Consider the following 144,179-nt stretch of genomic DNA (forward strand, 5'->3'; position numbering starts at 1 on the left):
ATATTTGATTGCTTGGCGCCTCCCATTTAAACCCACCTGGGCGGAGTCTTTATAGTGGGATAGGTTTTTGATAGGATCAGATTACGAAACTTCGACCGTGACTCATTAGATTACATACTAGTAGATTATTTACGTTATATTTCACCTTTCAATACGGGTTTGAGTTCCTGTGAAAAAAAAGCTAATTGTGTATGTGTGCATGAGTGTGTGTGTGTGTGTGTGTGTGTGTGCGTGTGTGTGTGTGTGTGTGTGTGTGTGTGTGTGTGTGTGTGTGTTTATTCCGTGCGAATGGAATGCCCAATGAACACACAGATTGAGTTAAGGGGTGAATATTAGGTAACAATCCATTGATTGATAATTGATTGTCTGTGCTGTTTCTATATGCCGCGCTTGACCACAAATCTATAAGGTGCTGTAGTCAAAGAGGTAGACTAGGAGGGAAGTTTTATTACTTCTTTTTCTCTTTGCCCAAGAGACTACAGAATATATATGCCTAATGGTAGATTATCTTCTTGGTATGTATAAAGCAAACAGCATCCTACGCCTGCAAGATCTTTAGTATACAATACGGCAGTGTATAATGTTCATCTTCCCAACCATTACAGAAAAAACAACAACAAAGCAATTAGACTTTGGAAGATCGAACACGAGTCTCTCATAACTTCTCACTCCCACTCCTTAATCATCGTTTCTCCTTCCTCCTGTAGTTATTGCAAATTCCTTATTCAGAGCAACTTCTGTACGTTGCCATGGCAACAGAGCGAAGTTCTCCAGATAGGGGACACACACACCCACACATGCTTTAATATTCACAGACACGTGCTTGTATGTAAATATGCAAGCGCGCATACATATTTGGCTCTCCTGATTTCCTTTTCAAGACGCCAGTAAAGACTAGACATCATTAATAAGGCATGCTCAATTAAGCAGGAACATCAGGCAAAATTTACGACAAAATGCGGGGGATCTGGTCGTGGAGAATAAAGCGGGGTAAATAATTTAATCAGTTTCGTTGTCTTTCAAATTTAGACCCAGCCGTTATTTTCTTTTGTGAGTCATTTTTTCTTGTAGTATTGTTTTTGCCATAGTCTTGTTGGATGTATACTAGTAACGATAGTGCGCAAAATCCTGTTGTACAGCATGATCAAGATTCACGTAAAGTTCTGGGGTTAGTTTGGTTGCATTTGTCAACAAATCAGAACAGCAAATAGATATTCAAACTAGTATATATGCCTTCATCTTTTTGCTAACATCACAACACACACACACACACACACACAATACAAAAACAAACAAACAAAAAACATCTGATTTTGAAACTTAACAAACATTACTCCGTAAATCCTTTAAATGCTTTAATAAACCCGGGCCCCCGATAATTTGCGACTCGTACAGTGTCGTACGGAAAAATAATTTCGGGGTGCAGCGCGTAATGAAATTAGGATACACAAATCTGGGTCCGCACTGTGCGTATGAGTCACCCTACTCCATACAGCTTGCGGAGTGTAAATTGGTCTTTATACCATCGACACTGCTGCGAAAATAGCTACCACTGCAAATTCAAGTTCAAGGTATGCGTTACTCTCCCAGGATTTTAAGTGATATGTGACAAATTAAGATCTCTTTTGTAGGGAATATATACATAATGTATAATGATATTTGAACCATAGAGTTTGAAAAGCTACGATCGCCATTCGACTTAAGCTCAGGAATAAGACATTTCGGAGTTCATCTTTGGGTATGAGCAGAAAAAAAAGAAGATCATTCGGACCAACAGGCATGTTGGTTTTTAAATTCACTGGGATAAGCATCTGTGATGGAATGATTATTCATGTAATCCTTATAAATGCTGCTTGTCAGCACATCCGCCTTGACAGCAAAAGTGGTATTAGGCAACTTCAATAGATAGAGATTGTGAATACATTCTATGCAAAATAATGAAATTGATGTTTCCCAAGTGTTAACTGACTGATCATTTTGGTCATTTGGTTTACGCAAGTTCAGTCTTTGTTAGATCAGAATTGATGAATCCATAAACTGTTACGTAAATCTTACGCATTATGTCACTCTAAAAATGAGTGAAATGTCCGTAACCGGCTGAGAAAAAAACAAAAAACAAAGCAAAACAAAACAGAAAAAACGTCATTTGTACCAATGTGCCATGAGTTAGCTCCAATCTGGCTTATTAAAGGGATGGTACAACATTGATGGAGATGAGAATTGGGCTTTTAACTTTTTGCGAGATACCAAGAAAACACTTATGATATTAGAGCATACCATTTTAGGAGGAATTCAAAGTTTATTTGATGAAAATCGGGTTTGGAATGACTGAAATATCCAAAAACAAAGTAGAACTAAGCGATCGTGATAAAGTGTGGGTCCCACACTTTATTAGAATCGCTTTTTTTTTTTGATATCTCAGCCATTTCAAAACCAATTTTCATCAAATAAAAGTTAAATTTCTCATAGAATTACATGCTCATCATAAGATGTTTCTCATTATTTCACAAAAAAATGTTAAAAACCTGAAATTAGGTCTCAACCAAAATTGTACGATCCCTTTAAAACCTCCCTCAATGACATTCAAACCTTTCGGACAGAACAGTCAGAGCATCCCACACGCCCACACGAGTTTCATTTTGTATGACAAAATAATGGCCTCCATGGCTTGATTAATCATAATACTACTCAAAGACGGATTCATTTGCGTTCGAATTATGTTATTCGCATATTAGGGTGCTCCCGTGTATCTAGTGATTTACCCTTGCACATCTCCGCAATTAGGGAGTATACTTTATGCCTTTAGCATAATAATATACGCATTCACTCATGTATTCAGATCGTGTATCACTGAATTTGCCATATGATTATATTGACATGTAGAAAAATGATTATAACCGCATTCCGTATATACACTGTGTGAAGTTCAGACCATCTGCTGACTTTGACTGATTTGCAGGGTATAAGAGTCACATAATGTACGGCAATGTCACAGATTTTAAGTTCGTATAGTCAAACATCAAGGTTAAGACCAGGCATACTAGTATGTAATTTAGCTGGGACCAAGATAAGAGGAGACACCAACATAGATCCGACGGTCATAGGAGACTCTGACTTGCATATTAATCATAATGATTCTTAAGATGATACTTTTGTAAGAGTTGTGTTTTCTTGTATACTGTGGGTTTAGACACATAAAAATAATGTGCTTAAGCTCGTTATTATGTTTCTCCTATCAAATCCAGAACGAGAATATATCCTGTGACAATTCTGATGCGTATTGATACACAATCGTCGACCTAAGACGTGAAGTTAGTGTAACATATACCGCAGGATGAAGTAGTATAATAAAAGCTTGACTTATCTTTAGGAGTCGCTGTTTGATTATCATCGTGCACCTTCCAGGGACCGCACAGGTTTTTGAATGTGTGTGTTTATGTGTGTGTGTGTGTGTGTGTGCGTGTATGTGCGTGTTTGTGCCTGTATATATATATATATATATATATATATATATATATATATATATATATATATATGTCTGTGCGTGTGGATGGGGATCACTCATTCTCTTCCCACCCCCCCCCCCGAATATTTAGACTTCATCGGAAAGTTATGGGTTTTTCCTGTGATTTTTCTTTTCGATTGTTGTAGGAGATTATTATTATTATTATTATTATTATTATTATTATTATTATTATTATTATTATCATCATCATCATCATCATCATCATCATCATTGTTATTATTACTATTATTGTTGTCATTATTTTGTAAAAGCCAAAAAAAGTGTGTGGGGGATGGGGCAGGTCACTCCTTCCCTCCCCCTTCCTTCACCATACGGTTCCGCGGCCCCTGAACATGTTCGACAGCTGCAGGTATGTGATGGCCCCCGTCCCTGTTCGTGTCTAGATTGGTGTGTAGGCTGCTGGCCTTTGTCAAAGACCCTCCCGCTGTACTGATTGAAAGAGGATCGAACAATCAGACCGCGTCGTTAGGTGAGACTCCAGTCCAGCCGTTATGGAGAATAGCTTTGGAGAACTGACGCTACTGGACGCACTCGGCTTCGACTCTCCATACAGCAGCCCGCTCTTCGCTCGCGACTGCTAGTGAAAACCAGATCGTGCATGCCTTTAAAATATAGGCAAACGTGCATGGTTTCAAAATAAGGCAAACGTGCATGGTTTTGATCCTCATACTATTGCTTTTTATTGTATCTCATGGGCTCACCGAATCATGGTTTTATACATGCAGTGTACCAATACGATAAGTGCTATGCAATTCTGTTCAATTCTCTTCAATTCGGTTCTGATGAAAAGAAGAAGAGGGGTCCAATAAAATGCGATGTTTGTATGGTGTACACAACTAACGCAAAAACTTTGATTTTTTGATTTTTTTTTTTAGTCACGAAAGTAACCTGCCAAGTTTTTCATAACAGGAAAATTAGGACAGGGTTAAGGGAAAAACACAAAAATCACAAACACAGAAACTATTGTGCATATTTTGTACATTTAGCAATACTGAAGATTGATTATACGGATTCTATTTTTTTATATTCGTTGTTTCTATCCCTAACTCACATTTAAGAACTATTTTGAAGCACTAAAGGTGGGTTTTCGTTTCATCTGCAAATGGCAAATAATGCCTTCGTAGTGTAAATGCTTACAAGCTTCTAAAGGTGAATTGAATTGAAATTCGCATTATTAAATTATGTTTAATTCAATTCTCTCCATGTAGAGAGCCAAATGCCATATAACCATTCAGTCTGTGAACATTTTTATGTTTTGTTTTTGGTTGTGTTTTGTTCGTTTGTGTGTATGTGCGTGTATGTATGTGCGTGTGTGTGTGTTAATGTTCATAATCCTGTTTGTGTTTCCTATCGTAATTTCAATTCAACGCTGGCACGTCTCATTTATTTACAGAGGTGCTCTCTAAAAAAAATCGAGGGAAAATTTTCACTCTAAAAAGAGTGAATACAAAAAAGAGTGAATTTCGAGTGAAATTGGAGTGAATCTTGAGTGAAAATGCTCATTTTCACTCATTTTGGAGTGACGTCAGGGATCACTCCAAAATCTTCGAGTGATCCCTGACGTCACTCCAAAATGAGTGAAAATGAGCATTTTCACTCAAAATTCACTCCAATTTCACTCGAAATTCACTCTTTTTTGTATTCACTCTTTTTAGAGTGAAAATTTTCACTCGATTTTTTTTAGAGAGTATGGGTCATACCTCTCCAGCCCTATCTAGACTACTGACAGATAAACTTAATATAGACAGGGGACTAAGACAATTTATTGCAAACTCCACCTTGATATGAGTCTAACTTCTTGACCTTGTCCTTGGGCTGACACTTGATAGTAATATCCTCGAGGTCGCTGGCTGGATTCCTGGATGTGGACGTGTCATGTTTTTCTTTTGACTTCCGTAAACTTGAATTCCACTTTCGATTCAGTTCAGTTCAGTTCAATTCAATTCAATTCAGTTCATTTCTTTTACCGTCGTTTAAATGAACATCAACTTTTCTTTACTCACTTATTGTTTTGAATAGAAATAAACCAGAAAAAGGTATCATTTTCATCAGATCGGTACATAAAGTACCAATTCATGGTCTTACACAGAAATAAATAAGGAACAGCACATGCGTATTATAATATGCAAAATTTCTGTTATACAATGTACCTCTCTCTTTTTTTCAAACCAATTACTGTAAAAGTTGTGAGATTACGATATTATCGTCTAATTTTACTTACGCATTTGCGTTCAACTCTGTTGTTTCATTGAAACATGTTTTACTGGATAATTTAACAGCTTTCTTACCGTATGTCTGATTTCTTGCGATGATTCTTCTGCCATTTTTTTTTTTTTTGTTTCTCATTGTATGTGTTGAAATCGAATAGAATATGAGTCGCATTAACTTCCTGGTTTTTTTTTTCACTTGCTTCGTTTTGTCACAGTATAGGCACACAGTTTGTGAGGATGTGTTCTGTATGATATGGTGCGGTGATTATCCATTGTAACTATGAGCTATAGGAAGCCCATGGAGCTCCCACCCAGTGGGGTCTAATGTCACTGGTAATTGATGGTCGTTAACAGGACATATATCGATATTTCCTTTTGCTCTATGCACATCGCAGCGTGGGTTTGACGACAGCAAGAAAGGCCATTGTTGATGTGCGGGTCTATGAGCTGATCAGACATATACGTGCCATATCACATTGTTGAATTCACGTGCTCATTATTTGCTGAACGCTTTTCACGGGTGATATGACACAAACTGAACACATCTTTGTTTGATTTTAAATATTTATTCAGTTCATTCACTTCATTTTACATGTCATTCATTTTTTCCAATAATATACCACTGTCACTAAGCAAGACAGCTTGCAAGAAGAGATTTGTTGTTAAAAAAAAAACAGGCAATTTAATGGATACAATTTAAAGGAAGATGGCATAATAGTACGATAAACTATGACATAATGATGCAAGTTAAAGAAAGTTATTGTGTCAATGCAAGTCGATGCAAATTACTTATATTATTCTGAGGAAATGACTGAAAGCTAATAAGTTCTCACCTTCCAACTTAACAATAATGTTTTTATTATTATTATCATTCCCACATAGATATATATTCAAGTGTTTTAGTTTTGTCAACTGTATGGATATAAATTTGGAATTAATTTTTTTAAAAAATCGCCGAAAGCCAGGCAAGAAGTCCTACTTTAAAGTGTGTTTCAATATTTGGAATCTAGCTTTTGTACATCGTGCTATGTCTAAAAAGCTAAGGGCAGATTTTCCGTTACTGGTAATTCGAATCAACAGTGAACAGTAGTATTAACATATATGTAAAACAAAAAATATTAAACGGAGTATAAGGTTTAACACAATAAGTGCAATTTGTACAATATACGTTCTCTCGTAATCTTGAAAAGGAGAGGGCATTATTCGTAATTGAAAAAAAAACGGAGAAAACATGCTGGAAACAAAAAGTCAAATAGTGTTCAAATAGCCAATACGAATTCATGTATGTGATAGTATTCTGTACCAGTTTCGAAAACATAAAGTATCCATACATATACCCTATGTTATACTAGGGGATTTGCATATTTCAACCTTATCAATACCGGGGGCCTGCGCTGCATGGGTCCTTGCCACCAATAAAATGTAATAATACAGTGTGCATACCAAATCGATCGTCCCACGCCGCAAAACAATGGCATGCAACAGGTGTCTAAATATGACGTCACGCATGGTGGCCTTACAATTAATAACATGACAGGGGTTCTGCCTCCCAGTCTTACGACTGCTAAAAGGCCTATACACTCTCTTGTGTGTGTCTGTGTGTGATTTTAATGCGCGGCATATTCAGGTATGAGATTTTCGACGTTACAATACTCACTTTCATATTCGAATTTGTATTATGAATGTATACGTGCGGTATATAGGAGTCACATTTTTGTTTTGTTTTGTTTTGTTTTGTTTTAGCGGGGGGGGGGGATACTCATGGTTTGTTGGGAAGGCCAGTGCCCCCCCCCCCCCCGGAATATTTGCACGGAACCCTCAAAAGAAATGGGGTTTCTTGAGTGCTTGTTCCATTTTTATTTCATAGTCAGAAGTGTTGGAGGGTTACAGCCCCACCCCACTTGTTCCGCTGCCCCTGATACAGTAGAAACCTTATTATAGAAGCTATCTCCGTTTTCGAGAACCAGAATGGTAACACGCATGTGTTCACTTAAGGAAAAACAATTAGAAATAGGTTCAACTATGCACCTTTCAGACCAGTTATAGCACCTTCAAAGGTGCTCCCAGTGAGATGAACATGACGAAAGGTGCAAAGTTGAACCAATTTTTTCTTCGAGTGTATAAAGGCACAGCTCCCTTGATGTTGCGACCATATTTCGGAAACACATGACGAGGGTATTATTACTAGAGGATTTTGGAGTTAAAATGGTCACCATTTCCCTTACTTGTTTTGTTCGTTGCAACGAGACTAAAAGAACTGAGGATGGGGGAGGGGGCATTATCGACCACCCCCCCCCCCCCCCCCCCCAACACACGCATGCTTTCACTCCCATATTGTACAGTCATAGAACAATTGGAAGATGGAAAAAAAGGCAAGAGAAGAGGAAGAAAAAAAAGAAACAGGAGTCAATGGTTGTGGTATACAAGTGAGAAAAATCTAAACACACTGAGGTAATCTAAGCATATTGAGGTTTACCATGGTTTATCTTTATACTTAAAAAAAAGAACAGTCACGTCATGCACATTCATTATTGAATTACTCTTCTTCATTAGTGTCGCCCCACAATTGATATGGTTGAGACACTGTACCGTAGTGGACGTGCAGAAAGACACAATTAATATACTGTTTTGACTTCTGTTGGCAATGACGGTGGATCATTATTACTTCCGTGATCGGCAATTTCGTTATCTTATTCCTCAATAACCGATTCGCGAGAGATTAAGCAAAGAGAAATGATTAATATAGTATTTTCACGGTAACTCCCACAATATCTCGGTTACGATTGTATGTCACTGTTGTATTAGGATTGTTGTAGGTTTTTCTTTCTCACTAACGGCTATTACCTCTGTAAAGTGAATGAGAGATTGTATGCACAGTTGTACTGCAGCATTCACGATTGTTCGCCATCAGCCTAAACCTCAATCTCGTCAGAGTCAGCCAAGCATACAAAAACTGTGAATAATATATAGATGAACGGCGGTGAATTGTCTATTGACGTATACATATTAGAATGTTGTCATTTACGTGTGTAGGTCTTTCAGACTCCAAAGAAACAGAAAAGATCAAAAAGAGACCCCCAAATACATTAACCCCGGAGCGTTAATGTCGGAATTTTCCTCTTTTCCTGGGTTCATATTGCGTGAGGGTGAAGTGGGTGGCGTCCTCATGGTAAGATATACACCGTCGAGAAAAAAAAAAAACTTAAAGGTACAGTTTACTTTGGGGGCAGTGCTTATAAAAATGTTCGAGATATCACATTAACGACTTTGATGCATGTGTTTGTAGGTCGGTTGTGTCACAAAACATCCTGCCTTGTAAACATTTTGCAATGAGTTTAAAATAAAAGGAGATATCGATATTTTTCTCAATAAACAATTACTGTAGACGGTTTATTCTAGAAACATTTTATTATAACTAGTGTTCACATTTTGTATGTTTACCAATACTGAACTGTTTCTTTTATACATTTCTTTACACTTAAATGTATCTTTACATTGACTGTTTCCATCCCTAACGCACATTCATTTTTAGAACTATACATGTACATGTATTTTGAAGCACTAACACGACTATAGCCATGATAGCTGGGCTTTTGTTTCATCTGCAAATGGTAAATTATGCCTTTGACGCGAGACCGCAACTTCACACTGCTAGGTAGTTTTCACAGAAACGAAAGCATTATAGCAAGGTTTTTTCGTTTGTTTGTTTGTTTGTTTGTTTGCACGGTTGTCTGTTTGTTGTTGTTGTCGTTGTTTTCTTGGCCAACGCAACGTGAAAGGAGCCTCTTCTCTACAAGTCGTCCAGCGATCGTATGAAATCAAACGCTCATATTCTCGTTTGTATGCTGCATAAGTTCGTTGCGCAAGATTAAAGGCATTGTTTCCCATTTGCAGATGAAACATCATAGACCCAGCTCTAGTGCTTCAAAACAGTTCTGAAATATGAGTTAGGGATAGAAACAACCATTGTTTTTTTTTTTTTTAAAAAGGTTAATCAGTATAATCAATGTTAAATATTGTTAAATATACAAAATGTGAACAATAGTTATAATAGAATTGTTTCTAGACTAAACCGTCTACAGTTATTATCTAGTGAGAAAAATAGCGATATCTCCGTATATTTTAGGCTTTATTGCAAAACTTTTGTATGGTAGGATGTTTTGTGATACAACTGACCTATACACATTATGCATCAAATGTGATAACTCGAGCATTTTTAATCACTGCTCCTAATGGTAAACAGTACCTTTAAAGTGGGTCATAGTACTTCTGCATGCGGCAAAGACTATCATTATCATTATTATTATTCTTCTGATTAAGTCTGCCTCCCTCAATAGACTGAAGATTCTTGCAGACTCCCTATCCCAACTAGCCAACTTGCATTGTCAATTGAATTTTGTGATTTGGGTGGCGAATGGATTATACCTTCTTGCCATATACTATACAGGGCCTAAAACCAGAAATTTTCGCGGGCATGAAATTTTTGCACATTTCACGAGGAGCCAATATTCGCGTATTTAAAATGTATGCAAAAGTTCGTGTCTACACAAGGACTGTCTACACCTTATGCATGCCAGTAAGTGGCAATTCGCGAAAAGTGTAATGCCGCGAAAACATGTGCTGGTGGCTCCAACTCGCGAAAATTTCGCGAATATTTCTGGTTTTATATTGCTGTATGTCTTACTTGATACAACGGAAAGGGGAGTCTGCTCGCTTCCTGACAAGACATGTATAGACATTTTTTTTTTTCTGGTAATGCAGTAAAGATGGTTAGATTAATTGCCTGACCAATAGATATGGATAAGAGATAGAAATGATGAAAAATGCAGTTTGTTTTTGTCTGTACATCAATAAGTTACGATAGATCCTTGAAACTTTGGATGATAGATACATACGAAGAAGATGGTTCTTCTTCGGCAATAATTCGATATTAAATATCAAATGCATGATTATAAATCGTCCTCCGTCGTTCAGACACTCAGTCAATCATCCATTCATCTTTAAATTCCTCATCGCAGATTTATTCAGACATTCCTACTATTCAGTATACCAGTAGGATCCTTACTTCATTCATTCATTTTTTTTTTCATTTCCAACAAAAACATATAAATATATTACAGAAATTGAATACACAGATTTCATCATAATACAAAATAAAGGATAAGTTTACACACAAAAAATGTAAGTATACGAAAATGTTGGAAATGGGGAGGAATGCGAAAAAGCTGGGCTTGTAGGGTGCATCCCCCCACACGTTTATAATGCAAGAAATTATATGATCGATTTCATTTACATTCATGCATTCATTCATCATTCAATTCATTTAATAAATCATGTAATCATAATTCCTCTCCAACCATGATGAACATCACTTAATTGCACGACAAATTAGAGGGAAAACAGGCCAAGTAAACGGGACATTACAGGAGAAAGTTCTGAATATGTTTGCAAATAGCGCCCTCCCAGAAGAGAAAATGACACACATCAGTCCGAAACAGATTAGATACAATTGTATAGCCGTACATTATCACAGTGCAATACTCTATTGACACGATAGAAAAAGACAAGTAGTCTTTTGGTGAGCTGCACTGTGGCATGTAATTATGTGTGTATTAATCACCAATGCCATGTATATCAATTGTCGGATTCTTTGGGAAAGTATCATTACGCAGCAGTATTAAAGTGGAAGTCCAGTCCAAATACAAGTTAGTGTGATAAGAATTAAAGCGTAAACTATTACGAGTTCAATGGTAAAAATTTGATCGAAATCGGGTGAAAAATAAGGAAGTTATGACATGTTGAAGTTTCGCTAATTTTTCAGGAAATAGTTCTTGAACGGTCATTATTATGAATATATAAATGGCAAAGTGAGCATGTCATCCCCTCACAACAAGCACAACTTGCCATTATAGTTTGTACATAAAATTTTGAAATTTCCAGTTTTTCATTCAAACGTAATTATGCCCGAGGCTCAAATCCTGATATATCTCACTGATCACTATTCTCAAGTTATTCAACCAAGAATAACACCATGTTTTAGACTTCATTGACAAAAAGAAAAAAATCCATTTTTGTCATTTTTTTTGTACACAATCAATAGAAAATTGTGAGGTTATGAAATGGCCATCTAAGTCATTTCCATATTTATATCCACTGTACAAGAACTGAGGTTCTGCAGAAATTAGCAAAACTTCAAAATTTCATTACTTCCTTATTAACGATTTTTTTCATCTCGTTTCAGTCAATTTTTTACGATTGAATTTGTAAGATTTACTTTTTTGTATCAGACCAACTTATTTTTGGACTGGATTTCTCCTTTGACGTAATCGAATTGTACATTGTAAATGAACTGTTGTTTTTAATCTCATTAGTGACCTCCGGCCTAGATGTTTCAGGAGTGTTCAAGCGGAATGTGAAGTGACGAAACACACACCAGTGAAAGCGGGCAATTTGGGTATGTCTCATGTTTCATAGTTTCTGTCGTTACACAACGACCCATCTACATAACAATTAAGGCAATTCGGTAGGCACTATAGTGGGCTGTTTGCTTGCTTGCTTGTTTGTTTGATTTTTGCCCTTTACACAATCGCAGGATTGGTCTATAACAGGGATCAATATCCAGAGATTATGGATTATAAGGTTTCAGGCACGATGGTATACAGCAACACTTCTACAGCTAACCATGATGTTCCTATTATGGTGATTGGTCTTAACTGTTCTTCATAAATGAAAAGCGAATAACACAAACCTAATATGGTTGTAGAAATATACGAATGTCACACGAATTACGGAGACACGAGTACCATAGATGGTCATTAACTGCAGAGATACACATTTTTTTTTTAAGGTTATCGATTGTTTTGCGACTGTTTTCCCCTCATAAAATTTGGCATGGTTGAACAATGCCAAAGCACTCTATAGATTAAGAATTTAGTGACACAAATACCATTAACATAAATACCCATTATCGGCAGTGATATCCTGCACTTTCCGAACTTTTGTCATTTTCATCGATTGTCTTTGTCCAGATGCTTTATGTGTGATCAAAATTGTAGCAGCCGGGATTTGCTGAAATTAGCATGAGAACAGTGCAAACATACATTGATTGCGGCCCAGAGTTGTGCTACAAAATATCAATGGCCTTTATTGTGAACGTGTTTCTAAGGACACGATACACCGTGGCGTGCTCAATCGTTTCACATAATCATTGAGAATTCTGAAAAGGAATGTCGAAAGTGTGGTTAGATTCGAGAAATAATTTGCAGAAAGCCAAATCAGAACTATGATCATCGAATGGTTTACCATACTGTTATTTATACTTTTTTTTTCTTTCGTACATATATTTTACGAAACGAATGATCTATTGCTATAATCAATAAAAAGATTGTGAACCCATGAATGTAACGTCGCTTTAAACTACAAAATTACTTCGAACGAAAAACTCGGTTGAGATCAATTTTGCACGCCTAAATTCGCTTACGTAATACCGGCATAAGAATGTACGGCGGATTTTCTGAGTTTCTTGCTCAGGTTTCGCATTGTTAGCCTCAATGACCGCATTTGGGTGTAAACGTGTCTTTTAATCACAGCTACTATCTATTGTGTAATCAGGAGCCCTACTGTCGACGCATTCATTGTGCCTGCGTATACGGCGTAGCGCACTCGTGTACCAGATATGCACTTTAATACCGTCAGACCGTGCGAAAAACCGTCGGCCCCCTACTAACACACTACGATATTTCGCAGCAGTCTTTTCAACTTCCACTGCTGGTAGCTGGACTCGAAAAGCGATGCGTACGCCGTAGTCATGGGGAAGGAATTTGCAGGCTGCCGCCAGAAAGCATGGGTTCTTTGGTTATCGTGATGCCAGCAGTATCCGATTGGAATTATTAGCTACAGCTATCTCACCAAACGGGATTTACGACGAGGGTGTCTATTGGCGTACGTGCCCTTGGCAGTTCGAGGATATCGGCCCAATGAAAACAAGTAGGTTGCACTGATTCATTTTTGCTGTCTTCAGTGGCTTTGGTTCTCGCTCCATGTACTCGTCTCTTATGGTACATTGTAATACTCAAGCCGGGTTTTTTGTTTTTTGTTTTTGTTTTTTTGCTGGGGATGAACATATATTCTGCCTCTCGATATGCCGTTGATGCGCTCATAATCTTTAGAGACATGTTCGTGAAGTCATCTTCCTTACTGTAACTATATAGCGTTGTGTCTTTGGAAGATTGTTATCAGTATCTCGTCACAAGACGTATGTAGATTGATGACAGCATTGACTAAATACACACGGCTTTCTCGTCTATCGAAGCATATAGCCTATAGGAGCGTATGTATTCCGTGGCGTCTCTTGCTATCAGTTACTGTCATGTTTGAAAGATATGTGCACGAACTTTGACGACCAAAACATTTCGCACACATCGCAATTCATAGTAGTCTGATTGATGCCATTATATAGGCCTGGCCTTGAGAGAGAAAAAAAAAACTGAATCCACGACGCTTGAATTGTTCTAAGATTTTGGTGATATGAGTGTTTCTGCCTTTGATATATAACAGCTACGCTCAGTAATGTTTGAAAAATAACCAGTCGTTTTCATGGGGAAAATGAGCAAAATGCAAATGGTACAAGCCGGCGAAATGTGCAAACGTTTAAGCAAAAGCTGTAATGCATGTTGCAACGACATATACTGGCGCTGTTGAACATGTCAGTTGAAACGGGGAAATTCAAGAACTCCTGACTCATCCAGTGAGTTAATCGGAGTCATTTATGATCTAGGACGAGAGTTACCAAAAACCTTTTCCCGAGAACGCATACCATTACAACATCATGCAGTCTTTCTTGATCTTGATCTTGATGGTGTACGTTGATCAGCCCTGGTAGAGCAACACTCAACTTTTTGGTGTGTAGTTGGTGTGTAGTTTTTCGCCTATAAATTCCGTTGCTTCATAATCTATTAATGTAATACATTTCGTTTTATACATAGTCATATAGAGATCTTACCAAAGTTACGAAGCCACTTGCGGAAATATTTCTATTATCATTTAATACTCACATTTAGATGGTTATGATTTTGGGATATCAGATATTGATCGTCAATAACTTAAAGGGATCGTATAGTTTTGGTTGAGACCTAATTTCAGGTTACTAACATTTTTTGGTGAGATAATGAGAAACCTCTAGTGAAATATGAAAGGGCATGTAATTCTATGAGGAATTCAACGTTTATTCGATGAAAATTGGTTTTGAAATGGCTGAGATATCCAAAAAAGAGTGATTCTAATAAAGTGTGGGACCCACACTTTATTACGATCGCATTGTTATAATTTGTTTTTGGACGTTTCAGTCATTCCAAACCCGATTTTCATTAAATAAACTTTGAATTCCTCTTAAAATGGTATGCTCTATACTATATCATAAGTGTTTTCTTGGTATCTCGCAAAAAGTTAAAAGCCCAATTCTCATCTCCACCAATACTGGACTATCCCTTTAAAGGGTGTGTACAGTTCTGGTCGAGGTGAAGATTTAGCTTTTAACGTTTTGTTAGATATTCAGAAACCACTCTACGAGATGTCAAAGAGCATGCGGTTTTCAGGGGGTATCAAAAGTTTATTCGATGAAAATCGGTTTTGAAATGGCTGAGATATCCAAAAACAGGTGAAACAAAGAGATACTAATAAAGTTGGGGCATGTCGCCTTTTATTATTAGCACTTTTTTGGATATCTCAGCCATTTGAAAACCAATTTTCATCAAGTAAACGTTGAATCCTTTTTAAAATTACATGCTCTTTCATATTTCATAAGAGGCTTTTCATTATCTCGCTTAGGAATGTTCAAAACATGAATCCCTACCTAAACCAGTACTGTACAGTCCCTTTAACACAGTATATTGTACGTTTGCGATCCCTTCTGTATTTCACATGAATTGGACATTGCATTTTTACGGTCGGTCGATGTTCGTGCTAAAACTGATAAAACTAAGTGACGACGTTGTATTAGAATACATGAAATTTCAAACTTGTCTGCACCCGGCGAAATGCATGTGTCTTTAGACAGGCCTTCCTATGCATGCCTTCATGCACAATACCCCGTGTTTGTGAGTACACGATTTGTATGTACACTCGAAACGCCTGGTTTGTGACGCACAAAGGCCCCTGCGTCGAGAAACAGAGATGTGCGGATACAGTCGTGTACATGTACTTTATCTTTCGCAACTTGGCATGTTGTTGTCGGGGTAACGAAGCCGGCTCCGAAGTCTATATACCTGGGGGGCACGGCGCTGAAAGACGTAGGTTATTGTTCATCAAAATTATGATATCCTACTGAGAGAGCTTTGTGTACTTTGGGGATATGAAATGAATGTAAAGCACGAAGTGTTGCATGTAGACCCCTTGCAACGCATGCAGACACCTTTTTGTATAAGTCGTAACAGGCTTTCGTTCTTCCCCTCTCTGAATCGTGTGTGTGTGGGGGGGGGGGGGGGGGGGGATGGAAGGCAGGGAGGCTATAGTTCAAACACAAATTGATAAAGTTCACCTCGTGCCATCATAGATTAGGACGTTTGTACAAAACTGTACAAATTGAGAAAAACAATTGTGGTGTAAACGCTACAGTGTATAGTATTTTCCCATTAAAACCTAAAACGAAAACACAGTATAGCATCTGCCAACCATCATAGACTTTTGAGTAACGCAAGACTAGGTTTTCATCGATCGCCGATCGCACAGAATCTTGGTGTAGTTTTTAAAAAGTTTATGAATATGTTGCTCGAAATATGCAAGTCCGTTGATTATCATATCCGTAATTTGAAAAGAATAAGACGTTATGATAATATTATTGATAAAGACACGTGTCACACTGTTGCCAGAGCCTCGATTACATCTTGTTAAGATTTCTGCAATTCCATGCTCACTGGCATCACAATACGACCATCGTTCGTCTTCAATCCCAGCGGTACAGAGCTGCCAGAATTGTCCACATAACACCTAAACACACACAAACTTCCCCCATTATTGCCCAGTTACAACGCTGGCTTAGAAGCCCCAAAGAATTTAATTGTATGTTATTAGCCGTTTTCGTGGTTGTGTTTAAATCTATTCACGAAAGGCCGCATCTGCTCAATACCTATGAATATAAGTACAAATGTACATGTACGTGTACCACTTGGAATAACGATCTTCTAAGCGAATTCCAAAGATCCATAAAATGGCTGGAGATCGTTCTTTCTCGTACATCGCCCCAAAACTTCGCAATTCATTACGCCTTCCCCATAACGAACAAACCATCCAATTTATTGATCAAGAAACATTCATTCCAGAAATGCTCTAAAGAATATTTCACACTGTTCTTTTTGTTTATTTTTATTTCAGTGTTAAGTTTATCATTTCTGATTTATCATGTGTATAAAGCGTTTCGTACTCTTTGGAGAAGAAAAAAAACGCGCTATACAAAATGATGACACTGTTTTAGGAAGCTATTTCGTCGTATGTACAGGGGGAAACACCCATTGCTGTGAAAGGATACACGCGGTTGGCAGTAGAATCCGGACACAATAGATACCAGAATACCGGCAGTACCACACACATTCCCTGCATTTTATTAATTAGACCAGTTCTTTAAAATAGGACTATTTGTCAAAAGAGTGATTCACACACGTACACACACACACATACCGGCATTTACTTGAATTTTGCCTTCTGTACATGTCATTGATTTTCATAACCCTTTCCCACGTTCAACAATATTCGTAAATCTGCGGTCATATTCGGGCATACGTGTGTGAATTAGGTGTAAACGTATTGTCGAATTCCATGGAAAAAATATATCGTCTCATTCCATTTCAACACTGTCCACACCAATCATTTTTTTTTTTTTTTTTTTTTTTTTTTTTTGTGAATTCGCATCTGATGATGCAGTCAAATTTATGAATGTCTATTTCCGGGTGGGCCGAGTGCCAAGTTATTCCATTAACTTTATCGCCAGATGAATAAACGTCAATACTTGAATCCACACTGCATACATCAGTTCAAGTTCAAATTTATTTCGTTTTCCTCAATCAAATAATACGTGATCAGTCGTTGCTTTGTCGGACAAACCTTGCATGGGCAAGCTTTCTGATGGCAAGGAGCAACATTTGTGTAATAATAATAAAAAAGATATGCATAAAATTCAAATGAGTCAATAACCCTGTATAGTAGGATTTGGAATTTGTGAGACCTTTTTTTTTTTTTTTTTAAAACTTGAGCCACATACATTGTACATGTATTTCATGGATCATCATTGTGCCTTTAATTTTGTTAATTAGACCAGTTCTCTGAAATAGGACTATTTTTCAAAAGAGTGATTCACACACGTACACACACACACATACCAGCATTTACTTGAATGTTGCCTTCTGCACGTCATTGATTTTCATAAACCTTTCCCAAGTTCAACATTATTCGTAAATCTGCGGTCGTATTCGGGCATACGTGTGTGAATTATGTGTGAAATTATTGTCGAATTCCATGGAAAATATATCGTCTCATTCCATTTCAACACTGTCCACACCCATCGTGTTTTTGTGAATTCTCATGTAATTTACTGTCTGATGTAGTCAAATTTATGAATGTTTTTTTTTTTTTCCGGGTGGGCCGAGTGCCAAGTTATTCCATTAACTTTATCGCCTGATGAATAAACGTCAATCCACACTGCATACTGTACGTACATCAGTTCAAGTTCAAATTTATTTCGTTTTCCTCAATCAAATAATACGTGATCAGCCGTTGCTTTGTCGGACAAACCTTGTATGGGCAAGCTTTCTGATGGCAAGGAACAACATTTGTGAAATAATAATAAAAAAGGTATGCATAAAATTCAAATGAGTCAATAACCCTGTAGGATTTGGAATTTGTGAGACCTTTTTTTTTTTCTTACCTTGAGCCACATACATGTATTTCACGGATCATCATTGTGTCTTTAAGTGAGTATCTCACTGGGCTGGAGACTGTTTGGAGACATGGGACTCATTTCATAAAAGATGTTAGGATAGCAACTCTTGCTGGAATGGTAACTTCCCATAGCAACAGCCAATCAGGAAGCTGGATTCTTGTCGTTCTCATGACAATAGTCATTCCAGCAAGAGTTGCTGTCATATAATCGACCTTTTTTTTTTCAATGAAATGAGGCCCTGGTGATGACTCGAGTCTTTCTGGTCGTGGAGTGGAATGATCGTGGAGACGTCTCCGCGACGTCTCCGCGGAGAGATCGAACATGTTCGAGAGAATCGAACATATTCGACTTTCACGGAGACTCATTCCAGTCTCCAGCTGGTCGCGGAGACGTCCCCGCGCGGTCTCCTACACGTAGTCGTGGCCAAGTCGCGTTGACTAGTTTTAGGTCCTCCGAGGCGTCTCCGCCACTTTGCGGAGACCCATTTTGGCTACTATCTGTTGTGTCGCGGAGACGTCTCGGAGACCTCGCGAATGAAATTAGACTCCACGACTTGGCCACGACTAAGGAGATGTCGTGGAGACGTTTCCGCGACCAACTGGAGACTGGAAAAAGTCTGCGGAAAAAAACAAAATGAACATGTTTCATTCTCTCGTGACTCCCCGGAGACTCTGCTACATTCCAGGAGACGTCGCAGAGACATCTCCGCGGCTAGGGAGACTCGAGTTGCCACCAGGTCGCCAAATATAGTCTCCAAATGAGATACTCCTTGGACATGAAAATATACTGCACTTGAAGACTAGAACGAGTAGGACCATATGCAAGATGTGACAAAGGGGCGGAGGAATTTAGGAGTAGTCTGTAATCACTCCCAATAGTGACATTATTTGAAATTCCTCGAACGAATAAAAGTTATAGTCTGTGTATGTGACACACTGCAACAGAAGAGTGTATATGTCGTATAGAAAAACAAAACAACCAAAACATGTAGGAGTATGAAACGTATATCATGTAGGCCTATACCGAAAGCTCGTATCACATCACAAAATAATCTCCGTGTGTTTGTGTACGCACAATGTCAAATGTACTCATATATACATTTTTGCGGGATATGTAGAGAACGGAAAACTTATTACCATGACCACCTCTATGTCGTCATGCTTGTGAAAACAAAAGGAAAAGATTTCTTGTGTAATACAATCAGGAGAAAACAATGCAGTCCTCCACCGTACGAATCAATATGTGTATTGCGTGTATGTATGTGTGTGTGCATAGGCGCCGGAAGTGGGGGGGGGGGGCAGGGGGGCGCCGCCACTTCCCCCCCCTATCCAAATAGTGGGGGGCAAAACGCATTTTTGCCCCCCCCCCAAAAAAAAAAAAAAAAAAATTGGCTACAAACGGCAGCTTTTGGACTGTAAAATGTCAAAATTTTCAAGCTCGCTCGCTTCACTCGCTCGCATCCAGCAGTTGAGCCCGGTGTGCCTCCCCCTTAATTTCTAAAGCGAAAAAACATAGCTACAACGGCAGTTGTTGGACTCTAGAATGTCAAAATTTTCAAGCTCGCTCGCTTCGCTCGCTCGCATTGAATCGTTATACCATTCTCCTAATGTTGCTGACAGTAATGCCAGTAGTTGCGCACGATGCCCCAACCCCTTAATTTCCAAGCGAAAAATGAATATAGCTATAAACGGGAGTTTTGGGACTGTAAAATGTCAAAATTTTCAAGCTCGCTCGCTTCGCTCGCTCGCATTGAATCGTTACGCCACTCTCCTAATGTTGCTGCCAGTAATTGCCAGCATTTGCGCACGATGCCCCCCCCCCCTTAATTTCCAAAGCGAAAGATATAGCTACAAACGGGAGTTTTGGGACTGTAACATGTCAAAATTTTCAAGCTCGCTCGCTTTGCTCGCTCGCATTGAATCGTTATGCCACTCTCCTAACGTTGCTGCCAGTAATTGCCAGCAGTTGCGCACGATGCCCCCCCCCCCCTTAATTTCCTAAGCGAAAGATACATAGATACCAACGGGAGTTTTTGGACCGTCGCCCAATGCACCGCCCCATTAATTTCCAAAGTGAAAGATATAGCTACAAACCCCAGTTTTGGGACTGTAGAATGTCAAAATTTTCAAGCTTGCTCGCTTCGCTCGCTCGCATTGAATCGTTATGCCATTCTCCTAATGTTGCTGCCAATAATTGCCAGCAGTTGCGCCCGATGCGCCCCCATTTATTTCCAAAGCGAAATATGTAACTACAATTAAAACTCCAGTTTTGGAACTGCAGAATATCAAAATTTTCAAGCTCGCTCGCTTCGCTCGCTCGCATTTTATTGTTATGCCATTCACCTTATGTTGCTGACAGTATATAATTTGTCGATTGTTTCACACCGTCATTCCATAATCTATGTAAGGAAAACTTACAATGTTCCTCAATGACTGCGTTGTTGAATGTATCACATTCCGTAATGTATTGTAGTCCTATTATTGCTCACGCACACACGCACAAGCATACAGACCGTCAAAATTACTTAATGGTTCCCCCATGTTTCGACCCACCGTACGCCACTTTACCATATATATATATATATATATAATAGATGTGTGTGCGTGTGTGTGTGTATGTGTGTGTGTGTGTGTGTGTGTGTATGTGTATATTGTGTAACATATGCATGGTCTAATCTTGAGCCCCCTCCAATGTTTGCCCCCCCCCCCCCCCATCCAAAACTGCTTCCGGCGCGCCTGTGTGTGTGTGTGTGTGTGTGTGTGTGTGCGCGCGCGCTTGTGTCTACGTCCGTGTGTTCATGGAGGTATTGTTTGTATGTACCTCCATGGTGTGTGTCTCTAATGGTGCAATTATAACAAAGACGTGACCAACGGTCACTGGTCTATCAATAATGCTTGCGTGCATTTATTGTGTCGTCACAATAAATCTCGGCGTGCAGTGTCCATGCGAGGTCAATATGATATTTCTTCCATCTCTCAGTGTGACAAAGCGGTATTATGGGGCTTGACATTGTGCTTCACCCACACCTTGAAGTTGTTCAACAACTTCCTGTTGACTCTACACACGCACGCACACACACACACTGTATATGCAAAAGATATTAACACCTATAGCGAAGCTGATGACGTTCGCAAATATTTGACCTGTGTAAAACTGTGACATTCCAGTGACCCGCAGACTTATGGTTTCTCTGTCGATACATCCTTGTCGTTTCCCTAAGCAGAAAGAAAGCCGGGGAAAGAGATTTAGAGCCTTAAAGGGACTGTACAGTTAACTGGTCGAGGAGAGGATTCATGTTTATAACATTCCTAAGTGAGATAATGAGAAACGTTCTATGAAATATGAAAGAGCATGTAATTTTAAGAAGGATTCAACGTTTATTTGATGGCGACAGGCCACGCCTTTTATTAGGATCTCTTTGTTTCACCTTGTTTTTGGTATCTCAGTCATTTCAAAACCGATTTTCATCAAATAAACTTTTAATTCCCCTTAAAAGTGTATGCTCTTTGACATTTCATATAGAATGGTTTCTGAATATCTCGCAAAACATTAAAAGCTAAATCCTCACCACAACCAGAACTGTACAGTCCCTTTAACGTACAATAGCTTTACCGAAACTCAGCTCCTGTGTCCATTGATTTAGCATGTTTTAGCCCTAGCCCCTTCGCACTTCCCTAAGCACACCCTGCCTCGCCCGTGACCCCGTTTTTGTTTGACTTTCAGACAGTAATTCCCGGGGGCATCTCAGCTATCTCAGGTCATCACACACTTTAAAAAGTACAAAACAAGGACAAAAACAAAGGTGACAACCATGTTTTGATGAAATCTCGACTAAACCATTCTGAGAAACACTTTATATGATATTCAGTTTTTCTTTATGTTTCCGTAACTTTATAGTCGTACCGTAGACACATGCATACAATATGATTCATACGTATTCACCTTGTTTGTTAAAACAAGGAAAACCAAAAGTTTGCGCAAGTGTTAGTCATGAATGGTTCTGAGTTATGAGTGCTCCAGCAAAATCCAACTTTTCGACTTTTGTCATGTAAAATATATTATTGACATGTGCTGCAAATGTATTTCAATTTATTTTCTCAATATGATCATGGAACCCACCTTTGTCCATTATATCGAGACCGCTGTGTCATAACCCTTTGTAATACGATGAAACGGCACCTTTTGAATGTTACTGCTATCTATAATATGTTTTGTGTGGACAGCGATATACAATGATGATTCACTGCATTTTGTATGGCGCCAGATTTTTCTTTTTCTTAAAACACTCCCAAGACGTAGACTACTCTGTTGACGAAAAGATAACGTTGATTCATAATATGCTACATTCCCTTTATATTGTCTTTTCTTTGACACCCCATTAAATCAATACTCTGATCTGACACGTTGTGTATACGCCTGCGGCGCCGGGCGATGTACATGTAAATTACTTTGTACACTTGTTACGATCTCGCACTGAAATGTTGACTCATCACACGACAACCTGTCGTGTCTGTACATAATAATACATGTAATTACAGATGCTGTGTAAAGTGTGTTTTTCGTACGCTATGTGAGTGTGCGTCTACTGAGTATTTCATATCATTTCATTTAGTCCATTTCCATAAATAACGCAGAGGCGATTAACATTTTAATACAAATAAAAACATAAATCAATACAGTATTGTTATCAGGGCAAATACAGATTGAAGTGCGATAAATGTAGATGTCTTTTATGACAAATACAAAATCAAACTTGATTGGAACGGAGGGGGCTGCTAAAAACAGAGCATTTAGTTTGGAGGGTCTTCTCATGCGATATGTATGCATAATATACATGCATGTGTGTTATATTATACTTTCATGAAATAATACATACATGTACATATTATATGTCTGTCCGTGTTTGCTGTTACATATCATGCAATGCTTTAATCATAGTATAGATTGAAAATCACTTTGTAGAAGACTTCCATGTAATGCTTTCGCACAGTTTTCCTTTGTGCGACATCCGTTTTGTAACCATCACAGGGAAGCTTAAACCAATGACATCCCTGCTTTTTTAACGAACCCTGTAGTGACTTCGATTCGGTTTGCTACAAATTTCAACGGTGGTGTGTACATGTAACCCCAGTGTAGGCACATGCACATTATCAATTAATAGCGACAATCGTTACCACTCTGCTTGTAGTTTGTTTGATCTTGGGTCTTCGGTCGTCCATACCTTTATCACTCCACCCCGCTCCAAAGCTTGTTAAGCCAATATAATTAAGGCAATTGCTGAGCGAAGACAGAAGGCGGAATCCATTTGCCCCACTTCATGATTGTTGTTGGTTCGGTACTGTAAACGCACCGTGATGAGTTAGTGCTTCTGTTTCGTGTTCTTATTACATGCATGTTTCATGTAGCCATACATACATTGTCAGCAAGTTGCAGTTAATTGCTTCTGTTGTGAAAGAATATCACAAGTAGCTTCATCCACAGCCGAGCCGATGACTTGATTTTTTTTCATGAGAACACACTTAGACACCTTGAGCCAAAAGGCATGTGACATACATGTAAATTACATATATTACACTGTACTAGGACGCGTAGCAGGCTAGAATTTGCTCTAGAAGTCTTCATTTGGGGAAGGGGAGGAGGAGGAGGAGGAGCGGGAGGAGGAGGAGGAGGAGGAGGAGATGGAAGAGGAGGAAAAAAAGATGAAGACAAAGAATGTAAACAGAGTGTAAGCTCAATATCTCTTTTAGTCCTATACATACAACGAACGATTTACCATTTGCGGTCATCGTAACAGTTACGATGACCTCAAATGGTAAATCGTTCGTTGTATCATAGGACTAAAAGAGATATTGTAGGAAAGGTAAATATAGACTACTGAGATGACGGGATATTCGAGTTAGTTCAAAGTGGAAGTGATATGGTAAGGAACAGAGACGAGGTGGGAGGTTAAAGAGCATATTGTATACAAATGATCTTTATTCTGTTTCATTGAAAAAAAAAACCATATATTTTGTACAATAGCAAATTGAGGACAAGGAACGAGAACACATACATACAATGCATAGCATATATTGATTGTAGATGAAACATGGAAACTACAAAAGACCATGATGTCTCGTCAGGGTAGTTCACAACAAAAATAGTAAGAGGAAATAATATTGTTTGACGATCACAACATGAAACAGATGAAAATATTACAAAACCAGATACAAACAGAACAATAAATGGGTGGAAAGTTAGAGGAAAAACAAGGGGTATAATAATGATATGAAGAAGATGAGGAGGAATGAAGAAGAAGGATACTAAGATAAAGAAAGATAATATGAAGTAAAGGAATGTTATCTAGGAGAAAAACAAAGTAAAACCAAAGGTGTTATGTTGATTGTCTAAACGTACACTTTGGTGACGACCACATCAGTACGTGATATCGCGTCTGCGTGCACACGAGCAGCAATGTGCTCATGTTTGTTCATTTGACAGTGTTTGCATTTCTGATTATAAAGGAACACGTCTTTCAACATCTTGGTAATCATCTTCTATCTACAGATACCAATCGCTGCAGTAGAGTACCGTGGGTATGTCACCAAATACGGAATATTGAAGAGCATGCAAATCTAAGAGGATCATGAGGAATTGGAAATTTATTGAATGAAAATCGGTTTTGAAATGACTGATACAATAAATTATCCCAAAACAAGGTAAAGCAAAGTGGTCCTAATAAAAGATGGATCCCATCGTATACAACCACTTTCATGAATATTGAAGAGCATACAATTCTAAGAGGAATTAAAAGTTTATCTGAGGAAAATCGGTTTTGAAATGGCTGAGGTATCCAAAAACAAGGTAAAACAAAGCAAAAGGTGAGTCCCACCATTTATTAGGACCACTTTGTTTTTGGATATCTCAGCCATTTCAAAACCGATTTTCCTCAAATAAACTTTGAATCCCTCTTAGGAAGAATTACATGCTCATTTATAATACATTTAAAGAAGAGGTTTCTTGTTATCTCACAAAAACAGTTGGAACCTGAAGCCCCATCTGAACCAAAACTATAAAACCATCCCTTGAACTAAACAGAACAATGAAAAAGTCGTTGAACTTTGAACCGAAGTAAATAAGATAAAGAAATCTTAGATACTCGTATCTTGCAACAGTTGTTTGATATCGACCACACGCTCAAGTGAAAATTAGGTGAGGTGATAGTATCATCGGTCTTAATTCCCGAATTCTCTTGTTTCTTTTGACATAATATATAACAGGGCTCGATATTAGAGACATAGAGGCATAGAGACACCACGGTAGTGATATATGCGCTATATAAGCACTATATATATATATATATATATATATATATATATATATATATATATATATAATATATCATATACATGTATATTAGCGGTGGCCCAGTGGCCCCGGGCCACTAAAAAGTGGTGTCGGGCCACCAAAATGTCAGATTTAAAGATTTCTAGTGGCCACCAGACAACAATGAATTTAGTGTCGAGCCCTATATATTATACAACGTATATTCAATTCAATTCATCAATTCAAACTTATATGATTTTATGTGCGTGTGTGTATGTGTTTTTAAGTAACTGTATTTCTGTGTGTTATATCTGTATACAGTATTACGCGTATACTTTATGTGATAAGTTCCTTTTTTAAACGATGGATGAACAAGCAGCGTATACGTCACATCACATCTTTTGTTTTTGTTTTTTACTTTAATTGTAATGATTAGGTAATGAGTGCTCTCTACCAGGGAATCATGTCATCAAACAAAATATTCGGTTTATTTATCAGTTATGTATTTGCAGTTTACATCAGATTGAAGCGTGCCTTGATTTCGAATATCGAAGAACCGTCTCTTATTCAAAGACCTGATTACCTATAGAAGTGCAGCAGCTCTTGGATATTGGATATAATTTTTGTAGGTGTTGCCGGGTTATGCATAGGTATGCATGCCATTCTTACTCGAATGAATGATCAATCACATACAGGTATCACCCTGATCACGAAGAAAATTGTTGGTTCGTAATTTGTTATAACGGTGAATTTAAGAATGTAAGACTGACCAAGGAGGTTTTATACATGGAGTTCTAACTAGCTGTAATTATTCAAACAGTTGTCAGATTCCTATTGATGTACAAAAGAATTCCACAGGTGCACTTGTGCCTTTGATGATCGATGTTCGACGCCGCCGTCTTGCTGAGCAATCTGAAGATTCATTTTGAATGTTATCATAATGTTGGCCATATTTTGCTTATTTATCTATTAAATGAAATGAAATTTCACTTAATGATAAAGCATGTAAAACAAAGGTCAATTCCGCCCAGAAATTCGCGCAAAAGTGTAAATCAGAGCTGTATCATGTGAAAATGTGTAAAACTGCACCATCAAGGAAAGCTGGTTTTATCACTTTTCCGCTTAATTTCCACCAATGAAACTAATATGGAATAATCTTCAAGTATAATTCTTTATTGATAGTGCCCATGTATGCCCACTCGAGTACTTTTCATCTTTATATCAGCAATTTTGCTCAATTTCTATTCCCGCATCCTCGTGTCTGTACCACCTACCTTTTATAAGAAGGGATAGCGAAAAGAAATTACCATCACAAAGACATATCTTGCTTTGAAAGTGGCTGGTGATTATGCAATGAGACACGAGTTAATTGTCTTATAATCTGCGCGGCAGATCCTGTTTGGCACATGCTTCAAATGTTTTTGAGCGGCGGCTTCGAACATGGTTTCAAAGGAAATAAGACGGTTGTGACTCCATTCTCTAGAACCTCCTTGGACTGACTTGTTCAGTGGTGCAGGCTGCTTCAGATATACAGTGTAACTTTGAATGGAAACACTTTACATAGGATTTCGTACATACGTGATCCCGCTTCTTCTTCTTTCTCAAGGTTGATTGGTCGATTGGTTTTCTATTCCTTTGTACATTAAGCCTCCCCACTGTGACTTCACGTTATGAAACTTGAGCTATGTTGAAATAACAATTTGCTTATAAACATGACTCAAATTTGTATAATGCGATATATATTGCAGTGCATTGTACCATGATAATATTTAGGTGAGCCCAGAATGTTGACAATCCCTCTGTTCTTTGTTAGGCCATCGACTGAGTTGAATCAACCACAAAGTTATTATAGCGTCATATTAGGAGAATGTATGTGAAAGAACTCGACTAAATCATCAGTGTACAGACAAGCATCGTGGAGGCTAGGGAGGGGGATACTTAAAAACTGCGGGAAAAAAGGCAATAACATTTTATACATTATATCGACTTAAAAAAAGAAAAAGATCCGTCTATACAATTGACAATCCCGAGGATAACGACGAGTCGCTGCATGCAGGTGACGTCTGCGAAAATAACTGACTGCCACACTTGAATAGTAGAGCCACCTCTTCACTGAATGTATTCTATTGAATGTGTGTGCATGTGTGTTTGTGTGTTTCAGATTGTAAAAGTCACGTTGTTTGCTTATTTGTTCGCTAATTTGCTTTGTTTGTGTCTGTTTTGCTGAGGTAAGTCAGGGAGGTGTTACAGAGATGGAGTAGCGACTCTTCGTAATTCATGTAAACACATGTTTGGGTTCAAGGCGTTACGACGGGATGTCTAGCATTCCACTATGCTTTGAAGTCATGCTCGGCACCGCTCTAGTTGCAAGATGAAGTTCGGAGACGAAGAACGCATTTCACCTTTCGTTGAATTACAAGCTTTATTTCACCGTAAAATTTTAAATGAAATACTCGAATTGGTTTAGAATAGTTTAGGAAAGAGTTCAATATTATAAACATGTATTTCTAGTTTCTTCGTAATGCGCAAATCGAAATGAAATGAAAATTAGGCCCTCTTAAAAACCTAATATTTTTCTATGATGCGCACATTTCCTTATGTTAGTTTTCTATCTTTTAATCTGGGATGTTTTGATCTTTCAAATGAAGTACATGTACTCCGCTAAAGCGTGTTCCTGCGTGCTTTTAAACTATTTGCTGTTAAAATTGCCAGTTTTACACTGCATTTTGATTCGCTGCTCCAATTCAAGGTACACAAATTCATTGTTGCCATCACATTGAAAGAGAGAGCGAATTGCAGTAGGGGCAAGTGTTTCTAGATGTGAGAGCATTAGTCCCGATTACTGATGTTCTCTATTGTCAAAGCACATGAGCAACACCTGTAGTTCAACGCATAACTTCTCGGCGGTGCCGCGCATGACTTCAAAGGAGAGCAGTATAAATTATCTCTCCTTCTCTAGCACCTCCCTGGGTAAATAGTGTATCGAGGATTGAGTGAGGAGGAACTCAGCTAATTTAGATAATGCACGGAACTGCACTATGTACTGAAAACCCAAACTTCCTCATCAAAGTTTCTGTTTACCATTGGGAGTACTGATTTGAAAATGTTCGAGTTATTACATTATTACGATGCATATGTGTAGGTCAGTTGTATCACAAAACATCCTACCATATGAACATTTTACAGTAAAGTCTACAAAATATGAGGAGATTTCACCATATTTCTCGATAGGCCATACATATGTACATGTAAATGTTTATGGTGTGTGTGTTTTTTTTCTAGAAACAATCTTATTATAACTATTGTTCAGATTTCATTTATTATCAATACTTAGAACTGATTAAACTGATTAACATTTTCACTTTTCAAAATCCTAACTCACATTTCAGAACCATTTTAAACATTATTTAAAGCTGGGTTTTTGTTTCATCTGCAAATGGTGAATAATGTCTTTAAACTTTGATCATGAGCATGAGAGTTTGATAGCTGGAAACAAGACGTGACAGGAAAAATGTAAATTATCTTCCCATGCGGTATACTGTTTTGAGCCAGGAAACTTACCTCCTTTATAAAGCTCCAGAGAACAAAATATCCTTCCCATCCGTAATACCAGTTTCTGCTCCAAGCGACTTGTATTGCAGCCAATTGGCCAAGTCCATTATTATCTTAACCCATTGTGTGCTTTGAGTACTGATTGTCACAGAAAATGCACAGAATCAAGACAGCTGTGGTTGCATTTCTATTATATAAACAGTGTATTTTTTTTTGAAGGCTTTTAACGGAAACCAAAAACCAAAAGAGAAACGTGGATTGAGTGAAAGCAGCAACATTAGTAGAGCACATCAGTGCAAGTTTGAGGAAATTCGGACAATCGATGCAAAAGTTATGCATTTTAAAAGTTTTGGTGTTGGAACCACTGGATAAGGAGACTACTTGAGTTTATGACATCATGTGTGGACAACAATATAAAAAAGTACAATAAAATTCAACATGCTTTCACTTTTTTAGCGTAATGAAAGAGCCCTTGACTAACCGCTTTCAGAAAGCCGGGGGATAATTACTTCCCTTAACATACTGTATTTTAGTATCAAGTTGATGGAATGTGTAATTTTCATACACAATGAATTTTTGTGGAATCCCCTTTATATTTTCTTTATTATTGTTGCCTACATATGACGTCATGAACTCTAGTAGGCTCTCTATCCAGTCATTACAACACCAAAACTTTAAAAAATAATAACTTTTGCATCGATTGTCCGATTTTTCTCAAACTTTTACTGATATGCTGTACTAATGTTGCTGCTTTCACTCAATCCTCTTTGCTCTTTGGGTTTTGGTTTCCTTTAATTCCAGAGTGGAAAAAGATAGAGTTTTGATAGCGCTGTTAAAGGAAGTATCCGCTCGAGATTACGCTGTAACAATCGGAAGCACACGTGGGATAAGACAACGCCTCCCTCGAAACGCTTTCTGTCATGAACTTTGCCAGGAAATAAAATACCGGTAAAGAGCGCACCATGTGTTATATGTAAAATGTCGCATCAGAGGTCATCATGGGGACTCCCATACTCCCACTTCGTCTAATAGCCATTAACTTAGTCTCAACCTACATGGTCTAATCCCGTTTCGTATACAACCAGTTCGTCTGACCATTTAGTCCATATGCCACTGTAGTCCCATTTGCCAGCGATCTACTTCCAGATGGGCTGTTCCCATTTTGTCTAATACCCACAGTTTATAAGACAAAATGGAAAAAAAATCCACGGAGTCAAAATTGCAATTAGACCATCTGGTCACTAGGCGAAATGATAATTGGTCAAACTGAACATTGACCAAGTGACGATTAGACCAAACGGGCATTAGACGAAATTGATAGTAGACCAAATGAGTTTAGCCATAGTGATGTTAAACGAACTGGGAAGTAGACCATCTGATATTAGACCAAGTGGCAATAGACCTTCATGTGATGGTGCATTAACACGTATTCAAGGCTATTGGGTTGCTCTCTTTAACGCTCTTTCCTTTTTGGTCACTCTTCCATTGTAGTCGACATGAAGCGTCTACTCAAGCTACGGAGGCCAGTGATACTGAAGTGCTTTGCGTTGCTAGGCGTGGCATCTCTCCTCATTACCCTAGCGACGTCGCGAACATCGTCCTCTCGTGGAGACATCGGGGCGCTGGATGACGCTGCAAGAGATATGTTGGAGAGGACAAAAGGGCGACGGGATGGACTCGAAATAAGAGCGGGAGTACGAAGCGAGAGAGCCAATTCAATAGGGTCAGTCTTAAGACCAGGGTATGTACTGCATGAGATTTGAAGTGGATAGAACATGATTATATCCTTTCTGATACATTATAAAATGTGTGCATCCACGTGTTCATGCTACATAGATGGGATCCAGAGTACATGTCATAAATCGTTGCTGGCTTCAAATCCAGCCATATAAAAACTTTATGTGTGTCGGGAGAAGGTGATTTCCTGCAAAATATGCAATAAAATATGTACAGCATGTACAGAGTTCACAAAGTTTGTACACTCAGGGAACCGGAAGAGGGGGCGTTTCTATCCCACCTCCCTTACTGAACCGATTTAGCCCATCGTCTAGCAACTGCTGAAAATCAACGAGGTAGCATTTTCTGTGTAAAGAAGGCAAATATCCTGTTCTGGAATCAGGTGGACGCAACCAGGCTTATCGAACGTGCACACTTGCACGGCTCACGGCAGGAATTGTCACCATGCATGCAGAGTTTCCACTCGTGGGTCTTTCCCATTTCTGAGTTATGGAACTTCAGTGTTCTCCCCCTGTCGCTACGTCGTGATGTTTGACACAAACACACTGATTGTGCAAATTAGCCGAGGTGAAGACGTCATCAACTCGCCACTGTCACACTAATTTGTGCACAAAATATTAAATCCATGTTATTTGACCTATACGTTATCCAGTACCCCCCCCCTATAGTTCATTGCTGCTAAGTTTCAGCAATAAACAGGGCGATATTGTTTGGATTAAACACTGCATTTGGTAAATATTTGTGTGTAAGTTACGATAACGATTCCCGATGCATTCTTGCTTTCGTTTCTGAACAAATGCTCATGACCTTTGTCATAATGTATTTTTCCCCATTGGGTCACGCCTTTATTCTTTTGATGTCAGTAGGCCTATACGGTAAAACTCCTTCAAGGGGCCCCGACTCGCACGCCAATGTGCCCGCAGGGTAGTCAGGGTGCCAAAAACACGACTGCGTATACAGTTTCTCGTGACAGGCGTTGCAATGGTCATTCAAATCAACCACACCATATACAAAGTTAATAATGATAATAATAATAAATAATGTATAAAGCGCAGAAACTATGTCTATATATTCTACTGCGCTTCAAGAGCTCTTAAATTCCTATGTTGCACAATGCTGCCTGGGAAGTAAAAAAGAAAAGAAAAAAGAAATAGGCCAATGCTAAAACAAAAAGTTTTCACTTTTGATTTGAAACTGTCTAAAGTCTGACATTTCCGAATGTCTAATGGTAATCTACTCCACAATCTATTGGGGCTGCACAAGTTGTATATAGAGGACTGTTTATTCCTCACATATTCATCATGCTACCATGGCCCTCTATAACAATGGTCTTCAATAAAGAGGCCATACAGTCCTTCATACGATTTTCCGCAATCATCGAAGCTTTATATTGACTCTTTTATTGCGTAGCATTCCACTCTGTAGAAGTTATCAACCGTATATGAATTATGAGAATAGAGGCCATTCAAGGACATACACTGTAGTGTGTTCCTGGTTGTGCACCATACAGAGCCTGAGTGAATAAATGGATGGATGAATAGATGTATGAAATAGTACATCTATTGGTTATATTGAATGAAAGGAAGTTGCTAGGGGAACAAATGCATTATTTAGCGTATGTACATGTTGCATTGCATTAGAAACTGTGCCGGCAAGTACTCAAGCTACTTGGGAAAATCAATTTTGGTATACTCTGTCAGAGACAAGTTCCCACGTTATGAATCATTCGGTGATTTTATCAACCATTATCATGTCGTATACCTTCATTTTTTCATAGCTTTATTAAATGTACATGATAACAATATCGGAGACTCAGCATTTGGGGCAATTATATAGATTAGAGATTTCAAATTTGAAACATAATTAAACAATATGCATTTTCTACGTGGTTATCTTGCCTGAGATTGTGAAGTCGATCCAATGCTTTTACATGATTTTATTTTTCTTTCAATAACAAACCTGAAACTTTTATCCTCCGAATGTCATTGGGAGCTACAATGTAAACGTCAGTTCAATTTCATCTTGATAGAGCTACGTATTAGTTTTTGTTTTGTATTTTTTTTTTTTTAGTGATTTCAAAACTTGGTTCATCTCTAGACAAACAGTCAAGAAGTTGGATGTTTTAAATGATTGTTTGTTTATATTGCTTATAGGAAAGACATTTTTACGTCAACAAGTCTATGCAATACGTTCAATTCCATGTACTTATTATTTTATCTGTTTACGTTGGCAGAAATGTGGGATGTGGGATATCTATTCTTCTATAACGGTGAGCCAGAAATGAAAAAAAAAAAATCATGATAATATTCTGTCAAACTTTGTTTCATTTCTCAAGGTTATTAAGACCCGACAGAGAAGTCGGAGGAACGTTACAGGGCCAACGGCACGAACATGCCCAAGAACTCTCCCGCGGCTTGAAGCAAGACGAGCTATTCGATCACGAACAGGATGCCGTAGACCCGTTCGCAGCGGGACACCACGTTCCAGACGACGAAGACATGCTTCGCGGCGCCCGTGACCCATGGCCGGGAGACAATGCAGAGAGCGAGTTCCCTGCAGGGCGGGAAACCATCGCAGACGGGAGGGACGAGCCTTATGTAAGAGGTGATGAAGCACCAAGAGCAAATGTAGATAATATGGTACACGGCGGTGACGCTGACGTCTCGAACCCTAAACGCCAAGTGGCGGCAGTCGAGCCGCAGAAGGTGGCAGCAGTCGAGCCGCTGAAGAAAGCGGCCCCCGCCCGCAAGGCGCAATCCTCGACGGTGCTGAAGCAGAAGCGTGTACGCCTGGTTCGGAAGACCATCCGACACGGGAAGGTGATCAACGAAGAGGTGCTCGGTGTGAAGACCATGATCGTCGACGACAAGGGAAAGCCAGTCAAAAATCAGCGCGCCGCCTACGATGAAATATGGTACAGCGACATTCTTAAGGGGAGCTATCGAGCGAGGACGGTGCACCTAACAAACGTTACGAACCAAGGGTGAGTTCCAATGACCATATCCTCAGATTCACGTATTACAGAGAGTCACAAGTGTAGTCGTTTGATGCAAACTAAAGCGATCATTTATCACTTCATACATTTCTAGCAGATAAAGTATGGTAAACACGGTTGATCGCACAGATAATTTAAATGACAGGCATGAGGGGGGGGGGGAGAACATTCGAAATGTTCTGTTCCAAATTAATATGCAAAATGCATAGTGTTGGTATTGCTCGTCTTAAATCGCAACTGTATAATACTCTTGACCTGATAAGCATGCTTATCTTCTCTTCATGGTTAAAGTGCTACACCACTTCATCACATGTTTAAAGTGACATCTATGTATAAAGTGTTAATCTTGCAAACCAAAAGGAAGAAGTGTCTCCTTAGAGGGATGGCATAAAAGATGGAAATGAGGATTGAGCTTTTTACTTGTTTATGAGATACCAAGAAGCCAGTTATGAAATAAAACAGGGCATACTAGTACCATTCTAAGAGGAATTCGAAGTTTCTTAGATGAAAATCAGTGTTGGAATGATGGCTAAGACATTCAAAAAGAAAGTAAAGCAAAGCGATCCTAATAAAAGGTGTGTCCCACCTTTTATTAGGATGTATAGGGCCTATACGGTGTATGAAAACAAACATGAATTAAAAAAATGTACGTCACTGATCGGTCTTTGGAAATTCTTAAAGTTATTCCAGCATCTCATGTCAGTAGGAAATACATTTCGCAAAATTATTTTAATGTTTACAAACTTCTCCAAGTAATGTTCTGTTTTGCATGGATGTGCTTTGAGAGTTATGGCCTCTCTATGGCTATGTCATGAAAGCATTTGCTATGCTTCAATCGATGCCGTCACTAAATTTACGGCCGATTTTCAGTGGAACTGCAACAGTTATAATTTCTGTCTCCATTTTACCCCACTGTCAAGTGGTATCACACTTCAGTTGAACTCGGTGGTTGCACTTAATGGTTTTAATCGGCACGTAAACCAAATCACAAATTTTGACTCCCAGGACATTATTTTGAAAATGAGTCTAAGGTTCGTTAAGAGCGAGGCGGGTTTTGCTGAGCTAAAGTGCACTGTACCAAGAAACATAATGCTGTTAATTCTCGGGATTTCCCCAACTGGCATACGCATTATGTGACATTTCAGATAATGTTCTACCGAATTGAATTAATGATTAATATGGTCTATTACCACATCTGTATTAATTTCTTTGTCCTTGCGTTTTTGTGTACTTTATGATTATGCTCCTGCATGCCTCTTCCTGCAGACGGCACTTAACAGAGGAGCTTTGGAAGTTCGATGACCCCAACTCAGAGAGACTCTTTCTGTACAATAAACTGCTACAGCACGACTGGCACGTCAACAGGACAAATCTAGAACTCCTCAGGTCGGTTAAATACAATCTCTACATAACAGAATGTCCGTCTGAATTGATACGTTGACCATGTACATCCGGTGAACGCCCAAGACGTGGTGACGTTGGCGTCCGCCTAGGGCCTGCGCTATGTTATCTTCTTTGTTGTTCCCTGCGTACCTACAATTTAAACCCCACAAAGAAGTCTGTATACCTTTTTGTTATTTTTCCGTGATTTTGTTTGTTGCTTTAGTTCTCATTCTCTTTTAAGGTCTATTTTCCCAATCAAACCTAAGCTCTGGCGCAAGTTCTAATTCCAGTTGCTAGAGAGTGTGCGTGTTCTTTCACCTGTTAAAACCTTATTTTTCGTCCTAAAAAAGAGAGGATTTGCCAATGACATTATCACCTCCTGTTTCATTTATTGTAATTACAGTAAAATGTGTAATTCTCAGCATCATCATCTCCATCATCATCATCATCATCATCACCATCATCACCATTTTAATCACTGTCATTGTATATCGATCACCTGACAGGAGAGAGTTGGCAGAAGATGGCGTGGACTCTAGACATACCTTGATACTGACCCGCGAAAACTCGCCCCTCGGTTCTCAGTACCCGTTCTATGCCAGCTCCAGGGTGATGAGTGTTGGCAAAGAAATTCAGCGGCTGTACTACTACAACGTAACCAAAGAGCTACATAGATACATTCCAGAGGTAATATCGGCCCTCGTGTTCCTTCTTGAGGGCATTGTAATATACAGTACACACAAATGTCTTGGGTGACTAAAACTTGAGCTCAACATGATGGGATATTATGCCTACTGGCGTAAGCTCGTTTGTTGATCATGATGTCATGAATAAGAATATGAAAATGTACGCGAGAAAGATTAAATACACTGTTGTCATGCTATTTCGGCATTTGTTCGTAACGGCAAATGTAGTAACATACATGTACTCTACATCCTACTGTAAAACCATACAACCTAGTCTGGCTTCGAGAACATGTGTTCGTACTATTTCGTAAATGGCGTAAATACTCAATTCTGAGTGACACACGCCATTAAAACCAAAACAACAACATTCACTTTCCCAGAATATTAACGCCCTCTATCGACAAAAGACGTAACAGCTTGAGCTGGATGACGTCAGTACCGATAGCTCGGTTGAGCTGTAATGTTTTATGTACACGCGACAATACAGAAGAGAATTGGGTACATAGGAAAGACTGGAAAGAAAGGCAATAAAACTTTGGCATTAGTGGCCCAGTGGGTAAGGCTTGTCAGACTAGGATCAGTTGCAAGACTGTGGTTGAAGTCCCTGCATGGTTGCAGGTGTTGTAGTGCCTCTATAGCAAGGCATTTAATCATTGTTTGTTCCGCCTTTATAGGACATTGATCTTTTGTGGTTGCCTGCTTACGAACACTCATACCCTTTGCCATGTTTGTTGTCACATAATACTGATGATAATTTACGGTTCAAAGAACTAGGACCATGTGAGCCTCTTGGAAAAATGTTCTAATCCCCGAAACCATGCACTTCTCTCTTATACCAGCTATTCCTATATTATGGTGAATAAGTACTAAAACAAACAAACAAACGAATACCACGAAATCAACCGTGTGGTAGAAGAAAACACTATCATTTCTGATTAATATGCCCTATATATATTTATCTAACTAGTATACCCATACAATGTATTACATTTTGTCTGTCACACTTTTTTATTTGTCTCGTACACAGGTGAGTCCATTCCGAGAGAAACTCTACAAGAAGTGCGCAGTGGTGGGGAACAGCGGAAGCCTTCTAAACAGCGGGTGTGGAAGCGAAATCGATTCCAGTGATATGGTTTTCAGGTATGGATGCACTCTGATATGACAATTTGTGAAAGAAACGGTCATTCTGTAGTGAGTATACATTAATTAGAAAAGTTGTGAAAGGATAGCATCGTCACCGAAAGGAATTTGCATGGCATGGATGTGATAAAGAGAGCAATGGTGTTATTTTATCAACACGTCATGATTCTTTACACTTTTTTTTTATTTTTAAGTACATTTTCAACGTTCGTTTGTTCGATACTTTTTTATCCTGATTGCATTCGACTTGGTGTTTCCCTTCAATGTAGGAAAAGCAGACGTGTGTGAGAATTATAGCACTATGAGAGAGTTCAGGGAGTCCGTTGCGGCCTCATTTATTATACTGAATTAAGATACGGTCGTGCATTCAAATCAAGTTTGGAGCAAAACATTTATCGTTTCGGTGGGAATATGTTCAAAAGATTTGTTCAAACCAAACTTTGTTTGTTACCGGGTGTTGTATGTGTGGTGTGTTTTTTTTTTTTCAATACATTACAGCTTTAATTTCGGGTCGAAGCTAAGATAGAATGTGGTGACCTATGTTAGGCTTTTGTCTGACAGATAACCCCTCCCCCTTTTCTGTGCACGCAGCATACAGAAGACGCCTTTGATGTGACCCACTTTGATCCAAACTTTTGTTAGTTACGATTCACACCAGTTATTGTCTGACGTCCTCTCTCTCTCTTTCTCTCTCCCTCCAAATAAAAGGACACAAATTGGGCTCTCCTCACATGCCCGCGAACAAACGCTGGCGGGTTTAGAAAATAATCCACAACAATTCGTTTGCGTGATTTTCTTTCTCTTTAGATAAGTGAATATAAATTTACTTTTTTGTCATCTCTGCTTATTCTCTATTACATGTTAATGTATGTTTGGTTTGATGGTTTATTGAAATCGTGACTCGCAGCAATGAAATTGCTCACATTTGTACATAAAACGCGTGATGAATACATAGATATGAACAAAAATGTCTAATAATGAATGTTTTATTTCATCATATTTTATTTTCTACTACGTGTACTACCGCTAGTGAATCATTACGCTACCAATCAAAAGTGGAGCTATTCGTGAAAAATATGGACACACGTCGCTATTTCATTTGCATGTTTTTGCAGAGTATTGTGTATGCGTGTATATGTGTTGTGTTTATTTTACTCATTTCTACATTTGAGTATAAAACATTGATTTTAAAAAGTGCTTACGTATATAAAGTACTTAAAGGGGATAGCTAGTAACTGATCAGTGAGAATGCTGTGGGATGATTGTAACAATCCTTGTGGGATTCATTTAAGAGTACATAATATATCTAGTGTTGTGTGAAAATTATTCGCAGCAGAATGGTCTCATATTCAAGTAATGTGCAGTTTAATGTTTCCAGGTTATCATGCCTGTACAGTGACGGGGCATTTAACTGCGCATTACTTGAATATGAGACCGTTCTGCTGCGAATAATTTTCACCCAACAATAGATATATAATGTACTGAACTCTTAAATGAATCCCACAAGAATTGGAACAATCATCCCCCAGCATTCCCACTGATTCCCACTGATCAGTTACTAGCCATCCCCAGTGCCGTATATTAGGAGAGTCTGGCCAACTGCTAATTTGGACGCCATGTCGTTACCGCGCGTACTACGCGTCACAGGATTAGCGTGTACGCTCAGACGTAACAAAATAACCAAGCCAAATAAGGGGCAGTTAACAATGGGCATTGCGTATGAGCGCACTTCATAACGACATGGCGCCTGTAGATCACGGGACCAGCTTTTGACCAATCACAGGCTTCAAAACACGTAAGCCAAAAACCGAGTTGGCCAGACTCTCTTAATACAGTATACGGCACTGGCCATCCCCTTTAAAAGTTATATAATTATGAATGCATGATGTTACAACATATGTGATTTTCACTCTCCATATCATGTTTTTCTTTCCAGATGTAATGCTGCACCTATTAGGAAATTTGCTGAGGATGCCGGAAAGAAGAGCAATATTACAACATTTAATCCAAGCATATTTCACAAGAAGTAAGCGGTGGTGAAAGTGCTTCTTGTTGCCTAAACGCACCATTTAAGCTCTTACAAATATAGTGGAAATAAAGCCAAGACGAAAACAGAATCCGAATTGTAATACTTCTTTTTAGTCAATGACATATACTTATTCAACACCATATTTTTTTTAAGCCTTGTATACGGCGTGTCTTCATGTCTTCGTAAGAAATTTTTTTATGTTACACTCGAGAATTCATGAAGTACAGATGACTTTCGTTATAACTCAAGTCCTCAGAACCGACAGTTTCCCTTCGTTATACAGCGAAATTTCGTTGTAGCCGCACTGTGTAGGCACTCCTATATGCAAGTTGATCGTCATTATCTATTTAGTGTAACAACTGAGTAAGTGCTTTTATGAACAGAAAAATAGTGCAGCACTCTCTTATGAAATTGAATTTTTTTCTGCCCAATCATATTTCTTTTCACACCCGCTTACAAGAGGGGTAATGTATCAGCGGTGTTGTTATTGTCCAGACATACCGGCATTTGTTTCAGTACCGCTCATTTTCAATAGCGATCAGGGAATTGATTTTTGGGTGGTGGTGCTTTTATTTGGTTGTTGTTGTTTTTTTCATTAAGCAATCAACTGTGACAATGTTAAAACATAGCTAACGCACTTTTCATCGTGAATCATTCTGTGACCAACTCTACCTCGTTCCACCGACCATTACTGTTTTGTTGTGTTGCGCAGCTTGAAATAATCGTCAGAAAATGGCAAAGGAAGTGCATCGTTTTGCAGTTTGTAACGAAAGCATTATTTGGCAAAGGTAAAAACGTCTGTTCTTTCTATTTTTGGTCTGCCCCCACCCCACTTTTCTAAAGATTTAACGGCCTTACCAGACAAGAAGACTACGCTGCATTTCGGGAGAATATCACAGAGTACCACGGCTACGTTTGGATGACATGTATCGGGGCGGCTTCCCTGTACAACGTGTGTCTGTCCACCGTGCAGGACGAGGCGAACACGGACGAGGCCGATCCCCGCCTCGTGGTGGCGCACTCCAATGAGTTCGTCAGCTTCTGGAATTTCTGGAAGAGGAGAAACTTCACGAGTCAGCCGTCCACCGGTACCTATTTTTTTTTTTTTCATTTTGTCTAACTTTTTATAAGTTTGTTCACAATTTGATGCAAGCAAAGTGGACATCGGAGTCGAGAATTAGAAAATTAGATAATGGCTACTAATAGATGTTATTTAAAAGTGTAATCGTTCGCCATTTTGCAAGTTGGTTTTAATAAATGTATTGAAATCAGAGAAGAAAGAGGTAGAAGATAAATCCAAAGCAGAATAAAGATAAGAAGATTATGGCGTTCTAAACCCCCACCATACACACTTTGTGCTCTCTCTTTCAACAACAACAATAACAACAAAATGGAGGGGGAGGGTGAGTGGAAACAGAGGGGGAAAATTCACAACATCTATGACTTTCCACAGGATCCGTCCTTTTGATTCTTCTCGTCTAAGCTTGGGTAACGTCTATTGTCCTTGACCCCCCCCCCCCCCCCAAGCTCACACAAGGTAATTTTGTCGGATTCTTCTTTACAGGGTTCTACATGGTACACGTAGCGATGCAGTTGTGCGAGGAGACACACGTCTACGGTTTCTGGCCCTTCCCTCTGCGGCTGGACACGGGGTTCGAGCGGGTACCTTACCATTATTTCGACGACGTTCTGCTAGAAAAGAAACACGGAATGAACAGCGAATTCTCCAACCTCCTACAGTACCACGAGCTGGGACTCTTACGACTACACACGGGGAAATGCCGGGGAGGATAGCGACGAGCTAATGGGGTATTAAACGCCCCCGCTCTTCAACTTTTTTTTGCCACTGTCAGCTGCTGTAAATCCTGATGTCAGTGTTTGAGATGCTGAGAATGTTTAAGGTGCGTGGCTACCAGCATAGCCGCGAGTGAGGTGAAACCATTCCGTCTATAAATCTTCGCGTGTGCTTGCTTATGCATGGACTCTGTCGTTGAGGAACAGAGCAAAACGTAGGTGGAGTTGGAGAACCGGTGACGCGTCCATACACACTTGTCGCGATGGTGATTTTTGTCCACCGAGAAACATTACTACAGAGAGGGTTATGGTACGATGAGGATTACCGTAAAGATGGTGAAGAAGCGATTGAGAAGCATTGTGATGAAAAACTAGAACAGGGAGAACCTCTGATGAAGATCAGGGCCGGTGCTGCCGTGTACTTTTTTAGAAGTGAAGGGGCACAGCTTATGGGAAACAGGGACGTCAATTCATTGTGAGGATGGCGGGGGGACATTTTGGATGACGGGTAATTGTGTCGTAGAATCGGCTGACAAGCAATTTTAAAAAGGGCTTGACATTTTCTGACGCCACTTCGGGGATTAATCGATTGAGAAGAAAAGGTCTCGTACTTTTAGGTGCCATTTTCCCTACAAAACTCGGCTGACAAGCTTCACTGTTTTTTTGATGCCTCTCCTCTAACAGCATCGGCTGCTGACGACAAAAAAATCTAACCCTATATATATATATATTTTTTTTTTTTTTTTGCAAAAACCTAAGTGTGAGGGGATATGTCGTGGTAAGAACCTATGTATTGTGCAAAAAAAAAAAGAAGAAGAAGTGGTTGCGCCGGCCCTGAATATTAAGTAACAAGTTCACTGAGAAGCAATAGTGGTGAGGTCGAAATGTTGGTGATTATGATGGTCAACATGATTAAAAATTATCAAGTTAGGGGAAAGAGTCAGTACTGTTGATTGACTGTGTGTTCTAATCGTGATGGAAGTATGACGAAGACCAACGGGCGCTCATACGTATGACAAAATGATGGCTTCATTCGGAGGGCGATGACGTTCAAGGTGCTGAAGCTTTTGTAATGAGGTGAATAAGATGAGGACGACAAAAAAGTACTTAGTCACTTTTATCACTTTATAATTGCCAAAAGTCAAACTTCGTCAGCTGACTTTGGATAGTGAGACTCCGGTAAGGATGACGTCACACTGGCCCGAAATTGATGGCCATACAAACATGGAATTTACATTTTTGCGTGACGTTATCTCCGAACTTGGTTACAAGCCAGTCAAAGGCCAAAGTACGATCTTTTGCTCGAGGACGGAGAAACTCTACGCGCCGTTATAGGAGGGTTTTAAGATGCCCTGATGAATATCCCGATGTATTTACGATCAGGGCCGGAATTTGAGCATTCCCATTTACCTATAGTAGTGTACATCGTTGCTCAACATCGGGACAGTGTGAAGCCTATGTAAAGTATGTTCCAAAGAAATAATTTGTCTCTCTTTCGTGAGTTCTCACTTATTTTCGATTGAAGCTATGCGACAGATCAGTATTTAAGATTGTATTTGTAAGTTACATGATCGAATACGAGGAGTAAAATATTCCTCGATATGTCGTTTTCTTTCTTTTTATTTATTCATTTTTTTTTGGCTATGTCTTTATGACAAATTCAATCACCTTGATGATTATTTTAACGACATTTGAAGTTGTTCTTGTTGTCAGATTTTTTTTTTTACAGAATAATACAGAATAATGATGTCAGCAATTAACATTCACTTCAAAAGTTTTTGTGGCGGTTTCGCGTAATGTAATTTCCTCAGGGTGTTAAGGTATAGCCATGGTTTATACGATCCTTCTATCCCTCTCTCTCTCTCTCTCTCTTTCTCACTATCTACCTCAAATATGCTCCAAACAATGTGCGCAGACTATTTTCATGGAGTTTATAAGAGTAGACTGATGAAAGCTCATTTCCATGAAGGTTTGAAAGTAAGGGTAATTTCAGTCAGGTCGCTTGTACCGCTGCATGCTGTAGAAATCTTCATCTCTGCTTTTATTGCGGTACGAGGGACTCCAGGGCCCTGTCTTATGAAGAAATTGATTATGAGGTTGATTTCAACTATAAGTCTATGTCAGCCTGTGTGTTAAGGAAATTTAAAATCGATATTATCTTTTGATAAAACGGGGCCCTGTTATAACGAAGTCATCGGGAGCGGCATTTTTCTTTCAATATATTAAAATATTGTTTTAACCGAGCAGTAAATTAGGTATACAGAGATATATAGGTGATCATTTAAGGGCCTGAATTTTTACTTCGCTGTAATCGAGAATTCCACTGTAACCGCCTTCGTTATAACGAGAGTACACTGTATACTGTATTTATTACCTAGAGTACATGGCTCACTGGGATGTAAAAAGAATGCGCATTTCTGTCACATACCACAGTGGTAACTCGGCAATAAACATGTCAGGGTCTTTCTTCTTGAACAAACGGAACTACAGTTTTTACTCATTGTGAGCCGCAATGACTATACATGAAGTAATTCCTGAAGCAGTCAGATTAATTAAAAAAAAAACCTGGACGGTATCATTTTGAAACTGTTTTCGTAGTGACTAAATTCCTTGCAACTTTCAAAAATTGCAGGAATCTTTATGAAACTAGCCATACATGTGACGACATAGATCACGTGATACGCCGAAGTCATTTCATTGGTCCCGGTGGAAACATTCCCCCACCCTTTTCTTTATTTATTTCAGTTTTTAGTGAGTTAACAACACATCTGTTGTAGTGAACAAACTATCACGATCAAGCTGACTTTTAGATGCTTTCTTGTTATTTAAAAGATGATGATTAGAAAAAAAAAAACAACAATGAGAATAAATGATTTTATGAGCGTTTTTTCCCAATGATGGTGGAGGCAACATCCTCTTTAATCCAGCATTGCTGACGAAAAGAAAAAAAAAAAAAAAAAGAATTGAGATAATTACATGTACAAGCAAATATTAGCGGTTAAAAGGAGCTCGTGCGTTTGCTGACATCTTGGTCTTTCGCTAGTACGTTTATGCCCGGACTATTTGGTTGTGGATAGTTATGTTCGGATAGCCGCGATGAACAATGCACTGCCAGTTGTACAGAGATGTTCCATTTACATTGTAATGATATATCATTTCACGTTAGCAGAAAGAACAAGTTATTCGTCTCTGTTAATATACCGACAGTAAACCTATCATGTCAGTGTTAGTGTAGGCCTCTAATTAAGGAAAATCGTGCTCGTTATTTACTACTACTACGACAATAGTAATAGTAATAATGATGATGATGATGGGAAAAATAATAATAATGATAATACTACTACTACTACTACTACTAATAATAATAATAATAATAATGATAGTAATAAAATTAGTAATAATAATAACATTAATTATAATTATTATTATAATCATTATTATTACTATTATTATTATTATTATTATTATTATTATTATTATCATTATCATTACTACTATTTCTACCATTACTATCATTACTATTGTTATTATTATCAATATTATCAAGTTTCAAAAGGAATGACGGTTAGTGGTCTCAGCACCAGCAACGCAGTCAAATGCATACTAATGATTTCATCTGTGCCTGTTTAACTGTTCATCGCTCATTACACAAAATCATCCTTGGGGAATTTCGTCAGTCCCGTTGATACGAAAGAACAAAATTTTCTTTTATGTCGTAAAAAAGAAAATGAAATGACATGCTGCCTTAGTTGCGTAGTCTAAGTGGTTTTACTTCCGCGCGTAGACCTCCTGCAGCCAAATCAGAATTAGACCTACCACTGTATAGAGGGATTCACAAACGTAGGAAAGCAAAACACGAACTGCGCAGCTCCGTTTCACATGCGTCCTTTCACGAGTGCAATTTACGACTCTAATAATGTTATTGTTATATCTCGACAAAGGTATAAGAAACTCGCATTTTCATATTTTTGAATGTATTCATTCTGTGGAAGCTTATTTTATTAACTACTTTGTAATCTGAAATTTTTGTATCGACTATGCATCGATGATATTGTATGATTGAATATGTACTAAATAAAGTGACCTGTTATTATACCAAATGCTGTAAAAAAAATATTGGTTTACAGTTGTTTTTGTTTATGTTTGTTCCATTGCGTTAAAAGAGCAGGAAAATACCAAACGGATGATAGCAAAAGGATGACAGATGTAGTATCAATGTTTTCCTTTCTCATTAGTTTCTCATCAATCGCAAATGTACTTGAGGAAGGCCATGGAGGAATACTTTCATCAGCTTCTTTTCTTTTCTTTTTTTTTTTAATTTGGGGGAGTACACAGGTGTACACAGCAGAATCACAACAGAAAAGACATGAAACGAATTTGAAGGAAAGTTTGACGAAAATGATCGCTAAAAGACGAAATTACTTTTGCTGTTATGTTTGCAGCGAGTGTTAGGGACGAATTTGAATAGTAAAAATGTAAAAAATGACGGGAATGTGTGACAAAAAACTATGAATAGACTTTGTTCGAAAATGATCGACAAAAGACGAATTTGAAACTAGGATTAGCATATTCCAGACTTCTCGCGACGAAACTGAACTGAAAGACTTAGGCCTAACAAGACTCCTGAAGAAGGTGTAGGACGTCGAAAATTTGAGTCGCATAAACTCGTGCTTTATTGGCCAAAAATGCATAACCAGTTTGTTTCTTCATTTCTTCATGGAGCCAATGCATGAAATCTCGACATCGACTTTACATGGATAGATAAATGGAAAAGGGATAAAACAGAGAGGAAATGTGCAGAACGTGAAACCAGACAATTGTGCAAACACACACACAGGTCACCGAATGTACAGGCGTAAATATAATACATTGTATACATAATATGACAATTATTTCAGCAGAGACGTTTTGCTTTCTGACACTCAAGATGGTTTATGAAACTCGAATCTATTATTATTACTTTCTCCTGTGTTGAAAGCTTCACAAACGTTTAAAGGTTATAAAAACTCCGCAAGTATCTACAATCTACGTCATGCTCTGGCATTTCTTTTTTTTCACATTAAGTGTTTATTGAGTATGTACAGTATATCCGTGCGCCAGGGTTTGCAGTGTAAATCTATGTGGATTTTACAATACTTGAGCTGGTCACGAATTCTGGTGCCTCAACACTGCTCGCCACGGACACATTTTTTGGCAAGAAATGGCGGGAATCAATAGCTAGCTCCGGGAAGAGATGGAGGCAAGATCTCAATCTGATTTCAATATCACTTGTGCTCACGTGGTGTTCCGAACTCGAAGCAGACACAAGTGCATAGTGAATTACTATACCTTTGCAAAGCTACAGCATCTGGTCTTTACGACCGCCATGGTGACATGGGGCAATGTGGCTCCATTTGTTGAGCCTACCCTATGGTACCATAATGAGTTGGTTTTTTTTTTTTTTTTTTGGTTTTTTTTTTTTCTGGACCGAAGCCAGCTAAAATAACACACGTTTAGCTTAGCTTGTCTAGTAGGTGAAAGGCAAGTCAACATCCCTTTTCCAGGTATACTAGTGCAAATGTTGATTGTTTTGGAAAAAGCAGTCTGCACATTGTTCATCATCCACATTGAGAAAAGACATTACAAAAGAAATTATGTCATCCCATGGCGAACCTTATCCAAGCATTTCCCGTTAAATTATGTACATCGGTGGCAAACAATGAATAAAGGTATTCGTTCTCTCTTGACAATTAGTGTCATCCATGCTGACTTGGAAATGTACCGTAAAATTTATACATTATGACTTAAAGAAATGAACACTTAGATGTAGACTCCTGGGGGTGTTTCATCAACGTTTGTCAGCGCTGACAATTTCAGCAAAATCCTTGGTTTTGATTGGCTGAGATGCTCTGGTCACTGCCTGTTACTATGGTGATTCAAGTTGTCAGCGCTGACAAACGTTGATGAAACACCCCCAGGTGTCCTGGAATGATTTCCTCGTCAGTTCATTCTTGTCTGCAATGATGGGTATGAATATCGATGCTTGCATAATGCGAGGAGTTTTTTTTTTCCATAAAATCACAACGTGATCCATTCTACAGACAGAGAAACATTTGGCAGAACTTCATTGAGCAATGGTATATTCAGATATGACAAAAAGACAACAGTTATACACGGTATTAAACGTTACTTAAGAGTGGCATGACAAAGGTGCACACATAGAAAGGCAATGAAGATGCAGAATAGAAAAGATGAATATGGAGGAAACAGCTTGCTTCTAATAGTGTCGTTAACTCACTTGTATAAACGTATAAAAACATCAAAATCGTTTGCATAATTGAAAAAAAATGCTTCAAATCTGAAAACATGCTTTTCTGCAAAACATCACTTTATGCATGTAAATAAATTGACAGTATTAAATTGTACAACCTACAATTGCTCTGTATGAGACAAATTTTTTGACACCTGCCTATAGTAAGTTAGACGGTATCTGTGTGATTAATCAATAATATTAACGGTATGATATACAGTCATTTCAAATGTCATATATTTTCAATGACTTGTAATTGGTGCTAAGCCACGTACAGGTGTGTGAAAGGAATATCAGTCCTCTCTCCCACCACCCACAGGGAAACATCACCCCATGCTAAAGAGAACTGAAATAAATGAATTTACAGAGATTGATCCAAGACTGGGGGCATCATGGCCCCTCCGGACATTTTGAGATAACTTCCAGAATTTATAAGATCCAAAACTTCATGACTTTTTTTAGGGTCTTACGCACCTTTTGATACCTAATCATATACCAGCAGCGGATACGGTGTTACGTTAAATTTTACTGTCACATGTCAGTCAAAAATGTAGTATTTGTCCGTGTTTGTGTGTAAAATGAACTAGGTTTTGCAAGATTCTAATGTAATACTTTTGTTTTTCTTGCACAGTTTGAGTTTCAGCTATTAAAATCTGCTCTGAAGTTGAAATCAATTGCTCTGAATGTAAACAACACAAAACAATTGATATTATAGGAAAAAACAATAATTAACACGAAAAATACCGAGATACCCGAGTTTGATAGGCATAACGAGTATAAATGTTTAATTAGATACCTAATGTTTGGTCTTGGATTTGTTAGACAATCAGTTTTCTTACAAATACATGTTAAGCAACTCCTTTCATATATTTCACATTATAGGGATCACTAGACAATCATATTGGCACAAAATATAAAAAAAAATCAACAAAATTAGCATATTTGCATAATTGATTAACCTTCATTGGAAAATTATGGCAACTTTTGTAAAACACCTATGCATTCTTGTAGGTGATGTCATAAAGTAGGGTGTTTGTTGAATTTGGCAACAATCAGACATTCCCTGGCCGAGATCATAGTGGGGCATCATGCCCCCCCCCCTTCCTCAAAACCTCCAAAATATTCCAGCCTTTTTAGGGTTAAACCAAAGAGGACACGGGCCAAGCACTTGGAACTGCACTCGAGTCACACATTGGTATCACAACCACCATACGCAAAATGACGATTTCACTTCATCACCTACCAACTCGCCCATTATATCTTATGGAAACCACGTAAAGAGTAAGGAGACACCATCCCTTCTAGATGTGCTGGTTTTGTCACATGGACATGAACGTCTGCCTATAACTCCTCTTCAGCACCAGTTTAAAATGTCAGCATAGGCAGATTTAAGTGAATTACATGGCATTATTGCAGCGAGTTTCATCAATAAAAGTGTTACTATTGCTATTATGTTATTACAGCTGTATTACTAATTAGTAGCAGTGGTGATGTAAGTCATATTTCCCCTCTGTATGTGCCTCAGGGTTTCCTATATGATTATATGAAATATTTGAAATCGTCCTGGGTACTGTTTTTCCTGGTGAAATTGGTGAATTGCTGATAGCTCGGCCACAATCATGGTTCACATTTTAGTATAGTTTTCTTTTTTCTCTTTTTTTTCTTCTTTTTTTTAATCACATAGGCATACGCCGCTTTTCTTATTTGGCACCATTCACTCGCCTGGTCTTATCTTCTATCCGTTCTCCGTTTCTTTTTCACAAACACTGACTACTCGGGGCCTACAGCCAAACAAGCTTGCTTTCATGTAGGTCCCATCATACTTCCTTTTGTTCAACCCCATTCGATTTGGACTAGTTATCATTTCAATTGATGTGATATTGCCATGTATATTGTTCGTTTTTGCACATTGTTTATAAGGTAAAAGAACCTGTATTATTATTTCTGATGTGACATTCACGTACGAGAAGTATGAAAATAAATGAATTGAATTGAATTGAATTGAATTGAATTGAATTGAATTGAATTAGCATAGATTACGACAAGATTATTCTTCTGGCGAGATCCACTGAAGAGTCTTTATAATATATCATCTTTTTTTCACAATGATATTGGACTAGCAATCGTATACCCCCCCGGAGATACCGAAGAGGAATGTACGTTGGAAAGTTTGTTTTCCTTCTTTTCATTTTCTTTTCTTTCCATTGACTTGATGTTACATTCCGCCGTCTTGAGACAACTCCAGATAAACTTAAGCAGCTTTGTGCTCCTCTCCACATCTTCTTCATGGTTATTGTGGGTGTAATTTTCAACTACGATCATATCCTCTTCGGGAATATCTGGGAGTAATTCCAGCGGACCCCACCCTTTAATCTCCATGTCGGTTTTATGCGTGAAAACGTATGATCTCATCTTCGCACCTTAAAGAAGATAATGAGAAACAGAGAGGGACAGAAAGAGATAACATAAGGAATGAATACAAACACAGAATGCCCATACATTCTTACATTGTTGGTTGAAATACCACACAGAAACGCCAGTGTAATGACAGAAAAATAAAAGTTTAAACTGTTAAAATGAAACTTATGTCGGTAAATATTAAAAAAACGATCCATTATTCAAAGCTTAATCATTTTTATTTGCGAGATACTGTAGTATCGTTTTCAATAAAATGTGCATATTACATTTCTGATTACGTCACTGTCTAATGAATTCCTATTGGTTTTCACATTTCATACAATACACTTTTTTAGATCTGCAAGTTACCAATCACGACTTCGAAAAGGACATGTGATGTTGACTTGATTTGTGAGACAGTTGTGAGGGTGGGTATGCTCTTATTACAATACCATAATTCACAGGTATGGATACAGCTTGTAGGGTGGAACATGTGAAATTTAGAATCTCATATCTGTAACATTACTGTCTGCTTTTACGAAGAAATACGTTGCTCTCTCTGTCTGACGGCTTTGCTTTATTTTGATTGCTGTAAACAATAACTTGAGTTGAGTTTCACTAGATATCCCAAACTTACAGCTCCATCATTGAAAGAATACAAAATTAATATTCCATTATTTTCATTTTTTATTATGTACCTCAACTTCTCTCTCTGCAAACTTTATAGACTTGTGTTCGGATAAGACATCATTATCATCACGAAATATGGGTTTCGCATTTTTTAAATATATATAAGTATGTATAAAATTGTCAAAATTATACGCTTTTTCACACATTATCACGCAGTCATTCAGTGATCACTGCCTGGCATATAGTTTGTGGAAACTCGCCCTTGAAAAGAAGCGTATCAAATTCAAAGAGTTTCTCCTCCTAACCCCACACACACATACACACTTATTTTCCTCGCTCACTAAAATAGAGAAATTTAAGGAAAAGAAAAATTCTGGAGCAAGACACTTACCACACAACTTTTCTATTTCTTGGGAAAATTTACTTAGAAATCTCTTCAAATCGTTGGTAGCGTTTTCGTCTCTGTTAGAATATGAATTAAGAATAACATGAACGGACAATCCCTGTAACGAATCAGAAACAAATACTTCACATTGTCACGTTAAACCAAGCTGCTCATTGAAATTCAGAAAACCCTCAATTATTATTCCATGTCCTTAGACGCCTTCAATCCGATCATTAACGCAAATGGGAAATTAATTCCCGACAAAACTGAGTCATTTCAAGACACAAGGGTCTTTAATATTCCATCTGAACAATCTCATGAGGACATGCTGTCAATGCTGACGGCAATGATAACTATTATCATCGTTTATTTTCCTATCATTTTAATCATTGCCGTTTCAACATCTTCCCTCATTCACCAAGAGTAGCCTCAATATAGAGTATGATATGTAAGAATTGTTCTCTTAGATGGCTCTGATGATGATCTAATAGTAGTCCAAAAGTACAACCTCCCCTTTTCACAAGGGGTAAGGTAAAACATCTCGTGGGCGTGTGAAAGGACAGGGCCGAATTCGAACAGGAAAAGCCTAAATTGTATAGACAAGCTTTGCGGCAGGAGATTGAAATGAACTTCAATTCAAAAGATGATTGTGGCGGTCTTCCTGCAATAGAGATCTATTAAACAATTCACTTTGCAATAGAGGTAGTACAGTGAGACTCTACCGTGTCATCTGACGCGGTACAAACAGCTGCGATGAAAAAAAAAATATCCAGGATAAAAAAAAAGAAAAGAATAGAAATCCTTTCTGCGAAATGAGATTATTCATGATCGACGGGACGAATCAATTTCAAACTTGATCAACACTGATCAATATCTGCCCTTAGCCAGCCTTACTAATGACACACTAACAGAATACTTGATGACCCAACAGATAAACAGCTATTATGTGATAGTCATAGAGTACAGGGCCCTGTTTTATGAAGAGTTATAATTGATTTATCGGAATATATCGCTGATTTCTATGGTAAGTCTATGTCAGCCTGTGTTGTAAGAAAATTTATAATCGATTATATCTTTTGATAAAACGGGGCCCAGAGGCTGACAAGTCTCGTGTAGTTTCTTGCCCCCCCCCCCCGAAGATTTTTTGAGTTCTCATGCTTGATTATGGGGAAAGAAATTGAATACATGAGTCCCACACTATAATGATACAGTGTACAGTAAATTATGTTCCGAGACTAAAATGATAAATTATGTTAATGTAGCATACATCCGCCTCCCATGTGTCGATTGGCTGATTGATATTTAATATTTAGGTCGTGAAACTTTTGCAATAATTCATCTGTGGCTAAAATATTCATTGATTGCAATTGTTTTCCCGTTTTCAATTTTAAAAAAAAGTACTATGAAGTCACTGTAATAAAGAGAAACATGTTGCTTATGATGCCTGCAACATTCACTAAGTTTGATTTTGTCAAATTGTGGTCTCACCTTGCCGCGTCAGTGACAAAAATAGGACAATGTATTCTTTCTCCAACGTCCGCTTTGTGCCCTGAAACAGAAGTGGTAAATAATTTACGATCAATTTTCCTTTGAGTCTACACAGCAGAGCATAGTTGCCCTGTAGATGTTATAATTGATAGGTTTTACGGCAATCCGATACAATGTGATACGTAATTGAGTTTACTATTAAGCCAGGTTTGCTTATGTTAATAAACGTGGGAGAGAAGCAGAATTTCGTTGTTTACCTTCGATATCATTGACGTGCCTTCTATATGATTGATTTTGCTTGTACAAATTCTCTTCTAGAGAAATCCTCAAGTTCTATTGGTCATTTACCAACGTAACCCAAACACACACACACGCACACACACACGCTCATATCTTTTTTCACAGTAACATAACGACTGGATGCATAGAAATTAGCTTTTTCTTTTTCGTGAGCGCTGTACACTTATGGCGCAGCACGAAATGGAAGAATGGTGTGATGCACACCATGACACTAAGTTATGACATGGGACATGTCTATGAAATCATCTTATTCAGTCTAAAACCATTGTATGAAAGAGAAAATTGAGCATTTTCTGAACCATACTTACATCTATGTTTCAAAGTATACGTATACCCTAGCTTTGCAGCCTTGCTTTTCTTTGCTTTTTTAAACTAAAGCTGAAATAAAATTACTGCAGTATTCTGATCACCCCAAGAATTCACGTATTTTTAACTAATTTTGCGCCAGAAAAATAGTACGATAAAGTAAAATTCAACTGAAGTTGCACGAAAAATATTAAGTTCTTACTCAATTGATCCATATATTCAGTGGTACTACCCGAGTAATCCTTTAGTCCTCTGTTGTCGAAGAGCGTTATACTGTTTGTCAGGTGATACGGTATATTTCCTCGTGTGATACTCCCACCTTCCATCGGGTCGTAGGAATCGTCAGCGTGTTTGTGATACTTGCCTGCAGTATGATAATTGCGACAGGCAAATTATATAGTCAATGGACCAGTGACTACACAGCACATACATCAAATATTATACACGTGTATATGCATATCTATACACATGCACGAAACTTGCAAATCATGGGATAAGTTCAACACTATGGAGGAGAAAATCATCGTGTACATAGTTTGTTTGATTTTTTTTTAAGTTCGGTTATACAAGACAATATTATGATGGTAGGAAGCATGATAGGTAAAATAATGTATTATATTCGGATCATGTTAATGTATTAAAGTGTGGCCTTTTGTTCTTAAAACAGAAGAAGAAGAAAGCCAGCCAGATAAGGACTGCCATAGGATAATTGTTAAACTGTGACACTGCCATCAGGCATGCCCTGTGTGTCGCTGGCTTCTCCGAGAGACTTCTATATTCATCTACTACGTGATTAGATTTTATTTCGACAATTTATGTACCAGGCAAGAAAAAGATGAAAGGCAAATATTAATATCAAATATCTATACAAATATAACATGAATGATATGCTCTGTGCATATAGCATATCGCCTACAATAACCTGAATTACAAACGCGACGGAGCAATAGATTTGTGTCTCATTACACTGAAAAAAGGAAGAAAATGTAAGCAGCGTGTGCATGTGATGTAATCGCAAAGAAAGGTTACAGCAGGTGAACTAAAATCTACTGTAGAATGCTTTTGAGCAATTTTCGGGAGGGAGAATCTGCTCCATCTTCAAAATAAACATCAATATACAAAAAATAAGTAAGGAGACTATAGTACAAGTTCATCTCCGTGGACAAAGCATATTTATGAATTTGTATGTTTTTTATGAAGCAGCGACATCGATCCCATGGAGATATTGATGATCATTTTGTTGTTGTTGTAATTTTCAATTGTACAGCACAGAATCCGGAAACATAATTATATGAAATCTACAAGCTGCAGTATCAACCAAGCATACAAGGTTATCAAAACTTATCAAAGTAGATGGTATAAGCTGCATGTAATTGCTGTTTTACTATTCTTTTTTCTGTTGCTATATTAGTGTTATTAATATGATTAATAATGGTACACTATTGACGTGATATTACGTATTGTTTTTTATACATCCTCCACATGTCTCCACATTAGCAGACTAATACAGAACTTGGTTGATGACAATGTTATAGAAAGAAATGTAAACCAAAAAAGAAAATAAAAGGAGATGAATACTTTATTTAATTCATGAATCATGTTAATATAACAATAATTTGAGATTCCTTTATTTCTCAATCGCCCCTTGCTGACACGATATCATGGGTTTCTATACACGTAGATTAAAATCATATCTTATAATAAGTTCTATTTCAAAAAATTACATTTCTCCCGCGCGCTACGTGTCCATCACCAAGACCTCATTATGGACAGCACTTGATGCAATGACCTCATTTTCTTTCTTTTTTTTCGACTGATCAATTTGACCATAGTAAGATATTCCAAATTTTTACCGATTTGTCCATGGAATAGATGAAATAATGTTAATATTGATTAGGTATGTCACGATGAAGAAAATGTATTACCTGTCAGGGCAAACATGACCGAATTGATGAAGGACGACTTGCCGGCGAACATCACACCAAATAACCCAAGGTTCACCTTATTCACGGTTAGTTTACTTCCCGAAGCACCTCCAGGTCTGTACTCTTGTATTTGTTTCCTCAGTTTCTCCATCTCTTCTCGTGACGCGACTAAAGAGGGCAGACATAAAAAGACTTGGCTTTGTATACACGCAAGATAAATTTTCTATTGTAAACAGTTTGCATTAGATAGACATGTACATTACGTGATGTTAAAGGGATAGTACAGTATTGGTGGAGATGAGAATTGGGCTTTTAACTTTTTGCGAGATACCAAGAAAACACTTGCGAAATAGTACAGAACATACCATTTTAAGAGGAATTCAAAGTTTTTTTGATGAAAATCGGGTTTGGAATGACTGAAACATCCAAAAACAAAGTAAAACAAAGCGATCGTAATAAAGTGTGGGTCCCACACTTTACTAGAATCGCTCTGTTTTGGATATCTCAGCCGTTTTAAAACCAATTTTCATCAAATAAACGTTGAATTCCTCATGGAATTACATGCTCTTTCATATTTCATAAGAGGTTTCTCATTATCTCACCAAAAAATGTTAGAAACCTGAAATTAGGTCTCAACCAAAACTATACGACCCCTTTAAAACAATCCTTGGTATAGGCTTGCTGAACAGATCAGAACCACCCACCTAAGAATTACAAGCTGTGCTATTGACTTCGCCCCCCCCCCCCCTTTGGTTCCCATATGACTATAACTTTTTACCATTATTATGTTGCAAATGACATTAGAATATACGTTTCTACTATTTTTGTCCATCAAAAAGGGCAAATGCCATTGCATAGTATAATAATCATTGTAATCTGGTAATTCAGTTATGTTTGTTTCTTGCTATATTAATGTGTCTTGTTTTTGTGAACACATAAAATCAAAATGTGCAGCCCTATTCACGTTATACACACGACACAAAACTTTAATAGTTGACAGAGCCCTAGCTCTCAAGAGCTGCTTCGAACTCTGAAAGCGAATCATTCGAACGGAGATGACCTACTGATTTTCTCTAAACACAGAAATGCAATTTAATTTATTTGCGGAAGACACCGTACTTGGAAATACACGTCGGAGTCCGGTATATGACCGCAACAATCTGACAATGATGGTAATTGTTACATCATCATTCATCAGTTATCAGTAATCATCAATTAGAATCATCACCATGATCAGCCCTCACCCTGGTGAACCAAAGGTAATTATCATATTGTACCATCTCCTCCAATGAATCAGTTTTACCCACATTTGTTTATCTATCCGTCTATCTATCTACCTATCTATCCATCCATTTATCTATCTGCATATATATATATATATTTCCATTTCCTCCATTCTATATTTATACTCTCTCGATGCTTTACAGAATTTCGATATCTATATAATGGGGCCTATCTCTTCTCATGAAAGTTATAATCTTTCATGCTATATATAAAGCGACACTATAATATTGGTCATGATCTTCCAACTCCGTGCGTTTCCTCCTGTGACAATTACTCCAAAAAAGTATCTGAACGCTATTAAAGCCAAACATAAATCCTGCCCGCAAACATAACTCTAACCCGAATCATAATCCTCACATCAAACTAAGCCTAAAACCCCATCACAGCCTTAACCCTCACCCTAAGTCTTTGGAAAAAATAAGACCAGAGCAATCGTCGCAAGAGCAAACGTCGTGTCACCTCCAACTTTACGTCCTTTTAACTTATCATGTACGCTATAAACTGCTACTATAGTTGATATTATAATTGTCGTTGTAATCATCACTGCTATTATAGCTTGCACTGCATGGCAAAATCATCATACAATGTTACTGGTTGCGATATTTCGTGCTGTGTGTCGAATCAGTCCGATTTCCACGTGATGTTATATCAGTTTGTTACACTGATATCTAGTCAAGACTACGGGTAACGATACACTCATTCATTTCCATGTGAGAGTGCTCAGTATGAGAGGTGTTATAATGACTTTAGTTTACACTGACGAAAGTGATGTTAACACGCAATCTTTTCAGTATCGATGGTTTTGACTTCTTTATCACAAACATATGTTTCTACGTCAAAAAAAAAAAGAAGAAAAGAAGAAACCAAACAACAAAAACGTAAGAAAGTCCAATAGTCCATGCATCTTCTCAAGCATGCAAAACTCTGTATAGCATTACAACCCAGGATCTTCTATTTTATGTAATTCACCGTTCAGACACGTGTTACACCGTTTCATACTTTGTCTATTACTACTCTGTAGTATTACAGCCAAGGATCTCTTTTTTTTAATGGAAGTCACCGTTCAGACAGATGTTAACGTGTTCCATACTTCGTTTATTGTTTCCCGTGTCATCGTTATTCGTTTCTATTTTTCTTCCTGTTTATCTATTCCGAGAGGAAGGAGGTAGATTGTTTATGGCAATAGTAGTAGTAAGTGGACCCAAGTAATGCACTAGGCATAATAGTTGGCAAATTGAACTTTTCGGAAATATATTTTACGCCTTATCTGAAACATGTGATAAAGAGGTAGTAAAGGTGTCGTATACAATTACAGCCTTGAAATAATTAGAATCTTTCAAGCGCACGTACCAAGTTCAGGGTTGTTTTCTTCGCCACTTGGACTCCTCTCGTAAGCACGGTGCGTGAAGAAGCCGGTGCAACAATCTGCGCGAGGGTCAATGGGGGTAGTAAGTAAAGCATAATTATGCGGCAATCGCCTAATCATTGGACACGCATCACCGTAGGCACCAATTGGGCAGTAAAGGATGAAATAAAACTATAAGAGCGACTACAACATACACTAATATTTTTCTGCATTCAAATGTCCCTGGATAGGTTGTTTACAGACTCAAGAACTCGAATTTATAGTCCATTGATAATACAAATTTGAAAATTGTTGAAGCTTGCATCAGTGCTTGACGCAAGCGGTGGACGATTGATTGGCCCGGCCAGAAGATTTCGGGGTCATAACCTAATTATAGGTTTTTGTCGCCACCTGGGCAATCGAACTATTATTATTATTATTATTATCATTATTATCATTTTGGTGTGTACATTGTTTTTATGTTGTTGTTTTTCTAATCCAGAATGGTGAAGAAGAACTAACGTCCCAGTGCGTGATATCTACACTATAATTTTAGCTAGGTACCGCAAGGGTTGCCAGATCGCCGCTAGTCTTACTATTTCTAACCAATGTCCATATATAATATTACGGCCGATCTTATTTTTTTAAAAATCATTTCTCCCGTTTTATACCCACGTCTACCCCTATAATGATAGAACAATCATTTCAAGAACATTATCGAGCCATGTAAAATCATGCTTTTGCCCATTATCCTAAATGTACAATTTAAAATCAACACATTTTTACATTTTTCCTTTTTCATAACATTTTCTAATGTTTTATTCAATATATTTATTTGTTAATATTTTACTTTAAAGTTTCGGGCCATAAAATTGTCATTGTCCGGCCATCACCTATACGTAAAGACAAGTTTGTTCACAGTTACTATTATATCTGTATGTAACTTTGCCGAACTCTATACAGTTTAATTTATTTGATGTCATTTTAATAATTGCTTTCGAAAAATGACATATGTCCTTCAATTACTTTGCATTTTATTTGTACTTCACCGTGTCAGTCAGTAATAAACAGTGATTACTTGTGTTGCTGGTTACTGAATTATATCAATTTGCTCTGACAATACTACGTCTTATCGTCGCTTTGAAAGACGTTAAAAGTGACATCTACCTCCTTTGTGTCCACCATCTTTCTTCTTGTGTGTGACTTTAAACACAAGAAAACCCACCAGACCCAAGACGATAGGAATCACCACAATTATTACGATAATTGCGGTAAAAGGAAATCCTCCTGCACATGCACGAGAAAAGAAGAATAAAGAGCAAGCCTCATACACGATGACCACGTATGACAGAAGTGATGACGTATACGAACTTTTGTATGCAGATATGGCTGTATTAATTCATTGTGTGCACATGGTACTTGCAAATGAGTATTATGTGTGCGTTCCTTCATGCAGTAGACATGAGAAAGTTTTTTTTTTCACGAACCTCACAGACATGTCAGTCAATCAATATGATTATCATCGATCAATATATCGACCAACTTATCAAAGTCCTAATAATGCCATAACCTATTGTGAATATCAACTACCGTAAGAACAGTTTTCCATATATTGAATGGTCAGTAATGATCACTGTAAACTATTATAGACGAACAAAATGGCAAAAGTCTCAAGAATTTTGCATGTAAGATGAAAGAACTTTGCAGCTTGTCACATTCGTACATATCTTGATCCGAAAATGACGTTGGATAGTGTTGGAAGCAAATCAAATTGCGCAATGATGTCAATGGTAAAGTTCCCAATATGCATGTCATGCCTGTTGTGACCGTCATCAATGTTGTGGCATTTGCGGCACACATTTCAACATGCAAACTGGATGAGGCAAAAATGTCAACACTCACAAGGCCCCACTTCACATTTCACTTCCCTCGTTGAAAAGGGAAGAAAAGGGAGTTACACCTTCCTGTGTCAAAACACCCTGATGCCAAGATTTGTCACCACTGGTGAGTATTGTAGTTGAGGGGGTGAAGTGTTATATTCGTTACCAAACTTTCATGTTCGTAATGATATATTCTCTCATCTTGTTCGGATTTCATTATTATGTAATTGTGATCGCTGCCACTATCACATATGGATGCATGTGCACCTTAACCTTAAGGTCACTTTAGTATGTCTCGTCCGGTAACTGAAAGTTTCTGTTTGTATGAGTCTAAGGATCTACACGTTTTAGGTCAACTTTACCGTATATTAGAGCTTTCTTTTCAAATCATTTATGAAGTTCTTGTAGTTTCATTGAATGTATTACTAAACTTTTTCCCCCAAGTCATTCAATTCAATTTATTTCACTTTCTTCTTCCACAGAACGTACGAGAAAAAAAAAAGTCACATGATTTTAAATAATAATTTCACTGTATTACTAACAAGAAAATTTACCGTTAAAAAATAAAGATATGTAAACAGCATTATACATAATTACTAATCAATTTTCTCACATATTACATTATCTATGCTCTGAAGAAAGTAAAATAATTGAGGAGTTCACTTACTTAAACGTAAAAATGTACGCCAAAAAACAGAGCTTATACCTGATTTCACGATCATCACCGTTATCGTTGCATTTGCAATGCCTTGGACAGCTTCTCCACGGGCACTGCACGTAAATGTTTCCCTGCTACTCTCGGAGCTCATTGACACGTTCGCATAGACGGTTTGGTCGCTGGTACCATCCTCCCGTCTCTCGAAGGACGCTGGAAGTAACGTTACGTCTGATTTCCCAGCTGCTGTCAGTGACATTGCGACGTCCGGTTTGGTCCCACGTACTGTGCATGAGAGCTGGAAATTCCGGCTGGTCACATCCTTAGTGCAATGCTCATCCCCTTGACATTTGTCAAAGGTAGGACCACTCCCATAGGCTGAGGGATGACAGCACACGGATAAACATGACGGAATATTATTCGGCACAAGACGATTACGTTTTAGGTGCCAGTTTTTTAACTTTATCTCCCTCTACAAATTAAATTTGTTAAGATCGCAACTGCTGATTTGAAATTTAACAAAAAATGTCGAGAAAAGGAACCAGTGGGACTCGAAACTCTCATCTACTGCTTTTCGGGCAGCGACACTACCACCAGGCCGCTGTGCCTGGTTGCCAGCAGTGACACCATGAACTTGTAACAAATAGCCAAGCTCCGAAATTCCACCATTGGTATGTTAAGATGTCCAACATTGTCCAAGGGGGACAAGGCACATTAGATAAACATTGCCCTGCTTTTCTATGTATAAATGTTCTATTCTTTCACATCAGCAAAATCTGAAATGCTTATGCACCATAAAGTGTCATACTTTATGCATTTCCTATTTGTATGTGTGTGTGTGTGTGTGTGTGTGTGTGTGTGTGTGTGTTGTGGTGTCTTCCTTTACTACTGAAGGTTGTATGACTTCGTCGTGAAAGGACGTGTTCTCAAGCGGCCCTCCACCACAACACGCGTTCGATACCGTATAAGCAAGGAACTTGCTAGAATGTCTCAGCCACGCCCCTACACTCGGGCTACATCATCAAAGCAGCACACGCCAGGCGGCGCGGGCCCGGGGGACAGGGCTTCCTCACCGCATGGTCAGGGCCCCAGCAATGCAGAGCTTCAAAGGGACATTGCTAATCTTTCAACCACCATTAGCTCAAAAATAGACAATCTGAACCATCAAATAGACACGAAAATTGACAAGTTGAACGAACAGATCAGTGACATAAACAAGCGGTTCACTGAAATCGAGAAGTCCCTCGAGTTCAACGATGCTAAAATTTCGGATGTGGAGAAGGAGATACCAAACGTGCGCAGTGTTCTGGAAAATGAAATAAAAAAACTAGAGGAGAAAATGACGCTTATGGAGATTTATAACAGAAAGATGAATCTTCTCTTCTATGGGGTCCCAGAGCAGAAAAACGAAAACATTCTTGTGACGCTCCAAAATGTCTTTGACAAGCTTGGGATGGAAGACGGCAGAGCCAAGAATATCAAGTTCGCGAACGCCCACAGGCTACCGGCTCGCAGGGATACTGGGAGACCCGAGGAACCGCAACGCCCGCCGCGCCCCTCACCGATCATCGTCAAGTTTCTCTCCATGACAGACCGGGATGAGGTGCTTTCGGCTTTCGAGCAGCAGCAGCGTCAGCCCCAGAGAGCGGCGCCGGACCAGCGAGCGCCACCGCCATCTCGCATCACTGTGAGAACGGATTTGCCGCCTGCACTCAAGATTCGCCGGGGGATTCTAGCGAATGCAGCATACAAACTTCGGAAGGAAAAAGGTGTTTCGACAAGAATCAAGCTGCAAGGAGTCAAATTGATTCTTCAAAGCAAGGAAAAGGGCACAACTGGTTGGAACTTGGTTGAGGAATAAGCTGAATGAGGAATCCGCAAGTATAAACAATTCCTTCATATTACTCTGAATGATTTGGAAAAAGAAATTAAAAGTTTTTACTCCAGAGAAGTGTTTTTAAGTGTCGACTGTCAAATTGATTTGAATGTCTTGCGAAAAGGATAGAAAGCGCTTGATCAAGAATGTAAACTTTATCCGTTAAGTCTGTTCAGTTGGAATCTCACAAACATGGCCTAATTTTTTTTTTCTCAGCCCTAGAGTCTATGATATAATTAAAGGCTGTTTTTAACATGGAGGAAATATAATGAGCCATTTCTTGTTCTGTGCAAGTTTTGTGTTATTCATAAGGCTGAAATGACTGGACGAAAGAAATTTCCCAGAGTATGTAACTCAATTGCACCAAATTTGTTTCAGTTTTCTTGGCAGCCGTAATTTAAAGGCTGTCGTTAATATAGATGGTATATAGCATGCCATTTCTTGTTTTGTGCAAGTGCTGTGGCATTTCAAAGTCTGGAGAAGAGGTTTTCCAAGCTGAAGAAAATAGCTAATTTTATCTAGACTATGTCATTAAAGAAGAGGTATGGAATTTGTCCCAATAAGAAAGGACGGGACTGGACCCTGGGAAAGAAATTTCCCAGAGTATGCAACTCAATTGCACCAAATTTGTTTCAGTTTTCTTGGCAACCGAAATTGAAAGGCTGTCGTTAATGTAGATGGTATATAGAATGCCATTTCTTGTTTTGTGCAAGTTCTGTGGTACCACGTATTCAAAGTCTGGAGAAGAGAGGTTTTCCAAGCTGAAGAAAGTAGCTAACTTAAAAAAAAAAAAAAAAAAAAAAAAAGGTTGTAAGGCTTGGTACCTCGGTATCTAGACTAGAGGAAAAAAAAAAAAAGGGGGGGGGGGTTAAGGGTCAAATGATTGGACGAAAACCAAATTTGCTTTAGTTTTCTTGGCAGCCGTAATTTAAATGCTGTCGTGCTGTTTGTGCAAGTTCTGTGGTTTTTCAAAGTCTGGAAAAGAGAGGTTTTTCAAGCTGAAGAAAATGTCTATGTTATTAAAGAAGATGTTTGGAATTTGTCCCCATAAGAGAGAGACCTCGGTATCTAGAGGGAAAAGGAAGAAAGAGAAAAGGAGGTTTTAGGGCTCGGTACCTCGGTACCTCGGTATATAGAGGAAAAAAAAAGTTTTTAAGGCTGAAATGACGGGACTGGACCCTGGGAAAGAAATTTCCCAGGGTATGCAACTCAATTGCACCAAATTTGTTTCAGTTTTCTTGGTAGGGGCAATTGAAAGGCTGTCGTTAATGTAGATGGTATATAGAATGCCATTTCTTGTTTTGTGCAAGTTCTGTGGTACCACGTATTCAAAGTCTGGAGAAGAGAGGTTTTCCAAGCTGAAGAAAATAGCTAACTTTAGGGGAAAAAAAAAAGGGTTTTAAGGCTCGGTATACCTCGGTATCTAAAGTAGAGGGGGAAAAAAAATAGGGCTTTTTAGGGGGAAATGACTGGACGAAAGAAATTTCCCAGAGTATGTAACTCAATTGCACCAAATTTGCTTTAGTTTTCTTGGCAGCCGTAAATCAAATGCTGTCGTGCTGTTGTGCAAGTTCTGTGGTATTTCAAAGTCTGGAAAAGAGAGGTTTTTCAAGCTGAAGAAAATAGCTAATTTTTTCTATGTTATTAGAACTATCCAGAGACAAGGCTGGGCCATGCCCCTTTTTGGTGCATGGTCGTTAATTCTATGGTATAATTATGAAATACTGTGCAGAATGTCACATGACAAGTTTCAAGGTTAAAGGTTTTGGTTTTTTTTTTGGTGGTAATATCACTTTTGGATGAATAAGAGGGCAGACGATGCAGACAACAGGACATTACTGAAGGTATGAGTAATCAATAGAATGGTCTCTTATGCCTGTTCTTTTTTTTTCTTTCGGCAGACGTAAAAGCTGACTTCAAAATCAGACTACTCCTCTATCATGAGCATATGATAAGCAGACAAAAAAAAATGGCCATATAGGAACACCATTGCTTTGAAATATATTCTATTTTGTTCTTCACCTTTGACGTGAAAATCAAGCTAGGATTTTTATAACTAGGAAATGTGTTGAATATTGCCTAGGGTGTATTACAGGAGAGGTTTTATCTGCCACATCTTGGTATGTGATTGGGATGATCCTAAAGAGTAAACTTATTTATTGTGGTGTATAAGTTACTTTACCTGAATCATGCACGGACCATGTCTCACTTCATGCCCTGACAATTTCGTTTTCATTTCTGGAATTAGTGTGCATACATTTTTTGTAAGTCATGGGCAAAAAAAAAATTACTGAGCTTTGTGAATGTGATTTGTAGAAGCTGTGAGATTATTATGTTCATTGACATTTGAAGGGGTCTTTATAAACTTTACAACTTTGCTGCTTTACTCCCCGAACATACAGCGGGTGTGAAGTAGTTCCTCATATGTATGTTTATGTTCACAAACCAGATTTTGGAGTCAAGAGTTTGGCAGTTATTAATTCATTACCACATTGCAATAGGTGCTCAAATATGCCCATGGTTTGCTATGCATGCAAATTATAATCAAGTCTGTGGGGTGGAAGATAGAAGTTGGTTATTTTGTATGCGTAATCATGCCCTTGGAAGGAGAAAAAAAAAAGAAAAGAAAAGTTAAATTCAAATGGTTCTCTAAGGCTACCTAATTGTGAATGAGAGTTTTGTCTCAAATTGGTGGAATTTTAAGGCCCGTACTATATGCAAACTTCTGAGCCCTGTGAAAGTTTGTTGTTGCTCGTAGCAGTTTGTGAAATGGTATGCCCATTTATGTTTAAAGGGATTTTATAGCCTCAGCTTGCTGCATTATTCTCAGAACATATACAGCGAGTGTGAAGTAGCTCCTCACATGCTATATGATCAAGCCAGGTTGGGGCGCCAAAAATGTGGGCAGTGCATTCATGCATTACTATAATTGCAGTCTGCTCAGACTTGTCCATGCCTTGCTATGCGGGCAAATTAAAATTAAGTTTGGTAGGTGAACTTGTTTGGAAATATATCTGGTATGCATAGTCCTTTTTTGTTTCAGTCAATTTCCAGTGGATCTCCAAGTCCAGCCAAATATGGTTGAGAGTTCCGTCTCAATTTGTGGGTTTCTAATGCCCTTTGATGCTGAAAAGGGCCCTAGCCTGTTTTTTTTTTCCTTTTCTTTTCTGCTGTGCAGCGGGTATAATGCAGCTTCATATATAGCATGTTCACGGAAGAGCTAAATTCTGGCGCCAGAATGTGGGTTCTAGTGTTCAGGCATTACCATCTTGCAGTTAGCTCAGATGTGTTACATGGTGAGGTATTTTGTATGCAAACTACATTGTACAGTTGAGGACGCGGCGAAAGTCTTTTCTGCTGTGCAGCAGGTGTAAAGCAGCTCAGTACATGGCATGTTCACCAAAGGGCTAACTTCTGGCGCCAGAATGTGGGCAATTGTTCAGGCATTACCATATTGTAGTTTATAGCTCAGATGTCTTCATGGTTATGCATTTTGTATGCAAACTACATTGTACAATTGAGGATGTGGTGAAAGATGCTTAGACACTTATTACTTAAAGGGACTGTGTACAGTGGTGGTTGGGGTGGGGTTTCATGTTTTGAACATTACTACGTGAGATAATGGGAGGCCTCTTGTGGGGTGTGGGAGGGCGTGTGGTTTTGAGAGGGTTTCAACGTTTTTTTGATGGGAGTTGGTTTTCGGGTGGCTGAGATACCCCCAAAAGTGATAATAATAAAAGGCGACATGCCCCACCTTTATTGGGATCTCTTTGTTTCAACCTGTTTTTGGATATCTCAGCCATCTCGAGGCCGTTTCTCGTCGGTTAGGCTTTTGGTACCCCTTGGAATTGCATGCTCTTTGGAGTCTCATAGGGTGGTCTCTGGATGTCTCGCAAAACGCTAAAGGCTGAATTCTCGCCCCGACCGGGACTGTACACACCCTTTAAAGGTTAATGGGTTGTTTTTTTTCTCTCTCTTTTTTTTACGTCAAATTTTTATGGACTTTCAGTTCACCTATAGCACCGCAGATGGAAGTTCCGTCTCAATTTGTGGAATCTAAATTGCATACTTTTATTTATATTCAATAAAAGGGAGAAAATAGTTTCTTGGCAGTTGTGCATGACGGGTTGAATGTTTAAACAGACAGTCCTGTAGTTCTAAACTGGACTGAACCAGTTTCTTGCAGATATTATGCATACCATGAATGTAAATTTTCAGGCTCTGGGGGTGGTGCTTAAGTGTGACACTAATTTCACACAACGTTTGTTGCCCATTGATCTGGGTTTTGGTAGTGTGTAGTCCACTGCCTGGACTGTTTTGTGTGATCATTTACCGCGCGCACACACCGCTATTCACAGCACACGTATGCTCCACCGTACGCTCTTGTATTAATTTGCCGCGCACGCACGCATCTCGACCTCCAAAACAGTCCAGTCTGGTTTGCCCATAGAGATGTATACTAATAATATACTAGAGCGCGGACTGTGTGTGGCGCGTACGCAGTGCTCGTGTGCCGAGATGAAGAGGCCGCGCGCCATCTTTGTCCGGGCAAAAACAAACATCGCGTCCGGGCAGCGCAGTAGTGGTGGAGACGTGAATACGTATACACAAGCGCTCAAACACGTATTGGTTTTCAGCAAGAAGATGAGGGGGTCGGAGATGAGAGAAGGAAACAACTCAAAAATTTAATTTGCTAGCAATCTCTTATTATGAGTGGTAATGAAAATGAAAATTAAACAAAATTTACTTTATTCTCCAAGAGGTAATACTTTCAAGCCGACCAACACGACCATGGTCCATGCAATACAAAGGGTTCTCTTGGTCTCTAGACAGCCGGGTGCCCCTTGTGATACAGTATACTGCGTCAATTTTTGTTTGTTTGTTTTTTTTTGCAATTATATTTTTTCTGTATGAGGGGACTGCATTCTATAGTCCTATCTTTGTATACGAGTGTTTCATTGAATTTCAATTTTTTTTTTTTTTTGGGGGGGGGGGGGTGGAAATGAAATAAATCATTTTTAAAAGTACGTGCAGGCATATTGGTTCCATGACATATTAAGTTCAAGCTCGAAATGCTAATGTTGAAGCTTACATAAACCCTAACCCAGATCATAAAACATAACCCTAATCCTAATCCTCACCCTGCCTTTAACCAAAAGCCCAATCAGACCCATGATGCTAATTCTATTTTCAGAAAGATATCAATGCCGGAGCATAATATGTCCTGTCACCAGGCATATATTACGTATTCTAAGCTTTTCTCACACTATCACCATAGTAAAATTAACTGCTGGTATAGCACAGGATGGAGGAACGATTTAAATTTTTTTTTTTTTAAATTTATTTATTTATTTATTTATTTTTATTTTTTTTTTATTTTTTTTTTGGGGGGGGGGGGGTGGGGGGGCTCAAGGGCCAAATAGGGCACTTAGAAAAGAGCACTTTTTAAACTTAAAAAGGGGAGTCTTTTTTATTTTGGAAATGGGGCAAATGCCCCCCCCCCCCCCCCCGTTCCGCCGACCTTGATATAGTTATGTAGGCCTACTGTATTAGCTATCTATAGTAGCAATAGATCGAGAATGGCTGAGGGAGGGCGGAATGCCCCCTGACGAATTTTGCAAGACCTTTTCTTTTCTTTTTCTTTTTCTTTTTTATTTGTCTTGAATCAATCTGTTTAACACATACTTTAAATGTAATTTTAGTTACTTGTGAAAAGAAACTCCGCTCCCCTTCTTTTCTCCTGTTTCTACATCCAAAAGCAGCACATGAACCAGGCATTTTGCAACGTAGATCTATGCTACTTTAAGTAGAATTTGCGAATTTAAGAACATTTTCGATTTCCAAACTCCGATGGAGACCTTGGCATAGATGCTAGCCTACTGCCGTTGCATCCCGTCGTCGATCTCCCTGCATGCTCCGCTAGCGCTAATACAGACTGTACGTTATCGGTACGGTCGCTAGTCGAAATTTGCCCGGACCAAAATGGCGAACGCCTCCTTCTATCGGTCACAGGGATTTTACGGAGTCCGCCCTCTAGTGTTCTTAGTATATATCTCTATGGGTTTGCCAAGTCTCCCCGAAATATTTCGGAAAAAAATGGCCCCACCCCCACTCCCTCATTCATTTCGAGCATCCTGATTGGTCGATGAGATTGCGTCCAGCAGGCAATTTGTGGGATCGAAAAGAGTCGATCGATCTCTAATCTTGTAGTCTTATTGCAAACAGGTATATTGCATGTAGCAATATAACATACATATTGTACGCCAATATTTGTATTAATCTCTACATATATTGATGTAATTTCAAAATTATTTTTCTTTTTATTAAAAAATGCTCAAATAATATATCTTAGAGATCATAAGAGGAGAATGAAATTAGAACGTATATAAACCGTGCGTAAGATTAAGACTAACTTTTACTCGTTTCTATAATTGTTATAAATTAAGTTATAAATATCACAATAATCATCATTTTAAATCTATTTTTTCGACAAAAAAAATAATAATGTAAAAATTACAAATAATAAGTTGATAAATACGTGTATTAAAGATATTCGCCCATTTAAAGCATCGTGACTTATCGTACATGTCAATATCGAGGTGGCTTTTACTTCTCGATCGGGGATCCCCCCCGTGTACAGAAGCTGCGCGTGTAAGAGACAGCATACATGTCGTTACCGCGCTACGCGTCACTGCGTGTACGCTCAGACGTAACAAATGTGCTTTTGCGTATGAGCGCATCAGTAACGACATGGCGCCTGTAGATCACGGGAGTCTCAAAACACGTGCGAGTTTCTCTTAATATACGGCACCATGTGCTTTTCGTAATTCCGAGTCTTGCTCCGACCAAAATCTGTGCAGCATTTCAAGTATTTCCTCCAAACCTTGTTTCCATGATCAATGGATGTCAACATCAGCGTCTCCGCGTCGCTTTTCTGACAGTGATAATGAGAAGAGCATTCAGTGCAATGTGCTACTGAGAAGCTTGGATTCGTTGACGGTTTCGGGGAGCAGCAGCAGAACCAGAACTTAGAAGTCCCTACTACACGTAGACCATCTCGTTTCTCCGTGCGTGGTCATAGACTCATGATTTTGTTTATCTCCATGCCGACTGGTTTCGGCAATAGTGTGGTGTTCCAACTTCCAAGCTGCACCGTTGTGCGGTGATATTCTTCGCAAACTAGATCTACATGATGGACCAGACTCTCCGAAAGCTGTGGCTCTTGTTGTCATGCCTTTGAAGTCTTTAATTTCGGACCAGATGAGCAGGGCTATGGATCTTGCTTGGCCTGCGTGACAAGTCGGAGACTCAAGCGGCCTAGCGGTAAGCTAATCTGATCATCTAACGTTAGATCTATCCAGTTTCTACAAATGATTCGTCAAGGCAACTTTCATTACGTGTCTCTTGTCTTGAATTACAAACTGTAACTGTAGGCCCCTAGTTGAACAAAAAAAAAAAAAAAATGATTGTAAAACTAAATGTAGTTAAATGTCTGGCCTCTAGGCGGGTAGGGTAAACACATGTCAGGCTTCTACTACAGTACTACTCTTGTGAGTGTTCCTAGGTGTACTGACCTGAGTCAAATCCTGTGTAATTGTAATAAATTATTATACACCGTAGCTGCACTGGTTTAATTGTTTTGTACAGTAGCAGTACAGTAACTACTGTAACTTTCTCGCATACAAATGCAATTACACATAGGCCTACTGCCTTGATTGGCTTTGATCTGTGAGCCACAGCCTGTGTCTCGTTGGCTTTGCTCCTCTACACAGACAGAGGAGCAATCGAGACACACGCTGTGGCCCACAGACTAATTCTTCATGTGCATGTACATTGAGAAAAACTCAAATAGGAACATGCTTCAGTATGCAAATGTACTCATACTGAAAGGGGACAACTTTGCACAACAGGGAATGACACTAGAACCAGACAGGGTTGCCTTTTGAACACTTTGATTCGGTCTTCGGTACCGAATCGTCAACATAGGTCCTCTGAGGACAGTCGCCATCTTTCGTTCTTCTTTCCGCCCTCTCTCGGCGTATCTGTTATAACCGTTTACACATTATGTTCCCTTACAATACTTGTTCATCTATAGATTAAAATTATGCAGTCTTATGGCTATGCGCTATGCATTGAAGAGACTGCAGGCATTATTAAAATCACATGTGCAATGTAGAAAATGTTTTTTTATTTTAATCTTACTGGTGTTTTTTTTTTTCTTATTTTTCAAATAGGGGGACTGCATCTGGAGACACCAAAGCATTTCGAGCAGTGTATGGAAAATTGGGTGAATTACGATCGAAACTCAAGTCGTCAGTCCCGCTGTTGCCCTGACAGCCACTGCAACCAGAGATGTGCGTAGCTGTATCATCGAAAACTTTGCTCTTCGCAATTATGTATGGGTAAATCAGTTGCCGGACAAGCAAAATATAAAGCATGTTGTCAAGTCTGCTGCAAGAGATTTAGATACAATGTTCAAGTGGCTGGCAGATGACTTGAAGATCCATGGTGCATGTTGTGAAAGGATGATAAGATAACCTTTATGGCACTGCTTCCAGAAGGTTGCCACAGGTATGTTAATAAGTTTATACATGTATGTACCACCGGAACACGGAAACTGATATCCAAAAGGAAATTGTTGACAGCATGGTATTAACAGATGGTGAAATCAGAGTTCTGGGCCCCATTTCATAAAAGATGTTAGGATAGCAACTTTTGCTGGAATGGCAACTTCCAATAGCAACAGCCAATCAGGAAGCTGGATTCTTGTCATTACCATGACAACTGCCAGTCCAGCAAGAGTTGCTGTCAGATCAAATCTTTATGAAATGGGGCCCTGATAGCTACCATTGCGTCTGGCCTGGGTGTTGACGTAGGCAACGTACACAGTACGGTTTTGTGTGGATGCCCAAGTGATCTAGACGATTATATCCACCTTTTAAAAGCACTCAATTTTCAGGAGTTATCAGATATACTGGTAACATGAAGAATCATGTACAGCTGTACAGCTGTACATCGGAGCTGAGATTTTTTTTTTTTTATGAAAAATGTCACGTAAACACATGTACATGTAGCTTAGCTTGTACCTTTGGGATTTGAAAATTGTTTTTTAGAGAATTCATATGATTGTTTTCAAACAAGAACCCACTGTGGGTGTTTTTCCTCCTTAAGGTTTGTAATGGTGAGTGGTTGGTACATTGGTTTCTGGTGTACCTGAATTTTTGGACCTGAATTTTTGCAGTTCCATGCTACATGTACAATAATTTTCTTTTTATCACTGCAATTACTGTACCTTGCTCTTATTCATAGAAGCAAATACAATGTACATTTGTACACACCTACTTTTCATACTGTACTTTATTTTTTAGGCGTGAATATTTTCATTTCATTGGACATGTTGATGGGTACATATCGTAATTACAAGTGATAAAATTATGGAAAAGTTGAAATATCTTAGTTCAAGGTTGTGTTTTTGTGATGTAGTGGATTACATGTGCATTTACATACAGACCATGCCAAGTGGGGATGGGCTGTGTGTTTTGGGTGTTTGGGTGGGTGTTTGAAAATTGAACTATTATGCTGTTTGTCTGCACATGTAATTGTACATCGCATGTTCATCTATGCATACATGTACATACAAGTGTACACATGTTTAGAGTATGTTTTTGAGTTGTACAACTACCAAGAACTTGTTTACATATACTTTCTTTACATAGAAAATCATTCATGAGAAGTACAGTATGTTCTTTGGCCCATTTTGATAAAACTAAAACTAGTTCTGTTAATGCACATTAACATTTGTACCTATAGTTTGAACTGTGAAGCAATGAATTTATTTTCTTTTTTGAACTTCGAAGCATTTTTTTTAAACCAAGAATTGTTGTAAAGCGCAACAAATGAAAAAAACGAAGATTTCTTTGTCATAACTTGTAACCAGTTTGTGTTAATCCTGTGTTTTTGATGTGTAATGAGAGTCTACTACACATGGTAATCAGACTGAAATGTGACATATCAAATTATTTCTCTGACATCAAAATTCAGAGTCAAACAGTTTACAATGTATTTTGTTTGAAATAATGCACTGTTGTTGAACAATGATCGTGAACTATCATGAATATACAGCAAATGTATTGTATATTACAGTACTTGTACATGTACATGTACAAATGAAAGTGTATAATGAAGGAATTTCAAGAGCTTGGAGAAACAACTGAAATATGCCTAATATTTTATCAACTATAGAACATTTTATTTCAGTTCCTTATGAGTACTTGGTGGCACAGAATATCCAACTTTAAAGACACTTATACACCTGAGGAATTATTTTGAATGTCCTTCCCAGAGTGACAACTTTTTGAACTCATTATTGACAGTTGGGAGTGGGATGCTAGCTTCGAAACTTCCTTGGTAGTTGGTACAACGTTAACAGTTTTACCATCATGGCCAAATTTTTATAATGAAGGCTTAAGAAGTAATGTGATTAAAAAAATGTACAAGTTATACATATGCTCAAATTACACTACTCGTAGTCCATTTGTTTTCACTTTGCTGTCTGCTCTAACTGTACATGAAATAATGAAGACTACACAGTGTATGTAACAGTACATATATTGCACATAATGTACATGTACACTGTACATTGTACATTTCAAAGTACAATAGTGATAAATTGATGTATTTCCTGACCACACCTCAACACTGAAAAAAAAAAATCTAAACTTATTTACCAATAATCAGGTGCCATAAACGTTGAAAAAAGTAAAGTCTACTACACTGTACAGCTGTATGTACAAAGTACATGTACAATGTTTTAATTTGGATGTGATTTGTAATAGGGGGTTTAATCAAATTGCTAACATGTGAGTGTGTGTGTGTGTGTGTGCATGTGTTTGTGTATGTTCGTGTGTGTGTGTGTGTGTGTGTGTGTGTGTACACATGCGTGTATGTGTTTGTGTGTGTTGTGTGCATGGCCCACACATTTCCCAAGCATAATTTCACGCTGATATCCCCCTTTAATAAATGTTTGTGAATTAGAAAAAAAACAAGTTGCTTTGGCAGACTGTCTTTTGATATGAATAGGCCTACTTCATCTTGGTTTACTAAGTTTAGCTTTATTATCATGAAGACTACCAAACAAAACACCGAGTGACGGGGTATTCTTACAACAGGGATATCGGTCTGATTGTCTCTGTTACAGAAATTATCAAAGTGAATAGTTTCGGTCTAACTGCCCAGTAAGCCCTACATGAAGTGGTAATAAAATTATAAAAGTTGTGCAAACTTAGCGCAATTCTTTAAATTTAGACTGCTCTCTAAAAAAGGCACCTTCTGGTTCCTTACATGTACTTCAAAACTTTGCACTACAAATTGTGTAATGTGTTTGTACCCTATCCCCTTCACCTCCACCACCCCTGATCAGAATAGGTATGCTTGATATCTTGTATACCATACATAGCTAAGTAGCGGTTCATAGAACCTACATCTCACAGCCCTGAGCTTACATTACAAAATTATATTGTTATTTAGTGGGCCAGATAATAGTGAAAACAGGTGCATACAAGTGCCTATGTCAATTAAAGAATTTCTTTAATTTCTGAATATTTCATCATACAATATTATTAAGGAAGAATAATTGATGACAAAATTATTTCCTTTAATAAATATGATTGGCACAATCCCCCCCCCCCCAAAAAAAACCCAACATAATGATCGAATTTGATCCCCTTTACCAACAATAACATCGCCAAACAAATCTTCCAACTTTTCTTGAGGTCCACATCTCACGACCTTCACAGAGTTCTTTGCAGTTTTATGTAGTGTTTGGACGTTAGAAGTGGCACATCACAAATCATACATTGGCGAGATGGCGATTTGTAGCTCGCCATTTTCAATCTCAAGAATAATATTCAAGTCATCTCATCATCGAATCTGGGCACAACAAAGTCCAAAACACCACGTGAAAGTATAGGTCGGACATGACTGCAACCATAACTTTCAGCCAGTCAAAAACGTTGCACGATTCAGCTGTGCAAACAATGCATGGTACGGATCACTGAAGAACTGAGTACATGTATCACACTGCATTGTGATCAAAGAGTTGGCTCTTTGATTGTGATAATGTGTGTTGTGCAAAAATGCAGGCATCTCTGTTACATAATTAGTAATTGTTGCAGATCGCAATTCACGGTGCAATGCACACAGCTGGCTGCAGATCGATCGATCCCACAGAACTTTTCTGTGATCGATCCCTTAGTTTTCATGCATACGCAATGAGCTTGCGAGAGATAGGGCATTACGTCAGCATACCTAATATGAACTTTTGACCCTACGCACTGTCAAACCATTCTGGACGTTTTTTTCGGACAGGTTTGTTGGCGCCCTCATCGATATCGAGCGGTTACAGGGGATAGCGCGATAAGCTGTGGAGCGCGCGTGGATGCGTAATGATAAGAAAACGTCCAGAATCTGGACTAGGTAGTGTGTTGCACCACACCCAAAATGTACCCGGTACGGATTCTTGGTTCGGCAGGTTTCATATTCATTATGCATGACTTGAATAATCTGTTGGCAGTTAATATAGGAAGTCATTATCATCCACCCGGGTCAAATCGGTGCATGCATGTTACGCAGGAATTTTTTTTTTTTTTTAAGGTTATGTTGGGGTAAAGTATACAGATTTTGCAGAAACTCATTTTCTGTACGGAGATGCATGGTGGAGGGCCGCTTTCAATCATCTCCTTGCGTTATGGAAAGTTGGTTAGTTGTTTTGGTTTGGAGGTTTATTTCTGTAATGTTTGAAGTTGTGTACTGGGTAGGTATATGTTGTACATGGGTATTAGGCTTCTGTCACCGAATTAGAGATTGGGATAATTTAGGCTGTAATAGGAGGGAGGGATGGGGGTATGTTAGGGTATATGCCAGGGATTGTAAGGTTAAGGGCTTTGGTGTGGTTCGATGTCTGATACGTTGTATGGGGTGTTGTTGTGGTTGTTTCTGCTCGCATTCAGAAGCATGTATTAAATCGGCAGTTTGTTTGGATAAAAACAAGCCCCGTATTGATTGTAAGTGGAGGTGCCCGGTATCAAAGTTAATGATGTTACAAGATTTTCAAAGGAGATTGTATGGTGTTTGGGCAATAAGGTCACAACATTTGGGAATAATTATTTGTTTAAAATGGCGGGTTTAACTTTAATTTCTGTAAATGTTAGAGGTTTACGGAACAGGAAAAAAAGAAACAGAATTTTTGAATGGGCTAAAAGTAAAGGAGGGGATGTCGTATTGTTACAAGAAACGTATAGTTCACCCGATATCGAAGATTTGTGGAAACGAGATTGGGGAGGTGAAATGTTTTTTAGTCACGGCTCAAGTCACAGCAGAGGTGTTCTAATTTTAATAGCTTCTGGTGGTAATATCAAAGTTGATCAAATAAAAGTTGATGATATGGGTCGTTATATTTTTTTAAAAGGAAACATTTTTGACTCTCAGTTGTTATTAGGTAATGTTTACTTTCCAACAAGAGATAAAACATGGGAACAAACGGAATTTCTGGGAAAAATAGATGCACTTATATCAGATTTCTGTCCTTGTGAATGTTCTCTTATTCTAGGAGGAGATTTTAATGCAATTTTGAATGAAACTTTGGATTATATAGGGCCTAAAACACCTTCAAAGAGTAAATTTATAGAGAATTTGAATTTTTTTTTCTTAAGAAATATAGTTTATTAGATATATGGAGGAAAAGAAACCCGGACAGTAAGCAATTTACTTTCAAACAGTTAAACCCTTTAGTACAAACTCGTTTAGATTATTGGTTCATATCAGACCACATGGTGCGACTAGTAAGAAATTGTGAAATTATGACATCTGTTACTCCTGATCATTCCGGTATTAGATTAGAATTACAATTTGTTCCGGAAAGTTATAACTGTAGGGGTAAATCGTATTGGAAATTTAATAACAGTTTGTGTAATGATAAAGAATTTGTAGAAGGAATGATAACGGAAATAGAAAGTATTATGAAAACGTGGGAAGATGCATTTAATGATAAATTAGTTTTTTGGGATTTTTTAAAAATGAAGATGAGTGAATATGCAAGAAAATATTCGAAAGGAAAAGCAAAGGAAAGGCGAATGAATATTGAAAAGTTAGAAAAGGAATTAAAAATTTTAGAGCAAGATTTATTAACTGCTGCTGCTTCTTTAGAAATAAATACACAATATGTTGAAAAGAAAAAAATGCTGAGTGAATTATATGATAGATCATTGGAAGGACTTAAAGTTAGATCACGAGCAGCCTGGTATGAGAACGGGGAAAGAAATAAAGAATATTTTGAACAATTATTAAAATCAAATAAAAAGAAAACTATAATATATGAATTATATAGTGAAGATAATTTTGTTATAAAAGATAGAAATGAAATTTTGAAGTTAATTCGAAATTTTTATGAAACATTATATTCAAAGAAGAGGGGTGCAGTAAAAGAGGTTTTAAATGAAAGTTTCTTTTTTAAAAGTATTCCAAAGTTAAGTGAGGAAAGTCAACAATTTTGTGAAGGAAAGATTACTATAGATGAATGTTATGAAGTTTTAAAAGAAATGAAAAATAATAAAGCTCCAGGTAATGATGGGCTTTCGGTGGAATTCTATATCATTTTTTGGCCATATTTAGGCAGGCATTTAGTTGAAGTATTGAATGAAGCGTATGATAGGGGTAATTTATCAGTATCACAGAAGCAAGGGACCATTACATTAATAGAAAAAGATGGTAAAGATCCTCTTTATATTAAGAATTATAGACCGATTACACTTGAATGTGGATTATGAAATTCTTTCAAAGGTTTTGGCGAAGAGAATGAAACAAGTTTTGAGTGAGATAATACACATGGATCAAGTGGGATACATGGAAAACAGAAATATTGGGGAAGCAATTCGATTAATAGATGATATGATTTTTCACTGTCTGTCATATAATATAGCTTGTTATTTAATAGCTGTTTATTTTGAGAAGGCCTTTGACTCGGTATCTCATTCGTTTTTATTAACCGTTTTGAAAAATTTTGGATTTGGCCCTTCTTTTTGTTCTTGGATAAAGACATGTTATACTGATATTAGCAGCTGTGTAATGAATGAGGGGTTTTCAACCGGTTATTTTAGAATAGAACGGGGTGTGCGTCAGGGTGACCCATTATCACCTTATTTATTTTTAGTAGTTATTGAAATTTTGGCACATGCTTTGAGAAATGAGACTACTTTGAGAGGGATTGATCTTGGTGATTTTGAAGTAAAGCAGATACTGTATGCCGATGATATGACAATTTTTATAAGAGATAAAGAGTCAGTTAGGTTACTACAAAACTTATTTCAGATTTTTTCGGAAGTCAGTGGTTTAAGGGTTAATATGGATAAAACGAAGGTTTTGATTATTGGTAAGGATGAAGAGAATGTAGCACAATTTCAGTTTGGAAGTATAGTTACAGAAATTAAGATTTTAGGGATTACATTTGCTTTAGAAAGGAAGAGAATGGAGGAAGTTAATTATAAAGAAATATTAAGTAAAATTAAAAGACTTTTAGGTTGGTGGAAGCAAAGAGATCTCACCATCATGGGGAAAATTCACTTACTTAAAACTTATGCTTTATCTAAATTGATTTATGTGGCGTCATCCTCTGTTGTTCCAAAATGGTTATTTGATGAAATTCAAAAAAGTTGCTTTGATTTTGTGTGGAAGGGCAAGGATCGCGTCAAACGAGCCATTATGTATCAGGATTACAAGGATGGTGGATTGAGAATGATGAATTTTGAATTGTTTGTGAAAACTCAGAGAGTGATGTGGGTAAAAAGACTTTTGTATGGAGAACGAAATATGAGTTGGAAAGTATACTTTGATCACAGTTTTAAAGCTGTAGGAGGTAGAATTTTATTTCTTTGCAATTATGAGACTAAAAAACTTTCACTTAAGGCACCATCGTTTTATCTAGAAATGTTAGCTGCCTGGGAAGATTTATATAACTGCAGAAGTTTTGAAGAAGGGAAAATTAATCCAATTATATTTAATAATAAAGATTTTTTATTGAGAGGGAAAATGATATTTAATGCAGATTTATATGAGCGGAAGGTTTATCACTTAGAACAATTATTTGATAAACAATCCATAAGACCAATTAGTTATTTTCAAAGTTTAGGTTTACAAAGTGAAAATATTGCTTATGTATGGAGTTTTTGTGAGTCCATTTTGAAAAGTGGGAAATATGATGGAATTTTATGCAATTGGTATGAAGTAGATGTCAGTGATTTTAATATACCTTTAAAGTTTTTTGGCCAAATTACAGATTTAAAAAAGATACAATCCAGGAAGATTTATTCACATTTCGTGTCTCTTTTAAAGCAGTCTTACTATTTAGAAATTAGAGATGGACACCAAAAATTTGTTTTCGCTGATAAAAGTATGAGAGATATTTTTATAAGGCCCAGAAGTTCAACTCTAATTGGAGACTTAAGAGAATTTCAATATAAGTTATTACACGGGGCGATTTATACTAAGGAACAGCTCCTAAAATTTGGTTTTGTGGCTGATAATTTATGTTCCTTTTGTGGAAAAAGCTCTGAAACTTACTCGCATTTATTTTGGAACTGTGAAAAAGTTAAATCTTTATGGCATGATTTCATTGAGTACTTTCAGTTAGAAGAGTTACGTAATTTAGCTTGGCGGGATATACATATTGGTTTAGAAGGAACTTCTCACAGAATCAAACTGTACAACACTCTTATTCTTATAGTTAAACATATGTTATATAAAGCGAGGTCACAGTTAATGACACCGACATTGGTAGAATTAAAAAAGGCATTAATGCAATGTCGAAAGGAAGAGAATGATATTGCCATAAGAAGAAATAAACCGGGTTTGCATTTGCTGAAATGGGAATGTTTAAAAAATTTGTAAAGGATTAGTTTATTTATGCACCCGTACTTCTCCCCTTTTGTGTGTGTTTGATTTCTTTTCTTTAGATATTTTTGAGTTCAGAGATAAGTATTGTGTATGTAGAATATATATGCAGGTATGTGGATATGTATATTGTGTGTATGTGTGTATGTGCATGCATGTATTGTGTGTATGCAGCATATATCCTAAGCATAATTAGCATAATTATTATGTTCTGAATGCGAGCAGAAATAGCTGTGTGTTGTGGTGAGTGAATGTGTGTGCAGGGGGTGTGGAAGTGTGTTTAAGTAGATGTGTGTGTGTGTGTGTGTGTGTGTGTGTGTGTGTGTGTTTAAGCGGATGTGTGTGCAGGGTGGGTGTGTAAATGGGTGGGTGGATGAAAGGTGGATGAGATGAGAGGTGGATGAGAGGGAGTGTGTCTGTCTCGGGTAAGGAGGTGGATGTAGTGTAGAGGGTGGGGAGGTGGTTTAGAGATGAGAAGGACGTTTTTTTTTTGGGGGGGGGGGGGTTTAAAGTTTAAAGTTATGAGTAGTTGAGGGTTGGGTATGGTGGAAAGGTGGGAATGAGGGTGGTTTATGTTGTTGTTGTTGTCATCGTTCTTTTGATATAATAGAAATTTCATTTCCTGTTTTTTTAGTGTTTGGCTAAATTGCTCACAAATGCATATATGAATTCTGCTTGTTTGTTTTGTAGTTAAAAAGGAATGATCGGATAATTCATTCTATTTCCTCTCTTCTGTTTGATATCTGACTTAAAATGAATTGAATGATTATTCGTGTTTTATGGATTATGGATTATGTCTCATAACTGTAGGAATATCTACATGATTTATGACAGATGTTATGTAGAATGTGTGTAATTTTTTTTGAATTGTTATATTCTCAAAGGAAATGGAATTAATAAAAAGATCACTGAAAACAAAAAAAAATGTTGATAAATCCCTTTACAAAGGCTTTTCCTACAATATTCCTTTGAGATTTCTACTCCCTATTTTGATGGTCTTAGTTAATTATCATTACATAGATCAGTTTTGATATACTTGAAGTTAGGCCCTATGCCTCATTTTATAGTGTATCTGTAAATAACCATAAATTCATGATTTTGAGTTTTTGCAAGTAATAGTTACAGAGCTGAAGCCGATACAGATTATTCGTACTTCCTCACCGGAGATGTTTTCTTTCGGACATATTACAAATTCCTTGATATGTCCAAAGTTCAGCTGTTGATTTTGTTTCATTTTTCACATGTCGAAAAAAAAAGGAACTAGTGGGACTCGAAAAAAGGAACCAGTGGGGCTCGAACCTGTCATCCACTGCTTTTCGGGCAGCGACACTACCACCAGCCTGTCCTTGGTTGCCGATAGTGACACCATGAACTTGGAACAAATACCCGAGCTCCGAAATTCCGACATTGTTATGTTAAAAACTCCAACATTGTCCAAGGCACATTAAATAAACATTGCCTTGCTTTTCTATATATAAATCTTCTATTTCTTCCTTCCAGCAAAATATGAGGTGCTTATGCATCATATAGTGTCATACTTTATGCATTTCTAAAGCCCCCGTTCCACTATGCCGTTCTCACTACGATTTGACAATTTTCTCAGGTCGGGAAGGATCGGGTAAAACCTGAGCCGATCTGGACACAGTACGATGTTAGAACGCTCTAAGTACGCTGCAGTTACAACTACCAAGTGCTTGCTACGCTCTTACTACGATGATCGGGAATGAGACATTACGATCTCCGCCGCTGCCGGTACGCTTTAGAACGATGTAGCTACGCTGTCAGTGCGATGTTGCCGATGTTATCCGATCGATGCACGCTGTATCTACGCTCTGAACGATCTATACGATCTTATCACGCTGTTACCCCGTTCAGAGAGCTGAAAAGTGCCCGATGTGCCCCGATGTACCCCGATTCGACTGTCGGTCTGCAGTCAGTCAACTTATTAGCATGCAGAACCGAAGAAATATACTGTGGACCTCGAAGAGGCTCCTCAACTCACGGTTCTTTTGCAGCAATGCATTGTATAAAAAAGACGTGCTGATTTTTCCAAGGCTTTTTCTTGCTTTTATAGTCCGTCTTCCTCCAGTTGTAGATGATTTCATATTCTTCAAAATTCTGCTATGTCCTCTTCCTTCTCTTTCAGCATCACGTGCAGTCTCTCTTTCTTCGCCTTTTGGGTAGCTGCTTCGCTGCTTTCCTCTCTTCTTTTTCTTCATCTCTTCTTCTTCTTCTTCGAAAATTACAGCTAAAATTACTTCCCGTTCTTGTGCCGATGTTACTACGCTCAGAAAGACCTTGTTACGCTCATCCCACTGCGTTTACGCCGTCACTACGCTCTCCCCGCTGTGTTTACGCTGTCACTACGCTCTCCCCGCTTGCAGTACGATTAAAGATATGCCAATTTTGATCGGGGAGATCGGGAAGAAATTTTGAACCGGTTCAAAATTTCTTCCCGATCTGAAAAAATGTCCGCTCCAACCCCGACCTCCACACGCTGCTGCTACGATGCTTCCGATCCCCGTACGCTTTTGCCGCTCTCTCCCGATCTGCTAGATCGGGACAGATCGGGGTCCAAATCGTGATAGTGGAACGGGGGCTTTATGTGTGTGTGTGTGCAGTGGCGTATCTAGGGAAAACGGCGCCCGGGGCAAGCGCGAAAATTGCGCCCCTAATTTCTGAAAAAGTGTTCAACCCCAACCCCATCCCGGTAGGGACTTTAAACAAAGTCCACATGATATGCTTTTTCAAGCACTTTTAAGGGGTCTTTTGAGGGTGATTTAAATGTAATGAATTTTGACAAATTTTGGCGAGCGAGCCGAAAATTTTGATATTTCAGTTTACAAAACATGGAATTCTTGTCATTTTTTTTGCTAATCAAATCTTACAATTCCAATCAAGATAATGTGTAGTGACGGCCTTATAGAACAAACTGAGGACTTATAATACTAGTACTCTAAATTAGTACGAGCGAGTGAGCCGAAATTTGCGTATTTCCGCGTTATCATTACGTTTTGTTTTTATCTTTTTTGATTTTTTTTGCGCCCCCCCATTATGTTCGAAACCGTTGGCGTCCTCTCTTGATCCAATCGGCGATCGCTTCAGAACGAATGAAATTGCAGCCGCTGCTCCGTGTAACATTTTTCCTGCTTAATATAAAATGACATGTGTGAACACAATAGACATTGTCATTTTGTGCGCGTCATCGTCACGTTTTGTTCTTATCTTCTTCTTTTCTTTTCTTTTTTTGGATAAATTTTGGCGAGCGAGCGCAGCGAGCGAGCCGAAAATTTTTGTATTTGAGCTTACAAAACATTGAATTGTTGTCATTTTTTGCTTATTTGATCTTACAATCCTAATCAAGATAATAGTGACGGCCTTATAGATAACGATTTATACCAACAAACTGTGGACTTGGAAAAAAAATACTCTAACTAGTACGAGTGAGTGAGCCGAAATTTGCACATTTCCTCGTCATCACTACGTTTTGTTCTTATCTTGCTTGATTTTTTTTTGCGCCCCCTCCCCCCCCCCCCGTATGTTCGAAACCGTTGGCGCACTCTTTTGACCCAATTGGCGATCGCTTCAGAACGAAAGAAATTGTAGTCGCTGCTCCGTGAAACATTTTGCTTGCTAAATATAAAATGACATGTGTGAACACAATAGACATTGTCATTTTGTCCGCGTCATCGTCACGTTTTGTGCTTACCTTCTTTATTTATAGAAATTTTGGCGAGCGAACGCAGCGAGCGAGCCGAAAATTTTTGTATTTCAGCTGACAGAACATGGAATTCTTGTGTGAACGCAATAAACATTGTCATTTTGTATGCGTCATCATCATGTTTTGTTTTTATCTTGTTTGATTTGGTTTTCTGCCCCCCCCCCTTCCGGGCGAGTTTTTCTTCTTCTTCTTCTTCTTCGTTTTTTTTTCTTTTTCTTCTTCTTTTTTTTCGGTTTTTTTTTTGTTTTTTGCGCCTCCAAGGAGTGGCGCCCGGGGCACGTGCCCCCTTGCCCCCCCCCCCCCTAGATACGCCACTGTGTGTGTGTATGTGTGTGTGTGTGCGTTGTGGTGTTTTCCTTTATTACATGTTGATATTAGATTAATTGCATTTATAACGTCCGTTCTAAATCCCTTTACAAAGGCTTTTTCGTTTTTGTTCTTCCTACAATATTCCTTTGCGATTTTTACTCCCTATTTTGATGGTCTTAGTTCATTATATACATAGATCAGTTTTGATATACTTGAAGTTATGCCCTATGCCTCATTTTATTACGTATCTGTCAATAACGATAAATTTATGATTTTGAGTTTTTGCAAGCAATCATACGTATAGAGCTGAAGCCAATACAGATTATTCGTACTTCCTCACCGGAGATGTTTTCTTTCGGACATATTATAAATTCCTTGATTTGTCCAAAGTTCACTTGTTGCTTTTGATTCATTTTTTTTTGTTGAGAATACAATGAAATTAAATCATTCGTTGAGTTACTCTTTATTCTCTTAATTTAGTTTGCTTACATCTGGAATTTTTACGTGTAGTCGCTCTTCTATAATAGTCAAATCGTTTATAGATTGATCACTTGCCAAAATCCAGATCAACATTGTCGGTTATCCGTCTCTATGTTTTCCCTTCTCAGACCAGAAACGTCAAAGCCATTTGAACGTAACGTGAACTGATGATCGGTGGCAGTATTAGAGTTAACAGTCAATCAGAGGATTGTGCATGGTCACATGGCGTGGACTGTAACATTTTACAAGTTGCTGGTCTTCTATACCACATGTCTGCTCTCGCGTAGAGCAACACTATTATAGACTCAACAATAAGAACAAGCTAAGATTATATTACTGCATAGGGTTGAAGAGGTTACCCTCTCTCTTTCTCTCTTTATAAATCAAAAGAACATACTATTCAGAATCGTGTGCCATAAACACTAGAAAACATGCAAAGATGTCAAAGTACAGCAAAATAATTGAAAGGATTTGTAAAAAAGAGTAGATCTATCTAAGCAGATCTATCTTCTGTCTATCTAACAGATTAAGGATGACGCTGTGCTATAGTGAGCTTCAAGTATTATGTCAAAGAAAGACCAACAATGCATTCGTCAAAATTGTATGAGTTAGAACTTACCACGAATTGTGACCATGGTACTGTTTGAGTAGACATCATACTTGTCGTCCATGACGTGACAGACGTACTTTCCGGCGATGCTGAAATCGACAGGTTGTTTGAATACCAGACTGTAGTTTTGGCTTACAAGTATGTCGACGGAACCGTCATCGAACCGCTTTCCAATCTTTTCCCCGTTTTGCCATACTATCAATTCCTCTGCCGTAAGATCAGTTTCACCTGTAACGGAGAGAGTGGACCAGAGAGCGTATAGCTCAGCCTTTCAATCATCAGGAAGAAGTTTACCTTGTACCACCCCTAAGTGTTAATGACACATTAAAACCCTAAATAACATAGCAACCCTCGACGTAATACATTTTTATCCTAAGTGTACGTAGTACATAAAATAATATTGTACGTCAACCCTAGAAGTAATATTGACCCTAAATGTAATATATTCTAATCTAACTGCAATATCTTTGCAAAATGCAATGCATTTTCACCATAAATGCAACACGTTTTAACCCTTAACGTAATACATGTCAACCCTTCAAGTAAAATCGTCCCATAATGTGGTTCGTTTAACCCCAAATGTGATGCCGAGATTGGTTATATACAAGACAGTAGTTATCAGCAGTTAACTGGTGTGTTTCAAAAAACAATTCCATAATATTGCTACCATTGAAATTGAATGTAAGCTTCCGTTCCACTCACATATAGCTTGCATTTCGTGTAGATATTGACTGTCAAAAGGTGTTCTCTACTGGATTTGAGAGTAATTTCGAAGTTTCTGTCACTGTTTTGTGTGCAAAAGCCATGCCTTTGCAGTAATGTAGCTACTGGCTATGTGAAAGAAAAACAATCATAGATTTGTCATACAATAATACAGCAAAGCAAAGCTTGGCATTTTCTCTACAACTTTACTCACTATTTGCCCAGCTCAACAGAAATCTATAGAAGTTTCATAGACTTGAAAAACAGAATGTTTTCTCAAAATATGAAACCCTTAGTGTCTCAGAATAATGCGGCACAAAGGGGGTTTCCCCATGGCACATGAAGAGTTAATGGATAAAAAAAATACAGCTAGCAAACAAACTTACATAAAAAGATTCAAGTAGTCCCTGCAACAATGTACCAAACATGCAACACAAAAATTGAAATTCAATGTCATCTAATGGCGTGGTTTGACAATGGAATATAACCTTTCTTCCAAGAGACTGCGAATCGATTTCCCTGGAATAAACAGGGAAGACTGGCCATTTGCTCTCCTTTCCAGAAAACAGCGTGAGGTTCCGTCCACACCACGTCTACCGGTACATGTTGCGATTCTACTTGTCCTGCCACAAGAAGAAAATTAAATGATAGAAATGTAATGAAAGAAACGAAATACATTTACCAAACAAACATCGTCAACATACTTCTAACAGTCAATAGTTGAAGTACAGTTTTGGAAAAAGAAAAAAGAAAAAAAAAAAGATTCGCTCCTTCAGAACTCTAAAAGATAGCCAAAGGCTGATCTGAATTGCGCACACATGCATGACTACTAATATTCAAACAAAACCGTTAACCACTTCAATGGCGGATCCAAAGGGAGCACATCCGGCGAGCCCCCCTTTCCCGGTAATTGTTTGTCAAAACAAAAGAAATGAAAAGAAAGACATTAAGGGGGCGCCTGCGCCCCTCTTTTAATTTTGTGAAGGCGTCCCCTCCTTACAAAATTCTTGGATCCGCCCCTGCCACTTGAATCTGCTTCCAAACTACTGTTGACCAATCGTGAAGTATATCATTAATATGATATTATTCAAATGTGAATATCTGAAATGCATACGAAATAATATAAGTTAAAAGAATCATAAGGCTTTAACCAAAAGGGGAACTCAACACCATATCTCAATTTTACTTCAACCAAATGAGGGAAAACCAAATGAGGGAAAACCATCAAACAACCACATGGGAGATTTACCACAGCCAGATAAATAGTAAAGCTATGGACATCATTTTTATCAATATGAATTTGTTCCGTCATGAAAGCTACACAAAACCTTGTAAGTTCCCCTTGATTTCATGTAGTGATATCACTCACAACAGCATATACACAAATTGAACGAGAAGACATGGTATCTCCACCTATAACAATAGTTACACATACATAACTTTATTGTTTGTGTGTGTGTGAGAGAAAATACGTTAACGTCCTAGCCCCTTACACGTACTTTCCGCCCACTTTTTTCTTTATTAGATTCCATGATCTTATTATCATTGCCATTACTATGTAATCGACATTACCTGCAGCTGCATGTTTAGAGACTTGACTGTATATATTACATCGACAACGACCTGTCCCAAAGCTTCTGACAAAATAATTAACCAGTTAGTTTAAGGCCCTATATGACAGCTGATGACCGGCAATACACAGACAGAGAAAGTAAGTAATTCATATTTTTACTCTTGTTCTTAGAACCGGATAAATGTTATGATAAAATGACAGATACCATAGATAGGTATCAAAGTATGATATGGGATCATTTTCGTTTCACACTATAGGGACGTACATATGAAAAACAGATGACACTCATACACACACACAGAGACAAACGTCGTGTTTGCTCTGAATTATAACGTAGAGTACATAATGTATTCATAAGTTTCGACCTAGGCATTATAGATTCTTTACATTATTAGCGTATATAATAAGAACAGACGGAAGCAAATGCATATTTTGTGCATGTATTAATAGGCACGCATTTATGTACACAGCGCTTTGTTTTTTAGAATAAAGTCCACAGATCACAAGGAATATGCATTCGTACCGTCTCATGATAAAATGTCGAAATGTCTGACATATCACGATATAACTGATTTTTCAAGATCATAAAAAAAGACCTAGACTGTTAACTCTTTTATGAAAAAAATAATATAAAAGAACATAATATCACCGAGAGGACTTTAACACAAAAAGAAATGTCAAACAGAGATAGCTTTACAACACTTATATAACCCATATGCTCAACGTGACGTTCAAGTGTATATATAGTCTATACACCATGATGTCGTACGTTTCTATTTCACAATTTCTTACGACTTCAAACCATCGCTTAAATACATACCGTGCAAGCTGACTGTTACGATTATCTCCAGCAGAATCCGTACAGTGCACTTCATAACTTTAGATGTGTTTGACGTAACAAGGATGAAGCGAAAAAGACGAACTTTAGTGCTACAAATTGCATTTTTCACGCTGGTCCAAATTCTGTCAGTTTTCCCTCGTATTGCAGCGACAGAGAAGACGCCGCGCCGTTTGGACTCTCATTAAGTTGACCGTGAGCGTACAAAAGAGGCAACATGGACGTGCAGTACAAAGGTCAAAATGATAGCTCGCTCGACTGTTGAACGGGGTGTCATAAACGAGATACAGTACACTCCCGTTATAACGAAATGCTCGGGACCGGCAGTTTTCTTTCGTTATAACCAAATTTCGTTATAACCGAACAAATACAATATGTAACGAAAACAAGGAAACCACGCATATATATATATGTATATATATATATATATATATATATATATATATATATATATATATATCATATTCTGTTTGCTGAATACTCATCATACACTGGAAAGCTATGTGAAATGGGATGGGATTATTGTATTACAATATTAAACGCACGTTCCCCTCAGAAACTGTGCGTGACACAAGGAGCGAACACACAGTGATGTGAAGCATTCGCCCGTGCAGAGACGCTATAAATGCTTGTTCCGCTACGTATTTTCGAAAGCAATCCGCATTTCGTTATAACAGTGTTCGTTATAAGCGAATTTTGTACCATACACTTTAATGGTGTTAATTTTGGGACCAGAAGTTTTACTTCGTTATAACGAAATTTCGTTATAACAGTGTTCGTTGTAACGGGAGTGCACTGTAAAATGAATGCCCTATGTTATCCCATTTGTTTATTCTCATTACTCATTAATTTCAGGGTTTTTCTTATGATATATTCAAATATTTATTCCTCAGATTTGAATGAATTGTAATTGCCAAAGTTATCGACAAAAGAAACAACAAAAAAATGACGGTTATGATACTTTTGTATTGAAACCTAAACGACAGTTGTGAGTCTATGACATTATCAAATCTTTTTGCTTTTAACTGTGTTGAAAACCAACAGGAACATTTTAAGGTGGAATTCCTTAATTGTACTGTGATCATTATTTCCTTATACAGGCCTTATAAGTTCATGATATCATCTGACACTTGGCGTTATCATTTGTCTTAACTTATCACAATATACTTAAGTGGTATGTCAGTGCTATTCTGTTTCTGTTTGACTTTTTTTAAGTGTCAAAATGCACTTTGCAAGTGCGATGAAGTGGAAATATCCTCAAATGTTATGCGATTGATCCGCAGCAGCTTGTTTGTTAAGCATCCGCAACAGCATTGTTAAGCATTTGCATGTATGAGAAGTAGAAAAAACTATACATTGGTATTACAGCCATCAAACAAACAGAAAATCATGCTCTATACATTTCTACATCACAATGTGAGTTTGCATGCATTTTGCTACTACTTGAGGAGCAGAATTAAATGAGAACTAGATCCACTTGCTTCTTGAGTTACTTCTGTGAGTTATACTTTGGCATTAAATCAAGCACTGAATAGGGTCTGCCGTAGAAAGAACAAAGTAATATACGTAGTGAATTATGAGATTCAGTTGTGATCACAATCTTCGAAAAATGTAAACAAATAAAATGAAAAACAGATAAGCAGTCCCGTCACTATCTTAAACCTTGCACATATTGACGAAAACTGTACTAATTTCGTCAAGTCTTATGCTGTATACATACATGTATTTCATATTTATTTGTGGGTCTAAATATACACAAGTAACACAGTATAGGCCCTATGTTACCATTATTCTGTCCCATGTTAGCCTGCTCCTCTGCTTCTACCATCCACGTTATCGTCCCCACAAACACACACAGGAAATCACCACGGCAGCCATCCAATCGATATAAAACATTATGATCTTAATCTAGTCATGGAAACAAAACCCACGTCTTTCTCTTCATCACTGGCCGGTGTGTGTACCAACTTCAGACCTTTTAAAGACCATATATTTGTATTTTCTTTCTCTTTTTTTTCTAAAGCTAGATATCTTCCTAACTCTGTCATCACTTTAAAATGCCTTTTCTATTTGATATTTTCCGGTGATATCATTGTAATCTTAGTCCTAGGATTCCATAATACCGAGCTTAACGTATCGCCTAAACAGGAGACTTGCATGCAATTTAAGTTTTAACATTGCCAAACGATCGCTGTAGTAACTGCGTACAAGTAGACGTACGAGCAAAAAAAAAAAAAGCATTTAATGTAACAAGAACAAGGAAAAGTAGAAATTACGCGGTGCGTAATATATATCTACGCCGGAAGTAACATTTGGTAGCAAAATGTACAATATAGGTCAAAAATCAAGGTCAAAGGTCAAAGAAGTCAAAGGTCAAAATTCTGTGTAGAAGTTTTGAAGCCCTCACCTAGTGCCATCACATAAAGCAAACGGAATCGAAATCGGGTTAAAAATGGCGGAGGAGAAGCATTTTGTGGCAAAATGTACAATATAGGTCAAAGGTCAAGGTCAAAGGTCACAGCTGAAATTCTGTGTAGAAGTTTCAAAGCCCCCATGTAGTGCTATCATATGAAGCAAACAGAATCAAAATTGGCTCATAAATGACAGAGAAGTAGGAAATTGAACATTTTGATCACACACGGACGCACACACGGCACACAGACATAGGGACACACACACGGACACACACACGTACGGAGCCCGTTTCATAGTCCCCTGCTCGAACTCGTTCGGCGGGGACAAAAAAAGTTTTCTTAAAGTGAATATATCATACAGTGTATACAAAATGCATAGTCAATACAAGTATGTGTGTAGAATACGGTAGGTATTCTTTACATACATTATCAATTACCTTCTGGTAGTATTGCGCCAGTTACAGGCGTGTAAAAGTGTAAAATAGAGTCACTCTTTCTGCAGAGAAACTGCCAGTTTAAGAACACTCAAATGAATGGATTGAAATGAATCAAACAGATGAGAAAAAAAGGAAAACTGTACAAATCATAAGGATTCTACTGACCTCAAAGATATCCTCTCGCAAATTATCTGTACATGACTGTGTGACAATACACTTACACTCAAATCAAATGGTTATTCTATGTCTATCGCCTAAGCAAGTCTCCAATCACTCTTTCCCATAGAGTCATCTGTGTTTTTGATTTATCAATGACCCTCCCCCCCCCAAAAAAAAAAAAAGAAGAAGAAGAAGAAAATAACCATGCTAGAACATCACAACTCCAAGTAGTCTGATTCGAAAAAGTCATTTTTTATCATAGTTACCTATGTAACTTCAAAGAAGATTCCTGTATTAATTGAAAACTTTTGCAGCAATGATTTTTCACACCATTCAATAAGCCTATAGGAGAGTTCAAGGTACACCACTCTTATTTCATGATATCTTTCTTCTTTTTGTGTGTTGGGGGGGGGGGGCGTCTTTAATATCCCTGTCCTTCCTTCTTGTTTGAGAATACCTAGTTCATTTCAGTCAACTCGAAGGAAACGTTGAGTTTCTCTTGAAAGTCAAATATCCCTTGAAATAATGTTCGGGTTTCATAACACACCATATCTGAATGTTTTTCTTCAACCTTGTATAAGTAATAGAGCTGACACATAGATTTAGTGGATTATTGTTATTTCTGTCATTAGTACTATCATTATCATCATCAACATTATCATCATCATCATTAGTAGCAGTAGATGCAGTAGTAATATTTGCAGAGACGTGTTTAAAATCTAGCTGCTTATCCCCTTTCAGATGAAAAATGGAAGCCAGTCAAAGCGACAGATTGTAAAATGTTAATGACAAAGATACGTTTTCACTCGAGAGTCCATATCAGTATCGTCTTTTACGTCATTGGCACTCGCAGATCATGACGGAGAGGAGAAATGTCAGTGGGAAAATGTCATTCCATGGCAAAGAAGCTTAGTCATTCATTGAGGCCTTCTTTGCTACTTCTTTTTGCTTCATTTCTTGTGTTTCTTTTCTTGTCTTTTCCACCTCTCATTTGGTTGCCGACACTCTTTTTTTTTTCCTGTTCTTCCACTCGATCTGGGAACGATTCTAGATGAACTTCAGCAGCTGCACATTTTCCAAAATGCTTTCCGTATAGTTACTGAAGTGTATGGATTTTCCAATAGCGATCATGTCCATTTCGAGTTCACTTATTCCTGCAGTCAGCAATCCATGTCGGCTTTACACGTGACAGCATATGATATCAAGAGCCCGCCTTCAAAAAGAAGAACATTTAACAAAGATAAAGATAAAGACAAGGTGAGGAAGAATGTAAGTGTGAGAGGGAGGATAAAGATAAATGATATCTGCATCGGGGAAACAATGCAAGAGAGAAAAAAAACTTCGATTCTATAGAATACGGTACATCAATTATGATATAGTCAAAAATAGTAAACGATTTCAGTGCGTTAATTGAAAACACGTTTGGTAAAATTCCGTGTCTTTTTTGTATTAAATGTTCGACTGGTATATCAATGTTGTGCTTGTCTATTTTACAATGTATTACACTTTGCCCTCTTCTGTTGAATGAATTTGATGAGGCCCAAAAGTGTAAGCTTCCGCAAACTATAGATCCACCTGCAATGGGCTTCTCTCCTCCTCTTCATTGACCGAAAGTTATATTCTGCCGTCTTGAGACAACTCCAGATGAACTTCAGCAGCTCTGTGCTCCTCTCCACATCTTCTTCATGGTTATTGTGTGTGTAATTTTCGACTACGATCATGTCCTCCTTGGGAATATTCTGGAACATTTCCCGCGGATCACGCCCATTCATGCCGGCTTTATGTGTGAAAACGTATTTCAACTTTTGGCCTTTAAGGTTGGAACGACGAGGGAGAGAGAGAAAAATAGATGTGAAATACATGTACTCAGTTCAACAGATAGGACTGTTCAGACATAATATTGCAGGATAAATAATATCACAGAGAGGCCACTGTAGTAACTATGAAGAATCAGTGAAATATCGCATAAACGTTGACAAGCTGCATTCAAAGTTTCAATCTTTAATAACGATTTAATTTGGTATCTTTCATATTGACGTGTGTAAAATTGCATGTTACACGAAGTGATTGTGTCACAAATGTCTCACAGTTTTCTCCTAACTAGCTTGTACATGACAGTATAGTAAACGTTCGTCTAGGATACCAGTCGTGACTTCTTTAATCATCAGTTAATAAAATTGTTTAAGACAGATTTTCCATCCCCCTGTTTTTTTTTTGTATTTTGCATTCTGCAGCATCATAGAGCTTCTTTTCAGGATTACGTAAAACATGGAATAAATCCCATTAGCTTGTGCGTATGTTTAATGAGCCAACGTGTTACTTCCTTTCTAGTCAGTTTGCCACTTTATCATTTTATCTACCACTTACAATATTGCTCTATGTTTTACATTCTTTTTTTAATTGCTATGAATCATGTATTTCCAGGATGTACGCATAATATGATTTGTCATGCAGACATGGAGTGAGGCCAATTTATTAGCGGAACTGGTCCTACATCAGTATTGATTAAAACCTGAGAGAAAGAAAAAGAAATTCTTCTAGTATGTCGCTTACCACATAACTTTTCTACCTCCTTCGAAAAGCCATTTAGAAAGCTCTCCATGTCACTGGTAGCATTTTCATTTCTGTTTGTATGAAAGGAATATAAAGAATCAATAGCAAGAATAAATCTGAAACAAATCCATCACATGAAGGACCAATGAATGTATCACTGAATGGACGCGGTCTGTAAATGAAAGAGGTCAAATCAATACGCCAGCATATATATCTGCAAGTTTGTGTTTAGGGTTTCTTCTAACCCTTTTATGGTCCATAACCGTCAACCTGGTCATGTTGTCAAGAACTTGGTCACTCCAACAAAAGTTAATCCTTCATCCATTTTCTCCCTTCATATTCAAGAAGTGGTCTGTTGCTATGAGCTATGTGATGAACATGAACAGAGAAAAATTGACCATGTAGGCTGTAGGGCGTAGAATACACTGATAATGTTACCAACATATTGAAAGCCATCTCGATGCTTTACAGGTAGGACAAGCTGTGACGTACTGGCCCAACTAGCAAGAATGTCACGCGACCACTGTTTCATCATAACTGCGACCTTACTTAACTTTCCGACAACAAGAATTAATCGGTAATTGTACTTCACCTAATTTGGCTTGAATTTACAAGAAATTGAATTAATTCTTTATTGATTAAACCAATTTTGTTGTTTTTCGCAGTATAAGTCACATACTATCATAGTTTAAAAAAATATTTCTACATTTTTATTTAACGCATACGCACACACATATAAACATTTTTTAAGACCCTGTAGGCAAGTCATAATATTTTAAACCGACTTGTTCCTTAACATACCTGCGCATAAGTATCCATCTACAATGGTCTTACCTTGCGTCCGCAATGAATATAGGACAATGCATCCTTTCTTCACCTTCAACTTTGCTCTCTAAACAGGGAATATCAGAAAATAGTACACGTACGATTATTCATAATAAGAGACTGTGCCAGAGCTTCCCTCTCGATGATCAGTTCCTCGATTAAGACAGTAATCCCTATTGTATGAACTTCTTTCTCATACACCCAAATAGGCAAGCAAAACATATTTTTATCCTTGATTCTTCTGACTCATTGTCCTCTTTTAGCATTAATCGTCATCAGCGGCGTTGACTAATTATGTCAAATTATTGTCAAATTATGTTTTGATGGAAGTGAAAATAAAGTTGAATTGAATTGAATTGAATTGAATCCGTTTTACCGATGGGGCCGGGGTTGGGTGGGGAGGGGGCAAAACTTTGAGCAGGACAATCTGCGCGAATGAACATGAGCATGAGCATGAGCGGAGCTTCCGAGCGGGGGAGGGTGTGGGAGGAGGGTATTCGTCCTCCAACACCAGAGATATTTTCGCATTTTCAGACCTGAAATTCAGCGATCTGATGTACACTTTTGTGAAATTTTGTGTGCAAAATAAATATTCATACGCGAGGGAGATTTTGGATTTGCAGAATTGACATTCAAGAATCAGTTGCGCAATGGATGAAATATTTGGACAATTTTCTATCAGAAAAGAAATTTTACTTATTAAGGAAATTGTTGGGGAACAAAATAGAATGTTTGCACTTCCCCGCCCCCCCCCCCCCCTTTTTTGTCCTCCGGGATTGATGCCCCGGGCCTGCATACGAGGGAGTTGTTGAATTGTTAAACTTCCAATGAAATGATCTTGTAAACAAATGTCTATGGAATTTGGAAAGCTGTCAATCCCCAGAGACATTTAGTTTACCCTAACAAAAAAGTCCTGTGGTACTCCCTGTGGTACTTGTCGGTACCACACAATGTACCACACACTTGTAATGTTACCACAGGAACTGTGTGGTACTGTACCACAGGCTTGTAGGGTACTCCCTGTAGTACTTGTCAGTACCACACAATGTACCACATAAATAAATGTTACCACAGGAACTGTGTGGTACTGTTTTACAGGCTCATGTGGTACTCCCTGTGGTACTGGTTGGTACCACACAATGTACCACACAAATATATGTTAACACAGGAACTGTGTGGTACTGTGTCACAGGATCGTGTGGTACTCTGGGATGTACCACAGGGCAGTACCACAGGACATTACCACAGGAAAGTTCCACAGGACAGTACCACAAGACAGTATACACACAAATTGTCCTGTGGTATTTTGGGATGTATACCACACAACAGTACCACAGGACAGTACCACATGAATTGTCCTGTGGTATTTTGGGACGTACCACAGGAGAGTACAACAGGAAAGTACCACAGAATAGTACCACAGGACAGTACCACATGACTTGTTCTGTGGTATTTTAGGACGTACCACAGGACAGTACCACAGGGCAGTTCCACAGGACAGTACCACAGGAAAGTATCACAGGAATTGTCCTGTGGTATTTTGGGACGTACCACAGGACAGTACCACAGGATAGTACCACAGGACAGTACCTCACGACTTGTCCTGTGGTATTTTGGGACGTACCACAGGACAGTACCACAGGACAGTACCACAGGACAGTACCACAGGAAAGTACCACAGGATAGTACCACAGGACAGTACCACACGACTAGTCCTGTGGTATTTTGGGACGTACCACAGGGCAGTACCACAGGAAAGTACCACAGGGCAGTACCACAGGACAGTACCACACGACTTATTGTCCTGTGGTATTTTGGGACATACCACAGGACAGTACCACAGGAATTGTCCTGTGGTATTTTGGGACATACCACATGACAGTACCACAGGACAGTACCACAGGATATTACCACAGGACAGTACCTCACGACTTGTCCTGTGGTATTTTGGGACGTACCACAGGGCAGTACCACAGGACAATACCACAGGGCAGTACCACAGGACAGTACCACAGGAAAGTACCACAGGATAGTACCACAGGACAGTACCACACGACTTGTCCTGTGGTATTTTGGGACGTACCACAGGGCAGTACCACAGGATAGTACCACAGTACAGTACCACACGACTTGTCGTGTGGTATTTTGGGACGTACCACAGGACAGTACCACAGGATAGTACCACAGGACAGTACCACACGACTTGTCCTGTGGTATGTTGGGACGTACCACAGGACAGTACCACAGGACAGTACCACAGGGCAGTACCACAGGACAATACCACAGGAAAGTACCATAGGATAGTACCACAGGACAGTACCACATGACTTGTCCTGTGGTATTTTGGGACGTACCACAGGACAGTACCACACGAATTGTCCTGTGGAATTTTGGGACGTACCACAGGACAGTACGACAGGAATTCCTGTGGTAATTTTCGATGTATACCACAGGAGAGTACCACAGGAACTGTCCAAAATCCCACAGGAAAATCATAATATGGTGCTATTCCACACAGAAGTACCACATAGCAAATTAAATTCGTAAGTACCACAGAAAAATGCTACAGGATATTCTTTTTTTTTCTTAACATTTTATACCAGAGGACTATCACATCAGGAGAATATCAAACAGCAGTACCACACAGGAGTACCACACAGGAAAATTGTAAGGCAGAATCAACTGAAATTTATAACAAAAATACAAACAAAAAAGCACATGTTAATATTCCTCAATTAATTGATAGATGAGTTATGCTGTGAATTATAACAATTGATTTGCCATTACTTATCCTGTCCTATACTCATACAGTATTACCTATTTAGTGAAAGTGCTGATGTAAAGCATGAGAAATTTCATAAGGACTTCTGTGGTACTCCTGTGGTACTCCTGTGGTACTCCTGTGGTACAAATTTTTACATAGCTCATGAATATTCATAAAAAGCACTCTAGATTTTAGAAAATACATAAATGACTTAAAAAGTCAAAGTATTAATGATGGAACTTACTTTGAACTTTATGAAAGATTGTCTAATTATGTTATATTATTACCAATATCATAGATATTGTTATGAAAGTGTAATTTCATACCTTGATAATAAAGTATAATCGAGTTAGTAACCATGCCTTAATGCTTTACGGATAGACGGCCATATATATATGTACTGAGAGGGTCGATGGCTACCTAGGAATAGAATATGACTATATAGATCTATTATAGGACTAGATTGGCACTTGTGTGGTACTCTCCTGTGGTACCATGGAAATGCTGTCTGGTACTGCCCTGTGGTAATGCTGTGTGGTAATGATCGACCTGTGGTACTGTTCTGTGGTACTGTCCCAAAATACCACAGGACAGTTCCTGTGGTACTGTTCTGTGGTACTAGTCCTGTGGTACTGCCCTGTGGTACGTCCAAAAATACCACAGGAATTCCTGTGGTACTGCCCTGTGGTACGTCCCAAAATACCACAGGAATTCCTGTGGTACTGTCCTGTGGTACTGTTCTGTGGTACCGGTCCTGTGGTACTTTCCTGTGGTACTGCCCTGTGGTACGTCCCAAAATACCACAGGGATTCCTGTGGTACTGTCCTGTGGTATGTCCCAAAATACCACAGGACAATTCCTGTGGTACTGTCCTGTGGTACTTTCCTGTGGTACTGTCCTGTGGTACCGTCCTGTGGTAATTACCACAGGAGTACCACAGGACTTTTTCGTAAGGGTACTATATTTATGAATGGAAACCAAGCGAGGAAAGGGTAAATTGAAGGGAGATATTAGTATCCCCTTCCAACCGAAGGAACTTTAGCATGTTTTTATTTTAAGTGAAGTGACAGATCTGGTGCACACTTTCGATGAAGAATTGTGAAATCTGTCAGTCTAAAAGCGTATACAAAGTGTAGGGGAAATGGACCGAATGGGCGAGGGTATATCAGAGGCCGGGGTATGCCCCTCCCACGCGAGAGAGATTTTGCATTTTCAGGATTGATATTCCGCAATCTGGTGTATACTTTGGGGGAAAGAACCAGATTTCAATAACAGGAAAATGCAAGAAAATCTTCTCATCTCGGGAATTACTGAAGGGGATAGTATTTTTATCGGAGGTGAAAGTACCCCCCCCCCCCCTTCCCAGGATCGACGCCCCTAATCCTTATGTCCTTCGTGGTTTTTTATCTATTTTTGTCAACGGAAATCATAATAACGGAGATAAATTTTACTTTCCCCTGATTGCTCTGATCAAAATTTACAGTTCGTTTTTTTCAAAGGTCCGTTAGTGGCATAAGGTTCCTTATCAAGAAGGTACATCAATCTGAAAATGACGTGAGGTTCGTTATTCCGAAGGTTCGTAAATCCGAAAACAAAATTTCCAGTTGGGTCAGTAGCTCCTACATCCCTCCCCCCCCCCCTCCACTCACACACAACTCATTAAACAATAAATATAGGTTCAATCAAAGTCGGTCACTCACGTACCCGTTTCTACCGATTCACATTTTACGGTATAACGTAACTTGGCTTTCTTTGTGGGGATGGGAATGCTTTCCATTTATGCCATATTCTGTGTACATGAGTGTTGACGTGGTACAGAAATGCCGTACAGGAGAGAAGTAACAGTATCCATTACATTAAACTTTACTTCTACGAAAAAAGAGAGGTATTTTACCTGGACTTATCTATTACACCTGTCACTGTGAAAGACTTGAAAACACACACACACACACACACACACACACACACACACACCAACACGATGCGTCGATCACACTTTCTTATTCTTTTCTTTTTTCAAATAAAAGGGAACCCGGACGTCCCTGTGAATTGGACGACATTGTCAAATGGTCTATTCTATCCAATTTTCCTGCTTGGGAACACGCCCTCAGCATTTGATATTCCTCTGACAGGCGTAAAGATATGTTTGAGTGTACATCCATGAATGAGTATAATGATATAATATCTAAATATGACAAGATCATTCTGCTTTAAAAAAAAATGTGGATGTACAATCATCACTACATTTATTCGACCTCCAGAAACTTCTACGCCAGTTTCGCGTTAAAGAATTTTCTGCGAATGTAAAACCAAAATTCAGTGAAAGAGGTGATGGTGCAATACAAGCTTACTTATTTGATCCGTTAATTCAGAGTCGGCGAGCGAGAAATACTTCAAGCCCTTGTTGTCGAACAGCTTTATGCAGCCACACAGGGGATAAGCTTGTCGTCGCGCTGTCCAACTGCCCCCACAAGTATCCCATTCGTTGTCAGCTTCTTCCGAATGTTTATGGTAGTCACCTGCGAGTATATATCAGGACTGGCATTTCAGGGTATAAATGCTTCTCATCATTACTGACTCCACTCCTATAATCATGCATATGTAAATAAGGTCTTCATTGTTGCCAAATCAGTCCGATAGGGAATGCGCATTATCTAACTGTTTACAGTGCTATATTGAATTTTAAAGTTTTACGTGTTTTCCCCAATTAATGACAGAGATCGCGTACAGCGCTTGAAGTTAATATTTTTCCCATTGTACAACATTGCACAACGCAGGGGGAGAACACATCATAAGGGGCCAACAAACATTGTACAGTCGGCACTATTTGAGCAATTAAGCAAATTATTGAATCTCAAACATAAGCTTTGGAAAACACATGATAAGCTTGTAATCCTAAGAGCACTTACGAGTGTTTTTTTTTTCACAGGTGAATGCTGCTGTGCTATCGCAAAACATGGCTTATGACTTTACACGGTGGATATGATATTACGTCTTGCTTTAATCAAGGCTTCTTAGCAGCCAAATGTATCTCCGTTAATGACAAGTATCTGAAAAATCAAACCAAATAAAACATTATGATTATAAAAGAAAAAATCAGGATATAGATAATAGGTGAATCATGCTGTCGACATCACATTTATTAAGATTACCTTATTTCTAAATGAAACTATGCTCAATAAAAATTTAGTGGTCATGGACATACTTGAAATAAAAACAAATCTGACTGAAAATTCCCATTGATATCAATACTAATTCCATCCGTGTGCTACGTGTCGAACATATAGGACAGTGGAGAAACACAGTGTAATTTCCTTTTTTCTCCATTTTCAAATTAGGTTATTGTTAGACAGTAATATGTTGCAATTTTTATCGATTTATTTATGATACAGTAAAAACAAGTTACAAGTTACATATTTACATTTCTAACGAAAATGTCCTACCTGTCAGGGCGAACATGACCGAATTGACGAAGGCCGACTTGCCATGCGACATGACACCGAATAACTCGAGATTTACCGTGTCAGTGGTGAGTTTTATGCCTGCTGCATCCCCAGGCTTGTAGGTATTTATCTTTCTCCTCAGGTCCTCCAACGACCATGGTTGGTTTACTGGAGAAGGAATTGATATAAAGGGGGCTTTATAATGACACGACGATTTTTCAGACATACCATGAACTGAAATACGTAATTATCCCTCTAGCAACTGAAGATTCTATTACATAATTGTTTATTGTTCCCTAGAAGGTACAGCAATATTTCTCTCATATCGACAACTTTCTAAATTATGCAAAATTGATATATATTTTTTGTCTATTATAACATGTTTATTTGAAAGCCTAGACTTTACCAAGGGACTTGTGTGTCAGAGAAATAATTCTGACATACTTTTGTTGACCTTTGATCTCTTTCAATGCACGTAATCATATGAAGAGTTTGTTCGCAAAAACCGATAAGTCCATATTTGCCAAATGGAGATATTTGCGATTAAAGGTCAAGAAAAATAAAGAGAATAATAAGAAAATGTTTGCTTCTTTTGACCATAACTTCAAAAATGTACCTTTATGTGTAGTGATCAATATATCATTCAAAAGGTATTATTTTGTACATTATGACAGAGACTTTACTTCAAAATCTTCAAAAATGGACTTATCGCTTTTTGCGAACAAACTCTTCATATATGTTTTACATGAAAACAATAGAAATAGTAAAACATAAAACTATACGAAAGCGGATGGGCGGTTTTAAACGGTTTAGGGAGTAAGCTGACGGGTGGTTTCGGTCTGTTCAGTTACTAATGGGTTAAGGCATTGTATGGTGAGTTTTCACACTGTTCGTGCATCAATCCACCGTTTCCTGGACTGACTGATTGCAGACACCTGCCATCCTGACACTCGCCTCGTTTCTATTATAACACACTGCTATTCCACAATAAGCCAATATGCTTTCTACACTTTAACGATGCAGTCGTCTCAAAAGCTACACCCCAGCTTGGGCCCGACGACTTAAAGGGGAAGGCTAGTAACTGATCAGTGGGAATCAGTGGAAATGCTGGGAGATGATTGTTCCAATCCTTGTGGGATTCATTCAAGAGTTCATTGTATATCTATTGTTGTGTGAAAATGATTTGCTTCAGAACGGTCTCATATTCAAGTAATGTGCAGATTAATGCTCCGTCACTGACCAGGGACGCTAACCTGGAAGCATTAAACTGCACATTACTTGAATATGAGACCATTCTGAAGCAAATCATTTTCACACAACAATAGATATACAATGAACTCTTGAATGAATCCCATAAGGATTGGAACAATCATCTCCCAGCATTTCCACTGATTCCCACTGATCAGTTACTAGCCTTCCCCTTTAAGCATGACAGAAATCGACATTTTGTCGAATACAGCACATTTTAAAAATAAAGTTGAGGAGGATGCTATATTGGTGTATCATCATTATGGTGATTAGAGTAATTTCATGTTAATAGTGGCATTTACTTTGGTGAATATTGATTATCTCTTTTGCACGATCACAGTCATGTAATCGGTCAGCTTTGATAAAAACACATTGTTCATTCTACGACAGCTTTAGGATGTCCTTCAAATGCAATTTTTCTTTATTTTTACAATAATTTCTTTCTTTCTTAAGTACTTTAGAGAAGTTCCTTTATTATTTTGTAACAGAGTGCAATCCCGTTTTCACGGGCACGATTACATCGAAATTCTCGCTTCAACAAAGTAAAGATGCCATGCATAATCATGTATGTTAAATTCTGTTAGATTCTGTTAGGTTGAATCATGATGTACCCTCAACATCATTTATGTGGTCAAATGAAGTAATACATGCGAAGATTTACACTCTTCAGAATATATACGGAGATACGCACACTAAAATCCAATGACACCATTTCTCAATCACTGATTAAAGTACAAAATATTCTTAACAAAATATATTGGAATGCACCTTCCGCTATTGAAATCATGACTCGAACGTTTCCATTTCACAAGTCATTGTATGAAAACATCCAAGTTACGTCGTATATATATATATATTTTTAAGATTTCGTTTTGTTTTGTTTTTTTTCGTGACACGGTTTGTGTGCTTGCTTGCTTGCTTGTCTGATTCTTCGGTTGCTTTCTTTTTTGATTTTGTTTGTTTTTATTGTTGTTTTTTATTGCTGGGACGAAGAGGATGATTGTTTTATAGTTATAGTACGTTGACCCTGCACCCGGGATATTGGGTATCACGTGGCTTGGTAGGATAATGCTGCAGCAGTTACCTGTGAGGGCAGAATAATATATTTATTGTCTCATCTCCCTGATATAAAGGTAAACGGGCACAACGTTAAAATGTATTGCCTTACATTGATTATGAAGTGTGTTAATATTGACCTTTCAAATCCTCTTCCTTGGCGTCTATTCCATGTTTTCCCTGGTCTTCCCTGTCCTTATATTTCTCTATATTGCTTCTTCCCAAATCTTTCTTTTTCTTTCTCTTTCTTTCTCTCTTTCACTCTCTCATTACAAGACAGCTTCGTCATGTTTGTTCGCTTGCTAGTTTGTGTGTTTGTTCGTATAGGTATATATGCATGTGTACGTGTTTCTTTTATTTTTTTTCGTTATCTAAGTCAAACTTGCTTCTTTGGCGTAGTTCAGTTCAGTAATTAGTTATAATATAGTCCATGAGGAGACTGCAAAATACAAAATTGGCTTTTCAGCATAATGTCTCCTCCATTTCAACCAATGCTTTGTTGTAATACAGTATCATTTGAAAGCGATGCGCAATATTATCAATTTACAATAATTTTCTTTGTTACCGCTTATCATTACATTGTATTTATATTGTGTCATGTGTACAGGTATGTAGATATTTTGTAGTGTTGAAAATGAAATAAAATAAAATGAAGTACATGCCATTACATCACCTATTGACTATTTTATGTTGATAGCATATGGATTTCATTTCAAATAATATATGTTGATTTGAAATTCAACGAATATATATCACCTTACTCCGTTTCTCTACATTCATCTTAGTTGGAGTTCATACAATTTTATCTTTAAAAATACTGTTGTCCAGTGTCTTTGTTGGGGACAGGAAATAAGTAACAACTAAATGCAATCAGACTGACTCAATAACCATTGTCGAATAACAAAACCAAACATAGTTTTTAATACGCATTTGATATAATATACCTTTATTTTCTCTCAACTTGCAGAAGCCGTTCCGTTTCAACAGAAGAAAACACAGGATACCTAGGACGATTGCAGCAATCGGCAAAATGATACTAGAGATGATCGCGGCCGTTTGAAATGTTGCTGTTTATGCATCGTGAAAAGAAATATTAAATAAGATGAGCACTTCTCATTCACGTATAAGAAATAAGGACATTTCAGAATTTTCCGCACATGCAAAACGCCATTAATTGGTATATATTATTATTCCTTGTATGTGTCTATATGTGTGCGCCTATATAATTCACCTTTACTTGTGGCAACTCTTAATTACACAAGAATGTTTCATAATTAATGACCTTTAAAATCAGTCCAATATGTTTTAAAGTAAGTCTGAAAGAAAGAGGAAAAGATGACACGCATTACAGGTGAAATTTTGTTGAAAGTCGAAGCAAAGTAGTAAAGGTATCATTTTTTTTAAAGGTATTTTTGGCATCACGGTTCTTGAACAGTTAGTATGCATATAATGGAAATGAGCGAGCTGATGATGTCATCATGTCACAGTTTTGTGTTTATCGTGCACTACCAAAAAAAAAAAAAATATCATTTCTTTTTCTCTCATGAAAATGCAAAACATGTTGTTCCTGCTACTTCTACATAATGATTAGAGTGGTAGTCTCTTCAAAAATCGAGTGAAAATATTCACTCTTGAAGGAGTGAATACAAAAAAAGAGTGAATTTAGAGTGAAATTGGAATGAAGTTAGAGTGAAAATGAACATTTTCACTCTAAATTCACTCTTTATTTATTCCATCCTTCAAGAGTAAATATTTTCACTCGATTTTTTTTAGAGAGTGTATCGTTATAAGAGATTGTGGCATTTATGCGTATAAAATGAGTAGTTCCAATTATGTACAAACTACATGGCAAGTTGTTAGATGGTAACATCATTAAGTCATGATTTGCATAATACAGTTGATTATTCATATTGACTCTTCAAGACCTGTTTTTCTTAAAAAATAATCCTCACGATTTCATTACCTTCCTCATTTTTGCCCCGTTTTGATCAAAAATATTTGTAGTTATGCCTGTAAAGTTGTACTCTCTCATTTTTTAGACAAACTTTTGACATGTTTGGACTTCTTCCTTACGAGATGCAGTAATGTTCCAACTGGCTTTCATTATTTAAACAGCTGCCAGTCTTCTATTGATGTACATAAGTATTCCACAGGAACATCTGTTCCTTTGATGATCGCCGTCCTATGCCGCCATCTTTTGAGCAAACTGAAGATTCATCTCAACACTTGTTTGTAAAATTATCAAATAAATAGAACTTCACCTAATGATAGCATTTCAAACAAAAGCCAATCACACCTACAAATATTGGCAAAAGTGTAAATCCGAGCTGTATGCATGGTATGTCACCATGTTTGTCGTGAAAGTGTCTTAAATAATATAACACACTCCCAAAAAGCCGATTTTATCCGTTTCTCTTCAATCATTTTCGACAAATGAAACTGATACATCATGTTTTTCAAGTCTAGTTCGTTGCGAATTAGTATTTCAGATTAGTATCCAAAAAGGTCATTATCGAGCAATTTTGCTTTTCATTTCAGCAATGTTTGCACAATTTCCATTTGCGCATCCCGTGTCTCTATCATCACCGTATCTATAGGTCCTACCGGTCATCGTTTATGAGAGTCACGGGATGGCGTAAAGTAATAACCATCCTGACGACATACAGAGTAGCTGGTTGTCATGCAACGAGACATGAATAAATCAAATGTTGTCTTCCTATCTCTGGGCCAGATAACACGTATACTTCAAACATCTTAGAGCGGCGGCATCGAATATAGCATCGAAGGAAAATCAAACCGTTGTGACTCAGTCCCTTAAAACTCCTTAATCAGGTCAAAGAGTTTTCAGAAATTTTACCAAAACTCGCATTTATAGAATGCAAAAGAGGCTGGGAGTATCATACTTCCACACGTTTTCACCAAAAAGTGATGTTGGTCTCAGCCACAGACGCACATTAAAGGCGATGATATCAACACTTCAAAACTTTCCAATTAGTATGTATTAAAAAAATAATAAAAATATGTCATACAGGTTTAGTCACTCTCACCCCTGTCCCCATCAAGATCATTATAACAGGCTATAAACATGAAAAATCTGCGAAACGTGTTGCGAAGAATAGATATTACTGCTTTGTTTTGTTTTAATTTTTGTTTCATTTTAGTGCATGAAAGGAAACTTTAGTGAAATTTGTGTACTGGATAATGGGAGACTATTAGTGAGGTGAGGAATCCCCACACATTCTCGTTTGAGCATTACGTGGTCATGACGAGCACTGGTGGTTTTGACCAATGTAGATCAAAATATCAATTGCAATCTCACGCAAGGTATCGTATTCACTGAACAATAGATAATTTTTTTACCAAATTTGAGATAATTTCTCCCAAAGTGTATTTGCCTGTGACACTTTACACTAGTGCACTGAATTATCCAAAGTGGAACTCTACTCCATATTCTGCTTGACTACGGAAATATATGGGTAAAACTGGCATAAATAGAAATAAATGAGATGTGCATGAACATTATGTTTTTGTTTTTTTTTTCGTGTTAAAAAAGAAACAAACATTACAACTGTTCACATTATCGTGTTGAGCCAATTACAGACATGGTACAGTGTAATAATGTCCTGAAATCTCAGGTCTATTATTCTCGTTCTAACAATTTTCAACTTGATATCCCTTTTTGTCAATGAAATGATAATAATAATAACCTTTTCAATCCAGTATCCTGCAGTTGCGATGAGGAGTCAGAATTTGCGAGGAGAGGTAAAAAGTAGTGAAAGGGGTATATTTCATCAACATTACATTCTCTTTCAACCACTTGAAAAATTGTTAGATAGTCACGTTATCGTCCAATCGATACTTTGTATCAAGTTATCAATGTGACTGTCATTTGAGTGTTGGAAAAAATTCAAATTTAGGTAACTTTCTCATGTTTTGTTTTCACTATTATCAAGGAAATCAAGTTTTACCTGATTTCACTTTCACTGTTATCGTTGCATTTGCAATACCCTGAACAGCTTCTCCGCTGGCACTGCACGTAAATGTTTCGCTGCTACTTTCGGAACTCATTGATACGTTTGCATAGACGGTTTGGTCGCTGGTACCATCCTCATGATGTGTCTTAAAGGACGTCGTCAGGAGCGTGAGATTTGAGGTCCCCACCGCTGTCATTGACATGGTGACGTTTGGTTTGGCCCCGCCTACTGTGCACGAGAGCTGGAATTCCCGGCTGTTCACCCCCTTGGTACATTGCTTATCTCCATGACATTTGTCAAAACTAGGACCGCTCCCATAGGCTGTTGAATCAACCGCATAAGGATTAAACATCATGGAATGTTGGTTTGATTTGGTTTGTTTACGCATTTTTTTCTCCAGATGCAATAACGAATGAAAACAAAGTGACAGATTATGCAAAAAAAAGGAGAGTATAACATACAAATCAATACATGACATATGAATTTTAAACAACATCAGTCTATAACACATTATGAATCAAAACATCATGCTATTTTTTTAAAGGCATACTCTATTGAGGATTCTATGAACAAGGGAGAAATATATACAGAGGGGCGTCATCATAAGTAGAGCTTGACGAGGATGAGGCCCTATCACGAATATATTACAACACCAATAAACCTACACATTTATAACTCTTTATACCCTATCACGAATATATTACAACACCAATAAACCTACACATATAACTCTTTATATAACAAACTAAAAAAGCAAGCAACAAGAACAAGAAAAGAAAAACAGTGACTAAGTGCTTTGAAGAACCGAAAGAAAAAGAAAAGCACGCGGCACCATTGTCTACTGGTAAACAAAAGTGCAGGTGTGTGCATGTGACAGTGCGTTGTGTGTGTAGGTGACAGTGCGAGAGAGACACACAGTGTAAATGCTAATATACGCATATTTTACGTGTAATGTATATAATTATGCGCTTGATTGAAGGATGCAATATGCAAATAAATACCCCTGTAAAGCCATTATCAAAGAAAAGGAAAGGAGAGAATTGAAGAAATCAGATAACATTAATCTTTGTATGGTTCAGGGCTGACTAAGACTTGAAAAAAAGGAAAATCAATACATAAATCAAAGACAACTAGCAGGAAACATATTTCGATATTTCGATTTGGATAATCTGCAACCACGGGAAATTTACTGCCTATATTAATAAGGTGAACAATCTTGTGTCAGTAACCAATATTTCTTTCTTTTTTTAAATAGAAATGAATGTTTTAAACAAAGTTTATTTGCTGTTTTGACTTGTCATTGTATAATCCTTTTCATTCATAATATAAATGATAATAATTTATAACATATGCGCATTGCTGTCCCATATGCTACGATTATAATTTGTTGTGGAGTCCCATCTTTTGATTTATGTTTTTCACATTGACAAGGGGTGCCAATAAAAATAAATGCTCTCAGTTTCAGATCACCTTATCCATCTCTCTCTCTCTCTCTCTCTCTCTTGATATCAAATGCATCTTTTTTTATACGAGGTATTTAATTCTATTGTTGATAGAGAAATGAAATAAAGTTTAATGAGGTACATAAGCATAGTACTTCAACAGCAAACGCATACCATTTACAGTAAGCACTGTCGAGTTCTTCCAACTCCTTGAATCGTATGCGAAAGCCTCACATCTAAGTGTAGTCTCATCCAGGACGTTAACGTTCTGTATTGTGAGGGTGAACGCGTTGTCCATGTTGAATTTGCCACTTTTGTGAGAGGAGTAACTGAAGACCCCATCTGTATAATTCGCCACCACCTCCATACTGGATGCATTGACCCATTGGACTCGATAGGGTGTGTATGGAAGCCCACATGGCAGTGAAGCGGTCTCCCCTTTCCAAACTGTCAATCTGGGTGCTGTCTGCACTTGGAAATCTGGTTTAGTTCAAAAGGGAAAAAATGAGATGAATGCATTTTTTTTTTGCTTCTGTGTTATTATTTGTATGGACCACTACAATGCCCATCTGTGATTACAGAGAAAGAACTGAAACATTACACATACCCGCTCAAAGACATTCATTGCAATACATTGAATGTAAGTATTATGCCCCCCCCCCCCCACAAAAACACCTAACACAGGTGCTTGAAGGAAATGCAAACAAATTTGTATGCGTAAAAATGTGGATAGATCCTTTTAAAAGTATGCCGTCAGAGTTACATTTTTTTTAGATTTGCAATTTACACTTTTTGTTGTTGTTCCTGTGTATTTTCTCAGTTTATGATATTACATTTATTGCTAAGGACATTCATTTATATGTGGACATGTGCACGAATTGTACGTTGATTTTCTAAGTTTTCCGCATTCAATGGCTATGGGGCAGACTTAGTAGGTAGATGCATGGTATTAATGCATGTGAATATATTATGTGTGTAAACAAAGCCCTCTTTTATAACGTCCCAGTCAAATTGTGAAAAAAAAAGAAAATAACAGAATGTGATCTTGGGGAAAAGCTCTGATAAGTCACACAACGACATGTTTTGCAAACAATAATTGTGATATGAGACAGGGTAGGCATTTTTAAAAATTCCACAAACAAATACGTGGCTCATTATAATCCATTAAAGTCAGAATTACTTAAACTCTTTATTGACCGGATTACTTTTTAACTTTTGTCTTTTCGAATAAAATAGTCAGTAAAAGGATTTCCCTTTTGAAGTGATCTATAAAATATTCTGGAATATATGTACACACACACACACACATATACATATATATATATATATATATATATATATATATATACATATATATTCAGTAGAAGGATTTCCCTTTTGAAGTGATCTATAAAATATTCTGGTATATAAGTACACACACACACATACATATATATATATATATATATATATATATATATACATATAAATATATATATATATATATATATATATATATAATCCATTCGTTCTATTTGCTGTTCATATTTCATGTGAAGTAAACATTTGCCTTCGATCCACTCCAGTATTGTAGTTACGTTTCGACATCAAACCTCGTAAGGCTATATTATATCATCTAAAGGCCACCACAAACTATAAAGAACTTTCGGTCGCACTACTGAACGACTTTGGATCCGAAATAAATTACAATAGCCTCAGAATAAACACGTTCGTTTATTTAAGATCCAAAGTCCGTCAGTCGTGCGTCCGAAAGTTGTATCGTGTGAAGTGGCCTTTACGGCCGTGTCACACCATAACGCGGGCTTGTGGCGAGGAGGTAGTTTCCAGCACGTAGAAGATTTTCAGCGGGCGAACAAGAATGTTTGCAATTTTCATTCATGCCTTGTCATACCGTACGGGGGGAACTTCTGCGGCTTGACTTGCGGGGAAACAAATTTACTCCAAGGAGCTCTCCGCAGTTGGTCCGCACCTGACAGTATCTAGCGCGTAGTTGCCCGGAGGTGCTCACGCAAGTCCGATTTAACCGCAGCCAAGTTTTGAGCATGACCAAAACTTTTTCCGGGTGAGTCGCGGGAATGCCCATAGAGGTCCACGCTGAACGCCAGTAGGAGACCGTTAGCGGCAGTACTTCCCAGGCAATTCCCACGCAGGTACTTCGCAGTCCCGTATGCAGCCAAGATAATGAAATTCTGTGAGATTTCAGCCATTCCACTAGAGGAATTCCTTCACTAAGTTGTCAGCCCCCACGCGACTGGTACAAGGGTCACACAGTATACTCGCAAGTATAACGCGTCCAGCAAGTAAGACACATGCGCTGACTCGCACAAATCCTTTTCCGCCCTCAGGAATGTCCGGTATGCTAGAAAATCCCTACACGTAACAAGCCCGAGTAGCTTGCCCGGAAAGGTGTGACAGGGCCTAAACACGGTTGCGGGTTAAAAAAAAAAAAATATGCGTGCGCACCTCCAGGCGACTACTTTTGAGATACATGCTAGGTACTGTCATGTGCGGATATCTACGGGGACCTCCGGGTAGTCAAAATTGTTCTTTGCAAGTCGCACGCAAGGCTGGTGTGACACGGCCTTCAGGATGTCAATGAAGTCTTGGGCATACACATCGCCGATGGTGACAAGCAGCGTAAACCATGTAAACGGTCAATCAGAGGATTGTACACCATGAAATGGACTGGAGGTGAAGACGTACAAGCTTCAACCAATGAATGTAAACAGTTACTCTCCATTCCGAAGAATTTCAGAGTAACATTTTAAAAGAGTCCTTTCTTATCAAATGAAAAACAGGCCAACATGCCAAAGTAGAGGAAAAAACACTTGAAATGATATCAGTGAATCTAGCAAGCAAGCTTACCCGGAGAAGAAGGAAACGTTATGAACACCTGAGAAGTTTTAGGAAGTCGCCGTTTGACAAGTTTAGGTATTATCAACAAAAAAAGTTTATAAAGGCATTTATCAAATCCTTCAAAAGTACTTACCACGAACCGTGACCATGGTACTATTGGCGTGGAGCTCCGCTTTGTAGTTTGAGACGCGACAGATGTAATTTCCGGCGACGGTAAAATCGACAGGTTGTTTGAATACCAGACTGTAGTTTTGGCTTACTAGAATGTCCACAGAACCGTCGTCAAACCGTGTTCCACTCTTTTGCCCATTGTAACACACTATCAAATCCTCCGCCGTGTCGACAGTAGTACCTGTGACGGAGACAGCGACAGGAGAGCAAAATCTCAGCCTTACTTCAAGGAGAGTTATAGGTCCTAAATACTTCGCAGAAGGATTTACTTTTAAAAAAATACGTTCGCAAATCATTGAATGCAGAAATATCAGTGGTACACATTAAAGTAAAATTTGAGGAAAAAACTTTCACAAGTTATAAAGCGTTAAAGTTTGGTTAAATTGAAGGTTCGTTAAGGTGAAAATGAGACAAATGCGTTTGGCTGACAAAAAATCCTTTGGGCGCTTTCTCATTCTTTCTTCAAAGGCAGATGAAATTATATTTTTGTCGTGCATGAAGAATATGGTGAGGGGCTCTTGTCTCTTCTTGCTCACCTGCAACAATTCAATATTTACTATTGCAATTCGGCAAGTAGCAGAGTCGTCAAATCCCAGAGAAACAGAAGTTTCCTGAAGAACCTCAAAGACCTTTCCTCCTCTCTACTGGCGCTATGCTTGATTAGCGTCTAACCATGAAGGCTCATTTGAACAAATTATGCAGTTCAGCAATAGGGAGTCTCCGTGAAATTGGCAACATTCGGGTCTACCTAACTACTACGGAAAGGCTCGTGCATGCGTTCTTGACGTTGAGGCTCGGCTCCTGCAATACTGTGCTTGTGAACTTACCGGAAACCGAGATCAAGAGGCTATTACCGGTACAGAATATAGCTGCCAGAATAGTAACCAAGGCCCGCAAGCAGCAGTACACCACACCTCTGCTTTCAACTCTCCACTGGCTGCCAATTTACCTCCGCATTGAGTTTAGAATGCTCCTTCCGGTCTTCAAGTCTTTAAATGGTAGCACCCCTTCCTACATTTCTGAACTCGTAAGGATTATACCCTCACCAGAAACCTTCGATCAACTCAACTGCATTAATTGTCAATAGCTTCGAGAATGCACTAAAACTTACCTTTTTCGCACTGTTATACTCTATAATTTTCTGTAGATTAAGTTTTGTTTGCTGTTTTGTTTATTCATAATGTTATGAATGTGAAGCGCATAGAGACTTATGCTTGTATTATGCGCTATATAAGTTACTATTATTGATATTATTATCATTATTATTATTATTATTATTATTATTATTATCATCATCATCATCATCATCATGATCACCATCATCACTATTGTGATCTATAGATATAACAGTATAGAGTCGAGTTCCTGTTTTGGAGTTCCATGGGGATGATTTCGTGATGATGAGATCATCTTTGGAAGATCGAGACTTTTCTAACTCGGACAGGCATTTCTCTCAACATTTTGCTCCATATCTGAGATCTTTATTTGGGTCAGACTTGGATTCGACTCTGTTTTTCAATTCATCAAACCTCAAGTTGATAGCTGTGATGTCATCTGATATTTTCACCAGCTTCACGGCGAGGAAGTTCTTTCAGACATGAATGACTTTTTGCTCCCGGTGAGGAGGCGTCCTGATGGAGCGGTTCTCCCTGACTTACTCTTAATAATTATGGTAACGGATGTACCTTGCTGTGGCACTGCCATCGTGGTTGAGGGTTGACTTTGAAAAAGATTGAGCTTATGATGTTAACATGCTAAAAAAAGCTGTCCAAAATGCCTAGAGGAGCTATTCCGAAAGCATTTCTTCCAAACTAGTATTGAAAAATTTACCGGTGGTACATGTGTGTGTTTGTGTTCGTCCCTCGTTCTCGAGGATGACCAATGAAATAAATTGGCTCGATGGGTTCGGAGGTGGCTGATGAGGCCAATCTGGGCAAGAAAGCCTCTCCCACAGGTTGGGCAGAAGTGGGTAGGGGCTACACTGTTGGGGTTAGCTGCTCTAGCTTTTCGCATCTGGCGTTTGTGCTCTGCCTGCTTGACGCGCTGCTCCTCTGCTCTACGGGCCCCTACAGCAATAGCGTGGCGCCAGGAAGGGCGATCTGCGGCAAGTGTCTCCCAGGACTCGGTGTTGATGGAGAATCTTTAGGTAGAACTTCAGGTTGTCTTTGAAGCGCTTCTTTTGTCCTCCCACCTTACGCTTATTCCCTTCAGCGAGTTCTCCATAGAAGAACTTTTTTCGGGATGCGGTCGTCAGACATGCGGGTGACGTGGCCTGCCCATCTCACCTGGGCCTTGCGGATTTTGGTAATGATGCTAGGGATGCCTGCCCGCTTCAGTACCTCTGTGTCCGGAACTTTATCCTCCCAGCGGATGCGAAGAAGTTTGCGGAGGCATCGCATATGGAAGTGTTTGATTTGCCTCTCATGTCTCCGGTACAAAGTCCAAGTTTCGCAGCCATAGAGAAGCGTGGTGAGAACAACTGCACAGTAGACTTTCAGCTTTGTTGAAAGGCTGATCCCTCTCCTCTCCCAAACATTTTTTCTGAGTCTCCCAAAAGCACTGCTGGCTTTAGAGATCCTAATAATAATAATAATAATAATAATAATAATAATAATAATAATAATAATTGTTTTGGATATAAACTCCAAATTTTATTGTCCAAGAAAGGACATTCTTTTTGCCCAATTGATCGTGGGCCCGGCAGCCACTGAGCAGCGCCAGATCGACGTTGCTCTAACCTTTTCAACTGTTGAACGGCAAACAAGGTAGCAGCAACTCCCATCTTTTAACGTCTTTTGGTATGACGCGGCCGGGGTTTGAACCCACGACCTCCCGATTGTGAGGGCAGCCGCTCTACTCACTGAGCCAACACATCGGTCCGGTTGTTAAGCTCAGCATCAATTGTGACACAGTTGGAGAGGGCGCTGCCCAGGTAGGTGAAGGTCTGTGCTGCCTGGACAGTCTGTCCGTTCACCTGGATTTGTGGTTTGTGGTACTGGTTCCCTGGAGCTGGTTGGAACATCACCTCAGTCTTCTTGGTGCTGATGGTAAGGCCGAAGGATGAGAGTCTGTCCATCTGCATCTGCATCTCGTCTTCACCATTGACATTGAGTGCGCAGTCGTCAGCAAACAAGAAGTCTCTGATGACGGTCTCCTTCACCTTCGTGATAGCCTTCAAGCGCCTAAGATTAAAGAGCTTTCCATCCGACCTGTACCTAATGTTGATGCCAGGTTCGCAGTCTTTGAAGGCGTCTGAGAGCATTGCCGAGAACGTCATGCTGAATAGTGTCGGGGCCAGGAAACAACTCTGCTTGACTCCATTTGTCACTGGAAAGGCATTGGAGGGTTCACCATTATCAATAACCTTGGCAGTCATCCCATCGTGAAACTGGCAGACAATTGTGATGAACTTCCGTGGGCAGCCAAACTTTTCCATTATTATTTTCCAGAGTCCCATACATACATACAGGACAGGTGACTGTGTACATGAACAAGGGATGTGTGGAAAAGGACATCATGGGCGTTGGTTGAAGAGCTAAACTTGCTACATGTCTACACCCATCGGCTACCCGCACACCACACATGCACATGCACATAACACACACACACGCACACATGCACACACACACTCACACAAACACACACTGTTCTGTGAAAACTAAGTCGTATGCCATACCTCTCCAATTTACACAATGGTTATCACGGACAGTGATAATTCGCGTTGATTAACTGAGTAATGAATATGATTATCATAATATTGTTGTTGTTGTTGTCATTCATTATTATCATCGTCACTACAGTCGATATCATTTTATTCTCATCAACATGCTGCTTAGGAATGTCGTTATATTACTATTACCTTTCTTCCAATAGACCGCCATTGGTTCTCCCCGGAATAAACAGGGAAGACCGACCATTCGCTGCCCTTCCCAGAAAGCAGCACGAGGGTTTGTCCACACGACGTCTTCCGGTACAAGTTGGGATCTTACTTGTCCTGCCACAAAGTTAGATATGTAAGAGGAGAATTTCTGCTTAAAGATAGAATTTAAGGACAAAATCCCACTTTGAATCGTGCACCTCAATGACTGCGTAGGCCTATATTGAAATAAGATGTTTGACCTGACACTACATATAATTAGCTGCGATATACTTGAATAAAATTCTCTACAAGGCTAATCAGGTCAAAAATTGTCCCTACGATGCCATCCTTGTCCAAAACGAAATGGACAAGTTACATTGGCTTTATAAGATAGGTCCAGTCTGGCCATTTAAAGGAATAATGAAAAATTCACCACAATCATACCATGAGTATAAATATAAAGTTGTTACAGATTTTTTGCCCAATTTGATCAAATTACATTCAATTTCAATTCAATTCAATTTTCAATTCAATTTATTTCACATCTTTCAAAAAAAACACAACGATGGACATACATGTATGTATAAAATGTACAGAACAGAACACAGAAATATACACAAAACAAAGCATAAGCAGTACAAGGACAGTAACAATGAAGTATAAACGCAGTAAAAACAGTGAGATCTGCAGCAGATGTGTGGGAATGACAAAAGGCCATTGGCCTGTCAAAGGTCAAACCCTTGATGGACTGCATCTTACAAGTTTGCATTTTAAAAATTGTGTTTAAATCGCAGAACATAAACGGAGACAAATAGAAAGACAGTAGAGAACATCGGTAAGAATAAGATAGAGAGAAGCAATGACAAGATTTACATGTACTAAACTCAAAAGACAAATACAATATGATCTTTCAATTTCGACGGAATTCCAATTATCACGGCGGTCTACATTCAGAGACTTCGATGCGATGCGACATGTAAAAAACGCGTGAAAATTCAAACACACACGTACATGTAGTCCAGGTCGCACCAGCCGCCCTGACGAACGTTAGGAAGTCAAATTCAAGAATAGGCAGACATTTACAACATTTTGGTAGCATTTTCCGAGACTGGTTTAACGCTCCGCGTGCTCTGCATTTGTTTGAATAATTTTGTGCACACTTTATGTACCTTGAAATTGGACCTTATGTTGAAAGTACCTTAACAATCCTCAACAATCCTCTGACAAACCGTGATCGATGGAAGAGCCCGTGTAACACTTTCACACATATGATTATACCCATTAACATTATACATTATACGACCATGATGGCGGCTGAAGGAGAGTACATGACATAATGTATGTCTAATACAGATAGAAATAAGCTTAGCTGAAATATCAGACTACCAGCAAGATTCTTAATAACTCGTGACACTCGTATATAGGAATAAACACGTCTGCGCTGGGTCGCTCGCGTTTGTGGATAAAAGGAAATGCCAAAAAAAGCTACAAAGAGGTGAAGCCCGGAATGTAAAAAATTGATGTGGACATCTTTAACACACACACACACATGTGACACACACAACCTTGCAAGAGTTATTTCCATATATTAGGGAATAAAGTGAAACTGGAAACGAAGAATCGGAAGAAATTATGAATTAAGACTAAATAAACTTAGAAATTATACGATAAAAACAGTGAGAGCGGGGGATATTGAATTGAGATGTATAAGGTCTAGTTATATCAATTAGGCCTACTTGGGGTGTAACTACTAAACTAATTTATGTCATGTATGTTACATAAATTTGAACGTTCAAGGCGCGAAGTGTGTGAGTACAAACGAAATTGAAATTTGTATCTGCGACGAAATTGAACGTCTACGTAGTTCCGGAGAAAACGAATGACAAATTAGATTCGTTATATTCAATGAATTTCCCTCTAAATTTAATGAAATAAAGTTTAAAAGAAATTACAAACACGAAATTGAATTCCAAAGAATGGAAATAAGCGTACAGAGTATTGACGAATATCGTTCGAACTTGCAACGCAAATTCCTGAATTCGAATGCTCATCTAATTAAAATTGGCTGGGAAATCTATAGCTTTTCCCAAATTCGAGCGAATTTGAATGATCACGGAGATGATCATTCAAGAAGCTAACTTGCTCACTGCATTTGATTCAGTCAGCATGCGATTACACGATTTTCTCATAAACGTGAAATTAAAAAATGCAAATGGAACGCATTTATGCTGGTATCAATACTGCCATAATGAACATTAAGGAATTCAAATTCACTCAAAGGCAATCTACAGCATTCCCGCGACTCATCCGGAAAAAGTTTTGGTCATGCTCAAAACTTGGCTGCGGTTAAATCGGACTTGCGTGCGCACCTCCGGGCAACTACAGGCGAGATACGCGCTAGGTACTGTCAGGTGCCGACCAACTGCGGAGAGCTCCGGGTAGCAAATTTGTTTCTCCCGGAAGTCAAGCCGCAAAACTTCCCCAAATACGGTATGAAAATGCTTTGAGCATGCTCAAAACTTGTTCCGAGCGAGTCGTGGGGGTTCGCTCGCAGAGGTACACGCAGAACACCAGTAGGAAACCCTTACCGGCAGCACCTCTCAGGCAACTCCAACGCAGGTACCTCTCAGTACCTGTATGTCGCTCGTAACAGAAAAAGGATCGGTTTCAAAGAAGGTAAGTAGCACGCCTCTAGTAGGTAAGAAAGAAGTGCGAAACTCGCAAACATTCTTGTCCGCCCGGGGAAATTCTCCTGCGTACTGGGAAATCCCTCCTCGCAACAAGCCCGGTATCTTGCCCGGAAAGGTGTGACACGGCCTACAAGTTACGACATGATGCTCACGTGCAGAAGATTTCGCAGCATAGTGTGAGACTCTCGTTCATTATTTGCTTACCGAAATATATGACAGCTGTGACGACCAGGAAAGAGATTATGGTAGACCCCATATCTAGAGAGAAGTTCGAGTACGGTGTTTCGAAGATTTATGTCTAGTCTTAGCTGTATCCTTGGTTTTCGAGCAGAAACTCGACTGGACGTGACGATCGAACTCACCGGTTTCAGTCATGGGTATTATTTACGGTGGACTGCACGCAACTCTCTTTACGCACGTACAAATGTCACTTGTATGCGCGCGCATATTTCATAATAGGACGTGAACTCATGCACGGGGATTCCATAATATATATATATATATATATATATATATATATATATATATATATATATATAGAGAGAGAGAGAGAGAGAGAGAGAGAGAGAGAAGAAATATCGAAATATACATAAAATCTTTGGGTGAAAAACTTGAATTATGACTTGCCCTACATTCTGTACATGCCTTCTTCATACAGTGTCATGTACATATTAGTAGATAAGTGGGTAATATGAAGATGTTTGTTTCGGCTCGCAATTAAAAATATTCATTTCCTCAACTTTGGTACAATTCATATTTCGTAAGCATGATGACGTGAGAATATGTATTTTAATGTATGTACGTAGTGCACACAGGAAGGAGGATATTTGTTTCTTTGTTTGTTTGTTTTCTTTTGGATTTTTGTTTGCTATGCAATGCCCCATTCGATACTTATGTTTCTACTTTTTGAAACAAAAATCCATTTCGGTCAATATTATTGTGTGTGATCTTATTGATCAAAAGTAGCCTCTTCATCGATGGAGTTAACCTTCAAAGGATGTCTTATTCATCCTCATGCTTTGTATCGCCATGTAGGCTACCTTTATCACTTTTACTCATTCAACAACATACAAATGCGTAGATTGAAACTCTGGACATGATCATTCCCCTCCCGCCCCGCCGTTTTGCTTGCATATACAGAAATAGTCCTTTATAGTCACGGAGCAACATATGACATGTTGTGTACATAATATGCATGTATATAACGCACATTTAGAGAACAGGTTGGATGTGGTGCAGAGTAACACATGACCACGCATTTAAAAGCGAAGGAAATTTCATCTGAATATACACTACTACTTGATGATCGGAGATAACCTGACTTCAATTGCCGAACCGAATGTATGTGATATACAGTAGTTTCTCCGTATGCACTGTCATATACATTTTTACTTGAAAACGCGAAATAAGATGTTCATTTGTCGTGACGGGAAATGGTTTTCTTTTCAGTTAATTTCTTTTTTATACAATGATGGTTCTTATATTTTCTGTGAACAAATTTACGGATGAACAAAGTAAAAAAAAAATCTTGCTAATGAAAACATCTTCAATGATCATTATTAAAACAAATATGAACGAAAGTACTAGTATTACTTAGTCTGAAATAACATGAATTTCACGTAACGCATGCAATTATAAGTTTACATAATGAAAAATTAGCCGGATTAGTCCCAGAATGAAGGGTAATTTATGCTACAGTTACACACGGCCGGATTTCCAACAGGGTCCGTATGGATTTAAAACCGTATCAACCCGGTTCGAGTAGTAGAAACCCATATTGACCCGTATCGAACCGTATAAAAATCAACTTTAAATCCCTAACTGAATCCCTTTCGACCACTATTGACCCGTGTCAAACCGCTTCGACCTGTACCGACCCGGATGTAAACGTAGTCATCATCGGCCCGTTGCATGAAGGCAATGCGGTATACAGCAAGGGTCCATACGGTTTTACGATGCGAGTCAATGCGGTTCGATTCGGGCTAACACGGATACCAATACGGAATTGAAATCCGTGAGAAAATTTGAACATGACCAAAAAAAAAAAAAAAAAAAAAAAAAAAATCACCGCCGTATTGTAGTCCCCCGGAATCCATCAGGTATTGACACGGGTTACGATGCGGGTCAATGTAGGTCTCTACGGCTCGAACCGGGTCGATACGGTTTTAATTCCTAATGGACCCAATGGTTCGAAATCAGGCCATGTGTGACTGCAGCATTACAAAATTAAACGGGGGCGCACGTACCCCTCCCCTCCCGCGATTTTTCTTTTTATTTCCCTTGTTTTTAACCAAAGGAAAAATAAAGAGGGGCGCGCGCCCTCGCGACCCCCTCAGGATCCGCCACTGCGTGTAATACACAAGTATTCAAATATCACGTTATGTTCAGATTATATCAATTAGTGTTAATTAATGAAACATAGGACACACTACCATGTATCTTGCTACTCTCTGAAAAAAATCGAGTGAAAATTTTCACTCTAAAAAGAGTGAATACAAAAAAGAGTGAATTTCGAGTGAAATTGGAGTGAATTTTGAGTGAAAATGCTCATTTTCACTCATTTTGGAGTGACGTCAGGGATCACTCGAAGATTTTGGAGTGATCCCTGACGTCACTCCAAAATGAGTGAAAATGAACATTTTTACTCAAAATTCACCTTTACTGTACTGGGAAATCCCTCCTCGCAACAAGCCCGGTATCTTGCCCGGAAAGGTGTGACACGGCCTACAAGTTACGACATGATGCTCACGTGCAGAAGATTTCGCAGCATAGTGTGAGACTCTCGTTCATTATTTGCTTACCGAAATATATGACAGCTGTGACGACCAGGAAAGAGATTATGGTAGACCCCATATCTAGAGAGAAGTTCGAGTACGGTGTTTCGAAGATTTATGTCTAGTCTTAGCTGTATCCTTGGTTTTCGAGCAGAAACTCGACTGGACGTGACGATCGAACTCACCGGTTTCAGTCATGGGTATTATTTACGGTGGACTGCACGCAACTCTCTTTACGCACGTACAAATGTCACTTGTATGCGCGCGCATATTTCATAATAGGACGTGAACTCATGCACGGGGATTCCATAATATATATATATATATATATATATATATATATATATATATATATAAATATATATATATATATATATATATATATATAGAGAGAGAGAGAGAGAGAGAGAGAGAGAGAGAGAGAGAGAAGAAATATCGAAATATACATAAAATCTTTGGGTGAAAAACTTGAATTATGACTTGCCCTACATTCTGTACATGCCTTCTTCATACAGTGTCATGTACATATTAGTAGATAAGTGGGTAATATGAAGATGTTTGTTTCGGCTCGCAATTAAAAATATTCATTTCCTCAACTTTGGTACAATTCATATTTCGTAAGCATGATGACGTGAGAATATGTATTTTAATGTATGTACGTAGTGCACACAGGAAGGAGGATATTTGTTTCTTTGTTTGTTTGTTTTCTTTTGGATTTTTGTTTGCTATGCAATGCCCCATTCGATACTTATGTTTCTACTTTTTGAAACAAAAATCCATTTCGGTCAATATTATTGTGTGTGATCTTATTGATCAAAAGTAGCCTCTTCATCGATGGAGTTAACCTTCAAAGGATGTCTTATTCATCCTCATGCTTTGTATCGCCATGTAGGCTACCTTTATCACTTTTACTCATTCAACAACATACAAATGCGTAGATTGAAACTCTGGACATGATCATTCCCCTCCCGCCCCGCCGTTTTGCTTGCATATACAGAAATAGTCCTTTATAGTCACGGAGCAACATATGACATGTTGTGTACATAATATGCATGTATATAACGCACATTTAGAGAACAGGTTGGATGTGGTGCAGAGTAACACATGACCACGCATTTAAAAGCGAAGGAAATTTCATCTGAATATACACTACTACTTGATGATCGGAGATAACCTGACTTCAATTGCCGAACCGAATGTATGTGATATACAGTAGTTTCTCCGTATGCACTGTCATATACATTTTTACTTGAAAACGCGAATTAAGATGTTCATTTGTCGTGACGGGAAATGGTTTTCTTTTCAGTTAATTTCTTTTTTATACAATGATGGTTCTTATATTTTCTGTGAACAAATTTACGGATGAACAAAGTAAAAAAAAATCTTGCTAATGAAAACATCTTCAATGATCATTATTAAAACAAATATGAACGAAAGTACTAGTATTACTTAGTCTGAAATAACATGAATTTCACGTAACGCATGCAATTATAAGTTTACATAATGAAAAATTAGCCGGATTAGTCCCAGAATGAAGGGTAATTTATGCTACAGTTACACACGGCCGGATTTCCAACAGGGTCCGTATGGATTTAAAACCGTATCAACCCGGTTCGAGTAGTAGAAACCCATATTGACCCGTATCGAACCGTATAAAAATCAACTTTAAATCCCTAACTGAATCCCTTTCGACCACTATTGACCCGTGTCAAACCGCTTCGACCTGTACCGACCCGGATGTAAACGTAGTCATCATCGGCCCGTTGCATGAAGGCAATGCGGTATACAGCAAGGGTCCATACGGTTTTACGATGCGAGTCAATGCGGTTCGATTCGGGCTAACACGGATACCTGTACGGAATTGAAATCCGTGAGAAAATTTGAACATGACCAAAAAAAAAAAAAAAAAAAAAAAATCACCGCCGTATTGTAGTCCCCCGGAATCCATCAGGTATTGACACGGGTTACGATGCGGGTCAATGTAGGTCTCTACGGCTCGAACCGGGTCGATACGGTTTTAATTCCTAATGGACCCAATGGTTCGAAATCAGGCCATGTGTGACTGCAGCATTACAAAATTAAACGGGGGCGCACGCACCCCTCCCCTCCCGCGATTTTTCTTTTTATTTCCCTTGTTTTTAACCAAAAGAAAAATAAAGAGGGGCGCGCGCCCTCGCGACCCCCTCAGGATCCGCCACTGCGTGTAATACACAAGTATTCAAATATCACGTTATGTTCAGATTATATCAATTAGTGTTAATTAATGAAACATAGGACACACTACCATGTATCTTGCTACTCTCTGAAAAAAAATCGAGTGAAAATTTTCACTCTAAAAAGAGTGAATACAAAAAAGAGTGAATTTCGAGTGAAATTCACTCTTTTTTTGTATTCACTCTTTAAGAGTGAATAGTTTCACTCGATTTTTTTTAGAGAGTACATATTCAAGGTCTAACATTCATCCGCATGTTCGATGCGGCTCATTGAAGAAGATCGTAAACTCTCAATGTGAAAGGTCTTCATTTTGACTCCACCTTCAAGAGCGGTTGTACCCCTATAGGTAAGGCAACTTGTCCTTATCACCTAGTTTGTAGCATTCCAATAGCATGATGAGTATTTAGGTGTTATTGTAAATCAGAATCTAGATTGGTCTTTTCAGATCAATGATATTGTTAAGAAAATTATGAACTCTCTTATTATGTATGCGAAGGATTATGCACTGCCTGACGAAACCAGTACTCCTTCAGTTATATTTCACTTTGATACTTCCTTATATTGATTATTGTTCAACTGTGTGGGGCTCAATGTCGAAGAAAAACATAATGAGGCTACAGAGGTGTCAAAACAAATATTGTCGCTTAGTGTTAGATGCACCTTATTATACCCCTGTTCAACTTATGTTAGATTCTTTGAAATTACAATCCGTTAGACTGGAATATAATTATAATGTATTTATGTACAATATTTTGAATGGCCTTGCTCCCGAATATCTAAGACGAGTTTTACCTCAGCGAACTAATCCATACTCTACGAGATCAGTCTCCATGCACCAACTCTATCTAGCTAAACCCAAGTCCGAGTATAAAAAGCAGTCGTTTTCATACATAGCAACGAAACTATTTAACTCTCTACCCGTGTTTGTCAAATCCTCCGCCTCACTGCCCCTTTTTAAACGCAATGTCCGCAACATCCAGGTGGTTACCAGCAGTAGTTAATTTCTCGTTTCTTTGAAAGTTGTACACATGTATTTATATTCTTCCTGTCACCTTTCTTTCTCGCCCTCTCTTTCTCTCTCTCTCTCTCTCCCCTCCCCCCCTCTCTCTCTCACTATATCTATTTACAGTTGCTCTCCACTTTTATGAAATGTATCTTTGTGTGTGTTTGTATATTATTGTTATGTATATATTTTATTGTATCATAAAAATGATTTGTTACAGCAGGGCTCCTTTGGAAAGCAGGCCTTGCGGCTTGAATGGGACTACCCTGCTTTTATAAAGAAGACAATAAATAAACAAATAAGATGAAATAAATGAATGGTAACAAGCTCAATAGATCATCTTTCGCATGCTACCCTGCTTTTATAAAGAAGACAATAAATAAACAAATAAGATGAAATAAATGAATGGTAACAAGCTCAATAGATCATCTTTCGCATGCTACATATTTGAGGCCACGGCAGCTCGTTTGCCCGAAACGTATAGTGCGCCGAAGGCAGGTGGGGTAATACAACTATTGTATTCTCATTTCTCTCTTCCTCTCTCTCTCTCTCTCTCTCTCTCTTTCCGTCTTCTAGATTTTTTACGAGGGTTTACATTTTGCCGGTATGCATGTTTTATCTCTATTTGCTAACTATCATTAATGTATACACAGGTAAATGCAAACTTAATAAAAGAAAAAAAAAAGGAATTGAAATTAAGGTCCTCTCTTGTTGAAAATGATCATAGGCGAGCCCAGGGCCCGAATATTAAAGGAAATATGCAGTATAGCATTCCATGGTACGAAATTCAGTTATTCATCAACATGATCATGATGGTAAATGTTTCACCAATGTCGTACAAAAGAAGAGTATTCACAACGTGCCCATGGGTCACGAAATAGATCTCTTTTTTAAAGTTCACGTCAGCAATCGTTTTCATACTCAAATACACGCACACATGCATGATACATATACTAATATGATATATAATATTCAACAATAACTTTCGAATATGCAACCGAATATCTAACAAAGCTTCAGCACTCTAAGAACGTGTATGTGATCATAATGATGTAGACAAACACCAGGCTTGTACATTTCACACATAAAATGAACACAGCAAAAATGTGATAAAACGAAATTATTGTTTTTCCTTCTCTTGAAATAATGATTGCAGATCGTAAACGAATATCAAAGAAAGTAGACATAGTTAGGACTAAACACCGCGTTATAATAAACAAAAGCGGGAGATCAAAATCCGTGGCTTGTGTTTATTTGTTTGTTTTGTTTTTGTTACTTGTTGATGCTTGAGGAACAATCAGTGGCCATTAAATCATTTCAGCGCCAAAATAAAAAATAAAATAGATAAAGACGGAGAGAAAACGTGCAGATAGTGACACTATAAACATTGATGTGAAAACACACAAATCACAAATGTACACTCGTCTATAAACATATTATAGATACAAGGGCGAACATATCTCAGCAGAGACGTTATGCTTTGTGGCACTCAAAATGATATAAGACTCCATTCTATTATTTTCATAACTTTCTCCTCCGTTGAAATCTTGACAAACGTATAAAAATGTTATCAAAACCCTGCAAAATATGCAAGCTAAGTTTAACTGTGGCTTTTAAAAAAAATTCACATTAAGTATCTTTTCTCCGCAAGGGTTTGAAAGGTATGAATCCTGCTGATTTTTTCTTTTTCGCGACGGAATAATTCTTGTGCCTCACCACGGACAGTTTTTGGCCAGAAATGGCGGGAATCTAGAAAAGTAGCCACCTCGTTAGATCCAGCAAGATCTCCGTCTGATTTCAATATAATCTTTACTTTCATGTTGTACATGTTTTTCAAGCTGACAAGGGTGTATAGTATTCATACTTTTCAGACGGATGAGCATCTGGGCTTGATGATCTTTTAGGTGACTGCGAAAATGACCTGACTCCATAATGCGTTGAATTTATTGTATGGTGCACACTGAGTAAACTGTGTTTATCTCTTTCCGAAGCAATCATTGAATCACAGCGTGTTGCTTAATAGCTTGTCGAGTGCGTAAAAGACAAGTTAACATCCCTTTGCCAGGTATACGAGTACAAAGGTTGATTATTTTGGAAATCAGTCTTCACGGTGTTCATCATGCATATTAAAAAAGTATATTACAGAAGGCATTTTGTTATTCCACCGCTAACTTTATCAAAACATTTCTTTTTCCTTTAAAGATAATATGAAGTTTTGGTACCTTTACAAAGTTTCCCTGAGATTGCCTTGTCTTAGTTTGTGTTTCAGGTTAAAGTACCTTTCATATAACCAACACAGTGAGACTTACTCGCCCCAAAGTGCTCTCATGTCTTAGTAATCATGCAATAATGGTTTCGGATATTATCGACGCTGTACAACGTCAATAAATACTAACGGCTCGTTCGAATCTTTATATAGCTCCCTCAACGATCATTCTGCGTGTAACTCGTGAGAACCGGATCGCCAGCACAGAACTTGTGTAGAGTTCTGTGACCGCCAGTTATCCGGGCAGTGCCGCAGCGCTAACACTCCTCTGAAGCTGTTTGTGCGATGCGGTAATGCGTGCATGCATGCGAGCGGTATGTACAGTGCCGACAATGCGTGATCACAGATTATGGTACATGAGGCGAGGATGTACGACTTGTGTGTACTAGGACTAGTAGTATGGTACACGAAGACGGGTTTGACATAGAGCAGCCATTGCAGGAGGGAAACGAAAGCAAATACGAAGACCATAAACAGTGGTCAATCCTGCCGGAGGGGAAAAAAAGACGAGTATAGCTGCGGCAACTTTGAGGCGATCAGATATGCATCAGGATACTTTGTATACTACTAGGCGCTGCGTTTTACTCACCACCGGCCACCCTGGTTAGATCGAGGCTCGTTATGCAGCGAAGCACGGATTATACATACAGATTGTACGCGCACACAACTTGACAACACTGCGGTGGTGAGAAGTGACTTGCTGTGCTGCCAAATAAGACAGTAGTTCCTACATGATATTTTAATGTAGTTAGATATTTTTAATATTGTCTGAATTCATATGTTGGTAAACTCTCGTGATTTTAGAGGCTCCACCACAGTGCTGGACTATCACGCGGACTTGCTATGAGATAAGATGACATCTATCTTGTAAGCAGCCTTAGCATGCCCTGTTCAGCAGTCGCTCGTTTTACCAGGGAGGTCGTTTACCGGGGAGACGGGAACTCTCTATTCATTCAGTACTGTACATGAAGGAAGACATCACCTCAACCAGCTCCCAGCCCGACCAGATGCATGCATGAATGCAATACCCGCTCGCGCTGGTTTACGTTTGGAACAGCAACACACACACACGCACACACTCACATACACACACTCACATACACACACAGTACACACACACACACACACATACTCACAAGCACACTGACACCAGGGAGTGTTCCAGTCCACCTGTCTTGACACGGGTACAGAAATAGATCGAACGTTTATTGACCTTGAGTCGGGTCAGACTCACAAAAAAAGAGGAAGAAGAAACCACGCCAGAGATGGAGTGATCAGATTGCAGAGAGAGAGAGAGAGAGAGAGGAAGAGGGAAAGACTTTCACAAACCTGCCTCGTTATGACGCAATCGTGGAGAACAGTGCCAGTAGCTCCATGATACAGTCGAGGATGGAATCAGAGCTTGAAGCTCCTTGATGGAATAAAGCCCATCCCATACTCACGACTATAGGACTGACAGAGTTTGGATCCTGAACAAGTCACAGCAGCTTCAGCATAAACGAGTTGTTTTTTTGTTTTGTTTTGTTTTTTCAAATCCAAAGTCGGTCAGTCATAGTCGTGAGTCGTATTCCAATAGTGTGCGGCGGGCTTAGGATATGTAGGTCACTCTTTGGCCTTTAGTTCGGCCTGCACTAATTTATTCATTTATTTTTTTTTTTTTTTTGTATTTCAAAGTTACGTTGGTGTTTTCATTATGCAGATGGTGCATTATAGTAGGCCTATGATAAGTGGCCTATTGGCCCCAAAACATGATTTTAGACTGAAAATAATCCGAGTTACGTGTTTGTTTGTTTTTTTTTATTTTTACATACAGATTATATTCAGATTGACAGTGTAAATCATTAATCGATTGATTTTCAAGGAAAATGGACTTACCGGATTATTTTTTTCTTTCGAACACGCTCTTCTTCCTTCAGAGAAACACAAAACCTCCACATTCAACTCCAAAGGGAGGAAAATCAAGCTGCGCATACCGAGGTTGAGGTAACATAAGTAAATCCAAGTTCTGTGAGTTTCAGAGGAATATCGCAAGATCTTGTGGGTGGTATACTAGTACTTTAGTAAGCTTCAGTTTGATTGTAGTTATGAACTACCTATTTACGACGCCAGTGTAGCCACGGGTATGAGCATGTCGCTGTAATAATATTGTGCGACACAACAGAAGCCTGCAACATTGTGTGCGACATCCTCGAGAATTGGCGACATGCATGTTCTAACTATATAAGTGTTATCAAATTTGTGAAAAACACGTGTAAAACTTGTGGGACGACAAACTCATATGTTGGCTGAACTCTATTTTATTTTTATTTTTTTTAAAGAATATTTTATTCTCCATCAATGGTATTTCGTTTATGCACCGATACAAGGTACTCCATCATCTCTTTATTGTTTTAGGGGATTTCGTGTTGACAAAGTCGAGTATTTGGCTGCAAAAATTGCGGTGAGCTACCTGTGGTGTATGGCTGGTGCGTGTTCCACGTGTTTATAGGGCATAGTGAAAATTCAAGGGAAAAAAAAAAAACCTACAACCCAAACGAATTGAAACAGAACGCGCAGTGGTACGGGGAAAAGACACTGCGTGCGAACATCTTCTTTAAAAAAAAACAAACAAAAAAAAACTAGAAATGTCGCTACGGCGACAGGTGTATGCCTCCGCAATAATGCAGGTCTATAGTACAATGTCTTGACAATGTGTGATGACAGTTTCACACAATTGGCAAGATATTAAAATGACAGGTTTGCCACAAATGTGCTGAATGTTCACTTTCCTAGAACTATCAATTGGATGAATGATTAAAACGTCAGAGTGCAGGTATTTGGGGGAACTGATGATTTTTACTGGACTTTTGACCCTTTTATAAGTTTATGCATTGAGTAATTTTCAAGGTATTGAGAAAAAATGTAAATTCTGTATCAAATGGTAAAATAGTATTATCTAAACCTGGCCTTTGACCTTTGACCTCACAGTTCCAAAGAGAATCACTGTTAGGTAGAGCATGCATAAATATGTAAGTTTCATGATAATACCTTGAGTTACTTTTGAGATATGGAGGAAGAAGTGCAATTTAGCACTTTCACTTGACCTTTGACCTTTTGACCTTTGACCTTTTGGCACGAAGCTTCCCGCAGAATATATATTGGGTTATACATGCATACATCAAGTTAAAAAAATCCTTCAGGCATTGCATAAATATAAGAAAAGTAGTGATATTTTGAGGAGTTGACCTTGAACTTTGACCCCTGACCTTTGACCCATGACCCCCAACTTCCCTAGATAATCACTGCCCATCGGTTCATATATATACTAAGTTCCATGAAGATACCTTGAACCATTTGCGAGATATGGAGAAAAACATGAAATTTCAACCTTTTTTCACAAAATAACCTGTGACCTTTGACCTTTGACCCCGTGACCCTAAAATCCAAACAAAGTATCATCCCCCAGGATATACCCTCATACCAAGTTTGATGCAAAACCACCTCACGGTTCTTGAGATATTGACAAAAACAAAACGGGACGGACGTACGGACGGACGTACGGACGGACGGACGCCCCGAAAACAATGCCTCCGGCCACTTCGTTGGCGGAGAAAAGAGAAAAGAGCAAAATCCCACGATAGCAAGGTGCCACAGACTTGGCAAAGAGGGGGGAGGGGGAGGGGGAGGGGGAGGGGGGAGGGCGGGGGGTAAACCACAAATCCGCGCGGTGGCGCATTCCTGCTGAGGTCATAAACAGTCTGGGGCCTGCGGGAATGAAAAGGATGTTTCGAAGCGAGCTCAAGTCGAAGACTCCGGGGAAGACCACTGGCAGGATTGCAATCGTTACCTGATTCTACATTTCTTTCAATCAATTGACGTAAAATAATGTCATTTTTTCTATTTTCTTTATATCTTTCCTGAAATATATCCCACTGCCCTCCAAAGGGGGAAGATTCTCTATCATTATTCTTTCTTTTCTGACGGTGACTCAGAGGTGCTTGATTATAAAAAGGGAACATCATGTTACTGTTCGTCACTCTGCAAGTTCGTTGTTCTGAGAGAGAAACACTTTCGTTATTTTTATGGTTCCTTGATTCGAACACGGGTGTTCGTTCATCCTGAAAGGAAATAAATTTCGTACCACGTATAGGACCTAATTCGTTTTCAGAATAAAAATGTTCGGATTATAACTAACGCCTTCATATTCGGAGCAACAAATGGATCTGGAACAGGAATTTGGGGACCCGGATTGACGAACCTTATACATGACGTGTACTTATCCCCCAAAGTAATGGATACCGTGCAAAGAAATTAACGATGTCAAAAAGGGAGATTAGTTTCCCGCCAATTCCCCCTTCCGTCAATACTAAGGCTCCTACTTCGGAAGTATAGGTCTGTCTCTCGTTGCTCGATAAAGAAAAAGAAAAAGAAATGAACAACGTCAAAATAAACAAGAACAGAATAAACGCATGTTCGCCTATCGTGGGGCATCTATGCAATACTGTTACCTTGGATGATATCCTCACCCTCACCATCGTGTAATTCCTATATAAGAAAGCAATTAATAATTATGTTTTGCACTGGATGTTATGAAAATGTATGTGATCTGGTATCCCGACGTAATGTAAATGATTATGTTACATGAAGAGGGCTGTGAGTGGGTGGTATTCGAATACTGTTTTGTATAATTATGATTTCGTTATGTGTAGATTATGTGCGTATAATAAGAGTTTCATTTTAAATGGAGTTTCAATCAATTTAATTATTCATGTCAAATTGGATTCCTCGGAAGACCATCACGACCATGAATGCCGAGTTGCGAGCAGGGCAATCCATACGTTTACCTTTGGTTATAATACCATGTTATTATAGTTGAAATGTATCATTGTTACCTTGGGACTTTACGGTGAATCATTTATTAACAGACAATCAAATATCTCCCACTGCCCAAGGGGAAACATATCAAACGAAGAATGACATTCATTTTTGCTTTTAAGATTTCCCCTCCCGTCTGACAATTATTTTCTGAAACATCCACCAGTGCCGGATGTAGAATGTTTATTCCGAAGGTGATATCCGACAATGAAGTACAAAGGCTTGATACTCCGATGAATTAGAATCACAAGCTTACGCAATGCTATTTTACGAAGAACACTCTTCGGATATATGTTGAAGATTAGTGCCTAAACATTACCTATAAACCAAAACAATCGTAGCATATGTATACTAGCTAGGCCTTCTAAATAACCAATAAAACATTTGAACGAATTAATAATTGCCTATAAATAATCGGCAGCACCCCTCAAGTATTTCAAGAAACAACTATATGTCTTGTGCAAAACAATTCCTGCATATTTTTTGAATGTGGCAAGATATAATGCGAACATGAGATTGTGAGTTATAAGAACAATTTCAATATTGAGCTGAGTTCAGCAGATGTCATAAAATATCTTCGGATCTCGTTCATGAGGACATGCCAGCAGAATTTGGGTAAATGAAATGCAGCCATTTCCACTGGAACTAATGGTAGATCAATGTTATTGCCGTATCCTTGGAGTAAAATGTCGCCGGGGCGCGGGACAATTCAGTGTGGTGTCTTCGAAGGAAACATCACCGGAGCAAGTGTTGGTGGTTCAGTCGTCGGCGGAGCAATCATTGTCGACGGAGCAGATGTCGTTGGGGTGATGTTGTGGAGCACATTCTCGCGGAGCGAATTAATGTCAGTGGAGCATAAAGACTGACCTCTCTTTGATACATACGTATACTCATGGACACAAAAGAAACATTAGCCAATGGTATAAAGGGTATAGTGGTCGGACATTTCCATCGCCTTGATGTTACCATTTTGCAAAGAATCTACAAATTTTAGTAACATACATTCACCAAAATTAATGTCATACCGTACATTTCTGGATGCTGAAAATAATTAGAAGCTGACCTATTTCACTCAGCGTGACAAAGGTGAAAAGTTTACGTTTTCTCTGTTGTTCCGGATTAAAGAAAAACAAAATAACGTCACCATGATTAATTTCCTATTATGACAATGTGTGGGAAGGGATAATGTGTTATTCATATTTTTTGCGGTACATCAATGATCATTGATGCGACTTGACTTGACATCATCTTGAAGTTCATCAGGACGTGTTTCCAGTGACGTTCATTTACTGGTGCTATATAGGGACAGCATGTCATGTTTTTACGGAGCGTTGTTCAATCTGTTAAAAACAATATAAAAAACATACATAACGATATGTGCACAGGAAATTACAATCCTCTCATAATTTATGACAATAATAATGAGATGTGATGTTTATGGCTTATTTGCAATACATTGCACTCCCGTTACAACGAACACGGTAATAACGAAGCAAAACTTCTGTTCCCAAAATGTTCGTCATTAAAGTCTGTGTTAAAAAAATTCGCTTATAACGAACACGTTTATAGCGAAATTTTCGTTATAACGAAGTCTTTTCCGAGCGCCACTGACAAAGAAAAACAAAAGAAATGTGCTCTGTTATAACGAAATGCGGATCGCTTCCGAAAATACGTAGCTGAACAAGCATTTATAGCGTCTCTGCGTGGGCGAATGCTTCACAATACTGCGTTTTCGATCCGTGTGTCACGCACAAGTTTTCGAGGAGAACTTGCATTATTGTTAAACAATCTGACAATAATCTGAAATTGAGTAAGGTTCCTTATTACAAAACACAAAGATTCTGATACACCTAAATGTCCGTTAGTTCGGAAATGAAACAGTGTTTGTTCACGAACATTTTGGCGTTATTCCAAAGATTCGTTATTCCGAAAAAAAAAAATATGGTTCTTATTACGACGGTGCGTTTGTCCGAAAATGATAGGAATTCCAAACATTCATTAATTGGAACATTAAAAAAACAACAACCTAAAACAACAACAAAACAAAAAAAAACCCAAAAACAAACAAACAAACAAAAAACGTTTCGTTAATCCAGAAAATAAAAGGTAAGTCCACTAACAAATCTTAGGAATTGCAAACCTTATAATCGTCTTATAAGAAAACTGAACCTTCGAAATACGTAACCTGTGTCATTTTTTTTTTAATTAACAAACCTTCTACGGAATGACAAACTTTATTACATTTTCGGATTAAAAAACCTTCGCAACAACGAACCTTCGGAATAGTGATCCTTTCTCAGTTAGTAAATTACAAACCTTTGGAATGACGAACCTGATCATTTTAATTTCCGATCGACGAACCTTCGGACATTACAAACAACTTTATGCTCTCTTTTAATTGTAATATTCAAACGAAATTTAAAAGGTCCCATTCCATTTTACATAGCTTTCCAGTGTATTCAGCAAACAGAACATCATAATTTATATGCGTGGTTTCCTTGTTTTCGTTTAATATTGTATTTGTTCGGTTATAACGAAACTTCGTTATAACGAAAGAAAACTGCCCCCATGCCCCCTATAGGGTATAGTTAGTTCTCTTTTCTTTTAAAATGTATATCATCAAGGTTCTGCAGTGACCACGGGTATATTATTTTTTGATATTTGTTTTTAGGAAGGAAACAACCCCGTAACGAGGGGGCATTGGTGGCACGAGAAACTGAAGGGGAAAAAATGCATGGGGGAGCCTTTTTTTCCTATTCAGCCGATTAATCCCGAGTGGGGCACCAGAAAGAAATAAAAAAGAAAGGATGCAATATATATATCTTATATATATATATATATATATATATATATATATATATATACGTGTGATATACATACCTGATGGCATACATGTAGAGCTGTCCACCGTTGCTTGTTATACCGGTCGAACACGAAGCCACCTCGATCACTACTGATTATAGCTTACTATAACACGAAGCCCCCTCGATCTCCATTGGGATTGTGTTATGTGAAAGAGATTGCATAAGATTATGCTCTTGTCATGACATTTGTCATCATGAAAAAAGGGAAAAGACGGTCGCACAATCACAGATGGAAGAGGTCTTTGATTTGCTTTGTTGTTGTTGTTGTTGACAAAATTGTCTCACAGAATCACCTGATAAGCAAACAAACCAGTCCTCTTCACATTAATTTTTTTCTGCCAATTCTCTCCACAAAATTGGCCGCTAAGCAAAAACAACAACAACAAAAAATGATAATAATACAAACAGAACCAGCACATGACTGTGGTAATCAATTCCATCAAATCACCTGCCCAAACAACAAGCAAACATGTTATACATAAAACGCATATTAGGCCCTACTAATTGTAAAAACAAACAGTCAGTAAAACAACTAGAAAACATAACATTTCGGAATACGTCTTTCTTGGTCAATCAGGCCTGCGCATACTACGCTACGAAAAAAAAAAATAAGAAAAAAATGTCCGGCATAAAATGCTACATGCCAAGCGTCAATATCCATGATAGGCCTATGCCTACTCTGATGGCAACGTTGACCATGTAGATAATCGTCATTAACGATCGGATTTTCTATATTATGTTAGTTAGCGATTTTTTTTTTCTTTTTGACTAGACAGCCCATTCATTGTCAGAATGAGCAAAAGAAAAAAAAAAGGCTGTGAAGACTTTTTTTTAAAAATAATTTCTTTCATTTTTTTGTTTAAATCTTGACCTGACAGCACATTGATGTCGAGAGAAGTGTTTTTCTTCGATAAGCATATAAACATGGCAATTGAACATTATTCTAGAAGAACGCTACATGTATACCATCTTGCAGCACAGTTCCATTACACACTCTTTGACTGCACACAGTACACAGGTACCACGTGAATGGAGCAATGAAGCAAAAACAAACAAAAACGAAAACAAAAACCCTAAAACAATAATAATCTAAACAGGATTAGCATTTCTGTACAATCTGTCGACAAATCATCTGCTCAAACAAAAAACATTGTCGCGTTCTGCACAAAACGCATATAGGCCCTACTAAATCTGTAAAACAACAACAACAAAATAAATAACCCGAACCTTTCGGAATCCATATAATTCTTTGACACTCAGACCTATGCTATTTACGCTAAGAAAAAATGGACAAATGGAAAAATGTCAAGCATAAATGCTACGTTGCAACTGATATACGTCGATGTAGGGCAATTTGTCAATCAGCTGCAATGAAAACATCTCGACGGAAGAATTTCATGAATTTGAATAAAATTAATGCTTCGTGCCAAGCGTCGTGTACTGCACCAACTCTGGCAACGTATAGTGTATAGACGATCATCAGTAACAACCGAGCTGGGTTTGTTTTTGTTGTTGTTGGTTTGTTGTTGATGTTTTAGTTAGGTTTAGTCGGCGATTGTTTTCTTTTTTTACTTGACAGCTGATTTATCGACATAATCGGCCAAAAAAAGGAAAAAAAAGTGCAGACAATTTTTGATTTCAAACAACAAAACCCAAAATAATATTAATAGTAATCAAAACAGGATTAGTGGTCATCAATATTATTCTGTCAACAGATCGCCTGACAAAACAAAACAAAACAAAACGAAAACACAATTAAACACGTCTTCCATAAAACGCATATAGGCCCAACTAATTTGAAAAACAATCAGTAAAAGTACGCTGAGAAAAAAAGAAGAAGAAAAGGAATGAAATTAAGAAAGAAATGCTCAGCATATACAGGCTGAAGCGTCAACTATGGCAACGTTGACCGTGTGTAGATCATCAAGCTGTTTTTACTTCTGTAGGTTTAGTTGACGATATTTAGTGCATTTTTTTTTATTGGACAGCTCAGTTAGGCTATGGACAGAGTTGGCAAAAACGATGCAAAGATTGTTATTGATTTTTTGATTTGGCTTGTCAGCACTTACGGCGAGAGAATTGCTTTTCTTTCATCATAAATGATATAGTGTAAAAACCATGGCAAATTGAACAAGACCCTGTCGCCATTACACGCCGGCCGCAGTAACTACGCACAGAACACAGGTAGGCCCTACCATGCTGGACAAACAAATCAAAAAACAAAAAAACAAAACCCTAAAACGACAACAACACAAACAGGATTAGCAAATTTGGTTGTCAGTTCTCTCGACAAATCACCTGACCAACAACAAACACGTCCTACAATCGCAAAACGTATCTCAATAGGCCCCACTAATTTGAAAATTACAAACAATCAGTAAAAAAAAAAACCAGAAAAAAAGCAAAACAAAAATCCTTTCGATTTCGGATTATGTCTTTCTCTGACAATCAGGCCTATGCAACTAAAAGAATAAATAAAAAAATTAAGATTAGAAATGAACAGCATGTGGTACGTGCGGAAGCGTCAACATCTACCGACTGCATGGCAACTTTGGCTGTGTAGATGATCATCAGTAATAAATACATGAGAGCTGTTGTTCTTTCTTAGGTTTACTTGGCATTTTTTCTTGACTTGATTGTGTGATCATGTATCGTCACTAACAAAAGGATCGTTTCCCTCATTTCAGTCTTGTTTTGCAGATGTGCCTTTTTCAGACAGAAATGTCTTTGAATAGATACAGATGATGAGGAGCAGCAATACCTGAGATCATGAGAAATTTTGTGTCAATCATGCACGGCCACCTGTAGGCCTATTATACATCTCAAAAGCGTCTCAAAGACAGTTTTAGCATGCTTTAGGGTACTGCTTTGATCCCATGATTGTCACCGCAAGCAAGCCGGGAGAAGAACAAGATGGAGATTCGATAAATCTAAAACTATATGCGCAGAAGAAAATAACGCAGAAAAATCAAATGAAGTGAACGTGCAGTCTTGAGGTGTATGTTAGGAAATCATACCTCAAAGCAAACACTTTCGCTAGGGAAAAGCAGGCAGTTTTTAAAAGAAATGATGGAAGAATGATTGTCACTTGTGATCTCAATATTTCACTTTTCCGTAGCATATTCCAGAGCACAAAAAAAAAAGAAGGAAAAAAAAAAAGGATCGGTAATCGTAGAGGACAGGTATATCCTGTAGGGAAGGTATTATGCGTGTGCAAAAATGTGTACGATGAATGTCCTTGTACTAGTAGGCCTATATTAGGTCCATGGCCTGTCAACAAATCACCCGACGAACAACAAACATGTCCTTCACAAAACGTACAGGCCCACTATTGTTTACTCTTTTTTTTTTTTTTACTTGGAAGCTCATTTATCGACAGAATAACAAAAACAAGAAAAATGGGAGGGCTACCTTTGATTGTTTGTTTCAGTTATTTTATCTGTTCTTGTCAACACATAATATGGCGAGAGAATCTTATTGTTTATTATAGCATGAAAACATGGCAAATGAACATGCATTTCGGACCGCCTCTATATAGATCTGCAGAACAGTCCACTAATACGCAGCTCACAGCTGGTCGTATGAATACTAACAGTACCCAAGTACATAATACGTGTAATACGGTAGTAGCTTGCAACGGGGCGAACGAACGAAGCCAGCTCGCTTGCCATGGCCACGCATGTACCATCCACTAGTACAGTGATTGGCATTGTCATAGCGAACGGAAGCCAGTACGATATCGCCACGGACTACATTGTTCAGTGGACTGAATCCACTCTTTGGTGGAAGCATGACTAGCAAAGAGTATCGACTTTTTGGTGGAAGCAGGGAGGTCTCACCTCCCTGGTGGAAGGCAAAGAGTGGGGAAAGCGCGTGGGGCATGTGTGCAATATGGGTACTAGATAGCATGCTCATGGCCACCCACATGCACAGTATACGGTTGGCCCATCCATGCCCCCATGATACGTACACACAACATACACCGCACAGGGGTATCGTTCGATCGTACACGGGACTGGACGTCGGACATAAAACGCACACAGTGGCTATACACACAATGTACGCAGTTGTCGACAGCTTGCTCTGCTACAAACGGATCGCGGATCGTAGCCTCTGGGATGCGGTCGCGCTTGTGTACAGTACACTTCAGTAGTATATCACAGAGCTCTCTCAAGACTTCTGTAAGTAGTATAGTATCAGTAGTATCCGAAAACCGACTTTCTTCTCGGGACCGCAAGGGGGCGTTGTGAATCATGCGCTCGAGACCAAATCCTTCCGTTTAAACGAGCCGTTATTTTGCGAGAGTCACTACTGCAGTTCTCATCTAAATTGACGTTCTAGTAATCAAACATGAGTTATAATGCTCCCTAAGCATCATACTGACTAGCAGTTATATCCTGATACTTTGAATCATGGTTTCACTCGGTGAAATGCACCTTAACAGGAACTCCATTTTATCTTTAAATTATGTACATCGGTGGTGAACAATATAATGCAATTCGCTCTCTCTTGGAAAGTGTCATCCAGCCGCCTTGGGAATACACCGTTACCACTTATACAGTACAATACATAATTCGAAAATTAAAACTTAGAAGTAGACTCGTCGTGACGCGGAAGGGTTTCCTCGTCAGTTCATTCTTGTCTACAATGACGGGTATAAAATGCTTACAAAATGAGAGGAGTTTACTATTCCCGTAAAATCACAACGTGATACATTAAGAAAAAACAGCAAAAAAGTTGACAGAACCCCATTGAGCAACGGTATATATTCAAATATGACAAAGAGACTACAATCATATTAAACGATTGACAAAACATGGTACACACACAGGAAGGCAATACGTTAAAAAAAAAGAAAATTAAAAATGAATACGAAGAAACACCTTGCTTCTGAAAGCATCTGAAATCATTTGTACAGTAGAAGTATGATGAAAGTAAAAGTCGCTTACTAGAATCAGCCTCCCTGAAAAAGAAAGAAAATTATGCTCCACGCAGGCCCTTTATAAAACATGCCTCTCTTTTTGCATGTATTTACATGAAAGTAACAGTAACTGTACTATTTACAATAAGTATGCAATATATGGAACAGACTGTTTGACGATACCCATTGTGAAGACGATCAAATGCATAGATTATTCCATAATCATATCCAAATGGTATACAATCATTCAAATAGGCCTATCACGTATTTTCACATGATTTTAATCGGTCAATGTTAGTGATATTTGGATAGAGTTATCTTTTAACATGATTTCACATATCCAACCTTACATCTAACATTCATCCGATGCAGTTCGCTGGACAGAATCAGGTTCTCTCATTCGTTTTGGGTCCCAGCGAGTCAGTCCGGTTGTAACCGTGGTTGTACCGCAAGACATGGCAGTCATCTTTTATTGCCTTCTCCGTATAACAGCTAACGTGGTAACGTGGTCAATTGCATCTACGTTCTTCCTTTAATAGTTCAGTAATGGCCACGTATGATAAATCCAAAAAACACACCCAAGGTATCATCATGGCAAACATGGATATGCCATATCATTTTACTAACATACTAAACTCTATCCGTTGTTTATTGGCTTTTAGGAGTGCCAACGCGTGACCTCCCGAATTAAGTTCTTAGGTGAAATAGTTTTGACATCACAATTTATGTGCAATCTGCCATCAACGCAGAATGTCATTGTAATTGGAAAAAATATGCAGAATTGTGTAAGTATGACCTTACACGTTACACAATATCAGTAACCCTCTTGTGGAGTTGATATTGCCACGTACAGGTGTCAATATTTATCCGCTCTACTGACACAGAAGCATCACTCAAGATTTAATCAAGAGATCTAAAATCAATAAATTTAATCTATGGAGCAGGGAAAAAGAATTGTTTCATTTTAACCGGACACAATATAAGCAATTGGAACTGCACTCAGTCACACTGTAACACAATTACAATAGTAAATCAAATGATGATTACTTTTTCGCCTTTAACAGCTGTCTCACTATTTTTCTTTTGGCATTATAAGGAGTAAAACCAAATAACTTGTGAAATATACATATTTCGCAATACAGTACATGGATATCTGCATGTAGCATACTATTTAGCACGCATGGGTTAAAAGCGTGTATTCTTCTTTTGGAGTAGCGTGACAGCCCATGAGACAATTGAACTTGGCATAGTTTATGCTAGTTGCATCATTATCATTGTTACTATTACTATATTCATTTACGTCGTCATTAGTAGGGTTAGTAGCAGGGGCGATGGAAGTCATAATTTTTGCTCTCTTCACGTGCCTCAGAGCTGCTCACGCAAAGTATTTGAAATTCGTCGTGGGTTCATCGTTTCATATAAAATGATAGGTGAATTAGAATAGACTGATAACAGGCATATTCTACATAGAGTTTCTAACGAGAGTCTACTGAGATCGTCTCTCATACCACTTGCTCGCACTGGCAGATTCTGGTGGAGAAGATGAGCGTTAGAGTCCGAATGTTGCCCGTGCGCGTGCATCCATCTCTTTTTTCCTTTCCTGTTCCCTTTTTACCATTGATACGATGCTACGTTCCGCCGTCTTTAGACAGCTCCAGATGAACTCCAGCAGTTCTGTGCTCCTCTCCACATCTTCTTCATGGTCACAGTGTGTGTAATTTTCAACTAAGATCATGTCTTCCTTTGGAATACTTCGGAACAATTCTCTAGGATCCCGCCCAGCAATTTCCATGTCGCTCTTATGCTGAAAGCGTATTTCAGCTTCACACCTTGCAGAAGATTATGAATAACAACGAGAGGAAAAGAGGGAATACAGAGAAAGAATACAAGATACAGAATGTGAATGCTTAACAGCACGACCTAAAGCAATACAGAGAAATGTAATAATAGTCCAATAACGATGAATAAAGTGCCAATGACATCAGCAGGAACTGAACGGAATGGAGATTTTCATAGCTACATTTCTTTTTTTTTCCGGGGGGGGGGGGGGTGGGGACACAGTGGTGGTGATTCAAATTTTGCATACGCAAGTTACATGAGGTGAATTTAAATTGAATCGAAAAATAATTTTTTAATAACTTGTTGATGGAAGTACCTCCAAAATCATTTATTTTTTGTGATTTATGATTTTCTTTTCAAGGAATAGATAAAAGCGTACTCGTCATTCTACAGGACGTATAAAAAATAATATACTACAAAAAATGTGACCCACTACAACAAAAGGATCTAAAAGTCGGGGGAGGACAATTTTCTGAAAATGGCATGACGTTATTCCCCTACTCTTCTACTTTAATTTCATATTTTTATAGCACAACTCATAAAAGTACCCAGTTGCAGAGATATCGATGATTTTATTAGCACATGTCAAGTGGTTCAGGAAATCAGAGTTTCGAGAAAAACGCCTGCAAAATTTTCCTTCCGACGCTATCATGATCAAGGGGAGGCGAGACAGTGCATGCTCCTAGCGACCTCCGCGATGTTCATTCAAGCAATAGCGCCAGCGGTCTACGCACGACCAATCAGTAATCACGATGTCGCGAACTGACCAATAAGATCACTCCCTCATTGTTAGGGGCGGAGTCTAGCTGTGGCGCTAACTCCAAATCTTCGGACACGTTTCTGTTACGTTGAAAGTCGGAAAATCATGGCCCAGAAAGACGCTGATTTCTTGCCTTTCCTTTGATCATTTGGCAATCAACAAAACATATTTTTGTTCACGCTTGGCTGAACACTGACTCTCTTTGTCCAGAGTGTGAAAAATCACTTGCACCAAATTGAAAGAAGATGGAAAATTCAGCCAGCAGTCCAACAAAGTGTTCTCATTCAAACCAATTGCTCTTTTGCTCACAGTTTTGATTATGTAATGATATTTTATGAATTTTCTGACGATTTTCTGTAACGTTTTAAATGATTCAATTGTGTTATGGAAGGTTGATTAACAACTTTAAGATCTTTTAAGCACAGGTATCACAAATCCTGCACAGACATATCGAACCCACATGCCAGTCACTCAGTCAAGATGAAAAGTACAAAATCAATGCATCCTCAGATCATTCAGTCAATACAATCAATCAATCAAGCAATCAATCAATCAATCAATCAATCAATCAATCAATCAATCAATGAATCGCTCAATCAATCATTCATTTGTTCAATATATCAAGCAATTAAGCAAGCAAGCAATCATTCATTGAATTAAAAAATAAATGTGTCAGTGTATAGTGAAAAGTGTGCTTAAAAGATCTTGAAGTAATTACACATTCTAATTCTCACCAATTAATAATGAAATCATTAGGATTACGATAAAGCTGACAAAAAAATCTCAGACTATCATAACATAATCAAAGCTTTAAGCAAAAGATCAATTTGTTTGGATGGGAGCACTTATTTGGACTGCGGGCTGAATTTTCCATCTTCTTTCGATTTGGCGCAAGTCATTTTTCACACTCTGGACAAAACGCGTCAGTGTTCAGCCAAGCGTGAACAAAAATTTGTTTTGTTGATTGCACTTGATAGGTGAGACTATTTGGCATCCATAAATATGAAAAAATCTTCCAGATATTTTTAGATGTAATTTAGACAATTTTTTGAAAAGTGTAGCGGTTTTTTTTTATACGCCCTGTAGTATGATCAAATAAAAATGACGTTCTCTTCTCTGTTTGCATTCATGTCCAAACAGTGATGTGATGTTGACTTGTATTGCAAGACACTTGTGAAAACGTCATTATCAACTCACCATATTTTTCAGGTGTTAACGCTTTTGGAAGAGTGGAATAATAGTTATATGGAATTTCTAATTCTATATTATCAACGTCAGATTCTATTAGCAAATTCAATGTCTTCTTTGTCTGACTCTTGCTTAGTTTTCGTTTCCTGCAATGCATACGAACTTGAATTGAGTTTCGCTGACTCATCATTCCTACAGATCCATCATTTAAAGGGGATAACATTTCAATCTTTTTCGTTATGTACAGCTTATCCCCCACCTCTCTCTCTCTCTTCCTGTGTCTTGGTAAACCAGACCTGGATATAGGGCATCATGACATATTATCACAAAATACTGATTTCTATTCTAAAAAAAAAAATAATTCATAACATTGTATAAAATTGTTTGACTTGGAATCTCTCTGCGTTCGATGAATACACATTTAAATTGCGGAAACTCGTCTTTAAAAGAGAAGGAGGGAAAATGACAAAGCCATTCCACCTCCCCCCACCCCCACCCCCTATTTGATTTTCTCGTCTACTGGAGTTGGGTAGGCGTGAAATATCTCCAGACCTGGAGCAGGTAACTTACCACATAACTTTTCTGCCTGTGGAGAAAATTCATTTAGAAATCTTCTCATTGCTTTGACAGCTCTGTCTTCCCTGTAAGAAGATAAAGAAGAGAATACGGCAAAACTAAATCAGAAACAAGTACAATATTAAACTACACTAAGCCTTCTTTGAAATCCAGGAATTCGTTAACCTGATTTGATTTGATTTATTTGAATAATTCAATTCATTCTGTGTCTTTATACATGTTTTCCATTCGATCATGAATGCAAATGTGTTACTGATTAAACGAAGACTGGTTCTGATTTTGTTTGTTTGTTTGTTTGTTTGTTTGTTTGTTTGTTTGTTTGTTTGTTTGTTTGGGGATGGGGTGGGGAATGGTTTTTGGTGCCCTATCTAACTTACACCATACTTGAACAGAAGGGCATGGAAAAGACGATGATAATGGGAGTGAAGTATGGATTACCATTATAATTGTTATTGGTGATGAATCTATTATCATTTATATAATTACGATGGCTTATCTAGCAGGTGTTGCCTCTCCAGAGCAACAAAATAATCTCCCAGGAAGCTCTGACATAATAAATTATTTTTGTATGAAGAGAGATCGTGTGTGCGTGAGCACTGTGATGTTTTCCAAAATTTAAACAGGAAGTCTCAACAGCGAAGGCAAGGTTTGGGATGAAGAGCTTTCAATTCATATCAGAGAAGTGTTGTGTTTCTCCGGTAATTAGAACTCTAATCTTTCCATGGAGCTACTATCTCCAAGATCTTCATTTTGAAGGCAGTACAATGTGATTTGAACACGTAGCCTGCTTCTTCCTGGCAGGTGTGCAACCACCAGGCTAACAGCTTGATTTGGTAATTGGAAAGCCAAGATAGACAATTACAAGAAGCACTGAAGTCCTTTCGTTTATTTTTCGGTTATGTAATGACTATCAACTGACGGACTGCCTGACTGACAAATACGGTTAAATAAAGCATAAAGTGATATAATTCAAATTCAAATTCCAATGGCATGAAAGAAGTCATATTAACAAAAATGGTTAAAATTTCCTGTGTTATTTCAAATTAATCAAATTGAAAAAGATATTTTGTCCTTGAATTTGTCTCATGAATTCTTAAATTCCTAAATTAGAAGAATGAAATAAAGACATGCTGTCCATTGTATTACCTTTGGGACTTACCCCTTGTGTCATTTGAAGATTGATTCCACAGAAATTCATATTTTCTTTTCTTTAGTTTCATAATTTGCTTTTGTTTGAGGATAAAGAGATACAATGTAACGAAAACTTATTTGTGCTATTACATTCATGTCTCCTATTGTGTTAAATCGGTCTTTAGTTATCATTTCTATTGACAGTAGCCAATTTGTGCGATTTTGATTTTTGTGTCTTAGAGGCCAAAAATCAGTGTGTTCATTCATGCGCAAAATTTCCCTTTGAATTGATTTACCGGGTTGATAACCAATAGAATAATCTTTAATATGGTACACGATATTACAAACATGTACTTGAACATTTTGTTGTATATATATATGTATATATATATATATATATATATAATTATATATGTGAGTGTGTGTGTGTGTGTGTGTCTTACATGAAGAAGAAAAAACATCTGAGCACTCTATTCATGATGATTCTCAGGTATTATATTCTCAGACGTATTTTCACACAAAGCAATTCATATTAACATTATGATATTCCATATGCTTGAACAGAGTGCAGAGATATTTTTCTTTTTGTATGAAAGGCAGCTCGGTGATGTGCTATTCAGACAAAACTATACTTAGCGGTACTACGCAGTATATACGGTCAAAGACACGTTACAACTGA

At 38.2% G+C, this 144,179-nt stretch overlaps 3 protein-coding genes across 3 annotated transcripts; 1 reads left to right on the forward strand and 2 right to left on the reverse strand.

Moving 5' to 3' along the window:
• The first annotated feature begins 31,017 nt into the window (after positions 1-31,017).
• LOC139716518 (uncharacterized) lies at positions 31,018-41,285 on the forward strand. Its single transcript, XM_071628058.1, has 8 exons — positions 31,018-31,262; positions 33,594-34,241; positions 35,520-35,639; positions 36,143-36,323; positions 37,350-37,462; positions 39,399-39,488; positions 40,335-40,579; positions 41,056-41,285. The coding sequence occupies exons 1-8, from the start codon at positions 31,018-31,020 to the stop codon at positions 41,283-41,285; spliced, it is 1,872 nt and encodes a 623-aa protein (XP_071484159.1).
• Positions 41,286-47,900: 6,615 nt separating this feature from the next.
• LOC139716519 (uncharacterized) lies at positions 47,901-87,374 on the reverse strand. The gene is made up of 10 exons (XM_071628059.1): positions 87,202-87,374; positions 85,297-85,431; positions 84,116-84,334; positions 60,221-60,547; positions 58,802-58,921; positions 57,640-57,714; positions 55,006-55,173; positions 53,313-53,444; positions 49,794-49,994; positions 47,901-47,920 (listed from the first exon to the last, which is right to left on the reverse strand). The coding sequence occupies exons 1-10, from the start codon at positions 87,254-87,256 to the stop codon at positions 47,901-47,903; spliced, it is 1,452 nt and encodes a 483-aa protein (XP_071484160.1). The 5' UTR covers positions 87,257-87,374.
• A 25,394-nt stretch (positions 87,375-112,768) lies between these two features.
• LOC139716520 (uncharacterized) lies at positions 112,769-113,997 on the reverse strand. The gene is made up of 2 exons (XM_071628060.1): positions 113,423-113,997; positions 112,769-112,988 (listed from the first exon to the last, which is right to left on the reverse strand). Exons 1-2 carry the CDS (start codon positions 113,995-113,997, stop codon positions 112,769-112,771), a joined length of 795 nt encoding a protein of 264 aa, XP_071484161.1.
• Positions 113,998-144,179: the final 30,182 nt, after the last annotated feature.

This window comes from Diadema antillarum, unplaced genomic scaffold (assembly GCF_040938485.1).
Source record: "Diadema antillarum isolate AM-2024a unplaced genomic scaffold, OU_Dant_1.0 scf00000066, whole genome shotgun sequence".
Taxonomy (NCBI): Eukaryota; Metazoa; Echinodermata; class Echinoidea; order Diadematoida; family Diadematidae; genus Diadema; species Diadema antillarum.

Excerpts from the sequence above, each read along its gene's own strand:
- LOC139716518 (XM_071628058.1), top strand. The coding sequence starts at position 31,018 with ATGAAGCGTCTACTCAAGCTACGGAGGCCAGTGATACTGAAGTGCTTT. Across the intron at positions 31,263-33,593 it reads GGGTCAGTCTTAAGACCAGG|GTTATTAAGACCCGACAGAG; the intron begins GTATGTACTGCA and ends TCATTTCTCAAG. Across the intron at positions 39,489-40,334 it reads CCAAGCATATTTCACAAGAA|ATTTAACGGCCTTACCAGAC; the intron begins GTAAGCGGTGGT and ends ACTTTTCTAAAG.
- LOC139716519 (XM_071628059.1), bottom strand. The coding sequence starts at position 87,256 with ATGAAGTGCACTGTACGGATTCTGCTGGAGATAATCGTAACAGTCAGC. Across the intron at positions 85,432-87,201 it reads CGTAACAGTCAGCTTGCACG|GACAAGTAGAATCGCAACAT; the intron begins GTATGTATTTAA and ends TTCTTGTGGCAG. Across the intron at positions 49,995-53,312 it reads AGGACTAAAGGATTACTCGG|GTGCGAAGATGAGATCATAC; the intron begins GTAGTACCACTG and ends ATCTTCTTTAAG.
- LOC139716520 (XM_071628060.1), bottom strand. The coding sequence starts at position 113,997 with ATGGAAAAGTTTGGCTGCCCACGGAAGTTCATCACAATTGTCTGCCAG. Across the intron at positions 112,989-113,422 it reads CGGACCGATGTGTTGGCTCA|ACATGAGAGGCAAATCAAAC; the intron begins GTGAGTAGAGCG and ends TTTGTACCGGAG.